Source organism: Bidens hawaiensis, unplaced genomic scaffold (genome assembly GCF_021521415.1).
Source record: "Bidens hawaiensis isolate Kalapana, Puna unplaced genomic scaffold, B.hawaiensis_p1.1 tig00016460_1, whole genome shotgun sequence".
NCBI classification, from domain to species: Eukaryota; Viridiplantae; Streptophyta; class Magnoliopsida; order Asterales; family Asteraceae; genus Bidens; species Bidens hawaiensis.
In genome coordinates, this window is record NW_027492508.1 from 350143 (window position 1) to 494321 (window position 144179).

Consider the following 144179-nt stretch of genomic DNA (forward strand, 5'->3'; position numbering starts at 1 on the left):
TCTCCATCGAATGCTCACCGATCGATGTTAGATGCTCTACGTTGCGATGCTAAATACTTGGACTTTTGTTTGGATCTATTTGTAAACACGTTTGTTTCAATGATGTAATTAAAGTCATGATGTCATGATACTTATGCTCAATGTTAAAGTATTTAACATAATGATGGATAATGGTTGCCCAAAAACAATTGGATAGAGTGATGGGTCAAAATATGTTTATGTTTAACTAGATGTTTTTATCAATTAGGTTTGAGTTATTGCAAACTCACTAAAATGAATTTACGGTTTTAAAAAAACAATTATCAAATAATACTAATACTAATATTAATATTAATTATAGCTATAAGTCATCTAATTTTATTTTTTTTAATATTAATTCTGCAGCTATTTTATATAATTTACTATAAAACGATTACAATAAAGTGGCAGGCAAACGGGCAACAAGCTGCGCCGCAACCCTCTTTTGAATAGCAAAGCCAATCCTGCTAAAAACGAAGCTTTGGGACCTAGAAGCTGAAGAGGTTCCGTGTACTACGCGCTGAACCATACTAAAAAATTTCATAGCCTCTGGAGCCAGAAAACCAAATGTATCAAAGGCAAATGGTAGAAAGACATGTTAATTATCTAAACAAGCTTTACAGGAGGAATTATTTCTTGGGTAACAAAGGCAAATGGAGTCATCTAATTGGGTAACAAATTCACATAAACCTTAACTCCATAAATTTTCAAGTGATGAAGTGAGCAGTACATAATTCAATCATTTATAAGAGGAATTATTTCTTTGACGACACATACTTTAATGAATTTAAGATAAGAAAAAAGAAATCTGCAAGTTATATTACGCCCAAGAAAAAATTCAAGGAGCCCCTCTTCTAAAGTTCGCAGGAATTGTCATGTTGTGCTTAAACTAATCATGCTTGGCACGACAAGTTAAATACGACTATTGAGCATGAACTTCTAACATTTTTAAATGTGTTGCGTGTTATTTTTTAAAACTATGACATGTTTAATAAGTGAGTTACACGGCTCAACATGTTTTACATAGCTTAATGTAATTAATTCAATAACATGCATGACACGACTCATTGCAAACTATTAAATATAAAAACTTTAATAACACGAGTGTACACAACCAATTTTGACACGATTGTTGAACAAATAAACATGGTTAAGAAATAATAAAACATAATTAACACGTTAAACTAAAAGCAATCAAAAATTACAATCCATGTTTATGGTTAATTATTTATAAGACCATACCATATTAATAAACGAACCATAAACGAGTGTGAGTGATGTGTTCTCGTTGTTGGAGAGCCATTCATGCCCAACTAGACTTTGTCTTGTCCAGCACTTCGTAGCTTCCTCGACTTCTTATCTTTGTTAAATAGGGGCATTTTAACGACCTCAATTTGTGAATGAAATTATGAGCATTTTAGATCCTACATAAATTCAATTAACCTATTAAAGATGGTAAACCTAAGGGGGTGTTTGTTTTTTCTTCAAACATCTTCAAGGGAGCTAATGTCTGCAGGCGCGCAGACATTACCCTTGAAGACTGTTTGTTTTTTTTCTTAAAACAGATCTGAAGTTATCTTCTTTCATCTTAAAAGAAAAGCAAGGAAATCTTGCTTAAAACATCTTCACAAAAAAACCCTACTCTTCTCCCTTTGCAGCCACCCTCTCATCCACTGCTCCTACCACCGTCCGCCAACACCACCACCCACCGTACGCCGCCACCACCACCCCCGTACCCCGCCGCCACCGTCCACCACCATCCACCGCCACCACCACCACCACCGTCCACCACCCACCATCCATCACCACCACCGTCCACCACCCACCATCCATCACCACCACCGTCCGCCACCACCACCACCATCCATCACCGCCACCACCACCATCCATCACCCACCACCACCACCATCCATCACCGCCACCACCACCACCATCCATCACCGCCACCACCACCGTCCACCACCCACCATCCATCACCACCACCGTCCACCACCCACCATCCATCACCACCACCGTCCGCCACCACCACCACCATCCATCACCACCACCGTCCACCACCCACCATCCATCACCACCACCATCCATCACCACCACCACCATCCATCACCGCCACCACCACCATCCATCACCCACCACCACCACCATCCATCACCACCACCGTCCACCACCAACCAAAACCATCCATCACCACCACCCATTGTCCACCACCACCATCCACCGCCACTACCCACCGTCCGCCGCCACTACCACCATCCACCACCACCACCTTCCACCACCCACCAAAACCAAATCGGCATGGCAAGCAAAGACTAAAAACTAGATGTAACTTGAATAAATGACTTCTATCTTGTGAGATAAGTTTGACAGTTATGCAGACAGTATCAGCTTATAAAAACAAACAGTCTTATATTTTCAGCTTGCAGATCTTCAGACCACATCTTCAGTTGCAGACATGAAAACAGATGAAATCAGCTTACAGACAGTTTATGTCTGCAAAAACAAACAGCACCTAAGTGATGCCTGCCATAACAAGGTTAAGTGAGTTGAACTCATTGACACATGTCATGTCATATTGTCCCAACATGTTTATACCAAACATTTGTTTAATTAATTTCGTTTTCTTTAATGACGAATTTCTGTTATCTGAGTGACTTAAGCATAAGATTGACCTCTTAACTAAGAATAAGCTCGGTACCGATCCTGAATTTTCTAAAAACTTAGTGACGGTACCAAAAATGTTCGGTACGATACCGATACCATAGACAAAAAATTTTAAGTACCGGTGCCTGTACCGATCATGATTATTTTAACAACTTGGTACCATTTGCTCGTCCATACTAACAACCCTTATATTATCTCAAATCATGTATACATTTTAATGCTTATAACATCCAATTATCTAAAATAAATAATGTTATTTTGTTACATAGCGCTTATAATAAGATTAGTGAATTAAGTATCTATAAAATTTTAAAAATATATAGTGAAAGTATAAGAAACAAAAGGCAAAGTGCACCTGATCCCACATAGTCGGAGATTGTTCTCCGATTGACATCATCGGAGATAAACATATTAGCTGATAATGACGTCATCCAAGGTTCTACTTTCGGCATTTGCTCTCGTTTTCACCATCACATTGCCTACCGCCGTTCATGCTCAGCCTTTCGCTCCGGCTCCCGCTCCTACCAGCGACGGTCAGAATTTGTCCTAATTTTCATCGTGTATTATTCATTGATCTGATGATCTCATTAATATTGATCGTGTTGCGATAATCGAATGTATTGCAATTCACGTTCTTCCTCATAATTAATATCTAAACACAGGATTATAGATAAAAACACCACAAACATGTCTCGTTTTCACAAGTATGTTAACTAACAAACGTGTCGAGTAATATCTCACTCATAACGTAGGATCTGATGGCTAGGCTGCTCTCTAATGAGTTCGCGACTCAGCAAATCATTTTTTTACGGTATAAAATGCCAATAACGTAAGTAAAGTGTATATTTGTAACAAAAAGTATGATATAGGAATCAAGAATTTTTCTTGGTTGATTTCTTATGGTTTTATCGTGTTTTCTTTGTTTCATTTGTACTTCTAGTTAAAATCACGCGACTAATCATTTTAACGGGACATATTACCCAAATGGGCATCGATTTTTTAACTTATCAATTTGGTCATTACAAAGGATCATATCCAACCAAAATGCGTCACTATATCAACGTCATAACTAGGACTTATTTTGCACCCACTAAGGGTACGTGACAATGTGTTACTGGTTGTTAGTCTTATTGTGGGAGAAAGTGACTAAGTAATACGTTTAGGATTCACACATGCTTTTACTGTTGATTCAGGGACATCAATTGACCAGGGGATAGCATATTTGCTGATGTTACTGGCTTTGGTGCTCACATACATCATCCACACCATTGACACTCCTCTTAACCTCACTTGATCATCATCAATGATGGAATTGATGCTTTATTTACAGCTACAAAGTTAGTCTGATAACTATTTAATCACTTTTCTTATGTTAGTGATGATGAATTACAAAGGGAATGTCACATAATTTGTGACGCGGTGAAATATTGTATCGAGTGAAATCGACATGTGTTTCAAGTTGTGAGTGGCTGCTGCTTTTTCTTTGAAACTGGTTGCTTCACTTGTATTCATTTTATATAGTTTTCATACTCTTCTAAGGCTTGATAATTTATGATTCAATGGTCCATTCTTGACTTAAAAGAAGCATATCTGTATAAAGAACAAAAACAAAGATCTACTATTTGCCCCGTATCTCTCTTTTGAGTAGGGTCGAAATAATTTTGTGGCCCATTTGTCTGTATCAGCCCATTAAAAAAGTAGCTATACAATAATTAAAAGTGTACTCACTGATTCACATACTCAGAGATGTTGTTGACTGTTGACTACCACTTGTAGTATGTTCAAACCCTGATATATTCCCCCTTCTCCTTTTGTATGTCACATGTTTTGAAAGTTAAAACAAACAAACATACATAGTCATATGATCCCACTCAAGCAAAACTATGAGTTATGAGTGAAGTATGAGACTCCAATTTATTTTACTAAGCATATAACCTAGAAAAGGATAACAAAATGGAAAATAACACACACAACTACAAATAGCTAAGAGAATCAGACTAGACAAACATACAAAAGTACTGATAACGCATGATGTAAAGTACTGTATCTACAAATACAAGAGCAAATTGATATGAAGAAAAAAACACTAACCCTTTCTATAAATACAAGAGCAAATGGATATGCAAAATAACACTAACCCTCCCCACAAGGTCCAAGATCCTAATGTTTTGAAAGTTAAATAAATTGATATGATTAAATAATACTTTTAATTATCATCAAATCGTCGTAATGTTTTATATCCTTAAGATTTTGCAAGACACTTTGATGATTTACTATAACATCCTAGGCGAATATCACGTCAGTCGTGGACGTGAGAGATTCTTGGTTCATAAGGAATGTTTCGCCTTTAAATCATCAACGCGTTTTGGACTTAATGTTTGTGAATGAGAGAAAACCTTCAGAATTAAACGTGATACTGCTTTGAAAGGGTAAAATGATCATATAACACACACATACAAAAAAATAAAATAAAAAATTAAATGTTTTTCCATACATGTTTTTATTTTGTACTTAATACTTAAAATTACTATGCGTAACTTGACTATATTCAAATGTTACCCTCGAGGCAAGGGGCCTCTTAACCCTTTTAACAGGGTACATAAGTTAATTGTTAATGTGATTCTCGAGACAAGCCTTTATAACCCTTTAACTAGTTATCTAACAACGAGTGACAAGACTATGCGAGTTGATTTTATGCTTCCAAATAGAAAAATTTTACAAGAACAAGTCTATGATATTTTAAGAAACCATTAATCTAACTTCTCGTACATCTAAGGTAGTGGTAATGATTATAACAAAATCAACCAAACACACCCTTAATATTAACCTAATAATATTACATTCGTCACAATCACAATTCACACCATGAAACCCATTATATCGTAACCCGAGAATCCGACCCGAATACATCCCCATATTCATGAAAACAATCGCCACCGGGCCAAGTTAAAGTACCAATATCAAAATCATTTCCTGAACCGACAAACACGTCACAAGGTCGGACTCTTCAAAATTACACGTGTCAAACTTTGAAAAGTCAAATAAATCTGACGTGGATAAATAATCGTCTACCGGCCGGAAATCAGTAAACATGTCCGGCACACCCTCATCGCTTGCATGGTTTATAAAACTTTTCTGAGTCGACTCAGCTGCCAACTCGTTAGATAAAACATTAAAATTAGTGCGCGCGTGTGGGCCACAAAGCTGAACAGCCGCGTGGTCGTACACCATTGCAGCTTCTTCAGCCGTATTAAAAGTACCGAGCCATAGCCTTACTCGGCGCGCCGGATCTCTAATCTCAGCCGCGTATTTCCCCCACGGCCGCCGCCGTACGCCGCGAAACTTCTTGCCGGAACTAACTTTCAACCGTTTCGCCACCGTAACGGCCGTTTTATTCCGTTTCTGAATTCCGTTACCGTCGACTGTACGGTTATTATTATTATTTTGCGATGGAGGTTCGATTGTAACTTCGTTAACATATTTTTTCACTCTTCGCCGGAAAAAGACGTCGGAGTGTTCGTCGCCGGAGGAATCGGTGGCGTAGGCGTCAGTCATTGATATCCTAACAATTCTAGGGCTGACATTAGAATTTGAGCAGTTAAGTATGGTGATGCTAGTTTTGTGGACAGTACGCTTGACCGGATTCATAATTTGTAATGTATACAGTGTGAGTACTTATAACCGGAATATAAGTAATAATAAATTTATCAAGGACGTATACAGTCAGTTGCCAGTTAATTTGAAAAGGAAAGTATGACGGTGGAGGAACAAGTAGAGTGAGCGAAGAAAGTAGAGGGTTTATGGACCAACAAGAGAGGTTTTTCCAAGATATATATTTGTCTTAACTGAGCGTGTAAACGCATCATGTACTATGTTTAAAGTCGACTTCTCAACCACCATGAGATCTTACCTTATACACGAGAACCAAATGAAATCTGTAAATCCTTCACCTAGATGTCCACATAGTTATCTTAATCGAAAATCGAACATGCATCTCCACTAAAGAGAACATATCTCTCACCATTAAACCAAATTCTTTGAATTTTGAAAGATAAATATGATAATAATATATCTTAAAATGAATTTCATGTTTTTAATATAATCTAAATACATGAGTTTAAGTTTTTTCACTTGTCATTAGGCTATCTACCATGGAGGAGGTTTTAAAGCCCTTTCACGTGTCATATTATTGTTATGTAGGTTTGTTGCCGATCTTCATAATGTTTCGTTATGGTTTGTTGCCCCTTTATATATGCATATATATGTATGCGTGTCAGGGCCAACCCTAGGGAGGTAGGTGGTCAACGACCACTGGCCCGACACCCCGCTATCTGAAAAATTATATGTATATTTCATCTTTAAATTCGATTACATAACAACTAGTTTGGTCTAATGGCAAATGCGTATGACTTCCAACCAAAAAGTTATGAGTTCTAGTCTCATTTGAGACATGTACATGTTTAAGTTTATTTTTATACAAAATTTTTACACAACCCAAATCATGTTTAAGCTTATTTTTATACAAATTTTTACACAACCCAAATCATAATTAAGGAAACCAATTTAAAAATTAAATTGTTTAAACCTAACAAAATACTTCTTTTACTTAAGACTCAAAATATTTTTCGCATTTAACCAAATTTTATTTTCTAGTTCTCGGTGCCGGTCTCGATGTGTGTGTGATGAAAAAACTGTTTAATACAAATAAAAATCAATGTATCATGGTTATCTTTCGTGCTTAACATAAAAACACGTTGCATTAAACCCATAACATATTCGTCCATGAAAATTTTATAAATATTATTTTGATGTTAAAGTATTAATAAACAATTTTAAAATATTCTATGAATATGACTGTTTTTTAAGTTTGATAAACAAACTAACAAAGTTAATAGAAACAAAAATGGTGTAACTTGCGCTTGATGCGAAGGATTCGGGGCCCGCCTATGACTGGTTAGTGTTATTTAGTTTGGGTGGAGTATGGTGTGTAGGGTGACATCTAGCTATTATATAAAAATATTATGTGTTTTAAGTTGAATAAATGATTTGTGGTTAGCCAACGTTAGATCAGAGATTAGGGTGGGATAGATAGTGAACAACTTTCTAATTTGATAGCGGATATGGAGCATGTCAGTTTGACTAAAGCACCAGATAAGTGTTTGAGAATGTGATGAAGTTGTCGATAAAAGGCGTCATGAATATTATTGATGGTTATCTTCTCCCGTCAAGGATATTAATAACTATATTCTTTAAATTTCTTCATACATATAGCTATTCTTCTTCTTGTATGCCTTTTGTTTTCATTGTCACTATAATCTTCAGCAACAATTTCTGTAACAGGAAATTAATAACCTACTAACTGATTTCAAGCCAAGATATGCATCTCAGCGACTGACTACCATAATACATCCCGCCTGCATTGGTTGCTCGTAAGCTTTCATATTATTTCAAACCTTGAATTGGCTTCTATTCAGTTTACCCGGCATTGAATTATATTGCTCACGTCTCTATTAATGGTTCTATACCTTTATAGATGTTATAATCAGTTATTTCATGGTTATGTCTGTCCAGTATTGTGATGTGAACTTATTATATGCTAAAATATTCATGTATATAAAGATTTAGCAGTTTCTCTTTTCTATGTTACTACTATTACTAATTACAGCTTTTCCTTGAATGATTTGTCAGTTCACTGCATTGGATGGATTGCAGCATCTTATTTTGAAGATGAAAGTGCCAAGTTGGTGTGTAGCTCCTTATTATTTTCCATTTGAATTTAATATTTTTAACTTCTTAACTACTTATTCTTTTGTAGACACCAAAAGCTCATACAAAAATTGTTAGTTATCTGAGTGTAACGTGCATTGGTTTCTAATTTAAATATTTCTTTTGTGTTCAATTAGTGTTTGGAAAGACACTTTTAAGTCTTAACTTGATAAAATACGCTTATACGTGGGGTTTCATTATATCATGTTGGTTTTTTTTAAGGAGGATGACATTATTTTATATTCTACCTCCTTTTATATTGTGTGTTTAGAATAAATAAAGTGCTAGCCAAATACCATTCACCATTTTAGATGCAGACATTTGCAAGTAATGGAGAATTCAACCGATAAGGTCTCTGTATTTGGTTATATTTTTCTATTTTTAATCACTTGAATAGTGGTTGTGCTCAAACTGGCTTTAAACAGGAGTGAAAGAAGTTGTGATCAAACTGGCTTCACGAGCAGATTTGCATAATCTGGGATTGTTTTTTAGCAGCAGGCAATCAGATGCACCATTTTGCAAACGGGTCAAGATTACCATTTTAGTAAGTAGATCAAATTATCATTTTAATTAACCAGGTCAGATTATCATTTTTAGTAGACGAGAAAATTTTTTATCTTTTTCACCGAATGGGTTATTTACCATTTTTAGTAAATAGGTCGGAGTTATCATTTTATAAAACGAGCCAGGCTTTTCTTTTTTAGTAAATCGGTCGACCTTATCTTTTTTCAATAAACGAGTCAAAACCACCGTTTTTTATTTTAGTGATTAGCATCTTTCATGGGCAGGTAACATGCTGTTTGGTTCGGGTCAACACGAGTCTTCTTTCTCGGGTTAGGTTTCTTACACTACTGTAGACAAGCAAGACTACTGTCTTTCAGGCTTCACATTTAACCTATGCCGCTCTAAGCCTCACCGGATGCGGAACATGGGGTCACCAACTCACCAAGGGAAGGGGCTACAACAATGGCTTCTTTTGGCATAATAATACTGTTATGACCTTATATGCATCACTAGGTGATGATGAAATAAAAAGAATTATAAAATATCTTAACATATTGCACATGGCTATTGGTTTAGGTGTTACACTTTTTGGTGAGCGGTAGGATAAAAGCTAAGCGAGTATCAATCTTGAAGCATCATAGACCTGCACTTGATCAGCCACTTGGCCCGTCCTTGACTTTGACTTTGAATGTGTATAACCAACTTATTCGCGTGTGATATGCTTATTTTTCTTACTACAATACATATGTTTAAAGCATGTATTTGAAAGTCTTGGTCATGATTTGTTTCTTTCATATACTGACTACAACCGATCCATAGATTTCAATCTAGGTATTGGAATTGCTAATAAGGTAAATGACAATTTAGAAAAGCTTGTATCAAATCAATTCTCTTAGATTGACTTTATTATAGTCAAAGATCATTTTGAAGCACGTTTTTCTATTTAAATGAGGTTTTTTCCGAACACCCTTGCACAAACAAATTCATTGTGTTCGAGGTTTTAATAAGCAAAGTATCTATTACTAGTACTTTGGTCCGACTTCGGTGTATGATTTCCTATTTTACATTGTCCTTGATCCATGAACCATGAACATCCCTTTCTTTATGGTCCTAGCCCTGATTAGTTTACATAGTTGTTTATAGTTTTTAATATATATTTAATTCGTTTACTTAAATTTGTGTTGAACATGTATCTTAAACATATATTGTTTTAGTTTAAAATGCAAATAATTATAATTTTGATATTTTGACATTAAACTACCCGTCCACCGGACGGGTATAAAACTAGTTCATTATGTTTGCTATGTAATGAGTTTGAGGAGATGTATGACCATGTTTTTGGTAATTGTTCAGTGGCTAAGCGGGTCTTGTTGTTTCTTGGTTTGGTCTCTCGACGGGAGTGCAATTATGCCGACCGAGTTGATGGCATGATGAGAAACGTTGAAAGTTCAAAATGATAAGAAAAACTTGATTAGGTTGATCATTTGGTGGGCTATATGAAAATTCGGGGGCTGAAGAAACACTAACCGGACCCCGGACAGATTACTGGTAACCTGGGGGTTGGATAGCTGTTTCCCACGAGGGGTTAGACCCTTGGAAGATGGTTCTTCTGATAACCTGCAAAACAGACACCGTGAGCTCGTCACTGAGAAGGGGGGGGGGGGGTTCCTCCTTGTGACCACCCTCCGGCGTGAGAATCAGACTAGATTGCTCTTTAAATATAAAAGTATATTAAGAGATTGCTAGAGCAGATATCAGGTATAATATGATGATAATGTAGTAAGATGATAAGATAAGATGGTCATACCATTTGTGGTATTTATAGCCGAAGGTAGGTTTCCAAAGAGGTATGGCCGGCTGCAACAGTGTTCCTGTTCCACCAACAGTAGCCTACGCACGTGCCCTGCTGGTAGTTGGTGGGTAGGTAGCGGCTGATAGCGACCAGGCCTGCTGTACACTATTCCTGTTCCACCAACTGACGGCTACGCACGTGGTATGGCAGTAGTTGGTGAGTAGGCAGCGGCTAATAGTGATACAGTACAGGAGCATGCTGCTCGCCATACTGTATCAGTGAGCTGTCGTCTCTGATCAGATCTTTCGCCCATACCTCGTCAGGTACAGTAAAAGATCCTTCAGTATACGGACTGGCTTATTTGGGCGGGAGTATTCCCCCTCCCGCCTCTGTGCGGGATTGCTCCCGGCTTGGCTCATTCCTTCAGGTGACACTGAATGATCGAGAGCTAAGTGCCTTGTGCGTGTAGCCATGCTGCGCGGGTGGCCTTCCCTAATGGCTTGTATCCGAGGCTGCGGGGACAGGCGGAGTCCTTCACCATTGGGAGGCATTTCCTGCGGGACCAGCTTGCGTACTGCGCGTAAGGACGTCACGTCTCTGAGCATGGTTGGTCCTGCGGATCCAGTTGGTCTCTGCGCAGACGTCCCTATTTTAGGTGAGTCTTGCGGGTCCAACTGGGCTCTGCTGGGACCTACCTCTTCAAGTCCCCCCAGTCCAATGTTCTTCTCATGAGTGTTTAATAAAGTGAGGTGAACTTTTGGACTTGAGCAAAGGGTTTTGAAAAGGGTTTTGTAAGGTTTTCCATGGGGATTCTTTCCGCGGAAGTCCTTGTCACTTGCAGAAATGCCCGAGTTTCCTGCTTGGTCTTTGGGTATGATGCGGGTAGGTCTGTAACCTCCTCGCAAGTCAGGAGCATTGAGTCCCAGTTGTATGGATTTTCCATGAGGTTTTGGTAGCTTTGAACATAGTGATCAATTATGTTTAGACCACCAATTCCATCCTGGAGCTTTAAACAACGTAGTTCTCGACGTTCCCGCTCTGCGGGGATGTTATTTCCGTTTCCGCAAGCATTGCCCAGAAGATCCTTCTTGGTTTCAATTCCCAGCGGAGCGCTAGGTATGTGAAGGGTTTTGCCTTAACACTGTACCTGCGCTCGTCTTACGGTTACCTTACTTCCAAGGTATTCCTGGCGTCAATTCCCTGCGGGTGCTAGGTATGTGAAGGGTTTTGCCTTTACACTGTACCCGCACCCGTCTTATAGTTACTTGGTTGCCGAGGAATACTTGGCTTCAATTCCCTGCGGGTGCTAGGTATGTGAAGGGTTTTGCCTTAACACTGTACCCGCATCCGTCTTACGGTTACTTGTTTGCCAAGGTTTATTTGGCTTCAATTCCCTGCGGGTGCTAGGTATGTGAAGGGTTTTGCCTTTACACTGTACCCGCATCCGTCTTACGGTTACTTGTTTGCCAAGGGGTAAGGGGTATTTTCCCGCTTACTTTTTAATATTTTCAAATTTTTTTGAATTTTGAAATTCGAAGAGTTGGTGAAAAGATAACAGTCCAAACCTCTGAAACGTCGTGCGACGGTTTCTTCTGACTGTGTCAGGACGTGCAGGAAGTTATGGTGACGTGACAGAACATGGTCATTCCAGACGCTTTTCCTGGCGCGTGGGCACGATTTTTCGGGCGCGTGGCCGCGAAATTACTGGCACACGTCTTGTCAACAGCTGTTGCCAGCCTGCTTTTTGCCACGTGTCATAGTTTCATTGCACCGTCGATTTCTCTCTCCTCCGCATTAAATTCACCGCATTAATTGCGATTAGTATATAAAGGGGGAGAGGCCTCTTTGTAATCCACACTTTCACCTCTTCTTCTTCTTAGTGATTTCCGGCAAATACTCCCCTTTTTCAGGCAAGCATTTTCCCGAAATCACTTCTTTCTGCAACAATGTCTTCTCATGATGCTGAAGCTGTAGCCGTAGCCGACGATAGGAGTACTGCTGGCGAGTGCCAGTGTGCTCTACCTGTCGATCAGTACCAGTACATAGTCAGGAAGTTCATGCTCGAGTCTCTCGAGCCTGAGTTTCCTGAATCCCACCAGACTGTGTACGATGCCCCCAGTGGCAAGATCGGGGTATATGCTGCATTCTTTGTTTATGGGAACCTTAGGTTTCCATTGACAAAGTTTATGTACCGTGTCCTGGAGAGGCACGGTGTGCACCTGACCGAGGTGCATCCGATGGCGATTGCCAAGGTCCGGCACTTCGAGTGGGTGTGTCGGATTCTGGGTATTGAGCCCTACGTGGACCGCCTGATGACCTTTTATACTTGGAGGTGCGTCCAGGGGTGGTACACCCTGACAACCCGTATTAAGGGTTTGAAGATCTGCGTGACCGAGCGCAGTCTCCGATCGTGGAAGCGGGAGTTCTTCTACATCTCTGCCCGCGCCATCCCCATTGCTATGAAGTTCAAGAAGGGTCAAGCGCTTCCGAGCCTTCATGCTTCCAGTTACCAGGAGGCGGAATGGTTCGCGAAGATATCCCAGGTCCAATCTCCGGTTTACCGGTTTGCGGAGTCCGGGATGGTGCTGCTGGGGATGAGCCGGGTATGGAAGGATGCGTCCCGGTTTCCCATCCTTCTTGAATACGGTTTGAACTCTATTCCTTATGGTATGTCTTGTCTTTTTTGCTGATATTAGTTAATTTTCTAACTGTTTCTTTTTCTTTCAGAGGGGAATAATTTGGAGTCGCTCCTGTTCCCGCGGGAAGCTGACAGTCCCGTGCGGGTGGGCACTCGTGCTCTGGACGACAATGAGTTGCCCATCCTGGAGCAAACGGCGGATAGGTTTGTGGAGGTCTATCCGCCGGGCCAAGAGATCCTGAGCCACCGGCGGCCAGGTAAGGAGATATTCTATCCTGAACCCCTCAATGCTGTACCCGTTGCTGGAAATCCTTACATCCTGTCTTCTTCTGAGGAATCCGCAGATGGTCCTCCCCTTGTGCGGAAGAAGAAGGCTGCTGCCGGTGTGAAGGGGAAGGAGAAGGCCTCCACAGCTGATCCAGTGGTTCTCTCTGACTCGGAGTCAGATAGTGAAGAGGTGGCGGGGAAGCCCGGTGGTGAGAAGAGCACTGCTCCGGAGGCTACGACCGTTACCTCCGGAGAACCAACGAAGACGACGGTGACCGGTACCAAGAGGCCGGCTCCATCGGGTTCCTCCCCGCCCGTCCGTACGTTCAGGGTCAAGAAAACCCGTAAGTACAATCATAATGTCTGCAGATTTATCACTATAAATTTAACACTCTTTGTGCAGGCGTGGGTGTTGACGCATTCCGGGGTGAACCGCAGGGGAGTATCTCCCCGCCAATGACGGTAGGCTCGGTCAGCCTTCCTGAGGCGTCGACCCAGGCGCCTGCGCCTGCATCCGCTGGTTCAGTTGCTCATTCCTTTGAGCCAACTGTTCCGGCAGTGATGACGTCACCGCCGGCTGTGAGTGCGATTTTTACAACATCCTTCACAGAGCCGGCGGTTACTGCTGCTGCTTACAAGGCGGCGACCACGGCGGCGACCACAACGGCGACCACGGCGGCTGCCACCATGCCCGCGCCACCGGCACCGATGGCCGGACCATCAGGTACGCGCAGGGCTTCACGCCGATCTTTGCCACCTTCCCGTCTGCCTGACCTGTTGGATGGATTTCCTTTAGGTTCAGGTGATGGGTTTGGCGGCTATCGGCCTGTCATTGACACTACAGGTGCGTAGGGTTCCTTTCTTTTTCCCTTATGTTTCGTATCATCTTTTCCTTACTGCTTTTGTTTCTTTTGCAGTGTCGGATTCCAATGAAGTGTATGTTCCTCGATGGAACATACGCCGAGGAACAACCCTTCGCACACCTGTGGAGTGCGTGGACTGGGCTCGCCACGCTGCTCCTCCGGGTGCGTTGGGGGAAGCCATGGTTAGCTACCAGGAGGGTAGGCTAACTAATGAGCTTCGGGTTCTCCAGGCCCGGATGCAGCCGCGCGTCGAGCTGCTTTGTCGTGAAAACGACAAGTTGAAAGCAGCTCACGCCAAGGACATATCTGAGGCGCGTGCTCTTCGGGAGGAGAACCAACAGCTGGCGGCAGCTGCCGCCGACAAGGAGAAGGCCTTCAAGGCCCTCGAGGGTTGAAGTTCAGGCGCGACTCGAGGCCCGCTCCAAGGCTGCCCAAGCTGTGAATGAACAGCTTCGGCTGGCCAGGGAGACTGCGCGAAACGCAACCGAGAGGGCTGCCAAGGCTGAAGCCGTTGCTGAGCCTTTGCGTGTGGAGAATGAGGAGCTCAAGGCCAAATTAGAGGCTCTCCAACGCACTCATGATGCCTTGGCAATGGAAGATGCCAAGAAACTCCAGGAAATCCTGGACCAGAGGGGGGTGCTTGACCAGACCCAGCGGAAGCTTAAGGGCGTCGAAGAGGCTGCCGCAAAGGAAGTTTTACTTGCCAACCTTAACAAGAGCGAAGCCGAACGCGCCCATAACGAAGCTCAAGCTGCCCTCCAATGGCTTCTTCGAGAAGCGTTGCCTCAGGTATGTTTAGATTTATCCTCACGCTTTTCTTTTGTAAGAAAAGGTTCTAATACTTGTGTTTTCTTTGTAGGTTGTGCGTCGGGTCTTTTCAGAGACCTCTTACGATGATGCTATGACCGCAGCCCTCAACGCTTCTCATGAGGATGGGGAAAAGGCCGGCTTCTTGCTTGGTCTAGGGTTTGTTGAGAAAGGCGTCCCGCCTTCCAACTTCCCCTTGTTCAATGTGGATACCGAAGCCATTTATGACCAAGCATTGAACCAATACGCCGCCTTCCCGCATCCAGTGGTGGAGAAGGTGGACGAAGTAGCTACTGCTGATGATGGGTTAGCTGTCCTCAAAGCGTTCCTCAAACCACCCCGTTCTTCTGACGGAGCGGGTCCAAGTGGAAGCGGCCCTGAAGCTTGATCCTGAAGATCCCTTCCCATTGCTAAGATAGACTTGTATAGTTTTTTTTTTTTTCTTTTAGGCGGGTAGTTACCCGGCCATTCTTGTAATATATTCTTGAAATATTAATCTTTTTGCGTATAAGATTGTTATTTCCTTCTTTGGGTTCCTTGCTTTATAAACTTATGACTTGCATACTTAGTTTAAATTAGCAATTTTCCAAGTGTTTAGAATAAGAACCTTTGAACGTGGTTGATAGTGGGTTAAAGTTTCGCTTCCTCCTTCGTGATTGTGCGGGTAGAACCGTCACTTGCACTTGGTAAGATGGCTAAACTTAACTTTTATCTGACCTGCGTGTAGGTTTTTCTTACCTTTTGAGGATAAGTTAACCTTTGAACGTGGTTGATAATAGGTGTGAAGTTTTGCTTCCTCTTTCGTGATTGTGCGGGTAGAACCGTCACTTGCACTTAGTAGGATGGCAAAACTTTACCCATACCTGACCTGCGTGTAGGTTTTTCTTACCTTTTGAGGATAAGTTATTCTTTGAACGTGGTTGATAATAGGTGTGAAGTTTTGCTTCCTCTTTCGTGATTGTGCGGGTAGAACCGTCACTTGCACTTAGTAGGATGGCAAAACTTTACCCATACCTGACCTGCGTGTAGGTTTTTCTTACCTTTTGAGGATAAGTTAACCTTTGAACGTGGTTGATAATAGGTGTGAAGTTTTGCTTCCTCTTTCGTGATTGTGCGGGTAGAACCGTCACTTGCACTTAGTAGGATGACAAAACTTTACCCATACCTGACCTGCGTGTAGGTTTTTCTTACCTTTTGAGGATAAGTTATTCTTTGAACGTGGTTGATAATAGGTGTGAAGTTTTGCTTCCTCTTTCGTGATTGTGCGGGTAGAACCGTCACTTGCACTTAGTAGGATGGCAAAACTTTACCCATACCTGACCTGCGTGTAGGTTTTTCTTACCTTTTGAGGATAAGTTAACCTTTGAACGTGGTTGATAATAGGTGTGAAGTTTTGCTTCCTCTTTCGTGATTGTGCGGGTAGAACCGTCACTTGCACTTAGTAGGATGGCAAAACTTTACCCATACCTGACCTGCGTGAAGGTTTGCCACGTTATTGGGTTCGTGCGGGTAAGACCGCCTTCCCACGCAACGACTTCACGTAATGTGAATGCCGTCACCAGTGTTGGATAGTTTTAACCGTTCGACGCGCGGTTGTTGATAGGTTATTATTCAGTTTCCTTAATGATTCATGCGGATAGACCGGCACTTTCATTTTTGGGTGCTGAACTTTTTCCCCTTCAACCGACCTGCGTGAAGGTTTGTCACGTTATTGGGTTCGTGCGGGTAGGACCGCCTTCCCATGCAATGACTTCACGTAATTATGCGGTGAAAACCGGCATATTAGTGTTCAGAAAAGTATAAATGTAAAATCATCAGCTTCGATATTCTTAAAGAGAATCATTTCCATTAGAAGTGGCTCTTGGCCTTTTCTTTACAAATTGGAATTGATTTACATGCAAACTGTGTAAATGAGCTCCCTTGTTGGGATGGGAGTGTCATCGAGCCGATACGCACCTGGTTCGGGATCTCGTTCTTTACGCAGCATGTAGTCTCGATTTTGAAGCTGGAATTGATTCGTGTTTTCCCCAGCTGGGGTTCTATACGCACCCGCCTGCTCAGCCTTTATTGCGCCACGAGGTGCGCGAGCGTCCCATCTCTGACAAATGTTTCGACCATATCTTTTACATCTATGCATTCTTCAGTGTTGTGGCCCTTTGTCTTGTGAAAGTCACAGTACTTGCTCCGATCAGCATCGTGACGATGTCGGATTATTGGAGGCTTTGGCCATGGGAGCTCTTCAGTGGCGAATATCTCAGTGACGCTTTTGGTGAGTGGCGTCCATCTGGAGTTCCGGTGCGACTGTACATTATCCCTTCCGCCCAACCGATGTTGCAAGCCGGATGAGGTGTCAAAGTTTACCCTCGACTGCCAAATGCCTAGCTTTCGTTTTTTATTTAGTCGGGCGGTGAGGACGTTGTCTTCTCTCGTCCTCTGGGTGTAGAGGTTTGTGCTCTGTGGGAGATCTCTACCCAGTTGCTTCTCTGTTTCCGCGTAGCGTTTTGCTGCTGTCATGATGCCATCCCATGTGGATGGCATGCCATCTTTACCCGTTAGGGTGCGGATGAGCTCTGGGTCATGTGCGCCCTGGATGAAGGCAGCGCGAACAAGATCTTCGCTGATATTGCCCAAACTTAGCTTCTTTGAGTTGAAGCGAGTGATGAAGTTTGGCAGAGATTCGTCTTCCTCTCGTATGCATTTGAGGATTGTCCATTGCTCCTCGGTATACTTCCGTTGCTGGCTGAAGTGTTGGCTAAACTTCTGTTGGAAGTCTGCCCAGTCGTAGATGTGGTTGACCGGTAGACGATCGAACCATGCTCTAGCAGCCCCAACCAGCGTCATTTGGAACATGTAACACCACGTGGGTTCCGTCCAATTGCTGACGGTTGCCCCTGCTATGAACCTGTTCAAATGATCGTCTGGATCAGATATACCGTCATATGTGCCTATGTTGGGCATTTGTTTGGCACTCTTTGGGGCGATTGCTTCAGCAATGTCCCTTGCAAATTTGGACGTTCCTGCATTTGCAACGTTTGGTCTGAACGTTTTAGAGAAGTCTCGTGGACTTCCACCTGTGCTTTTTGGTTTGAAGGCTTGTCCAAAATGCCTTTTCGGTTGGGATTCCGTTTCCTTACGCTTCCCTTTTGCCCTATGGCGAGGGTTCGCGTCGGAGTCGGATTCCTCCGAGTCATCCTCCCAGTATTCGAATTCGTCGGCCTGTTGTACGGAACGCAAGCGTTCGTCCAACTCAGCCTGGAATTCCTTTTGTCGTGCCTCCGCCCATGCCTTAACTTCATCGAGAGTCTGGCGGGGGAGTCTTCGTTTCTCAAACTGGGTATCGGTGGATCCCAGTAGGCGATCATTTACTGCACTTGCCCCAGCTTTGGTAAGTGGGGTAGTGTTCGTAAAATTTACTTCACTTGCCCCGGCTTCGGTAGCCGGGGTAGTGTTCGTAAAAACTGTGTTGCCGGTATTCCCCCTAGTAGCAGGGGTTATGGTTACCGGAATTTCTCTAACCATCTTTGTAGAAGTTTGAAAAAACTGGAGAAAAATAAAGTTCTAGCTTTATACACGGATGGCGCCAATGAAGAAACACTAACCGGACCCCGGACAGATTACTGGTAACCTGGGGGTTGGATAGCTGTTTCCCACGAGGGGTTAGACCCTTGGAAGATGGTTCTTCTGATAACCTGCAAAACAGACACCGTGAGCTCGTCACTGAGAAGGGGGGGGGGTTCCTCCTTGTGACCACCCTCCGGCGTGAGAATCAGACTAGATTGCTCTTTAAATATAAAAGTATATTAAGAGATTGCTAGAGCAGATATCAGGTATAATATGATGATAATGTAGTAAGATGATAAGATAAGATGGTCATACCATTTGTGGTATTTATAGCCGAAGGTAGGTTTCCAAAGAGGTATGGCCGGCTGCAACAGTGTTCCTGTTCCACCAACAGTAGCCTACGCACGTGCCCTGCTGGTAGTTGGTGGGTAGGTAGCGGCTGATAGCGACCAGGCCTGCTGTACACTATTCCTGTTCCACCAACTGACGGCTACGCACGTGGTATGGCAGTAGTTGGTGAGTAGGCAGCGGCTAATAGTGATACAGTACAGGAGCATGCTGCTCGCCATACTGTATCAGTGAGCTGTCGTCTCTGATCAGATCTTTCGCCCATACCTCGTCAGGTACAGTAAAAGATCCTTCAGTATACGGACTGGCTTATTTGGGCGGGAGTATTCCCCCTCCCGCCTCTGTGCGGGATTGCTCCCGGCTTGGCTCATTCCTTCAGGTGACACTGAATGATCGAGAGCTAAGTGCCTTGTGCGTGTAGCCATGCTGCGCGGGTGGCCTTCCCTAATGGCTTGTATCCGAGGCTGCGGGGACAGGCGGAGTCCTTCACCATTGGGAGGCATTTCCTGCGGGACCAGCTTGCGTACTGCGCGTAAGGACGTCACGTCTCTGAGCATGGTTGGTCCTGCGGATCCAGTTGGTCTCTGCGCAGACGTCCCTATTTTAGGTGAGTCTTGCGGGTCCAACTGGGCTCTGCTGGGACCTACCTCTTCAGGGGCGGTTTGGTTTTTGAGAAGAATCGCAAGAATAAAAGCACACTCTTTACAATATATTGTGTATTTCTTTATCTTGAAGTGTAGTAAGAATAAGAAATGCAGATTATCAAATGGATTAAGAATTCTTTATATTACATGTAACTTTTACTTCTTTTTTATGTCCATCGTCTTTTATTGTAAAAAGCACATCTACTAATGAAAGAAAAAAATATTAAAAAAAAAATGGTGTTTTCTTTTCTATTTTTATTTTTTTAATACTACGTTCCATAAATGCTTGGTAGTTTCTCTTTGTAATTCCAGATATCAATTAGCATTTGGAAAGAAAGTCAAAGTTTTGCATCAAACCCAATTTTACGTAGCATTGCAAGACTCCGATCAACTAACGCTATTTCGTTTGCATATTATCATGGGTAGTTTTCTTCAGATGTTGTGTTTTAAAAGCTAATGATTTTATTTATGCTACTAGTGAAAACGAGTCAATCCAGTCAAGTTGAGTCCGAGAGACAATTCAACAAGCTTGGCTTATTCACCATGTTTTATTAATGTTACGAGTTAAGGTTCCCACCAAATAAAATAATAGAGCCATATACGGAGGAGGTTTCATCCAAGAACTAGAGATAACTAAAAAAGATAAACTTACTCGGTTGATCACTTTGATCATGGATTGAATGGGAATGAGAGTTGGTCACGATTCATTGAAGCTTGTCCATGGGACAAATAGTGATTCCCTTTGTTCTCATTTGTTTATGTTCTCTAATTAATCTCCCTCTGACACCATGTGTTCTCACATTTTGATTCGGCCTCACAAAAAGCACATAGACGCGATTATATATTTATTCCTTAACATGTTTGATACTATAATTAGAAAACTTTTCAAGAAAATATTCACATTTAGACAACTAGTCATTATATTCATTCATTGAGTGTGTTTTATCGCCCGTTCCATAGAGCTATTTAATACTTTACATACTCGGCAAAGAGTTCTATTGCATACACAATGTCCAAGTCTCCAATCTCACCTACACACCAAGCTATCAGTCTTATGGTTTTGCATGAATGCTACCGATGATTGACCCACCCTTTTCTTTACTTGTGTATGCAGTTGATCCATGAGACTCCTTTGATATTGTGAAATTCAACCTGAACTGACCTAACTCATCATTTGACACGTCATTTCGACTCTGGAGCTTTCAATCTCATTAAAGATACAACTTCCTATATATTCACCATGGTGAGTTCTAAATTTTTACAAGTTAATTAGGAACATTTGTAAATCACAAGCTACTTACTATTGTTGGTAGGTTAATTTTAAAATTCTTGAATTTGTGAATCGCAACTTGGTTAAATAATTACTACATAATCAGTTTGAATCAACCAATGTACTTATGTACAACCCTACTTATATAATGCTTCAATTTTAAAAAATTCTCTCTAAAAAGAATTAAGCCACCATGTTATCCAGTACAATGTTTTCCACTTTTTTCACGTGTGAGAAGACTTTGGTCCTTCCATTTTATAGTAGAATTTTGAACGTTTTCTTTTAGCTTCACATCTTGAGAATCTTGAAAGTGAATCTTTACCATGCGATGTTGGGGTGCAAAGTGTAACAAACTCAAAATATAGGGGTATTTTTGCAATTTTATCTATAACAACTAACAAGACATCCGGTGAGGGATTAAATGTACATGAGACTATATGTAGTGTTGATGTTAAAATGACATGTTAAAGGGTCATGTAAGCAATAAGGCTAAAAATAACCCATCGTTTAACAATGGGGTGAGGTGGACGTTGGTTGGCACGCCTCACCTCATCCACTACACAAAGCCGGAGTTTAATAGTTTGTGCACTGAAGATAAGTGTACAAACTTATTGACACTTAGTTTGATTATCTGTTTTACTCATTTCACCACGTAAGATAAGTTTTAACTAATATAAAATAACTTATGTCACAAGTTCTTAAATTCACCAATTGTTCATTGTTACAATGTTACATTAGAGAAATGAATTGAAGGGTCGTTTCTATTATGAAGACGTGTTATTTACTTTTTGGTTTACTTGTTTCTTAAGTTTTTCGTTTCATGTAATTAGATCAACAAATGTCATTTTTTAAATAAAATAGAATATCCTACAAAAATAGTAAATTCGACTTATATAAGGCTACAATGTGTAGCTAAGGTTATCCACATCTTACTCGTCTCAGACCTTATCATAGTTTTGCTATTTGGTGAAATTTAATAAGTACGATGATGATGATAATCAACTTATATAAGGCTGGTTGTTGTGGAATGATGTTAACCCTCCACCCCCCGCGGGTCGGCCACCATTCATAACACTGTCCCCATCCAAACCTTCCACCGTTAAGTCGTTAACCCCCTCTACGTCGGCCACCATCCATAACACCGCCCCCATCCAAACCTTCGACAGTTAAGTCGTTAACCCGTTGTTGCACCCCGTAATGTTGCCCAATAACGGCAGAAAACGTCTCTCCGCGCGCGGAGTTTTACGCTGGAAAAGGCCACCTTCTTTGCAAAAGTGATGCCACGTCCACGATTAACATTGGCGGCGGCGTACCGCCCCACAAAGACTGGCCTAAGAGTGGGGAAGTGCTTCTAGTGTGGGAGTGGATGTTCCATGTGGCATTGTCATGCCCCTATCTAGGACAATGAGTGATAGTAACTGATTCGAGATGATTAATCTCTCAAGATAGTTAATCCATTGAGTGGATCAAACTCCAAAAAAATAAGGAAAAGAATAAGACATAATTTTACTTCATAATTTTCTTCTTCTCATTAATAAAGTTTAATGGCCTTTTATAGGCTACATACAATGCATGGAAATAAAATAACTACAATAATCCACTACTCTAAAGAAAAGGAAACGTGCAATGAAAATGCAATTAAATCAAGAGATGCAAATCAGTTAAGGGAAACGTGGGAACATGTTGCTATAAACTTGTGCTCCAGTTTGGCACCGGGTCATGGGTCGGGTTACGGTGGATGGTACCGTATCAATGAGAGATGCTTACAGTAGTTGACAAAACTTTTTTTTATAGGAAGTGATTGAGGGGCTTAACCAAAATTTTATAAAAGGTGATCGTGAATTTTTAATATAAGTGACAGTAGAGGGGTATGCTTATTGATGGTAGCTGCCTCCTTACTTTGTACGCGGGTAAACCACTAATGGTTGACATCGGGTGATCAAGAGGAATGTGATGCTTTTATATTCTTTATTTTAAGCTTCTTGTAAGACCATCCGTAGTCAAGCTTTATGGGAGGAATTTTGCCCTATAACGCCGGGGGCAACCCCCCCCCCCCCCCCCCCCCCCCCGCGGTGTTTTGGAGGGTTTTTTTTAGCGTTTTGTATATAACATGGAACATGTGGACGAAAATTAAAAAAAAAAACATTTTAGGCGTTTTGAGACTTTATGACTACACCTTGTTTTTGTAAAAAACCATAACTCCGACTGGGCGTCGCGTGACGCATAACGCTTGGGGGTGGGGCTTTATGACTACACTTGGTCTAAGAGTTCTATCTAAAATAAATAGAAATGGGCGACGTTCGAAAAAGTGTCTCTAGCGTGGGCATGAATAGATATTTCGAAGAATGAGAATATCAATAATGTTTTATGTTTTTTTTCAATATTTATTAAGTTTTTTTATCATTTTATTTTTTATTTATTTATTATGTGATGTTTTTTTATTATTGTTATTAGGTAACACACAAACAACAAACTCTCAGTGTTTTGGGGGGGCGCGTTTCGGATCGTTTTCACATTATAATGAATCACGAAGAATATTGCACCCGCAATCAACTTAACTCGAAGTGAAGAGATTTGAGACAGAAGTTGACGAGTTTAATTGTCGTCTAAAACAATCTCTACTGTCAAAAGAGAATTGGTACGAGGGAAGTCGATCCTTTCAACACGGCTAGTGACCAATACTGTTTGGTGAAAGGTACATTGGTTGTCCATAAGGTGGCATTGAGAATAGCCAAATTAAATTTCATATCTTTTTTTTAAGTAAAATGGAATTTCATTTATGAAATGTATTTTTTTGGTACGGTCATATTTTATTAACGAAATCTAGGTTCTTATTTATTTTAATGGATTTATTATTTATTCTACTTTTAAAAGTTCGATAATCAGGACAAAAATTTTGTAATATGATCAAGACACCTCACCTCTTATATCGGTAGTGAGAAAGGCAATAGAAACAATAGTGTTTTTTTTGTTTTGACACTACATTCTATAAATGCTTGGCAGCTTCTCCTTGCGATTTCCAATTTCAATTTGCAATTGGAAGTATACAAGTCAAAGTTTTGCATCAAACCCAATTTCTAGCATTTCAAGATTTCCAACATCTTTCGCTTAAATTGCCATTAGTTTTTTTCTAATTTATACGGTGTTTTGTTTTAAATGCTAAAAATATTAATCATGTTACGAGTCTAAACTAGTTAGCTAAGACGAATCCAAGGTGCATTTCGTCAAGCTCGGCTTGTTACCTACATTTTACTGATGTTAAAAGTCACAATTCAAAATGAAACAAATCCCACAAGCAAAACATATGTGCTTTGCCGTACATAGGGGCATTTTGACGGCACTAAAGAAACTTTTTTAGAGAATCACAAATAATATAACAAATAACAAACCTTTACAATCCGCCTAAATCAGTTTGAAATCAATAGTGTACAACCCTTACATTATTGAAACTAAAAAGTTTTGATCATATATATAGGGACTATTTTCCAACATAACGCTAGGTCATGCACTTTGATGTCGACAATATAAAATTTACTTTTACCCACGAAACCAATTACTTTCACCCAACCAACCCGATCCAACTCCAAGGAAGAGTGTCTGGCGTGGTACCAATACCAATTAGGCATTCATACTAGTTTGGCAGATTTTGGTAATTAGTTGGGCTAAAATTTAAAAAGAAAGTCACAACTTAAAAGTGACAGTCAACTTTATTTCACAAAAATTCTCACGTTAGAAAAAGAAAAAACCTCATCACGTGACTGACACCCTTGCCCAATCATGTCACGTGACACTGCCTACCCCCTAAGATGTTTGGTACAGAGAATGGAATTATAGAGAAATGGAATAGAGAAATGGAATTGCAGAGAAAGGGAATTGGTCTGGAGAATGAGAATTGACTGTTCTGTTTGGTAGTACAGAGATTTCAGTAGAGAAATATAGCTGAGAATCATTTCTCTTGTTTGGTACATAGAAAATAAACAGAGAATTATATCAACTTTATCATTAGCACAAGTATTTTTTTCATAACAAATATTTATTAAAAAATAAAAAACATATAAAAAGATGCATAAATTCCAACCAAAATATGCATTGATCAAACCAATTCACATACAAAACATAGTTTTTAAGCAAAAAACATCAACCATAGTTAAAACCAATTCACATACAAAACATACTTCAACCATACACAACTATCCCATTGAACCATCGGTATACAACTCGACCATCTCAATTTTCTCTTCTATTGTCAACGCAAGAAAAGAACGTCCTAGATCCACATCTTTACCAATCAAATGAGCTGCTTTGAACCGTTTTTTCGTAGTGATACCTGGTAAAGCTTTCAACTCATCACTAACCTTTTCATAGATTTCACGAGCCTCCATACCTTCTTTGCTAAGTTGTTCACCCACCATCTCCCCAAATCGAAGCAAAACTTCCTTGATATCTTTGCAAGACTCTCGATATATCTCATCTGCATCCGTGCTTCTACCTCTTTTGCGCTTGCTTGTTACACTTCCTGTTTATCCTTCAGATCTATCAACATTTGGAACGGCTTCATCAACAAAATCAAAGTCTTCAATATCAACAGGTGAGCTTTTTTGCGTCTCTTGAACAACATCTTCTTCTCCAAGGTCAACTGCTTTACTACCAGTAGCTCTATCCTTACCGAATATGGTACACAATTTGTCATAGAAAGGAAATGACTTGTCACGAAAATTCACAGCACCTCTGTGAGACTACAAGACAATTACAAATAAATTAGACTAAAATTTTAAAATCTAAAAAATATATTTTTTAGAATATACCTTCACGTATTCATTCCAAACACTATCATCGGCAATAATACAACATTTTTGTTCATCCCAACCAAACCCACTTGTATGCACCATATCATATACAATGCTAAAGTGTGTCTTCCATGTCTTCATCCTAGACTTTATATGTGGTTCTGCTTTGAGGCCAGAGTTAGGAAGACTTACATCTAGCAATTGTTGAACACCATTTAAATAACCTGGTTTGAATCCATTGTCAGCACCAGCATACTTTCCGGATGCATGTATCTCCATTAATGCATCAATTAGCTTTGCATCTTCATCATTTGTCCAGGTATGCTTGCTCCGAGTAACTCCTCTCACTATATTTGAATCTGCCATGTCTACGTACAAATGCATAATTATACAATTAAAAATCATAATTCATGTAACTACAAATACAAATATAACAAGAAACATTAATAAGAAACAAATAAAGTGCATAAATAAACATTAATAAGAAACATCCTTGGTTCTACAAATAAAAAATACATAATTGTCAAACATAATTAAGAAACATTGTTGGCACGCTGCGCACGCATCGCAGTCCAACTATTAAACATTTCATTAGCAAGAAGGTCTCTACGATCGGTCCATTCTTGTGAGGGCTCGATCATAGAAATAACATTGTCATGGTTATTTGCAGGTTGTGTGTGATTTACTGGGATTTCGTTATCAAGAGGGTCTTCACTCATTGTTGTTCGTATGAAATTGTGCAATAAACAACAAGCAATGATGATACGTGGCATGGACTCTATGGGATGATATGAGTTATCACGCAAAATAGCCCATCTATCTTTAATCATTCCGAAACATCTTTCTATAACATTCCTGGCCGATGAATGTCTCATATTAAAGAACTCCTTAGCATTCTTAGGAGGACGAGACCAATCGTTAAGATGATAACGTTGACCTCGATATGGAGTTAAAAATCCTTCACCATTTGTATAACCGGCATCACAAAGGTAGTATGTTCCTACAATTAACCATAAACTCTATGTTAATTATCATACTTAAATCTATGTATATTCTTTGAAAATTGTCTATCACATACCCGGAGTTATTTTAAGACCATTGGGTCTACTGATTGCATCACGCAAAACTCTACTATCAGCTGCAGAACCCTCCCATCCCGCTAAGACATACGTAAATAAAAGGTCTCTCGTACATACTCCGAGTACGTTAGTACAAATCTGCCCTTTTCTTGTCCTATAAGGTTTTCTATCAATAGCAGGGACTTTAACTTTAATGTATGTTCCATCTAATGCTCCTAAGTAACCCTGAGTTAAAAGAAATCATTACTTACTAATGTATGTTAGCAAAAAATATCTTTAATAAAAATGTGTTTGACTAACCTTAAACCATTTCCATCTTTCATCAGTTTCATTATCTGGCACTGGCACGGGTGACTTGTAGAGTTCTTTGTGTAATCGACATATAGCATTTAAGACTAACTTGAAATACCGACTTACAGTTTCCCCGGACCGATGAAATCTGTTGACTAGTACCTATTCTTTGCATTATGAGCAAGGGTATGTAAAAACATAGAAACTTGCTCATCGACTAGCATGTTTTTACTATTCTTTAGTCCCTCTCTAGTTTCTAGCATATCACAAAGTGTTGTAAATGCATGTATATTCATTCTTATGTTAACAACACTCGTAACATCACTTTCATAAACCATCCTCACCATGTTTTCACGCCTATTATGGTAACTCATTAAATATTTTGTATGTAAAGTCATTGACTCAATCGACCGACGCAAATGATAAGTACACAACATCTACCAACGAATCGTAACATAAATGACATAAAATGCACCTATGGCAACTATTCTTTGTCTGGAAGGTGATCTTGCCATCTACACATAAAAATATAAGAAAATTCAAGAAAAACAAATAACTCCAAAATATAATCCAAATATTAGTTTGCTTTGTGTCTGTTAAATCTAAACTTCATTTAGCTAAGAATATTGAAGCAGTTGCTAATTTAATCAACAACATAAACCTAATTCATGTTCTACCACTTAATAATTATTGATTTGTACAAAGCTAATAGAATAAGATGTATAATGAAAACAAAGTGTTGGATTAAAGGAGAACTCACAGGTTAGGTTTGCTGATGATTAAATGATTGATAGAAGCTGATTCCAGGTACGGCGGCCGATGCTGATGGATGTCAAGTGACTGCCGATGCTGATGAAAAAAAAGTATATCAGTTTGCTTTGTGTCTGTTAAATCTAAACTTCATATATATAACAAATCAAAAGAGTTCATAGTTCCTATTATACACTAAACTAGACCTCACGATAGTTTATAATAAGCGCACCATGTTCAGAGGAACCAAACTTATATATTGTCCAAAAAGAAAAAATCCAAAATCTTCATCCTAAATAAACATTTCTAAACTGATATCTAACTAATCCAAACAATACCCATGTATCAGTTGTATATATCAAAAGTTGAGGGCATTATCGAATGCTGACGCAAATTCGCCCAATTATAGGCAGGGCGATATTCAAGTAGAAATCGAAAAAATAGCGGGATTTAGACCTAATTATCAAGGGATATATTGATTAGTATCTGATCGTATTTCGAAGAGGCATCAATGAAAATAGTCGAAACCCAATAGACTACATCACCAGCTAATCGATTAGCAATTATAAAGGTTATTGAAGGAATAGGTGAATGTTGCAACCGATTGGTGAGTGACCGTCGAGATAACGATTAACAGGAGGCAATTGGGTTGCGGTGCTATCCTTGCTGAAGGAGGAAAATGGGAGAAATGAAAAGGAGGAAAATGGGAGAAATGAAACCCTAGAAATCCAATTCTCCGCTTTTTTTAGAGAAACAAAATCAGAGAAATGGAAATGGTTTATTTCCATTTCTCACCTCTTTCTTTCATAAACAAACAAGAGAATTCTTTCCAATTCCATTTCTCACCCCTCAATTCCCTCTACCAAAAACCCCCTTATATTTGCCTTAAGGTTTTAACCCCCACAATATTTAAACTCGTTCAATATTGCCTAAAAAGAAGCTTTTATTATAATATTAGCTCTAACTGATAACAATATTATTAGTGTAATATGAGAAGTTGAAGATAACAAAACAAGAGGATAAGCAAATATAGGATTCAGTAAATTTTTGATGGTGTATCTTCTTAGGTTACATATGTAGATATATATACACAAAAGTATTACTATTGAGGGGACATGTTCCTATAATTGATTTGAAAAATTTGCCATCCATCACATGGATGTCTTGCCGACACTTTCATAATACTCCCCCTTGGATGACATGTAACATCCTAAAATTTTAAGGTTGAATAAAGAAAGTTATGTTTAGTGATTTCGCGTTATTGATTATTTAATATCGAGTAAGGAGCGGATCATGGACTTAGATTAATTGAGATGGGTTAAATGAGAATGGGCCTTAGGTCCATGGGCTTAAGGGATATAAATATCCCCTAAACCCTAAAACATCACTCATTCCATCTTATTCTCTAACACTCCAAAACACACCCACACCACACGCACCGCCGGCGGCCGATGGAGAGGAACGAGCGTGATCCGAGAGAGAGTGAGCGATTAGTTGTGATTAAACAAGTTAAACGAGATCCAAACAAGCACAAAAAGGTATGATTCTTGATCTTTGAAGTTTAAAGATCCAAGCTTTATAGTGTTTATACGACCGGAAACGGTTGGGGAGCGTAGTGGGTGATGTCGAACCATAACAAGGGTGTTAAAATCGCCAAAAATGCTTGATAGAAACCAAACAGCGGCTGAACTGGGCAACTTCGCCTTCAAAGCGATAACTTCGCCTTCAAAGCGATAACTTCGCCTGAGGCCAAGTTCGCCTAATTGATAACTTCGCTTACGGCCAAGTTCGCCTAACTGGTAACTTCGCCTGAGGCCAAGTTCGCCTAATTGATAACTTCGCTTACGGCCAAGTTCGCCTAACTGGTAACTTCGCCTGAGGCCAAGTTCGCCTAATTGATAACTTCGCTTGAGCCCAAGTTCGCCTAATTGATAACTTTGCCTGAGGCCAAGTTCGCCTAATTGATAACTTCGCTTACGGCCAAGTTCGCCTAACTGGTAACTTTGGCTGAGGCCAAGTTCGCCTCATTGATAACTTCGCTTACGGTCAAGTTCGCCTAACTGATAACTTCGCCTAAAGCTAAGTTCGCTTAAGGTTTAACTTCGCTTAAAGCTAAGTTCGCCTAAGGTTTAACTTCGCTTAAAGTCAAGTTCGATTAGGAAATAAATTAAAAACCTAATGAAAAATGTGTTAAGACAGTTAATGGAAATAAAATTTTTCCAAGCTGACCTGGCAGCTCGACCCCAGCCAGGGGCTCTGCCCCTTGGACCCTGCTAGGGGCTGCCGCCCCTAGACCCCGCTGCCAGGGGCGCTGCCCCTGGACCCCCGTTCGTTGTGGGTCATATAAAGATAGAAATGCAATATGAGAAGTGATAGTTAATTGATACGTATACTCGTTATACAGTCAGCCGTGCACAACTGAAGAAAAGGATTACGATTAACGGTGAACGTAACCGTGTTCAGGTGAGTTTCTAGCCCCATTCCTTGTTATGTTTTCAGGGCTGTGTGCATACTCGATGTGTTGTTAATACATTTATTCTAAGTGATAAGTGTATGCCATATGTGATATGTATGAATGATTGCTTGATGGTACGTGAACGATCTTCGGATATTGCACGTACCGTCAGGTTGTAACGCTATGTATAAGGTAAGTATGATATGTATGCTTATGTGTATGAATGTAATAAAGTTAATAAAAGAAGGAAAAGACGGTTGTATGGTTACGAAAAGGGTACCGAGCCCTAATAATACTCGAGGTATGATGTATGGTTGTATGGTAACGAAGAGGGAATCGAACCCTACTAATATTCGAGAACTAGGGACCAGACCCTTATAATATCTGTGATGTTAGGGACCAGACCCTTATAATATCTGTGATGTTAGGGACCAGACCCTTATAATATCTGTGATGTTAGGGACCAGACCCTTATAATATCTGTGAGGTTATAGGGCGAAAGGCTCTTTAAAACGTATGATTATGTATGTAAAGAAAGTACGAAGGTAAGAATGAAAGTATATGCACTTAGGTGTGTATGAAAGAAAGTTAAGAGGTTAAGTATGAAATGTAAGAATGTATTGTATGATTATGTGATTAACTAGAACTCTCTCAGCGTAGCTGACTTTTAGTATGCACGCAGGTGAGTAGGATGAGGCAGCTCGCTTGAGGAGACACGTGGCACGGAATAAGAGGCTGGCATCGAAAGACTCAAGACGTTTAAGTTTAATGTTTCGTTTATTTTGAAAGACAAAATGATGTTTTAAGACAAGACGTGTTTTGTTATGAAATGTTTTATGAAAGTTTTTAAATTCCGCGAATGTTTTAATTAACTCTGACATTTAGAACTGCGTTTATGAGTAAATCCAACACGAAAGTAGGGTTACCGGTGACGGGGCCTTACAAGACACATTTTTCAAACTTCGGGGTCTTGAAGTACTGCCTCATTAAAAACCTTGCTAAAGAAAAATCCAATGGGAAAAAGCTTTAGCTAAGGGAAAAAGAGTGCAGTATATAGCTCCCCCTCAAATTGCAGGTCGTTACATTGTCCGTACATGGTGCATGCCAATATCATGAACATGTTTCCTGAATGTTGCTGTGGGAAGTGCTTTTGTGAAAAGATCAGCTGAGTTATTGCTGGATTTGACATATCTCATCTCAACCTGATTGTCTTTAATAAGGTCTCGAGTATACTCAAAGTATCTTGGTGATATATGCTTTGTTCTGTCACTTTTGATATACCCTTCCTTCATTTGCCAGACACAAGCTGCATTATCTTCATAGATAGGAGTTGGAATTCGATATTTCTCTAGTCCACAAGAAATCAATATGTGTCGTGACATAGATCTTAACCATACACATTCTCTTGAAGCTTCATGCAATGCAATGACTTCAGCATGATTTGAAGATGTTGCAATGAGTGTTTGTTTCTGAGAACGTCATGAAATCACAGTTCCTCCATTCTTAAATACGTATCCAGTTTGAGATTTTGCTTTATGGGGATCAGATAAATAACCTGCATCTGCATAACCAACTAACCCTTCTTTTGAATTGTTAGGATAAAATAAACCTAAATAAGTAGTTCCTTTTAAATACCGAAAAATATGTTTAATGCCATTCCAATGTCTTTTAGTAGGGGATGAACTGAATCTTGCCAATAAATTAACTGCAAAAGAAATGTCAGGTCTTGTACAGTTAGTAAGATACATAAGTGCTCCAATTGCGCTGAGGTATGGTACTTCGGGACCAAGAATCTCTTCATTATCTTCGCAAGGAAGAAATGGATCATTGTCAACATTGAGTGATCTAACAACTATTGGTGTGCTTAAAGGATTTGCTTTGTCCATATTGAAACGCTTTAAGAGTTTCTCAGTATAAGTTGACTGATGCACAAGTATCCCATTATGCATATGCTCAATTTGTAAACCAAGACAATATTTGGTTTTTCCAAGGTCTTTCATTTCAAATTCTTTCTTTAAAAGAGCAATTGCTTCATTAATTTCTTTTTGTGTCCCAATTAAATTTAGATCGTCAACATACACAGCTATGATCACATATCCTGATTTTGTCTTCTTGATGAAGACGCATGGACAAATAAGATTATTTGTATATCCTTTGCTTACCAAATAATCACTCAAACGATTGTACCACATCCTTCCAGATTGTTTCAGTCCATACAAGGATCTTTGTAACTTTATGGAATACATTTCCTTAGGCTTTGAGCTTATTGCTTCGGGGAGTATAAATCCTTCGGGAATTTTCATATAGATGTCACTGTCTAGTGATCCATACAAGTAAGCTGTGACAACATCCATAAGACGCATCTCTAAATTTTTTAGAGACTGCTAAGCTGATTAAATATCTAAACGTAATTGCATCCATAACAGGAGAATACGTTTCTTCATAGTCAATTCCTGGCCTCTGAGAAAAACCTTGAGCTACAAGTCTTTCTTTATATCTTGTAACTTCATTTTTCTCATTTCGTTTTCTTACAAAAACCCATTTATATCCTACGGGTTTCATTGACTTTGGTGTAATGACAATAGGTCCAAAAACCTTTCGATTGTTTAGTGAGTTTAATTCAGCTTGCATAGCATCTTTCCATTTGTTCCAATCTTGTCGATTTTTACAATCATCTACAGATTTTGGTTCAAGGTCATCATTTTCTTCCATGATATCACTTGCCAAAGAATAAGAAAATATATCATCAATATTTTCCATTTCATCTCGATCCCACATTATATGTGTTGACCATAGTTGATTGATAATTCCTTATTGGAATCATTTATTTCTTCCTGAGTGAATGTTATATTATTTATTCTTTCTTGATGGAAGGTTTTATCAATCATTCCATCCTTAGGGTCAGTATCCTTTTCAGAGCCCTTTATTTTTCGAGGATTTTTATCCTTTAATCCGATTGGCCTTCCACGTTTTAAACGTTTTTGGGATTCATGAGGTACATTATTATGATTTTGCTTGCTTGGAATCTCAACTCGAGCTGGAGCATTAGCAGCTGGTATATGAGATTTAGTGACCCTGTTTATATTAGTAAATGCATCAGGTAACTGATTTGCAATTTCTTGTAGATGGATTATTTTTTGAACCTCTGTCTCACTTTGTTTTGATCTTGGGTCTAGGTGTAACAATGATGGTACACACCATGATATATCTCTTTCTTGCTTTTTCATTTCTCCCCCTAATGCTGGGAACATTGTCTCGTTAAAATGGCAATCAGCAAAACGTGCTGTAAATACATCACCTGTTAAAGGTTCAAGGTATCTTATGATGGGAGACGTTTCATATCCAACATATATTCCCAACCTTCTTTGGGGACCCATTTTTGTGCGCTGTGGTGGTGCAATAGGAACATACACAGCACAACCAAAAATTCTAAGGTGAGAGATATTTGGCTCATTTCCGGAAACAAGTTGTGTGGGAGAGTATTTATGATTTGCACTTGGTCTCACACGGATTAATGATCCAGCATGCATAATTGCATGACCCCAAATAGAAACAGGGAGTTTTGTCCTCATTATTAATGGTCTAGCTATTAGCTATAGGCGTTTGATCAACGACTCTGCTAAGCCATTTTGTGTGTGTACATGAGCAACAGGGTGTTCTACAACAATCCCCACAGACATGCAATAATCATCAAAAGCATGTGATGTAAATTCTCCTGCATTATCAAGCCTTACTCTCTTAAGAGTATAATCAGGAAAATGTGCACGTAATTTGATAATTTGAGCAAGAAATTTTGCAAAAGCAACATTACGAGTCGATAATAAAGAGATATTAGACCATCTGCTAGATACGTCTATTAAGACCATGAAGTATCTAAATGGCCCGCATGGTGGATGAATTGGTCCACATATGTCACCTTGAATTCTTTCAAGAAATATTGGTGTTTCTTTATCGACTTTTAATGACGAAGGCCTTGTAATTAATTTGCCAAGAGAACAAGATGTACATTGAGACATTTTATCTATTTTGTGGATCTTTTGATTTTTCAGTGGATGCCCATGTGTATTTTCAATGATCCTTTTCATCATTGTGGATCCTGGATGGCCTAATCTGTCATGCCATAAGTTTATGATACCAGAATCACAACAATTTTCTTTGACTGCCATATGTGTTTGAGGCACATTTATATATGTATAATGTAAACCAGAATGGAGCATTGGCAGTTTTTCCAATATCTTATCTTTGCTTATGATATGCAAATATTTTTCATTACTAACAGTCCTTGACTGAGTATCATATCCATTATGATATATGTTTTTGAAACTCAACAAATTTCTTGTTGATTTTGGGGAAAATAGAGCATTTTCTATTTTGAGCTCTGTACCATTTGGTAATGCTAAATTAGCTTTTCCCACTCCTTCTATCAAGTTTGTAGGACCTGATATTGTATTGATGATCCCTTTTTTCGGTTTCAGTTTATGAAAATATTTTTTAGATCTAAGTATAGTATGCGTGGCTCCACTATCCGCTATACATATATCTTCTTCATTTGTTTGATCTTGTGCTCCAGTGATTTTCATTTTAAATCTTGAAAGTATTAAGAAAAATAATAAGTGTATAACAAAGACATTATGATATTTTAATAAGAACTTTATTTAATTAAAAAACAAACATTACATGAAGGAAACTACATAACTAAAGGTAATGAGAAGCACACTTAATTATTGCATATAATTATTTTTGTCAAAACAATATTTATTTCAGAGATCCACATCATAATCTGCAATGCTCAGATCAGCATTGAGACCATCAAAGTTATCAACAAGGTTAACTTCTTTCTCTTTTCCTTTAAGAGAGGCTTGGTACAGTTCACACAGATGTGGAGCTATGCGACAAGCCTTTGCCCAGTGGTTTGTACTTCCACATCTAAAACAGGGTGTGCCATTGTTCTCGGACCTTCCAGCGTCATTCCATTTATTGTGGTGGTTGGAATTGGTATTCTGTGGGACATGATAAATATTAGCTCTCTGGTTATAACCACGGCCACGACTACGACCTCGACAGTAAGAATTAGTGTTCCATTTGAATGAATGCTTACGATCATTAAAATGCCTTTTGTCAAAATGACCACGGCCACGTCCATGGCCTCGTCCCCGACCTTGTTCCCATTTATTACCAGAATTTTTATGTGAATTTTTGTAAGCAACATTTGCTTCTGGTATTGCTAATGATCCCGTGGGACGAGATTGGTGATTTTTCATCAATAACTCATTATTCTTTTCTGCTACAAGGAGAAATGCATTTAGTTCAAAGTATCTCCTAAAATTCTGCAATCGATAATGCGTTTGCAAGGTCATATTTGATGCATGAAATGTGGAGAAAGTTTTCTCCAACATATCTCCCTCGGTAACAGTTTGCCCACAAAATCGGAGCGTTGAGCATATTCTAAACAAGGCAGAGGTGTACTCATTTACTTTTTTAAAATCTTGGAACCTGAGATTGTTCCATTCATCTCTAGCAGTGGGAAGTAGAACTTCCCTTTGATGGTCAAATCTGTTTTTTTAAATCCTCCCACAAAATGCATGGATCCTCACAATTTGAATACTCAAATTGTAACATCTCATCAATGTGTTTGTGGAGGAAGACATCGGCTTTCGCCTTGTCTTGATCCCCGCAATTATTTCCCACTGTTATCGTATCCGAAACACCCATTGATTTGAGATGTCGTTTGACATGTGCCGTCCATGACATATAATAATCTCCGGTGATATTGAGAGCCGGAAATTCGAGTTTTGCGATATTTGACATTTTATTACTAAACACAAATAAGATAAATATTAGGATTCCATACTTATTAAAATTGAAAGAAAATACAAAGGTAAAGCTATAAATAGATAAAGAAAAAAGAAAAGATTAAACTCTCTAGGTGGGAGATTACAAATTAAGAACAATAAGATTATCAACATTATGGTAGTTAACATTAAAACTGGATGAATCATCTTGAAAGTTTTATCTTGGATAAACTTATGAAGAAGAATGTTTGTTGTAAATAAAATGGAGTTGATAATTGGTTATTTATAATGAAAATTTATAACCGTTTTACAACGGTTATATTACCGTTTTATAACGATAACATTACCGTTTGTATGTGTGTATATATATAATATTAATTATTTTAAAGTAAGATAATAAATAAGATATTAAATACAGTTTATTTTGTAAAATATATAATTATTATGCATAATAATAAGAATAGAATTGTTAATGTAAATAAATATAACTTTTAAATGAGATATTAGTGCGCATATATAAATAAAAGTTAGAATAGTTAAATTTTAATAACAATGTTTATACATAATACTGCTGTTACTTAGTATATGTATATGCATATAGATATTTCCAATATACATAATTAAAGAAGCGTTTATGATGCTCATATATATACCTTTGTGTCTATTACCTTTCTTGATTAGGATATAATCGGCTCGTGCTGATAACGTGTTATAATATTAGCTCTAACTATAACAATATTATTAGTGTAGTATGATAAGTTGAAGATAACAAAACAAGAGGATAAGCAAATATAGGAAATAGTAACTTTTTGATGGTGTATCTTCTTAGGTTACACATGTAGATATATATACACAAAAGTATTACTATTTAAAGGACATGTTCCTATAATTGGTTTGAAAAATTTGCCATCCATCACATGGATGTCTTGCCGACACTTTCATAACAGCTTTTATATTATTTGATATAATTTAATAATCATATTATTTCAAGTGTTCAATTTAACCAGATTTATAAATTTACAAAGAAAAGTAGTTTTTATACTTATGCATTGACTCATTGAGCAAGTATGAGATGTTGGTTTCAGTTAGATTATACATCACTTATAATAATATGTTTACTAATCTATATTTACGGAATAGCCCAGTATATAGCCCACTAAGCTTAACATCTAGGTTGGGAACCAAATTCACTTTTGAACCCCAACCGAACCAGATTTGAAAACCAGTTTGGTTTAACCCAAACCAAACCATAGGGATGAAACAGGTTTGAACCGGTCAAACTGGTGAAACCATATACTTTGAAACCGGTGAAACCATATACTTTGAAACCTGTTTGAACCGGTCAAACCCGAACATCCAGTTAAAACATTATCCATTGCCCCACAAAAACTGGCTTCAACCCAAACCAAAACGATTTGGATCCAGAACCGATTTGGACCCACAATACAATGTCAAAACACAAGAAATACAAACTGTAACAGAAAATGACCAGATTCATATTTTAAAGAAGTCACAATATATCCCCAAAGAAAATGAAACCATAAAGAGTATTAAAGGAGAGGGCATATTTCCTTTAACTCTATCTTACAATTAGACAACACTTTTCATTCAATACAATTCCACATTTTAAGACAATAGAAAACCCCAAAGAAAAGAAAAGGAGCCCTTTCTCATATCTCCTCTATCATACCTTTGGGGGTCAAACAGCATGACTAGCCCATGGCATACTTCTGAGTCCAGCTTCGCGCAGTTGTCTCGTACTTGTTCCGGTCTGTTTTGTACATGTGCGCGATCTCTGGCACCAATGGGTCATCTGGGTTCGGGTCAGTCAACAGGGAGCATATTGACAGCAACACCTAATGACCATAATTTTATGTCAAGTTTAATAATGATATATATTATTACAACAATGATCTAATTTTAACTTAAAGTAGTAAAAATGAACCTTTGAGATAGTAAGAGCTGGGCTCCATTGTTCTTTTAGAATATCAAGACAAATGCTGCCATTGCTGTTGATGTTCGGGTGGAAAACTTTTGTCCTGAAAGCTACCTAAAGAAGTTGATCATAAATCCATGTTAGGCAGCAGATGGGAGCAAAATATGAATTATAACTGAAGAATTTGACAAAGTTTAAAGTTTAAATTATTGAGTATGCAGAAAAGTCAATGTTCACCTTAGGTGGCTTGAAAGGGTAATCTGGAGGGAAATGGATGGTAACTAGAAAGACACCACCGGAATAAGGACTATCAGGAGGACCCATGATTGTTGCTTGCCAGTGAAACATGTCTTCTGCCACTGGGCCTATAATTAAAGTAACAAAACTTGGGTAAACCATAGATGAAATGAAATGAAATAAATGACTTATGACCTATTCTCCCAAATTTAATTAGCTGAATAGCAACATAGCCTAATGTCCTACATACAGTAGAATAAATAAACTGGTACATCTCTTAGATTGATAAAAAAAATCCCTATAATAGGCCTGGTGCTAATAGTGATGTTTGGATCTTGAAAAAACCAGAACACACAACGCAAAACAAGATATGAGATAAATGCAGTAATATTAACACACAAATGCAGGTAGATGCTTCAACAACATAAGTTTGCTAATTGTATCAAACAAGGTGGATAAAACACTGTAACAGAATCTATAGAATAACGAAAGTAGGTGATGTTATTTTGCTAAATTTCATTTTCTTTCTTACATACACACAAAGACGCTACACCTTTGAAGTTTGGACAAACACCTAGAGACTCAGATTACTTGGGTAACCAAGGAATTGAATGACAGATGAGAATAATAGCAGAAAAAAGACAAGCAGGAATTCTTTGGTTGTAAAATTGCTATTAGATCCCCGTCAATTTTGATACAATACCTCCCTGTCCCAAGAATCTAAAAGAAAGATAGAAACCTCTAAACCATAAAGTTATACTTCCTCCATTTACGAACAAGGGGATCAGCTAAAGGCAACAAAAAAGTGATCTTTTTTAACAATTACAGGGTTGGGTAATGTTATTTTAACAATTAACAAGCTACTACTTTTGTAATTGTCAACTTTGCTTTAAGCATATTTATAGTTCCAATTCTGTTGCTTATAGCATACATTCTCTTTTTACAACGTATTTTTGATAACCGGATGGTATTGTTTTAACATGCTAATGCACTTGTGAATTGTGATTTGGTGACTGTGCTTTCGAACATATCTGTAATTTCGAGTTGTGCTGTCTTTTGTTGTTTCAGACCATCACCTTTGACATAAATCACTTGTGAACAATTTCAATTCACACTTACCGTGGTATAAACTACCAAAAAATGGACCCACTATTACTTAGCAAAACTCACTTATGAGTTATGATTTATGAACCCCCATATCACGAAATATGCCACAAGAAAAATCAGATTTTTAACTCAATATCATTCAAAGAGCCCATGGTCAGTGTTGTCGAACTCGTTAGGCGCTAATCGGGCAGTGGGGTAGGAACTAGCAATTAATCAGATTGCAATTTACATGTAATTTTTTCATGTATACATATATATACCAAATTTTCAATTTTGACTAAATAAATATTAATCAGCGCCTAGTCGGTTAGGTAGTGACTAGCTATTAATCGAGGATCAATCGGCGCCTAATAGAATTTTTACAACCACGGCACATACAGACAGATCCATGAAGCATGTGCCGTGGTTATTACATAAAGCTACAACGCCATAAAGACATTCACGATCATGATGTTAACCACAAAGTTTACGAATGATCTAACAATACGACATATTGTGTGAGCAAAAGTTTGATAAGACACAAATTGTATATGATCTACAGCATACATCAACATATAAGCAAACTAAACTACAAATGACTTCACCTACACCAATCCTCACAATTTCCACATAATCATCAACAAATTAACATAATTCAGCACAAATTAATATAAATACGAGAGATCGAATCAAACGAATCGATAAAAAGCATGAAAAACGGGATCTAGGAGATGGAAAGAGATAGAATACCAGCGCTGCAGGAGGTAGGAGGATCCTTCTGAAGATCCTTGAGCTCCTTCAAGATCCGCTTCGAAGCCATCGCTCAATTCAAATCCTGCAAATACAATCACAAACCCTAGCTCAGATTAAATTAGGCGTAATTAGATTAGAGATTGAAAAAATAAGAGGATGAAAATCAAAGAGAGAGAGAGAGAGAGAGAGAGAGAGAGAGAAAAGTGCGCAATGAATCAGAATCACCTCAAAGATCCTCTCTCTCTCTCTCTCGGATTAATTGTTAGGATTCTGATGAAAATGATAGCATGGGTTTTATATATACTCTTCCAAGTCTGGGCTCAGGACAACACTTAGCCCACTAGCCCACTGCAATTTTTATTTCATCGGTTTAATTAAGAAGACGACTCAAGATGTCTAGAGAAACATATTTAGTGGACAGGCAAGTGTTTATTTTTGTTTTTGTTTTTGTTTTCATAGTTTGTTGTTCACCAAGTATTCATTTATACCTTTGTTAGTGCGTACTGCAATTTATTAAGTAACCTTATGTACAGATTGTGTGTGAAAGAGGGATTTTGCTGCCTATCCGGAATCTAATAACTGGTCAACTTAGATTAGAATCAATCTTATATTTATGTATTTATATTTTTTTTATGAAGGGTCAATTCGGTTTTATGTATCAACTATAGTTAATTGAGTTCTTCGTTTGCAGAGACAGAAAGAAAATGGCTGAATCGGGGTGACAATGGGCAGGTTAACTTGAGTTCAACTTGATCATAAAAGTCGGGTTTGACCAACCGCCTAAATTTGGATTGTTCTGTATACACATTGTATATACCATACTTATTATTAATTATGGATTTACTGATTTCAGGCATGGTTGAGTATATGAAGAGCGTTGCAAAACTAACTGTCAAGCTTGCTGTCGAAGAGCGAAACATGCTTTCAATTGGATGCAGTATGACTTTAGTATGTGTCATTTTGCCTAACTGTTTCATATTGAAATCAACTTTCGACTTTTGGCCCGTTAAGATCGGTTCTGCTATAGAATAGATCTCCATTTTCTCAACACACTTTGTTACATTCCTACTGCAGAATTAGTATGTTGTTATGAGGCATGTTGCCTTTCCAGTCTCCATTAGATATACAAACACACCATGAATTCATTTTCTGGTCATATATAAGTAACAATCTCTTTGTATACAGGAGCGAGAAACAAGCTACGTAGCCATGATTTAACATTTCAACATCGGTTGTTTTCTCACGAGTTTACGTCTCCGTGGCAACGCGCGGGTCAAAAGACTAGTATATATATATATATATATATATATATATATATATATATATATATATATATATATATATATTAATGTTAAAACCACTCGTAGTTAGAGGTGAAAAAAAACCAAACCCGGAACCGGGTTTTTTATACCCGGGTTTTTAATACCCAAACCCGTACTCGACTCTACCCATAGGGTACGATAGGGTATGCATTTTAGTACCAAAACTCGTACCCGAACTGGACCCGATTTGTACCCGTTAATACCCGAAAACCCGAACCGGTTCCAAACCCGGAGCCGGATTTTTCCAATACCCGAAACCGGGTTTTTCAAATACCCGATCTATACCCGAAATTACCTGCAAAATAACTGGAAAATACCCGAAAAATACCCCCAAAAAGTGCAACACCTAAAAAATTCCAATCTATACCCGGAAAAAAACCTGAAAGTATGGTTTTTTCAATACCCGGAAATAGGGTATTCAAATATCCGGTTCTATATCCTACCTGAACCCGCTACATAGGGCATGGTTTTTAGAGGCAATACCCGGACCTGAACCTGACCCGGGTATTGCTAATACCCGATTTTCCAATACCCGATCATACTCGAACCCGGTTCCATAGCCGAACCCGGGTTTTTCTAATACCCGATTTGTGCACCTCTACTCGTAGTTGGCTTAGGCATTGTTTGCTTTTCAGATTTAAACTCTTTGCAGTCTGCGAATCATATCGCAGACAACTATAGAAGAATATGTGGACCAAACTTCTGTAATCTTTAAAAAGAAGATTATTTGTTTTTTAACGTTTGTAGAATACTAAAATAATTGGTGGTGTTGTACGAACTATGGTAATGGGTGGTGGTGGTGGTGGTCGGCGTGATAGTGGTAGAGGACAGTTGTGGTGGACGATAGTGGACGATTGGTGGTTGAAGATAGTGGTAGGTGGTGGAGAATGGTGGGTGGTGGTGATGGACGTTGGTGGTCAGCGGTGGTGGTGGTGGTGGTGGTGGATAGTGGGTGGTGGTAGGGTGTGAAGACGTTTGAATATGTTGGATATTGACTTATTTTATAAGACCATAAAAACATTTTTCAGGTCTTTAAAAAAAATATACTATCTTCAGAGGCTTATATTTGTGTGCCCGCAGACATAAGCTCATTGCAAACCTTTTTAAGCAAAAACAAACATAACCTTAGTGGTGACAAAACCGCTAGTTGAAAACCGATTATTTTCAAAACTAGTTATTGTTCAACGGTCAAATAACAGGCTAGATCGGTTAATCGGGTTGGGTATTTTTAAGCCAAGAAACCCCTACCCGGTTTCAGGTATAACCGAACCGGTTAACCGGTAAATAACATAAAAAAATTGGTTCTTAAAAAAAACAAATAACCGGTTCGGTTAACCGGTTTGTAACTAGTTTCAAAGATCAATAATATAAACCAGTTAGAGGTGGACCGGTTAGGAATCGGTTAAACGGTTAGCTTGTGCATCTTGGCTGACAACATATTATTATGTTACACCCAAAGACATTAACACGCTGGACATTGAGTTAGGGATGAGATCAGTACACTGTCGTACTCACACTCGTACATGTATCCGAAAATACCCAAACCGAAAATCAGTAAATCTTGGTACCCATACTGATTTTATGGTACGTGTACTTTAGGTACGGTACTCTCTTTGGTACCTCTTTATTCTTTTTTTTAATATCCACTAAACTTAGAATCGATAATTTAACATCGATACGGTACCAACAATCAATTATTTATGATAACAAAACCGTAATACCACAACTAACACTGTAATACCACAACCAAAACATAATACCAAATCTAATAAAAATGAAACAAATCAGTTATAATATAGAATCCATTCATAATGAAGTAATAAATATTAAAACATACAAAGTCTAAATATTAAAACATACAAAGTCTCACAATTTCTTTTTATCAAAATGTCTAAAACAAAATTAAATTATGCAATAAAAACATGGTTAGAGTTATGAGTTTTGGAAATTTCAATAAAACCCCTACATATTCCAAACATGTAATGGGTACCCGTAATACATGTACTTGTACCTGAAAAAACTCGTAACTAAAATAACTAAATCTGAGTATCCAGGACCGTACCAAATAACAGGTATGGGTACATGTACGAGAACCATACGGATACGGGTATTAAAAAAAAACCGCATCCCTACATTGAGTAATTGATATTTTATAAACATGTTACACTAAAAGTGCTTGTAGGTTGATGGTAACGAGGGGTGTGTCAAATATTTCCTTTGTGAGCATTCACATCATGTTCCTTATTTTTTGCGAGAGGGGTTTTTATAATGTATGAAATGGTTTAGGGTGTAATGAATAGAGGAGAGAAAACGCACTGATTTTGGTATATTTTAAAAGTTATTATACACCCCTATTACCCTATAATGTATATTTGTTTCTCTTAAAAAAAAGTGGTTCTGAGTGAAAAAAGAGAGAAAAGTTAATAATAAATATATAAAAAAATTGGAAAGGAGAAAAAATGTGTGGTGGATTTTAGTGTAATTTTGGATTTAGTGAGAATGTCTGCTAGCTGAAAGTTTGTCTTCGAATGAACTGGTTGAATTGATGGAGGATTTTTTTTGTGTGCCTACTACTCGATCTCTGATAAGGTGGCAGTCAACCTCAATATGTTTTGTCCTCTCATGAAATACTTGATTCTTGGCTCTGTGAATAGCTTATTAATTCTCACAGTATAACCGCATCAAGTCGTTAGAAACAACCCCGAGTTCTATGAGAAGACGACGTACCATGTCATCTCTGATGTTACATTTGCCATGGCTCTATACTCCGATTCGGCACTCGACCGGGATACCGTGTGTTGCTTTTTACTTTTCCATGATACAAGATTTCCTCCAACGAACACACAATATCCGGTGGTAGATCGTCGAGAGATCGGACAACCTGCCCAATCTGCGTTTAATAACCCTGATATCCGACCATCTCCTTCTTCTGTTAAGGCACCCACACGGCAATGACCCTGATCAGAATAGAATATACCCAAACCTGGTGTGGCCTTAAGATATCTTAAGACACGAAGGGCAGCATCCTAGTGACTGGTGTATGATGCCGCCATAAATTGGCTCAGAACACTAACAGTAAAGGAAATATCCGGTCGTGTGACAGTCAAGTAATTAAGCTTACCAACCAATCGTTTGTATCGCTCTGGATCCTTCATCGGGTCCCCTTCCTCCGGGAGGAGCTTCTTTGTAGGAAGCATCGGAGTATCAACCAATCGTGTGTTCTAAAACAACCCCTAATAGTTGTGTCGGTTTTGTTTAAAAAGTCGATTTTTCAACCGTTTAAGTCACCGACGAGTCAAATAAATTGCACAAATCTATATTAATCATTCTATGAACTAAACACACATATAATAACATATAATCTACCACAAATTGCAGTTTTGACTATATATATTCGTAAGACATGTTTAATCGAGTTTTTCGGTTCCTAGTTCGTCTTTTAGTTTACCTTAACAATGTTACTAGTTTAACTTGTTATTTATTTATATATCATTATGTTTAAATATCCTAAAAATCCAGATTTTAACTTATTTCATAAGTTCCTAATAATTCCAAATTATTACTTTTTAAACAAGATTCTCAATTTCTTTTTTTAAAGAATCCATGTGTTCATGATCCAAGTATTATTCTTTTTAATATCATTATGTGTTAGCTTTTTAGAAGTTTCTTTACCTTTGTAACTAGTCACTTTTATATCATTCCCATCTTTATCAACCTTTTAATCAATCTTTCAAATCATGGATTTTTATAAATTTTCTAAGTGTTGTTTTAACAAAGTTTCTTATTTCAGTATCTTTTAATATTTGTAATTCTAATTAATCTAATTCTTTCACTTTGATTAGTTGTAATTCTATATTTAATTCATTCATTAGGGTTTCATGCATCCTAGTAGTCTATTTCCATTTATTCTTTAAATTTATCATTCAACAAAGTTTCCTTATTTAGTAAGTTGTTGTTTTAACCAAGGTGTTAACTAATCCATGATTCTAATCATGCACCCTATCTTAGTTCAAAGTTGTTATTAATCACATATTGATCACATTCATCACAAGTATTCACATCAAAATTCAAATTTCAACTTTTCTTAAATTAAAGTTTTCTTAATTAGTAATTTTAACAATCTTTGTTAATCTTCAAGTTCCAACTATTAATTCTAACATATAACCTATCTTATTTTCAATTAGATTATTCCATATCATTTCTTGATTCAACAATCAATCCAAAATCCCTAATTAACCCAAAACCTAAAAATCCCCAAATTTCAATTATAAACAAACTCTTGTTTTGTTTATCTCTAACAACAATTTCTCAGTAATTCAAGTTCATATTAATCAAGCTAATGATCAACAACCAATCCAAATCCATTCTAATATCAACTCCTAACATAAAGTTCATTCAAACAATCAAAAGGTCAACAACGCTTAATATTAAACTTAGCAATCAATGTATGATCCTTATGATGAACATATGCATGTGTAAGTGGGTTTTAATCCTTCCACCGACACATACATACCTAAGGTTCATACATACACACATCACCATTCATAATTTCAAACTTTCAAGCTCAATCTCAACTCAAGAACACCTAATTTAATACTTTTAATCCTAAAAATCAACTTTAAATCAAAACTTACTTGGAGATTTGAAAGATTAGAATGGTGATGTTATAGGTGTAAGAGTGGTGTTTTTCTTCCTTAATCTCTTCCTAGTTTTCTTGATCTTATTCTTCATTTAAACCTCCATGATTTCTTGATTATGATTATGTGTGTGCGTTTAATATTTGAATTTTGGATGATGAAAAAAATAAAGGTGTTTGGCTTTGGCTTTTATAGAGAGAAAGAAGAAGTGGGTTTGAAAAATGAATGGTGTATGTAATGACAACACATAAGGGTAATTATTAGGGTAATCATTGGGGTGAAAGGTGTATGGATGGGAATGTTACAACACACATGTTTCTAGAAGATATAATGATTAGGTAATAGTTGCAAGTGACATGTGTGTTGGTTTTGAGAAAACAATGGGTGATGGCACATGAGTTTGGTTTAGTAAGTAGGTGTTTAAACAATAATCTTAAGTTTCCGTTTTAACGTCTAACGCATTTTAGCTAATCAAACGAATCCAGTTTCTAATAATTTTTTTCAGTCTTTGAACGAAATTGGATTCTTGATATACAAGCCTAAGAAATTTATTTTTAGAAATTGTTGAATTTGGGTCCTTACCGGGTCGTCCACCGACACTCGGGTTACTTATTTTGCAATTTTTGCGATTCGAGCATTCTAAAATTAAATTTATACATTGTCTCGACTACTTTAATATGTATTTTAATTTTTCGAGATCATTTAGCCTCTTTAAGGATTTATTTACTTTTTGACTCGTTACCCGAGGTTATTCCACGTTAGGCTCGTTACTTGGCGATTTTTGCACTTTTTGTTGACTTTGAAACTTCTAGATTACTAATAAAGAAGATTTTTCTCATAATGACGAAATTTTATTGCTAATCGAGATTATATTAGTCGCGGTTTAGGCTAATTTTTAGCCGGGTGTCACAGCCATAGGCTTGGACCACAGAATATGCATGAGAAAGAGACTCCTTAGCCGAAGAAGATGAAGAAAGGTGATCCCACATTTCCTTCACGGTGGAAAAGTTTTGAGTAATAGTAAGGATTTGTGGGTCCACGACATTCCATAGTGCCATTTGGATTCCGCTATCATCAATACGCCATTCTCTAGAAATCGGATCAGGAGGTAGTTTGGTGAGATGGTAGTCTTTGTCCACACTAGTAAGACCCTTTTGGACAAAGAGACTCCACGAATGCGACATTCGTCAATTTCGTATTCGTTTGTGTATTTGTTTATCACGTAAACTGACCCGATTTATATCCTGAACATTTCAAATATATAAAATATTGGATTTTATGTTACTAAATCATTCCCGCTTGTTCAATTTGAAAAACCCCTTTTACGGATTCGAAACGCCTTTAAAACGCTCAAATTACATCGAAAACGAACTTTCGGGACGTAAAACGAACCACGCAAAACGAGATGAACCAACCCACCCCACCCCGGACCACGCCGCGCTGCGCGGCCAGGGCAGGGGGCTGGTTGCGCGGCGCGAAGCCCATCAGGTCAGATTCATGTTTTGTTTGTTGTTTGTTGTTCACACCCTATTATCCAAATCCGATTTTTACACATTAAACCTCTCGCGTAACCCCTTCAATCTTATCCTATATATACAAGACCCTCTTCTCCATTAATCCCTGCTCACACTTCATTTTCTCTCTCAAATTCTTAAGATTTAAAGGTTGTTCTTCATGTTCTTGGCAGAAAGTCAAACTAACCATAGTCTTTCAAGTTAATCAACTTATTAGCTTTAATTAATACTTGAAGCTTGTTATACAACATATATATATATATAATATACACCCCTTGTTACCTTTGGTGGTCACTTCTCCGGTCTCGGTCGGTGGAGTGTCGGGCCTAGTAAGGCAAGGCTTCATGGAGGACTCACGTGGTCCTTGATATATATATATAATTATATTAACTTGTTTATGCTTTCTAACCATGTTTAAATTCTGCTCATTTTAGTTTGTATATCATATTTATGAAGTTCTTTGGTTAAGGGTTTGTAGAGACTAGCCTCGGTTTAACCGTAGATAGCTCTAAATCGTAAACCGAACTTTGTTTACTAGTTTTGTAAAATACTTGTATAAACATGTTTTATGTTAGATTAAATTTCTAAACCCATTTTTATGAGTTTCATGGTTATGGGTTTGTAGATTCTAACCTCAGTCTTAACCCGAAACAAGATCCGAACAGAAAACCGAACTTTTATTTAAAGACTTTATTGTTAACTTTTTGATTGTAAAACTTAAGTATCATTAATTATAAATTAGTATACAAGTTCATTGATGTTGGGCATGTGGTAACCATTTCTGATCTTATTCCGAGATGGAAACCGAACCAAACCGAACTAAACCGATTTCACTCGCTTAAGATACACACGTGTGTTTCTAGCTATCAAGACTTGTATATTTCTTTGTAAATACTTTATAAACTGATTTTAATTATTTTCTTAAAGTACTTGGAATGTTGAATCCAACTTGATCTTATAAGAAAGTTTCGACCGACAAAACCAAACACTCGCTTAACGGACGTTGTTAGTTCTAAAACAATAGAACTACATTTTTGGTTAAGTCTTCCTAAATTTTATTGAGTTATCTCATAACATTCATTATTTTGGAAAGTTGACTTTGGGTTTGACCAATTACCAAGACCCGAACCAACAACACGAACACTCGTTAAACCCATTTTAGTATCCATTATAAAGGGACTTGCATTTTACCCACCTTATTACTTAACATAGGTTGAGTAAATATTGAGGACTAGATACTTTAACCCGGTTTCGAGCAAACTTATATTTTTAAAAGACTATTATTATAATTTCTTAAATATTTACATTATTAAACCTTAAACTTTAAATTGTTTGCATTTATTTTAATTTATTTTATTTAAAGACTTCCTAGACAACCCTTCTAATACAAGACTTCCTTTCGTCTAGACTTTGCTTGTTAAACCTCATCCTTCCGGTTACTTGTCATTTTACTAATCAAGTTCATTACTTGAATGTGAGTACTTTCATCCCCCGTTTTTCATCTTTTGTTTTGGGGGTGATATTGCATACTTATTCAAACCAAATGTTTTATACTTGAGTCTTACACCACAAACTTTATTGTATACTTTACTTAAATAAATGCTCGATTTGGAGCTCTATGCTTACATGCTTATATGCTAATGTATTTATCACTTTTGGTTGGTTGATTCATAAATCCGAAGCTATTTGGTATTCTCTTATAGTAAGGTGTCGTTAATGTATTCTTATTAACGATTTCATATAAATCCGAGGCAATTTGGTATTCTCTTATAGCAAGGTGTCGTTAATGTATTCTTTTTAGCGATTTCATATAAATCCGAGGCTATTTGGTATTCTCTTATAGCAAGGTGTCGTTAATGTATTCTTATTAACGATTTCATATAAATCCGAGGCTATTTCGTATTTTCTTATAGCAAGGTGTCGTTAATGTATTCTTATTAACGATTTCATTATCTAAATTGTTGCTATTATATATTGTTTTGTATACAAACTGTTGAATTTCCTATTATATACTTATTATTCAAAACTATGAAATTGCTCACCACCTTTTGTGTTGACAAATTCTATTTTATGCAATGTTACAGGTTTGAATTTAGGTTGACTCGAGAACTTGAAGAAAAACGTTGTTAAGACTATTAGGATATTAGCAAACCGAACAATATATTATTTGTTGTCTTTGATTTGGTTATTGTATGAACAAGTTATGTGACTTTTATGATTTTATGAATTTAAATGAGTTGATTAAATATTGTCACTTTAATAGTGTCTTGTGTTTTGAGCAATCCGTTGCACCCCGGTATGTTCTGCCGCCTTTGGTCGGGGTGTGACAACGAACCAATTTTTGGAGTCAAGCTTAACGGGAATACGTAAGACAGAAGAATAGTTGATAATACCCGGGGCAATCTGATTTTCAGTAGCCTTTTTGTCTCCCATTGAATCTGAAATTTAGTGTAACGAACGAAAACGAGCACACAAACTGAAACAAAAATCTAAAAATCCTAGAATTGAAAAACTAACAACACAAGGAGGTGCGGAAGTAAAAAATAGTGAACCTGGAAAAAATCCGGTGACCGAAAACGGAGTCACGCGGCGGCGCGTGGGTGGCAGCGGTGAGAGACGGGTGGCGCGTGGGAGCGCGTGCAGCGGTGGTTAGGCGGCGGCTTTTTAGAGACGGCTAATCAGAGGGTTGCGGTGATGATGGAGGAGGCTGTGACAGTAAATGGTGTCTGAGCAGAAGGTAAACGAAAAGGAGGAGGTTTGTTTCAGATCTAGGGCCGACTGGTCAGATTTTGGTTCGGATCAAGTGGCTGCTAGGGTTTGGATCGAGAGTCGTAGCTCTGATCCATGTAAAGAAAGGGATGATGTAATGAAATGGTTGTTTATTGAATGAATATTACAAAGGGGTGACCATCGATTTATACACAAACTAAACCCTAATTACAACCAATAATAGACCCATGGGCTTTAACCAACTACATGGGTTGTAACCTTAACTAATACAACTAACAATTTTCATGTTTGTGATCGTGTTGTTAATCTAAGACTTAACATAACAAAAATTTATTTTGGTAAAAGAAAATGAAATATGCAAATAAAGAGTTTGGTCAAATGAAATTTTATAAACTAACACAAAATATTTTGACAAGTATGAAAGACTGGTAAGAAACTATATATGCCTATTCTAAAGTTTTGTAAATAAATTTTTAAATAAAGGACTTTATTTTATAATAACTCAATGACTAATAATACAAGAATATACTTACTGAAGAAAACTAATAAACTCAGTCAAAAGTATCTTCTCATTTAATCGTAGACATCAATATATACACACACAAGAGATAACCATCTAACTGAATGTACAAGAATACAGGATATAAAATGAATATATATATATATATATATATATATATATCTGTATTTTATAACACTCCCCCTCAGATATATATTTCTACTGATTATGCACTATTAACAACACACTTCAGGGTGATGTTAATTAGGCACTTCGGGACCTATAAATTGATACTACATACTAGATCAGTTAATTGCCTCATTAAAAACCTTACTAATAAAACCCAGTGGGACAAAACTTAGCTAAGGAAAAAAGAGTACATTGTGCATAATTCTCCCCCTCAAAACTAGTTGATGTCTTTCAATCTGCGGAGTCCAATCTTCTGTGAAAGTTTTTCGAAACTACTTCTGGGTAGTGCTTTTGTAAAAAGGTCAGCTAGATTTTCACTTGACTTGATCTGATGAACCTCAATTTCTCCTTCTTTCTGTAGGTCATACGTTGAGAAGAACTTTGGTGAGATATGCTTCGTTTTGTCACCCTTGATGTATCCTTCTTGAATTTGAGTTATGTAAGCCGCATTGTCTTCATATATAATTGTCGACCCCTTCTTGATCTCTTCTAAACCACATGAACCTTGTATATGATTAATCATCGATCTCAAACACACGCACTCTCGACTTGCTTCATATAGTGCTATTAGTTCAGCATGATTTAATGACGTTGCTGTAAGGGTCTGCTTTGTTGACTTCCAAGAAATTGTTGTGTCACCGTATGTGAAAACATAACCTATTTGAGATCGTGCTTTATGCGGATCTATTAGATATCCAGCATTAGCATACCCGATGAGACATGACTTGTTATCTTTTGAGTAGTATAGTCCCATGTCTCGTGTTCCGCTAATATATCGAAAGATGTGCTTTATTCCATTCCAGTGCCTGCATGTTGGGTTCGAACTATATCTTGCTAACACATTTACAGAGAATGCAATATCAGGTCTCGTGTTATTTGCAAGATACATCAATGCACCAATCGCACTTAAGTACGGTACTTCTGGACCGAGTACTTCTTCACCCTCTTCTTGGGGGCGGTAAGGATCCTTGTGTATATCTAGCGATCGGACAACCATAGGTGTGCTAAACGGATGAGCTTTGTCCATATTAAAGCGTACTAACATCTTCTGGATGTAATTTGACTGATGGACAAATGTACCGTTGCGTAGATGTATGAATTGCAGACCGCGACATAATTTCGTTGTGCCCAGGTCTTTCATTTCAAATTCCTTATTTAACAGTTCAGTCGTTTTCTCTATCTCTTCAGGAGCTCCGATGATATTTATATCATCAACATAGACTGCTACTATGGTGAATTTCAAAAATGATCTTTTTACAAAGACACATGGACTGATTTTATCAAACTTAAATCCTACTTTTTCGAGATATTCACTGAGCCGGTTGTACCATATACGTCCAGATTGTATGAGACCATATAAGGATCTCTTTAGTTTGATAGAGCACATATCTCGAGGTATTAAGTTTAATGCTGGAGGCATCTTTAGTCCTTTAGGGATTTTCATGTAGATGTCGTTTTCAAGTGTCCCATACAAGTATGCGGTAACAACATCCATAAGTCTCATTTGAAGTCCTTCTGAGATTGTGAGACTGATCAGAAATCTAAGGGTTATGGCATCCACTACAGGGGAATACGTTTCCTCATAATCAACCCCTGGAATTTGAGAAAACCCTTGTGCTACAAGTCGTGCTTTGTATCGTACAATCTCATTCTTTTCATTTCTCTTTATTGTAAACACCCATTTTTAACCTACTGGTTTGACGTCTATGGGCGTCCGGACTACAGGTCCGAAAACATGTCGTTTTTCGAGCGAATTTAATTCGGCCTTTATGGCTTCTTCCCATTTTGGCCAATCCTTTCTGTGCATGCACTCTTCTAGTGTTTTAGGTATGTAATCATTTTCGTTGATTACATCTGTTGCTATAGCATATGCAAACACATCATCAACATGTGTTTCATTTCGGTTCCACATTGTACTATCTTGTACATAATTGATAGAGATCTCATCTTCGTTTGGTATCGGTGTTTCTTCTGAAATTTCATTTTCCTTTGGAATCATATTAGTCTCTCCTAGGACATTTACCTCTTCTGGAGTTTTATTTATAGCCTTTTCTAAGCTTTCACCAGCTACATTATTTTGCTCTTTTCGTTTACGTGGGTTCTTATCTTTGGAACCGATTGGTCTCACAGGCTTTCTTTGTATCGTAATCGCTTCGGGGATTACTTCAATTCGAGCAGGTGCGTTTGATGCTGGTATATGTGACTTTGTCACTCTGTTTGTATCTGTGAATGCATCTGGTAATTCATTTGCTATTCTTTGCAGATGTATAATCTTTTGGACTTCATATTCACATTGACCACTTCGGGGGTCGAGATTTGATAATGATGATGCATTCCATGTTATATCTTGTATTACTAGTCTTTCTTTATTCTTATCTCCCCCTAAGACTGGGAATACTGTTTCATTAAACCGACAGTCAGCAAAGCGTGCTGCAAATAAGTCTCCTGTCAGTGGTTCTAAATATTTAATAATAGTGGAGTTGAAACCAACATAAATACCTAGTCTTCTTTGTGGTCCCATTTTGGTACGTTGTGGCGGCGGTATTGGTACATAAACCGCACAACCAAATATTTTTAGACGGGACAAGCTTGGTTCTCTTCCGGAGACCAGTTGTAACGGAGAGTATTCATGATCAGCACTTGGTCTTAATCTGATCAGTGAAGCAGCGTGTAGAATAGCATGCCCCCATGCAGAAGATGGCAATTTGCATCTCATCAGAAGAGGTTTAGCGATTAATTGTAATCGTTTAATTAATGATTCAGCTAAGCCATTTTGTGTGTGAACATGAGCTACCGGATGTTCAACGTTTATCCCGATAGACATACAATAGTCGTTAAAAGCTTGGGATGTGAACTCCCCGGGTTTCGGCCCGAGCTGTATAAGGCAGAAACTCGTCCCACGTACGGTTCGGGGGCCGAGCCCCCTCCCAGGAGGTGGGCTTGGAAGCAGCCATCCTTTGAAGAAAGCGTAATAGCTCACTGGTCTAGCTCCATGGCACCGAAAATGTATCAGGGCTCAAGTGATTCACCGAAGCGACGCATCAGTGGCCTTTGAGTGAAAGCAGTAAGTCAGTGGCCAAGAATCATCGATTTTGGAGTTACCAGCTCAAAGGCAGCTCATGGGAATTTCTTTAAGTAAGAACGATCCCCAGTGTCATCCTCTTCGTCTTCTCTTTAGGAAAGCAAGTCCCATCGATCCTGCATTATCCATACGGATATTTTTAATTTGATTATGGGAAATTAGCTCTCAATTGTATGATTTGAGCTAATAATCGGGCAAATGCTACATTTCGGGTAGATAAAAGACTCACATGTGACCATCGTGAGGATGCATCAACCAAGACTAAGAAATAACGGAATGGGCCACTCGAAGGGTGTATGGGTCCACAAATGTCCCCTTGGATTCTTTCTAAAAATGAAGGGTTTTCGTGTATCAATTTCGTCTGTGAAGGGCGAGTAATGAGCTTACCCAAAGAACATGCTTCACATAATAAATCTTCTGGTAGCCAAACTTTTAAATTTTTAAGTGGGTGCCCATTTGTACTTTTGATTATTCGTCTCATCATTATTCTACCAGGGTGACTTAATCGATCATGCCATATGGTGAATGCGTCTTTATCTAGTAACTTCTGGTTACTAACCATATATGATTCGATAGGGTTAATACTAGTACAATATAATCCAGATGATAAAGCTTTTAGTTTTTCTAAAATGACATCTTTGCCATTTTTATTTGAAGTAATTTGCAAATATTCGATATTATTTTCAGATGTTGTTTTGATATGGTAACCATTGCGTCGAAAGTCTTTGAAGCCAAGTAAATTTCGTCTTGATTTAATGGAGTATAATGCATCATTGATAATTAGCTTGGCACCCGATGATAAGATAATGCATGCTCTTCTAGAGCCTTCGATAAGATTACAAACACCAGAAATAGTACCAACAAGTGTCTCTCCATGAGACAATTCATAGAAATATTTCTTTTGTTTAAGAATAGTGTTGGTAGTACCACTGTCTACCAGGCATTCATCACCCGTAATAGCTATGTTGGACCTTGAAAACATATTCCTTCAGGAAATAGTAAGAAAAAAATTAACACAACAAATTAATAGTTTTGTATGATAAGAACATCAAATATGAATCAAACTTTTATGAGAATTTAAATGAAACCATAATATGAATTTAAAAGAAAAACACCACAAGAGTTCAACCACAATCCAAACAAGCAAGGAAATAAAAGTCTGAAAAAAAAAACATAACATAATAATAAAGCATGAGATCTTGCTACTTCTCAACAAAAGCAGCCATATCAAGATAAGTGTCTGCTTCTGGTGTTGGGGATGACAAATTAGGTGCATTCTCAATTAGGTTTGTCTCAACATTTCTCTCATTTTCTTTCATCATTTGTTGATAAGCTTCAACGAGATGCTTAGGGGTGCGACATGTGCGGGACCAATGATTTGACATTCCACATTTATGACATACACTTCTCTGGCTCCCGCTAGATCAACCTCTAAGGGATCGTCCCGAATTCTGTTGACTTGATTCACCATTTTTCGGTTTAGAATTATAAGATTCCCATCTCCATGTGTTGATTCGTCCACGTCCACGCCCACGACCTATGCTGGGGCCGCGACTTCTCCCTCTCCCACGCCCGGTCTGATGATTTGCCGCATTCGCTTCAGGGAACGGGCTTGAACCGACCGATCGCGATTGATGATTTTTTAACAGGAGCGTGTTGTTTTGCTCAGCGACCAACAAAAGTGTTATTAATTCTGAATACTTTGTAAAGTTACGTTCCCTATACGTTTGCGATAGGAGTATGTTCGAGGCATGGAAGGTTGAAAAGGTTTTCTCAAGCATGTCTGCTTCTGTTATTTTTTCACCACATAACTTAAGCTCATAGGTGATGCGGAAAAGTTCATAATTATACTCGCTAACAGTTTTGTAATCTTGCAGCCTCAGATGAAGCCATTCATAGCGAGCTTTTGGGAGTATGACCAACTTCTGGTGGTCAAAACGTTCTTGGATATTTTTCCATAACTCGAGAGGGTCCTCAACAGTAAGGTATTCCCTTTTCAAATCCTCGTGGAGATGGTGGCGAAGGAATATCATAGCTTTTGCCTTTTCTGCTCGGGATGTGTTATTATCATCATCAATCGTCCCCCCCCTAGACTTTTTGTCATCAAATGAATTTTAGCATCAAGTGTCCATGGGAGGAAATTGCTACCCGAGATGTCAAGTGCAGCAAATTCAAGTTTGGAGATGTTCGACATGTTTCTGAATGAAAAATTTATATGTTAAAAAGGTTAACATAAAATGTAAAAAAAAACTTTGGGTTCTCATTAGTTAGAACTGAAGGTTCTATAATTACAATCCTATCATTGAATTTTAGTTTATTCGTATAACTTAGTTTAGGCATATAACACTTTATACAATTTTAAAAAAAATATATATATTAAAAAAAATGATGTTTACGTGAAAGAAGAAGAAAAATAATAGGAGATTAAGGATTAAAATCAGGGAGAGAAAAAAAAATAATCCTTGGTCTCAAATAAATGGGCTGGAGTATTGGTGAGGTAAAAAAAATGGATTAAAACCCATGAGATAGATCTGGAAAAACTGAAAAGATTCAAAAACGTGAAAGACTAGGGTTTTATGGATGTCTTCAAACATGTTCACACAGCCGCTAATTGTACGCCGGAACAAGAAGAGCACTATCTCCTGTGAACTATATTCAATTACTCATTCGATTCTGTTCCCGTTTATCTCCGCTCCACTCGTTGGATCTAGTCCGTCGGTTTTTGTGGGTTCACAAGGCTTCGATGTGACGTTGACGATGTGCAGGTGCACAGATTTGCCGACAGAGATCGATAAAAAAATTTTGGTTATATTTGATCGGATTTTAATGTAAAAAACGTTCAGAGGTCGTGAAAAATAAATGATATTGATGTATGGATTATCAGGTAACCGGCAGGGACCGATTATTTATTTATTTTTTATTTTTTAAATATGATGTTTTTATTATCAGTTTCAGAAATTTTTTTCTTTAGACTTCAAATTACTAATTTAGCAATTCTATAAAAATAACTCACAATAAATATCGTACTTCGTTTTGAAAAACCCAAAAATAAAGAAAGGAAATCTATATATTCAATCTATATTGTTCTTTTGCACCACTTATAGGAGCCCAATACTGTAAAATTACCCCTTTTTTTCGATTTTGGGTTTATAGATGGTGTAAAAGAGCATATTTTGTGATAAAACCATCGAGGCTTTAGAAAAAAAACTGATAAAAAGGTTTTATATAAAGCTTACCTATTATACTAGAGAAAATAAAGCCTCTAATGTTATGATCTAAAGCAGATCGTAATACATAGTTTTGGGTGTTTAACTCTTTTTTTTCAAAGTTACTCTTTTACATAACAGAGTTAATCCATAAAAAGAAATTTGTTTTTTAAAAATTTGTTTTTGTTTTTTTAATGCTTGTAAAAGAGTATAAAACACACAAAGTAAAAAAAAATTGAAAGAATATGTACCTTGATGATAATGGAAAAGCTTTGAAGTACAGCAACAGTGAAAGCCTTCAATCAGTGGAAAGGTAATCGTGCTGATAATGTGAAGAAAACTAATAAACTCGGTCAAAAGTATCTTCTCATTTAATCGTAGACATCAATATATACACACAAGAGTTAACCATCTAACTGAATATACAAGAATACAGGAGATAAAATAGGAGATAAAATGCATATATATATATATATATATATATATATATATATCTCTGTATTTTATAACACTTATAGTTAAATTTGGTTCAACATGTCTAAATCCGAAATACTAGTATCTAGGATATTAAAAGGTATGGTCCCGATATATTAAAATGCAAAACCAATAAATAAATCTAAATGACTAATAATATAAGTTCTATTAATATCTAAAAATTGGTTCGACACACTTAAATAATATATATTGAAATATTAAATATCTTTGATATTTAAAGGGAATCATCAAGAATTCTGAAAAGGAAGACCAATAAAATAAAGGATAAAGTTAAAATACAGAAGAAAACAAAAATGAGAAGGGTGAGAAGAAATCAATTCCATCAATTTTAGATTTAAATGACTGAGATTAATTTAATAAATAAAAATTGATGGAAAAGGCATGAATGTAATAACCCACCTTTGTTGACTTTCTCTCTCCACATGCAAAGCACATGTCAATTTCCCTATCATTTTAAAATGTCTATAACTTTTTCATACGACATTATTTAAAAAAAAAATCACCATAATAATAAGCGTTTTTTTATCTTTAATATGAGTATTATATTGTTATATAAAAATAAAAATAAATTAATGGTTTTTTTTAATTGTGTTTTTTTGTTGTTCATTGTGTCATTTAGTTGAGTTTTCATATGAATTGTATTATAGATTTTGACCATTATATTTTTCAATTGAACTCATATTAAAGACAAAAATTAAAACAACGATTACGTCATTGTGTCGTTTTGTTCGTCATTAACTTTTAGTCATTGTGTAATACGTTCATTGTCTTTTATTCGGATTGACATATGACAAATTCATTTAATTTGAGAAAAATAGTATTGCGTTCATTGTATATTACGTTTAAGTCATTGTGTAATATGTTGTTTCCATTGTGTTTTACGTTTCAAGTCATTGTGTTATATATATTCATCATTGTGTTTTACGTTTTAAGTCATTGTGTTATATGTATTCACCATTGTGTCTTACGTTTTAGGTCATTGTGTTATACGTATTCACCATTGTGTTTTACGTTTCAAGTTATTGTGTAACATGTACTAATCATTGTGTTTTATGTATTAGATAATTTGTTGTTATTTTATCATTATTTTTACATATTATTATTACACAACGGTGTTATTAGTATTTTAAAAAAACATAATGATGAGTTGAAAGACACAATGACGAAAAAACACAATGACGAAAAAATACACAATGATAAGCGAAAAGACACAATGGTGTGCGAAAATACACAATGATAAGAGAAAAGACACAATGGCGTGCGAAAAGACACAATGATAAGCAAAAAGACACAATGGTGTGCGAAAAGACACAATGACTAAAAAGATACAAGGATAAGCGAAAAGACACAATGACGAAGAAAGACACAACGATAAGCGAAAAGAGAAAATGGTGTGCGAAAAGACACAGTGACGAAAAAAGACACGACGATAAGCGAAAAGACACAATGGTGTGCGAAAAGACACAGTAACGAAAAAAGACATAATGTTGTGCGAAAAGACACAATGGTGTGCGAAAAGACACAACGACGAAAAAAGACACAATGGTGTGCGAAAAGACACAATAACGTGATTTTTGTTTTAAATTGTATATAACAAAAATCATACTCATATTAAAGATAAAAAAACGCTTGTTATTATGATGATTTTTTTTTAAATATCATACGAAAAAGTTATAAGTGTTCTAATATGATGGGGGTATTAACATGTGTGTTGCATATGAAGAGAGAAAATATATACAATTACCTATATACCCTTTTTCTTTTGGTCCCCACTTGACACATGTCAATTATTTATGGCTTCTCACACTTTTCATTTTTATTACCCTTTGTAGAATAACTTGACCCTAAAATGAAACTCGGATTTATTGAATGTCACGACTTTCATGCATGCAATTTCATCAGATAAATTGTTACGTAAATTCATGTCTACGTGAACCAAAATATACCCATTTTTTAAAACCATAAGACTATACTACTTTTTTTTTTGTGAACAACTTACAAGTTGCTCCGGGCATTCACTTGGTTAGACTTGTAAGTTGTAACACGAGGAGGTGATGTATCGCGATTTGAGACTCTTGAGCCGGACACATTCTAAAGAAGGATGACTTGTAACTCGAATTTATGAAAACCACACCCAGCTAATCACAACAGACGGGTCGGCATAAATTGTATTGCCAGAGATGGGTCTGTTCATAGAACTTTGCCTTCTGGAAAAAAAAATTAGGTTATCTACAGTCCTCAAAACAGGTCCATGCTCCAAAAAGTGTATGCCATATTTGTGTGACCATGGGACAAAACAAATGGGGATACATGACATGAAACGCACAAAATATAGCCCCTTATCACATGGCTTTAAAGTAAGGCCAACTCATTTAAGAACAATAAGTGAAACTCTCATTGTTTGCTCTTTTCTGCTGAACTTTTCTAACATGAGAGATAATCCCTTACACATTTATTTAAAAATGTAATTTTTTAATGCTTTCTTGATGTCTGATTGTGGTTGGTTTCAAACAACTCAGTCTCTTACCAACTGTATCATTGCCGTCATTGACTTTTAAAAGGTTGAAGTACATCTTAAAGAATCTACAGCACACAAAGTCAAGCACATGTGATGGTGTACAAAGTCCTAGTATCAAGTTGCTTGTAATGAAATTAAAGTTGCATGTGATGGTGTAGAAAAGGTTGTTATACAAACTAACAAATGGGTCGAACCGACCCAGACCCACAAGCATATCATAAAGATGACATGATATATTCCCAAAGGTAATGAAATCACAAGAGTATTGAAGAAAGGCATGTTTCCTTTTCTAACCCTATCTTACAATTCAATTCAATTCCACACATTTTATAACAATAACAGAACCATAAACCACAAAGAAAAGGAACCCTTCCACATATCTCAATCTCACCTTTGGGGTTACGCAGCACAACTAGCCCATGGCGTACTTCTGAGTCCAGCTTCGCGCAGTTGTCTCGTACTTGTTCCGGTCTGTTTTGTACATGTGTGCGATCTCTGGCACCAATGGGTCATCTGGGTTCGGGTCAGTCAACAGAGAGCATATCGACAGCAACACCTAGTTACCATAACTTTATGTTAAGTCTGATTATAAAATCTATCATTACAATAGTGATCCAGTTTAACTCAAGTAGTAAAGACAAACCTTTGAGATGGTAAGAGCAGGACTCCATTGCTCCTTCAGAATATCAAGACATATGCTGCCATTGCTGTTGATATTCGGGTGGAAAACTTTCGTCCTGAAAGCTACCTACACAAGTCGACCACAAATGCATATAACTTTTGTGCAGTTATAGTACATTTTACATTTTTTAACATATATACTTGCTGACAGAAAACTTGACATTAAGTCAGAAGTTAATATCATTGAGCATTGAATAGGATGAGTACACAGAAAAAGTTTATGTTTACCTTAGGTGGCTTAAAAGGATAATCTGGAGGGAAATGGATAGTAACTAGAAAGACACCACCGGAATAAGGACTATCGGGAGGACCCATGATTGTTGCTTGCCAGTGAAACATGTCTTCTGCCACTGGGCCTGAAATTAAAGTAACAAAACTTGGGTAAACCTGCTAGCATGAAACCTGGCTGCATCAGATACATGAATAATCCAGAGGCGTCATATATGTTTAGCTTAGAGGTGGCGATTCCAGCTCATTTACTTATAAAAAGTCAATTTAATAGTTTTTCAATCTCTAAATGTGCCACATACATCAGATAGGTTTGCCTGGACGGCTGGATCTTAAAATATCAGAGAACGCACAACGCAGAACAATATGAGATAAATCCAGTCATGTTACTATGCAAATGTAAAGAGATTATTCATCTATACAAGTCTGTTAGTTGTATCAAACGAAGCGGATTGGTTATTAACTAAAGTAGGTCGTGTTGTTATGTTATTATATTGTTATAACTATGAAGTTATCTTTGATCAACTCCACATATCAACAAATTATGTTTAAACAAACGTATATCACAGATTAATTAACCTAAAACACACAAAATCAAACAATTTTGCGAAAATATGAAAGATCTAACCCTAATCCTCACAATTTCCAGATAATTACCAACAAAATCAGCTTTTATCCAGATCAAACAACAAATCAAAGCACGATGGATCGAATCGATAAAAAGCATGAAAAACGGGATCTAGGAGATGGAAAGAGATAGAATACCAGCGCTGCAGGAGGTAGGAGGATCCTTCTGAAGATCCTTGAGCTCCTTCAAGATCCGCTTCGAAGCCATCGCTCAATTCAAATCCTGCAAATACAATCACAAACCCTAGCTCAGATTAAATTACGTAACAGATGAGAATTAGATTAGAGATTGAAAAAATAAGAGAAGAGAATTACCTCAAAAGATCCCGACCTCTCTCTCTCTCTCTCTCTCTCTCTCTCTCTCTCTGATTGATTGATTATTAGGATTATTATGCGAAGAAAATGATGGCGTTATGTTGAAATGAGCTATTGCCTATATATATACATACATATACTCTCTTTTCAATTGGTCTTCTTTCTTTAATGGTCGCTACAATTATTGGCTAAAAGGTTCATTTATTTTATACAACCACTAAACAGCCATTGTGTCGTTGATACATGTTAACTTGTGTGAAATACCGAGTAGTTGAAAAGACATAAAGTTACTAAGGGTGTTTGGTAGAGAGAATGGAATAGAGAAATGGAATTACAGAGAAAGGAAATTGGTCTGGAGAATGAGAATTGACTGTTCTGTTTGGTAGTACAGAGATTTCAGAAGAGAAATATAGCTGAGAATCATTTCTCTTGTTTGGTACATAGAAAATAAACAGAGAATTATATCAACTTTATCATTAGCACAAGTATTTTTTTCATAACAAATATTTATTAAAAAATAAAAAACATATAAAAAGATGCATAAATTCCAACTAAAATATGCATTGATCAAACCAATTCACATACAAAACATAGTTTTTAAGCAAAAAACATCAACTATAGTTAAAACCAATTCACATACAAAACATACTTCAACCATACACAACTATCACATTGAACCATCGGTATACAACTCGACCATCTCAATTTTCTCTTCTATTGTCAACGCAAGAAAAGAACGTCCTAGATCCGCATCTTTACCAATCAAATGAGCTGATTTGAACCGTTTTTTCGTAGTGATACCTGGTAAAGCTTTCAACTCATCACTAACCTTTTCATAGATTTCACGAGCCTCCATACCTTCTTTGCTAAGTTGTTCACCCACCATCTGTGACAACCGGTAATTTCCCAAACCCATAAGCTAAGTAATCAACCTAATAATTAGGTGATTGTAAATATTATGCGCGTGCATTTGTTATGTGCGCCCTGCGCGAGCGCGCCATGTTAGTCAGCACGTGCCGTTGTTATGTGCAACCTGCGCGAGCGCACCATGTTAAGAACCAGCGTGAGCATATGTTATATGCGCCATGCGTGAATGATTTGGCCATCCCGCATGATGCTAAGGCGGGTGCATCCTACATCGTTTATGCGCGTGCGGAAGGGAACTAACCTACCCGCATGGCGGGAACGTTGAGAGCTAGTTTGTCTGAAGCTCCAAGATGGAATTGACTTCAACATGACTGATCACTATGTTGAAATACCAAGACCACCTGGAGAATCTACAAATGAAACTCAAATGTCCCTAACTGCGAGAAGGTTACGCACCTACCCGCAGCAAAGACATGTCCTATACGCAGAAAGCTATGCGCACCAAGTTATACGCGCAGAACACTTGGTCTATTCTCCAGTTAAGGAGATTACTCCCGCCCGAAAGGAAACAGTAGCGTGTTTCAGAGATTTTCCACTTTTTACTGTACACTGACAAAAGTACCTGAAAAAAAAAAAAAACACACTGTAACATGAAAAGTCAACTACCCTATTCTCACCAACCCCAGACCTGCATGTTCTGTCCAAATCAAATCAAAATCTTTTATCCACCACTCCACTCTTAAGTAAATAATAATAACTTCCATACTTTATCATCATTACATTTAGATATGAAAAGATTTCAATCCCCTAAAAGCAAGGGATTGTGTTCCCTTGAGTTTGCCTATAAATTTGTAGCCTAAATTATCACCCAAAACACACTTCAAAGAACTACAAACTTGCACTAATCCTTTCCCAAGCATCCGTTGTTTCCAGCTCCGATCCTGCTACTAGGTAAGCCGAGAATATAACCTTGAGACCTACTATCCAACCCTTATATTCTCCTATTTCTTGATCTTAATATATATACTTGTTATTTAATCGTATTCTAGACCTTCGATTCCGAGGCCAACACCAAGAAAACCCGAATCTCGATTAATCCCTTAACAAGAACCACAGGTGAGTCTCACAGCCCCTATTTTCACTGTTTTCACTGTTTTTAAACTGCTTTCGGGGCGAGGGACACGTACTTAAATAATGTTTTATCATGGTATACTTACAAGCTATGCAAGCGATTATGTGTTTAAGTTATGTTTCATGATGAGCAATGCAAACGGTTATCTAAGGTTTTCAATGTATGTGCGCTAGAACTCGAGTAAGTGATCACTTTACCATTGGAACTCTAAGGGTAGGGACTGCTGGTTTGATCCGCCCACTCGTAGGGGTCGCACCTCTTTGCATGGACGAGTGCCTGGCATGGGGCAGTACTATGGGGTTGAGCCCGCTCGTAGGGGTCGCGCCTCTTTGCATGGACGAGCGCCTTGTTTTCCGGCACAACGTCTGCGCGTAACTCGCGGGACGGTATCCTTAGCTCGTAGGGGCAATGCCTCTTTGCATGGACGAGCACAGTTTCTCAGAATTGTTCGCGCGTAACCCGCGGGACAGTATCCTTAGCTCGTAGGGGCAATGCCTCTTTGCATAGACGAGCATAGTTTTCCAGAAACGTCTGCGCGTAACTCGCGGGACGGTTTTACGTTATTTTAGCTCGTAGTGGCTGCGCCACTTACATAGACGAGCACCGTATCCAGAATTTGTTCACGCGTAACCCGCGGAACGATTTTTATCAGAATATTGTCAGAATTATGTGTTAATACGATTTTACCAAGCAGATGTTAATGATGTTGCCAGAAATGTTTCAGAATGATTTTATCAAGTTACTAAAACTTGTGAACTCACTCAGTTTATACTGATTCAAATGTTTTTACGTGTCTTTCAGGAGATAACTAGGTAGCGCATGGAGTCACACTTAGAGCACCACACGCTGAACATCTAAAACAAGCTTTTTGGAAGATTTTGGTTTTATCCCCTCGATGCGCACGGTTACCCGCCGCGCAAGGGGATATGGCGAGGAAATCTTCAGTTTTATACTTGGATGTTTCTTTTTGTAATCTTTGAACAATGTAATGTGTTTGTACTAAACTTCTCATGCGCAATAAAAATCTTTGAATGTTTTGCAATGGCCCGTGCTTAATTATCAATCCCCACTCGTGCGCGCCCGGCTGTTTCCGCCGCTCAGGGCCGGGTGTGACAGATTGGTATCAGAGCCAGGTTATAGCGAACTAGGAAAAGAAGTTTTTAACCTAGACTATAACCTTTGGGGAATCGCATGAAATATTTTTCAAAGAATATTTTCAAAAGAATATTTTCAAAAGAAAAATCACACACGCACTTAGGAACACGGGTCACAGTGTCTAGAGATAAGAACATTATGTGCTCTGAGTACATGCGCTAAGTTTGTTATATTTTCTTTTTATGAAAAGAATGCCTCCAACCAGAGCCAAGGGAATTACCATGACACCCGAGGAGCTCGCAGAAATAATCGCGCAGGCGATTGCAACGCATGAGGCCAGCAAGGCCGAATCTAGTCAGGGTCGCCAAGAGAACGAGACCCCAGAACCCGAATCAGGAGCCTTGAACAAAGGATGCTCCTATAAAACATTCATGGCCTGTAGGCCTTGGCCGTTCAAAGGCACCGAAGGAGCCATTGGGCTCTACAATTGGATTGACAAGATGGAGACCGTTCTCTCCATCAGCGGATGTAGTGAAAACCAGAAGGTCCTTTACGCGACCTGCATGTTCCAAGAAGCAGCTTCGTCTTGGTGGAAGCTCCAAGTAAAGACTTTGGGGCGAGAAGTTGCTCTTCACAAGACCTGGGAAGAATTGAAAGAAATGATGATGAGAAAGTTCTGCTCTCGCGCAGAAATTCAGAGCTTGCAACAAGAATTCTGGAACCACACCATGGTAGGAATGGATATCGATGCCTACACCAATCGTTTCAACGAGCTTTGCCAAGCTGGTGCCAGACATGGCAAACACAGAAGAAAAGAAAATCGAGAGGTACATCTTTGGGTTACCTCCTGTCGTTAGAGTCCCGCTCAACGCCGCCGCACCTCCGACCTTTGACGAGGCGGTTGCGCGAGCCATCACCCTTACAAGGGATACGGTTCGTGCGGGTATGTTGACCGCTCGCTTGAACGAGCAGCGAACCTCTGACTCCAAGAGGAAATGGAACTCCCACCGAGGGTCAGACTTCAAGCAGCCACCGCCCAAGAAGCAGGAAAGCACAAGGGTTTACGCGATTCAAGCCGCGGAACCATCAAGGAAAGGATACAGCGGGCCTCGCCCATGGTGCAGCAAATGCAAGTATCACCACGAGGGTGAATGCGCAAAAATCGAATGCGCCAAATGTGGCAGACCAGGACACAAGGCGATGAATTGTCGCATCAGAGAAGCTGGATCGAGCGACAGCTGCTACGCATGCGGGAAGCCTGGACACTTCAGTCGGGATTGCCCACAGAAAGGAAACCAAGCTCGCGGGAGAGCTTTTGTGATCGGCGCGGGTGAAGCAAAGGAAGAGCCGAATGTGGTAACCGGTACGTTTTTGCTTAACGGTCATTATGCATCTGTCTTATTTGATACTGGCGCTGACCTAAGTTTTATATCCCATGAGTTTAAAAACTCCCTGGGCTTAGCGACCAGTAGGCTAGACAAACCTTATACTATAGAACTAGCCAATGGTAGGCAGTTATGCGCGAATGAAAGGACTGAGCAATGTGTATTAGTCATGGGAGGTCATGAGTTCAATATAAACTTGTTGCCAATAGATTTGGGAAGTTTCGATATTGTGGTAGGTATGGATTGGTTGGTCGAGAATCTCGCGGAGATTGTTTGTCATGAGAAGCAGGTTCGGATTCCACTGTTGAACGGAGAAACTTTGATGATTCAAGGGGAAAGAAAGGGAGTTGCGACGAAACTGATTTCGTGCCTAAAGGCGCGCAAGTGCCTAAGGAAAGGGTACTACGCCTTCCTGGCGCATGTAATAGAGAAGGGAGATGAGCGAAGAATTGAAGACTTACCTGTAGTGCGCGAATTTCCAGAAGTTTTTCCTAAAGATCTGCCCGGATTGCCGCCACCGCGACAAATCGAGTTTCGAATTGATTTGGTCCCAGGAGCTGCGCCAGTAGCCCGAGCGCCTTATCGATTAGCTCCATCTGAGATGCAAGAGCTATCCAATCAGTTACAGGAACTTTTGGATAAGGGTTTCATACGCCCAAGCTTTTCACCTTGGGGAGCTCCAGTACTGTTTGTTAAGAAGAAGGATGGTTCGTGTGACATCTGCCCCGATCCGACCCGACCCAGGTACCCGTTTCTCTGACCCGATCTCTCTTTTATTATTTAATATTTATACTTATATTTTACTTTTAATAATACTATATATTCTTTCCCGCCTCTCTCTCTCTTTCTTTCCGCCGTCCCGTCCCTCTTCCTTCTCTCTTTCCGCCTTGTTTCCCTCCTCTTTGCTTGTCCTTTGGTTCTTCCCGCCTAAGGATGTCTGCAGCTCCACGCGCCAGACTCCTTATATGGAAGCCTGCGTGAAGACATCTTGTTCCTGCGATGCGTGAAGAGAACTCTCCTCGCAGCGCGCTAAGAATGCATGTTCTTCCCGCAATGCGCTAAGAATGTATGTCCTTCCCGCGATGCGCTTAGAATTCTTGTTCTTCACGCAGCACGCTAAGGATTTGTGATTCTTCCCGCAGTGCGCTAAGGATTGTTGTGCCAGCCTTCGCGCTCGCGCACTCAGCCTTCCCGCGCTTAACCCTTGTATCTTCTGTTTATTCCAGCCTGTATGCTTTTGTGTTGTCTTATCTTCTGTGCTGTTGACCTAACCTATCTAATGTCTGAATAGTTACTTTCGGCGCAGCATGCGTACCAACCCCCATTGGTTGGTAGAAAAAGTGACTGACATTATCTTTTGAGATCTGCTTTTGCCATGCTTGACCAGTACCTTTATCTGATCCGCCCATGTTTTTTTTACTGTTCCCTGACAGCTTTATCTTGCCCCCTGCAGCTGCCATATCTTTTGATATCTTTTGCTTTTGGAATCTTTTGCTTTTTGAGATCTTTTCCCCTTTTCTAGGGATTATGTCTCCTAGGGTTTTTCTATAAATAATAATAATATTTCATAACACATCACACACAAAACACTTAATCTCTCCTGTTCTCTTGCTCCTTGCTCTCTCTGCCGTCTTCCTCTCTGCCTCCGTCTTCCTCCTTGTTCTTCCTGCTTTTCCGGTAATATATATTATATATAATAGTTTACTTATTAATTATGCTAACTTATAATCAAGACTTAAAACCAATCATTAAAACAATAATCTTATTTATAGGTTAACTTGTGCTTGTTTAAAGTTGGTTCTTGCTTTATCTATCACCGCATCGTTTATCAAGTGAGTTATCTCGTATCTAATCCCTTTTTATTTTAAATGCTTTGGGATGTTCATGTGTTCATACAAAACTTGAGTCTTAAACTTGTTTATGAACTTTAGTCGCGCAGTATCCCATGTGTTGAGGACGTTTACTTGGCTGTTTATTTGTATGTGTGTATCATTAACCGCTTTGTTCGGCCTATTCCGCAGTTCCGTTGGTACCATTAGTTGAACACGGGAGACCTATCGTTTACGGTTTTCTTTGTTTACACTTGCACAGATGTTTTCTCGTTTTTATGCTCAATTGGGAGCATGGCTTGAACTATGATCTATGAACTATCTTAGGCTTGATCACAATCTGATTACACCTGTAACACCCCGACCAAAGGCGGATTATACATCGGGGCGCCACATATTGCTTCATTACTCGCGACACTATTGGTGTCAATATTTATTAATACACATTTTATCGCGCACGCGCAGCGGGGAAAATAAAGAACATAAATCAAACATAAATCAATATATTATAAATTATAACATTCAAACAACATGAACTTGTCTTGATACATTTTAATTCTAGGTCCAAAAGTAAAAACGTCCTACGTGTCCACAAGCTCCAAAACAGCTACTGCAAACCTGAACATGTGTTAAAATAAACGTCAAACACTTGCGTGTTGGTGAGAAATCAAGTTTAATACAATACATAGATAATCATAAATCTGCGCGCAACACGTGTATGTCTAGAGTTTAACAAGGGTGTAATCAGATTGTGATCAAGCCTAAGATAGTTCATAGATCATAGTTCAATCCATGCTCCCAATTGAGCATAAAAACGAGAAAACATCTGTGCAAGTGTAAACAAAGAAAACCGTAAACGATAGGTCTCCCGTGTTCAACTAATGGTACCAACGGAACTGCGGAATAGGCCGAACAAAGCGGTTAATGATACACACATACAAATAAACAGCCAAGTAAACGTCCTCAACACATGGGATACTGCGCGACTAAAGTTCATAAACAAGTTTAAGACTCAAGTTTTGTATGAACACATGAACATCCCAAAGCATTTAAAATAAAAAGGGATTAGATACGAGATAACTCACTTGATAAACGATGCGGTGATAGATAAAGCAAGAACCAACTTTAAACAAGCACAAGTTAACCTATAAATAAGATTATTGTTTTAATGATTGGTTTTAAGTCTTGATTATAAGTTAGCATAATTAATAAGTAAACTATTATATATAATATATATTACCGGAAAAGCAGGAAGAACAAGGAGGAAGACGGAGGCAGAGAGGAAGACGGCAGAGAGAGCAAGGAGCAAGAGAACAGGAGAGATTAAGTGTTTTGTGTGTGATGTGTTATGAAATATTATTATTATTTATAGAAAAACCCTAGGAGACATAATCCCTAGAAAAGGGGAAAAGATCTCAAAAAGCAAAAGATTCCAAAAGCAAAAGATATCAAAAGATATGGCAGCTGCAGGGGGCAAGATAAAGCTGTCAGGGAACAGTAAAAAAAACATGGGCGGATCAGATAAAGGTACTGGTCAAGCATGGCAAAAGCAGATCTCAAAAGATAATGTCAGTCACTTTTTCTACCAACCAATGGGGGTTGGTACGCATGCTGCGCCGAAAGTAACTATTCAGACATTAGATAGGTTAGGTCAACAGCACAGAAGATAAGACAACACAAAAGCATACAGGCTGGAATAAACAGAAGATACAAGGGTTAAGCGCGGGAAGGCTGAGTGCGCGAGCGCGAAGGCTGGCACAACAATCCTTAGCGCACTGCGGGAAGAATCACAAATCCTTAGCGTGCTGCGTGAAGAACAAGAATTCTAAGCGCATCGCGGGAAGGACATACATTCTTAGCGCATTGCGGGAAGAACATGCATTCTTAGCGCGCTGCGAGGAGAGTTCTCTTCACGCATCGCAGGAACAAGATGTCTTCACGCAGGCTTCCATATAAGGAGTCTGGCGCGTGGAGCTGCAGACATCCTTAGGCGGGAAGAACCAAAGGACAAGCAAAGAGGAGGGAAACAAGGCGGAAAGAGAGAAGGAAGAGGGACGGGACGGCGGAAAGAAAGAGAGAGAGAGGCGGGAAAGAATATATAGTATTATTAAAAGTAAAATATAAGTATAAATATTAAATAATAAAAGAGAGATCGGGTCAGAGAAACGGGTACCTGGGTCGGGTCGGATCGGGGCAGATGTCACAGTCTCCCCTACTTTAAGAAATTTCGTCCCGAAATTTATCTCGAAGTAGGTTGCGCAGAGAACAGGTGCGGGTACTTGATCTTCATTTGATCTTCCCTTTCCCATGTAAACTCGGCTCCGCGCTTGGACTCCCAGCGAACTTTCACGATAGGGATACGACTGCGCTTGGTTTGCTTAACCTCGCGATCCATAATCTCAACAGGCTTCTCAACGAAATGCATAGTTTCATCAACTTGAACTTCATCAAGTGGAATGTGAAGGTTCTCGTCAGCTAAACACTTCTTGAGATTGGATACATGGAACGTTGGATGCACATTACTGAGCGCGGGCGGCAGGTCAAGTCTGTAGGCAACTTTTCCCACACGCGCGAGAATCTTGAATGGACCAACATAACGAGGAGCAAGCTTACCCTTCTTCCCAAAGCGGACAACACCTTTCCAAGGCGACACTTTGAGGAGAACAAGATCACCAACTTGAAATTCGAGGGGCTTTCGCCTACGATCTGCGTAACTCTTCTGTCGGCTTCTGGCAGTCAGCAAATGATCACGGATCTTGGCGATTTTATCGGTTGTCTCTTGAACAAGTTCGGGTCCTGTGATTTGAGTTTCACCCACTTCGCTCCAACAAATCGGGGAGCGGCATTTACGACCGTAAAGTGCTTCAAATGGGGCCATACCGATACTGGAATGATAGCTGTTGTTATAAGAAAACTCGATCAAAGGCAGGTGTGAATCCCAATTACCTCCAAAATCAAGAACACAAGATCGGAGCATATCCTCAAGAGTTTGAATAGTTCGCTCAGACTGACCGTCAGTCTGAGGATGATATGCCGTACTCATGTCCAAGCGAGTTCCTAGCGCAGATTGGAGAGATTTCCAAAAGCGAGATATAAAACGGCCATCGCGATCGGATATGATGCTCAAAGGAGTACCATGGCGGCAGACGATTTCCTTGACATAAAGCTGCGCGAGATGCTCAACACGGTAGTTTTCACGAATGGGCAGAAAGTGAGCAGACTTAGTCAATCGATCCACTATTACCCAAATGCTATCATGTTTGCTTGCTGTCAAAGGTAACTTGGTAATAAAGTCCATCGCTATACCTTCCCATTTCCACGTAGGAATTTCTGGTTGTTCGAGCAAACCAGATGGGCGTTGGTGTTCAGCTTTAACTTTAGAACAAGTCAGGCACTTAGCTACGAACACAGCAATATCCTTTTTCATGCCAGGCCACCAATAAGTAATGCGCAAATCCTTGTACATCTTATCAGCGCCAGGATGAATAGAATATCGAGATTTATGCGCTTCACTCAGGATATCAGCGCGAAGATTCCCATCAAAGGGAATCCAGATGCGATTGAGATAGCAGAGAATTCCACTCAGATTAGGGACAAAGAGTGCTTCCGCGCCACACGCTAACTCGGCGCGAAGGTTACCATTACTGATGGATGCGCGCTGCGCGTCACGAATACGCGATTCAAGGTTGCTTTGAATCGGCGCGAAGTGAAGCTGGGTGCGCGGCAATATACAGTTAAGCTGGCAGGGTTTTCGGCTGAGCGCATCGGCTACCACATTAGCCTTACCAGGATGATACCGGATCTCACAATCGTAATCGCTGATGAGTTCGTTCCATCGGCGTTGCCTCATGTTAAGTTCCTTTTGATCAAAGATATGCTGAAGGCTTTTATGGTCAGTGTAGAGGATACACTTAGTACCATAAAGGTAGTGTCTCCAGATCTTCAAGGCAAAAACAACTGCACCAAGTTCGAGATCGTGAGTTGTATAATTCTTTTCATGAACCTTAAGTTGCCTTGATGCGTAAGCGATAACCTTGCCTCGTTGCATAAGAACACAACCGAGACCTTGGTTGGATGCATCGCAATACACGACAAAATCATCATTACCCTCAGGTAGCGCAAGAACAGGAGCTTCACACAACAATCGCTTGAGCGTTAGAAAGGCTTCTTCTTGCTTCGAGCCCCAAATATACGGTTTACCTTTGTGCGTCAGAGCTGTTAAAGGCAAAGCGATCTTCGAGAAGTTCGAAATGAAGCGCCGGTAATAACCAGCTAAGCCCAGAAAGGAACGGATCTCGGAAGGAGAGGATGGCGTAATCCAGTTCTTGATTGCTTCAATCTTGGATGGGTCGACATGAATACCCATCTTGTTTACAACATGACCAAGAAACTGTACTTCATCAGACCAAAATTCACACTTGGAAAGCTTAGCATAGAGTTGCTCGGCTCTAAGCTTTTGCAATACCAATCGGAGATGTTGCTCATGCTCGGCCTTGGTCTTAGAATACACCAGAACATCATCGATAAACACGATCACGAATTTATCCAAGAAAGGCCTACACACCCGATTCATAAGATCCATGAAAACGGCGGGTGCGTTGGTTAAACCGAAGGACATGACCAACAATTCAAAATGGCCATAACGAGTTCGAAAAGCAGTCTTCGGAACATCTTCATCGCGGATGCGCAACTGGTGATAGCCAGAGCGGAGATCAATCTTCGAGAAACAAGAGGCACCTTGGAGTTGATCAAAGAGGTAGTCAATACGCGGTAAGGGATACCGGTTTTTAATGGTGAGTTTGTTCAACTCGCGGTAATCAATACACATGCGAAACGATCCATCTTTCTTTTTAACGAACAACACCGGAGCACCCCAGGGCGAAGAGCTAGGGCGAATGAATCCTTTAGCAGTCAACTCTTGAAGTTGGCTGGCCAATTCTTGCATCTCAGCGGGCGCAAGACGATAAGGAGATTTAGCTACAGGGGAAGCACCAGGGACAAGATCAATACGAAACTCGACTTCACGAGCGGGAGGGATACCAGGAAGATCATCAGGAAAAACTTCAGGGAAATCACGCACAATAGGGATATCGCGAAGCTTCTTTTCTTCAGCAGGTTTAACCACATGAGCTAGGAATGCAATACACCTCTTCCGCATGAGTCTTCGGGCTTCGGCGCAAGACATAAGTTTAAGACCGCGGGAGGGTTTTTCGCCGTAGATATGAAGATCACCATTTTCTCGAGGTATGCGAATCAATTTCTTGGCGCAAATAACTTCGGCGCGATTCTTCGAGAGCCAGTCCATACCAATGATAACATCAAAGCTTCCAAGAGGCATAGGGATGAGGTCGATTAGAAAATCGTTTTCGTTAAGGTTAAGCGTACAATCTTTAATCACCGAGTTTATTAAAACAGTTTCGCCATTAGCCAATTCAACTGAAAAATCTTCTTTTAAGTTATCGCGCGGTCGCGCAAGCTTCCGCTCAAAGGCGCGAGAGATAAAACTTCTATCGGCGCCAGTATCAAAAAGCATAGATGCATAAAATCCGTTAAGCAAAAATGTACCATTAACTACGTCGTTATTCGCTTGCGCTTGGTGCGCGGTTATGTTAAAAGCTCGGCCACGCGTCACTTGGTTCGAAATTTGGTTCACCGGATTCGCTTGAGTAATCTGAACTTGTAGTCTTGGGCACGCGTTCCGGAAATGACTGGGATCACCGCAGTTATAGCACGACCTGGGTCGTGGGTTTTGGTAGATTGATTGTGGGTTCTGCGGGTAAACTGGTGGTATTGGCGCAATTGGGTTGGCGGAAGGGACTCTACAGTACTCAACGGAGTGACCTACGCGGCCACATCGGTTACATTGTCGACACGGGACTTGAGGTGGGTGATGAAGTCTACAGGTTGGGCAAAAGGGTTGGTTTCCTGTGTAAGGTTTCTTAGTTGGCGGGGCAGGAAGTGCTGGATTGGTTAAGGCATAGTTGTGGACTACAGGAGGTGCTGGGTAGGTTGACAGTGGGTTAGGCGCGTAAACTGGTTGATAAATTGGTTGCTGGACAATGGGCGGGTTGGTAAGCGCATAGGCTTGTCTGCGCCTACGTTTCTGGTTATGGTTTGAGGGTTCTGGTTTGGTTTCTGTTGGTTCAGGGACAGTCTTGGGTTTGGTCTTCTCAGTTCCCCGCAGGAACAGGGTTCCTGCTCTGACATGGTTGTCGCTGAGCACAGCGGCCAACTCAATGGCGTCAGAGAGGGTAACTGGGTTTCTGGCCCATACAGAATCTTGAATTTCCATGGGGAGACCCCCAAGGAATTTCTCTATGGCTCGGCGGGAAGGGGTAACAAGGTGAGGGACCAGTAAGCTTAGCTCGTGGAAGCGCGTCGCGTACTCGCGCGCTTCACCGCTGTATTGCTTCAAGTTCCAGAATTCTTCCTCCAGGCGCTTAACTTCGTTGGGAGGGCAGAATTCTCGCGTAAGAATTTCCTTGAATTCCTCCCATGTCATGCTAGAAGCAGCCTCTGCGCCACGCGCATGAGCTACTCCATTCCACCATGTAAGCGCTCTGGATTCCAGGACACTGGAAGCATATAGGGTTCGTCTTTCTGAGGGGCATTGGGTATGGAGGAAAGCGTTTTCAATCTTCTCAAGCCATTGGAGCATCACGGTGGCTCCTTCAAGACCTGTGAACTTCGGAGGGTTACCCGCATTAAAGGACTTAATGTTATAACTGGAGGTATTAGCATTGTTTTGGCTCAAAGCTTGGGCTATTGCGGCGGCCATTTCCTGGGAACGTTGCTGTCTACGCATGCGCGAGGCTTCTCTTCTCTGAAATCGGCGAGATAGCGGAGGCATTCTATAAAAATTTTAATTTTAGTTAATATCTTGGTTTTTATCGCAAAGTTTTAATCTTATAAAGCTTGGTTTCACGGAGTTAGATGCTATCAAAAGTTAAAGTAGATTAAATGACCCTAAATGCAGACTTAATAAAGGTAACAATTTCGAATCAAGAATCGACAATTCATGTATCACCATGACTTTCCGAATTCCCAATTTAAAATATACGAGTAAACGAGTATTGGAGATTGACGATTCATGTATCACCATGACTTTCCAATCTTCAATATAAAATATACAAGAAAATGAGTATTGGAGGTTGACAATTCATGTATCACCATGACTTTTCAAGTCTCCAACCTCAGAACATAATCGTAAATGGAAATTGAAAATCAACTATTCATGTATCACCATGACTTTTCGGATTTTCAAATCCCACAAACGAATATGTAAGTAAAATCAATAAAAATCGAAATTCAACCAAAATCGAAATATCGTGAAATAAAACATAAAATCATATACTGCGCAAGCGCGAGCATATTCATAAATAACGAGTAATTAACAATAAGCGCGCAAACATGAGATTTCTCTCATGCGCGAGAAGGGACTCTTAGGTATTCTAGGCCGTTACGTCTAACCACCTATCCTAAAGTCAACGAGCTCTGATACCAATCTTTAACACCCCGACCAAAGGCGGATTATACATCGGGGCGCCACATATTGCTTCATTACTCGCGACACTATTGGTGTCAATATTTATTAATACACATTTTATCGCGCACGCGCAGCGGGGAAAATAAAGAACATAAATCAAACATAAATCAATATATTATAAATTATAACATTCAAACAACATGAACTTGTCTTGATACATTTTAATTCTAGGTCCAAAAGTAAAAACGTCCTACGTGTCCACAAGCTCCAAAACAGCTACTGCAAACCTGAACATGTGTTAAAATAAACGTCAAACACTTGCGTGTTGGTGAGAAATCAAGTTTAATACAATACATAGATAATCATAAATCTGCGCGCAACACGTGTATGTCTAGAGTTTAACAAGGGTGTTGTAACATCCGGCCCCTCGCACCACCAATATTGTCCGCTCTGCCCACGAAGAGCTCACGGATTTGTTTTTGGTTGCCCAAAACGCGTTGGTGATTGAAGAGGCAGGACATTACTTATGAACCAGTGATCTCTCTTGTCCACGGCCGATGTGGGATAGCCTAAGAGTGGGACAATGTTGTGTTTGCCAAGGGTGTTACAGTTCGTTCCGGATGTGTATTGACTACAGGGAGCTGAATAAGCTGACAGTCAAAAATCGGTACCCCTTACCGAGGATTGACGACTTATTTGACCAGTTGCAGGGATCCAGTTATTATTCGAAGATAGATCTACGGTCAGGATACCACCAACTTAGGGTCCATGAGGAAGACGCGCCAAAGACAGCCTTCCGAACCAGATATGGCCATTATGAGTTCTTAGTGATGCCTTTCGGGCTAACTAATGCGCCGGCTATATTCATGGATCTGATGAACCGTGTGTGCAAACCATACTTGGACAAGTTTGTGATTGTGTTTATAGATGATATTCTAATTTACTCTCGAACCAAGGCCGAGCATGAGCAACACTTGAGGTTGATTTTGGAATTGTTAAGGAAAGAAAGGTTGTATGCAAAGTTTTCTAAATGTGAGTTTTGGCTTAGAGAGGTTCACTTTCTCGGTCACGTTGTAAACGAGAAAGGAATACACGTCGATCCTTCTAAGGTTAAAGCCATCGAAAACTGGGAAGCGCCAAAAACCCCAACTGAGGTGAGGCAATTCCTTGGACTAGCTGGCTACTATCGACGCTTCATTGAGAACTTCTCCAAGTTAGCTCTACCTCTGACCGCGCTAACTCAGAAAGACAAGGCGTTTATTTGGGGCGAGAATCAGGAAGCGGCATTTCAAATGTTGAAACAGAAGTTATGTTGTGCGCCAATTTTATCTTTACCAGAGGGGACGGATGACATCGTCGTTTACTGCGACGCTTCACACCAGGGACTCGGATGTGTCCTTATGCAGCGAGACAAAGTTATAGCGTATGCCTTGCGCCAACTCAAGACCAATGAAAAGAACTACACAACGCATGATTTAGAACTTGGAGCGGTTGTCTTCGCGCTAAAGATTTGGCGCCATTACCTCTACGGTACGAAATGTGTAATCTTTACGGATCATAAGAGCCTCCAACATATATTCAATCAGAAGGATTTAAACATGAGGCAACGAAGATGGGTTGAATTGTTGAATGATTATGATTGCGAGATCAAGTATCATCCGGGGAAAGCGAATGTGGTAGCAGACGCGCTAAGCAGAAAGGAGCGAATAAAAACACTACGGGTCAAGGCCCTAAAGCTAACAATTCACGCAGAGCTCTCTACGCGCATCCGAGACGCTCAGCAAGAAGCCTTGAAACCAGAGTTTGTTAAAACTGAATCCCTTGGGGGTATGATTAAGAATTTGGAACTTAAAGGGAACACTCGATATTTTGCCAACCGCATATGGGTCCCTCTCAAGGGAGGACTGCGCGAGCAGGTATTAAACGAAGCTCACAAGACGCGGTATTCCGTACATCCTGGCGCAGACAAGATGTACCAAGATGTTAAAATGTTGTATTGGTGGCCCAATCTTAAAGGCGCCATCGCGACACATGTCAGTAAGTGCCTGACGTGTTCAAAGGTAAAGGCTGAATACCAGAAGCCGTCGGGGTTACTTCAACAGCCAGAAATTCCCATGTGGAAGTGGGAACAAATCTCCATGGATTTCATCACCAAACTACCAAGGACACCTGGGGGTTACGACACGATATGGGTTATTGTAGATCGGCTAACTAAGTCAGCGCACTTCCTGCCGATTAAAGAAACTGATAAAATGGAAAAGTTAGCCCGACTATATATTCGAGAAGTAGTTTCAAAACATGGAGTCCCAGTGTCCATCATTTCTGATAGAGATAGTCGGTTCACCTCAAGGTTTTGGAGATCATTACAAGAGGGGTTAGGTACTCGACTGGACATGAGTACGGCTTATCACCCCCAAACGGATGGACAAAGCGAACGAACGATCCAGACATTGGAAGATATGCTGCGCGCGTGCGCGATCGATTTTGGAGGTAGTTGGGATACCCACCTTCCGTTGGTTGAATTTTCTTACAATAACAGTTATCACACAAGCCTCAAGGCAGCGCCGTTTGAAGCGTTATATGGGCGCAAGTGTAGATCCCCACTGTGTTGGGCTGAAGTGGGCGACAAGCAAATGACTGGTCCAGAAGTGATCCAAGAAACAACAGACAAGATTTTTCAGATAAGGGATCGCCTTAAGGCAGCACGCGACAGACAGAAAAGTTATGCTGATATGAGAAGGAAACCGTTGGAGTTTCAAGTAGGGGATAAAGTACTTTTGAAAGTCTCTCCATGGAAGGGAGTCCCCCGTTTCGGTAAGCGAGGAAAGCTAAATCCGCGCTACATTGGACCATTTGAGATCCTGGAAAGGATCGGTCCAGTTGCTTATAAACTCCGTCTACCCGCCGAACTCAGTGGAGTTCATGATACGTTTCATGTATCCAACCTCAAGAAGTGTTTATCTGACGAAACGTTGATTTTACCGTTGGAAGAAATTCATATTGACAAACAGCTGCACTTCGTAGAAGAACCCATAGCAGTAACCGATTGGAAAGAACAAAAGTTACGCAGAAGCAAAATCAAGTTAGTAAAGGTTCAATGGAACTCGAGGCGTGGGCCTGAATTCACTTGGGAAAGAGAAGGCCAGATGCGCACAAAATACCCACACCTCTTTCAGAACATGGCTTCTGCCAGCAACGTCTCCTAAATTTCGGGACGAAATTCGTTTAACGAGGGGAGAATGTGACAACCGGTAATTTCCCAAACCCATAAGCTAAGTAATCAACCTAATAATTAGGTGATTGTAAATATTATGCGCGTGCATTTGTTATGTGCGCCCTGCGCGAGCGCGCCATGTTAGTCAGCACGTGCCGTTGTTATGTGCAACCTGCGCGAGCGCACCATGTTAAGAACCAGCGTGAGCATATGTTATATGCGCCATGCGTGAATGATTTGGCCATCCCGCATGATGCTAAGGCGGGTGCATCCTACATCGTTTATGCGCGTGCGGAAGGGAACTAACCTACCCGCATGGCGGGAACGTTGAGAGCTAGTTTGTCTGAAGCTCCAAGATGGAATTGACTTCAACATGACTGATCACTATGTTGAAATACCAAGACCACCTGGAGAATCTACAAATGAAACTCAAATGTCCCTAACTGCGAGAAGGTTACGCACCTACCCGCAGCAAAGACATGTCCTATACGCAGAAAGCTATGCGCACCAAGTTATACGCGCAGAACACTTGGTCTATTCTCCAGTTAAGGAGATTACTCCCGCCCGAAAGGAAACAGTAGCGTGTTTCAGAGATTTTCCACTTTTTACTGTACACTGACAAAAGTACCTGAAAAAAAAAAAAACACACTGTAACATGAAAAGTCAACTACCCTATTCTCACCAACCCCAGACCTGCATGTTCTGTCCAAATCAAATCAAAATCTTTTATCCACCACTCCACTCTTAAGTAAATAATAATAACTTCCATACTTTATCATCATTACATTTAGATATGAAAAGATTTCAATCCCCTAAAAGCAAGGGATTGTGTTCCCTTGAGTTTGCCTATAAATTTGTAGCCTAAATTATCACCCAAAACACACTTCAAAGAACTACAAACTTGCACTAATCCTTTCCCAAGCATCCGTTGTTTCCAGCTCCGATCCTGCTACTAGGTAAGCCGAGAATATAACCTTGAGACCTACTATCCAACCCTTATATTCTCCTATTTCTTGATCTTAATATATATACTTGTTATTTAATCGTATTCTAGACCTTCGATTCCGAGGCCAACACCAAGAAAACCCGAATCTCGATTAATCCCTTAACAAGAACCACAGGTGAGTCTCACAGCCCCTATTTTCACTGTTTTCACTGTTTTTAAACTGCTTTCGGGGCGAGGGACACGTACTTAAATAATGTTTTATCATGGTATACTTACAAGCTATGCAAGCGATTATGTGTTTAAGTTATGTTTCATGATGAGCAATGCAAACGGTTATCTAAGGTTTTCAATGTATGTGCGCTAGAACTCGAGTAAGTGATCACTTTACCATTGGAACTCTAAGGGTAGGGACTGCTGGTTTGATCCGCCCACTCGTAGGGGTCGCACCTCTTTGCATGGACGAGTGCCTGGCATGGGGCAGTACTATGGGGTTGAGCCCGCTCGTAGGGGTCGCGCCTCTTTGCATGGACGAGCGCCTTGTTTTCCGGCACAACGTCTGCGCGTAACTCGCGGGACGGTATCCTTAGCTCGTAGGGGCAATGCCTCTTTGCATGGACGAGCACAGTTTCTCAGAATTGTTCGCGCGTAACCCGCGGGACAGTATCCTTAGCTCGTAGGGGCAATGCCTCTTTGCATAGACGAGCATAGTTTTCCAGAAACGTCTGCGCGTAACTCGCGGGACGGTTTTACGTTATTTTAGCTCGTAGTGGCTGCGCCACTTACATAGACGAGCACCGTATCCAGAATTTGTTCACGCGTAACCCGCGGAACGATTTTTATCAGAATATTGTCAGAATTATGTGTTAATACGATTTTACCAAGCAGATGTTAATGATGTTGCCAGAAATGTTTCAGAATGATTTTATCAAGTTACTAAAACTTGTGAACTCACTCAGTTTATACTGATTCAAATGTTTTTACGTGTCTTTCAGGAGATAACTAGGTAGCGCATGGAGTCACACTTAGAGCACCACACGCTGAACATCTAAAACAAGCTTTTTGGAAGATTTTGGTTTTATCCCCTCGATGCGCACGGTTACCCGCCGCGCAAGGGGATATGGCGAGGAAATCTTCAGTTTTATACTTGGATGTTTCTTTTTGTAATCTTTGAACAATGTAATGTGTTTGTACTAAACTTCTCATGCGCAATAAAAATCTTTGAATGTTTTGCAATGGCCCGTGCTTAATTATCAATCCCCACTCGTGCGCGCCCGGCTGTTTCCGCCGCTCAGGGCCGGGTGTGACACCATCTCCCCAAATCGAAGCAAAACTTCCTTGATATCTTTGCAAGACTCTCGATATATCTCATCTGCATCCGTGCTTCTACCTCTTTTGCGCTTGCTTGTTACACTTCCTGTTTGTCCTTCAGATCTATCAATATTTGGAACGGCTTCATCAACAAAATCAAAAGTCTTCAATATCAACAGGTGAGCTTTTTTGCGTCTCTTGAACAACATCTTCTTCTCTAAGTTCAACTGCTTTACTACCAGTAGCTCTATCCTTACCGAATATGGTACACAATTTGTCATAGAAAGGAAATGACTTGTCACGAAAATTCACAGCACCTTTGTGAGACTACAAGACAATTACAAATAAATTAGACTAAAATTTTAAAATCTAAAAAACATAGTTTTTAGAATATACCTTCACGTATTCATTCCAAACACTATCATCGGCAATAATACAACATTTTTGTTCATCCCAACCAAACCCACTTGTATGCACCATATCATATACAATGCTAAAGTGTGTCTTCCATGTCTTCATCCTAGACTTTATATGTGGTTCTGCTTTGAGGCCAGAGTTAGGAAGACTTACATCCAGCAATTGTTGAACACCATTTAAATAACCTGGTTTGAATCCATTGTCAGCACCAGCATACTTTCCGGATGCATGTATCTCCATTAATACATCAATTAGCTTTGCATCTTCGTCATTTGTCCAGGTATGCTTGCTCCGAGTAACTCCTCTCACTATATTTGAATCTGCCATGTCTACGTACAAATGCATAATTATACAATTAAAAATCATAATTCATGTAACTACAAATACAAATATAACAAGAAACATTAATAAGAAACAAATAAAGTGCATAAATAAACATTAATAAGAAACATCCTTGGTTCTACAAATAAAAAATACATAATTGTCAAACATAATTAAGAAACATTGTTGGCACGCTGCGCACGCATCACAGTCCAACTATTAAACATTTCATTAGCAAGAAGGTCTCTACGATCGGTCCATTCTTGTGAGGGCTCGATCATAGAAATAACATTGTCATGGTCATTTGCAGGTTGTGTGTGATTTACCGGGATTTCGTTATCAAGAGGGTCTTCACTCATTGTTGTTCGTATGAAATTGTGCAATAAACAACAAGCAATGATGATACGTGGCATGGACTCTATGGGATGATATGAGTTATCACGCAAAATAGCCCATCTATCTTTAATCATTCCGAAACATCTTTCTATAACATTCCTGGCCGATGAATGTCTCATATTAAAGAATTCCTTAGCATTCGTAGGAGGACGAGACCAATCGTTAAGATGATAACGTTGACCTCGATATGGAGTTAAAAATCCTTCACCATTTGTATAACCGGCATCACAAAGGTAGTATGTTCCTACAATTAACCATAAACTCTATGTTAATTATCATACTTAAATCTATGTATATTCTTTGAAAATTGCCTATCACATACCCGGAGTTATTTTAAGACCATTGGGTCTACTGATTGCATCACGCAAAACTCTACTATCAGCTGCAGAACCCTCCCATCCCGCTAAGACATACGTAAATAAAAGGTCTCTCGTACATACTCCGAGTACGTTAGTACAAATCTGCCCTTTTCTTGTCCTATAAGGTTTTCTATCAATAGCAGGGACTTTAACTTTAATGTATGTTCCATCTAATGCTCCTAAGCAACCCTGAGTTAAAAGAAATCATTACTTACTAATGTATGTTAGCAAAAAATATCTTTAATAAAAAATGTGTTTGACTAACCTTAAACCATTTCCATCTTTCATCAGTTTCATTATCTGGCACTGGCACGGGTGACTTGTAGAGTTCTTTGTGTAATCGACATATAGCATTTAAGACTAACTTGAAATACCGACTTACAGTTTCCCCGGACCGATGAAATCTGTTGACTAGTATCCTATTCTTTGCATTATGAGCAAGGGTATGTAAAAACATAGCAACTTGCTCATCGACTAGCATGTTTTTTACTATTCTTTAGTCCCCCTCTAGTTTCTAGCATATCACAAAATGTTGTAAATGCATGTATATTCATTCTTATGTTAACAACACTCGTAACATCACTTTCATAAACCATCCTCACCATATTTTCACGCCTATTATGGTAACTCATTAAATATTTTTTACGTAAAGTCATTGACTCAATCGACCGACGCAAATGATAAGTACACAACATCCACCAACGAATCGTAACATAAATGACATAAAATGCACCTATGGCAACTATTCTTTGTCTGGAAGGTGATCTTGCCATCTACACATAAAAATATAAGAAAATTCAAGAAAAACAAACTAGACCTCATATATATAACAAATCAAAAGAGTTCATAGTTCCTATTATACACAAAACTAGACCTCACGAGAGATTGCAGGTAAATTAATGCAAAAACGCAGCCAAAGTGCACACCAAAATGCAGCAAATTAAAGTGCAAAATTGAGCTAAAGTGAAAGAAAAGAAACTACACAAAACTCAAAATTGAGCTAAAGCTAAAGTGCAAAATTTTGCACAGAGCTAAAGTGCAAAATGCAGCAAATTAAACTAGACCTCACGAGAGATTTTCACACTTTGTAACCCCCAATTTTCACACATTCTCAAAACCCAGTTCGTGCCTCTGATTTCAACCAAAATCAAGATGTTCTACTCGCACAATCTGCTCGCAAGAAAGAACCCGTTGGGTACAGTGTGGGTTGCAGCACACCTTCAAAACCAACTCAAGAAAAGAAATTACACAGATTCACATTCTCAAACGAGCCGAGCTCAAGCATTAGTAAGTCAAAATGAGCCGAATTCGAGCCTAGTCAAGCTTGAGCTCGGCTCGTTTACATCCCTATGACACAAATTCACATAAAAACGAAGCTCAATTGCGTACATAAATAAAACCTAATGAAACTGCCTTAGTTAATCTGTTAACACTCGTCAAATTAACCTAACACACTTCAAACTGCTCATACACACAATTACAAACTTATACACACAAATATACACAAATTAACAGAAACACGAAGCTCGAGTGCATACATAAACTAAACCTAATGAGATTGCTGAGGCTAATCTGTTAATCGGTTATTCGTTCGATTGTGAAATATATGTAGATTGAATGCTTATGGATGTGGTACGATTAATAATAATAAAGTGAAATGAAAGTAATTTGATGAACGCCGGAAATTTGAACCATACCTTGTTTTGGGTTGCGGTGCTCTGAAGGAGGAAGCTGATAGAAGTGAAAAGGAAGAGAATGGAATAGAGAAATGAAACCCTAGAGAAATGAATTCTCCGCTTTTTTTAGAGAAAAGAAATCAGAGAAATGGAAATGGGTTATTTCCATTTCTCACCTCTTTCTTTCGTAAACAAACAAGAGAATTGTTTCCATTTCCATTTCTCACCCCTCAATTCTCTCTACCAAACACCCCCTAAAGTTTGTTCACTCTTATAACATATTTGATTTTAAAAAAAATTCATATAGAAAGTTCAAAGAAAACATAAAATATATATTATATTATTTTATATTTAGCCATATGTTTTGGTCGCATAGTGTCTGAGCCGGGTAATCCGGTATTGAATAAAATTTATATTGAGACGTACGTAGATGCATTGATGTTTGTATTCAAAATTTAGAGCAACAATACGGTGTGAAAAAAAAGTTTAAAATATATTATATTTGACCAGGATTGTTTTCGAACACCACTTATACCGACACATAAATATAAATGGTCACGTCACAATAGTATATTCGAAATTTAAGAAACATACTATTTTCAAAAATATAATGTCTAATGTTAATCATAGAAATAAATATAAAATATGCCAAAATATTGAATAACTCTTGCAAAGAATAGAACATGACAACATAAAATAATATTAAAATCAAACTTCAAAATTAATTAAATTTACCTCAAAATGCTTTGTACACTTGTGAAAAAATATTTGGTTTATTTTATAAACATTAAATTTTGTGAGATAACTAAAAATATACATACATATTGTTATAAATGATAAAAAGAAATGACCATGATATGCTTAAAAAATATACACAGGTATTGAGTGACATAAATTTATAATTTACTTAAAAGTTGTTTTTATAATGTTGAAGGTTCGAGTCTCATGATAGACGGTATGATAAATATGAGAGTAAGATTAAATAGACATGAGATCTTTTCTAGAGATTACGGCCCTAGACTCGTAACAGGGAAAAACATTTGGGAATTCTTGGATCAAGGACATCTGATCTCACATACTTTACTATTACTCTATACTCGTAATGTCCTCCTCATCCCCTTCCCTTCTATATCGGCGCATAAAGGCATAAACCTCTTCCATTGTCTCCATGAAAACTTGCACTAGTGAAATAAAAAAAAATAATAATAATAAAAGTGTGTTATTTTTAAACATTGCTAACAGCCTAACAGTCGATAAATAAAAATAATATAAAAAGAAACTTCGCTTTGTTTATAATGCAAAACCTTCAACCAAAAATAATTTCTTTTAATTTGTAATCAACTTGCACGAGTGAAAACTTCGTTCGAATCTAAAACTTGTGTTAGGACCTAAGCAGCACTTATGTTAAAACTTACGCGCTTACAAATGTGTTATCCGCATGTCGCATGAGAGTTTCAACCTAAAATGTTAACACAAACATAAATACATAATGAACATTATCCCAATACAGTCATACAAGAACAAGGCAGCACATGATACAATATTTGACTATTTATCAATTGAAAAGGAGCAAATAATAACAAAGAATAAAAAAAGTGCAAGTGAACATAAAATGTTCTTTGAAAGCAAATATTCCCCATAACAAATCAACCATAGGAGGGAAACTTGTTACCTTTCCCTTTAAAGTCTATCATACATCATCCACACAGTTTGAAAATTTTCCATTCATACATTTATATAAAACAAGAACCAGAAACCATAAGACAAGGAGCCTTTTCCTTTCGTAGTTCAGACTACAACTAACCCATGGCATACTTCTGGGTCCAGCTTCTAGCCGTTGTCTCGTACTTGCTCCTATCAATCTTGTACATGTGAGCAATCTCGGGCACCAGAGGGTCATCAGGGTTCGGGTCTGTTAACAAGGAGCATATTGACAGCAAAACCTACAAAACATATTCCAATAAATGGTCATTGCAGATTAAAAGATGGCTCTAAAACCTTTAGTGCAGAGTTAAAAAATGCTAACCTTAGAGATAGTAAGAGCCGGGCTCCACTGTTCCTTCAAAATATCAAGACAAATGCTGCCATTGCTGTTAATATTCGGGTGGAAAACCTTTGTCCTGAAAGCCACCTAAGGGCGGACCAAAATGTACATTTAACAACAAATAATTTGAGCATATGGAAACAAAATAAAAAACAAACTGCAGTTAATGATCACCTTAGGTGGCTTAAATGGATAGTCAGGAGGGAAATGGATGGTAACCAGAAACACTCCACCCGAGTAAGGACTGTCAGGTGGACCCATAATGGTTGCTTGCCAATGAAACATGTCTTCTGCCACTGGGCCTGAAACACGTATTACAAAATTTAAGGTAAATGAAGAGACCCTGATAGAAACAGGAAAATCAAAAGCTTAAAAATAAATAGCACCCTGATTCGAGATAGGCTAATCTCCAATTACAAGGTTAAAACCCAAATTTGATATATAAACATTCGACCCCGATTACAAAGAAAAGTGAAACTATAAATACTAATCCTCTACGGTTACTAGCTACAAAAACTGGCCCACTATTTTACCTCCTACAAATTAGCCACAACTACAAGGATCGGGTTCGTATCAATACTTCCGCCCCAGTGAAATGACTTGTCCTCAAGTCTAAAATAAAAGAACTGACTTGCCAACAAGCTGTAATTTTTCGAGTTGCTTCTTTAAACAGATGGTTGCACCAAGCAATAAACCATTCAACTAAAACAGATTGTGGTAGTAGGTCGATGTCCTCGTAATTAATAACCCAAAGAGCCATAGGTGTGGTGGGTACATATCAAACCAATAGAAAACGAATTCGTGAACTCCCAGGCAGGAAGCACCATAAAAACTCCATAACCACTAGCCTATTCCTTCCCTTCTGATGAAGGACTTGCAAGGGGGTCAATAAACCTGCCACTTCCGGTGGTGAAATCAATGGTTTGACAATCAACCCTCCTTTTCTCGAGACCGAATTCTGGTGCAGCCCCGAAACCATCTGGTCCAATAGAATTTGAAATTCATCTGTTCGTTTTTCCTGCTTATCTTCCTTTGAGCCGTTAGACCGTTACTTGATCCAATTCCTAAACACCTAACACATGTTCAGACAGGTCTTTGTCATCACCAGGGATGTTGCTGGGGTCTTCCTCTTTGACCAGATCTGTCACTGGACCAAGAGGATCACCCCCAGGTTCTTTGTCGACCCCTATCATCAAAGCTTGGGTGAGACTCATAATTACCACTTAGATCATTGCACCAGAAGGTTGTTTCATACATCAATGTCTTGAGGCTGCAACCTCATCCTTCAATGATAGCAAAGAGTCCAATCAAGCAGCAATGGCTGCCAGTTAACAGAATCGGGGTTAGAACTGCTGCCTTAAATTGGATTACTCCGGGTAGCGATCCCGTCCTTGATTATGGAAAATTGATTAGCCACCATCAGATGGGTCGGCGTGATTATTTCGGGTGGACTGAATCACCGTTCTCTAGAATTTCCAGGCAAAAGAAGCAATGATAGAAACCGGAAAATCAAAAGCTTGATATTAAGATAACAGCTTGATTCGAAATAGGCTAATCTCCAATTGCAAGGTTAAAAACCCTCATTCGATAAATACACATTCGACCTTGATTACAAAGAAAAGTGAAACCATTAATACTAATACTCTACTGTTACTAGAACTGACCTACTATTCTACCTCCTACAAATTAGCCTCAACTAAAAGGACCAGGTACGTATCAGAACCACCCGCGCTTTTCAGTTTGCAATAAAGATCCACAAATGTAAAAGAAAATATTTCATGTGCAGGTTAATATGTATCTTACAGTAGCTTGTCAAAACGAGAATCATGCTTTCCATTAGTTGATGGCAAAGAGACGGAATTGATAATCCCGATGCCTCATACCAAGTCTAATACCCGTAGGGTATCCGGCATACTCGCATGTATCCGGTATACCCCGTAGCTTGTTAAAAAATAACCATTGGGATATACAAACACATTTGTTCTAACCATTCTAATTTTTATATAAATCAACTTTTTATATAAAGCATCCTCTCTATCCACAGGGATAGCGGTAAGGTTTTGCCTGCATCTCACCCTTCCCATACCCTACTGATAGATTTTGCTATTTGTGAGATATACTAGGTATGGTAGTGTTAACAACTACAATAGATTAAAATGAATATGATAAATTACATAATACATGCCTATCATCACTATAAAAGGTTGGAAATATCTAAAATATGCAAAATTGCTATGATACAAATCCAAAAATAGAAGTCATTGCTTCATATCATAAAATAATTATATATAGATAATATTATAATATACAAATTCCAAAAGAAAACTTCATTTTTTACATAATAAAATTATTAAAATGAACCATCACTAGGCTAAGGTTAAAAGAAAATATAAATAAAAGTAATAACTTCACGGTATATGATTTGTGTTTAGGGTTTATCCAACCATATACCCCAAAATAATTAATTTTATTTTATGTTAACCCTAAGTAACGGTTCACTCTAATAGTCTTACTATGTGTGAAATAAACTTATCTTTATGGAGATGTATTCGATAATATTATTTATAATTTTACAATATAAAGCATTAACTTGTCTTTTTTGAATTATCTCACAATGAACTTTACACATTTGTATATTACAAACTTTTTATAGTGAAGTTGATATGCATGTAATTTATCATATTTAAAAACATTAAATTGAATAAAATTTAGAATGGTAAAACAATTATGTTCGCACTCCCAAATGAGTATTCTTGAACAAACAAACGGGTGTGCCTGATACCCGCAAGTATGCCCGATACCCACAAGTAATCTCCCAATGGGTACTGGGCTGGGTATGGGAGTAGGATTACCTATACCCGGGCCATTCTCATCCCTAGGTGAGGGATGTCCCAAATAAGAAACAATCCAAACTTGGGTCAAATTTTTCTAACAATCATGAACCATGGCAGAAAACTCATGACATTTTAGTCCCTAATTACTAATAATATCTAGGGTCTAGATGATTCTTATAGTTAAAAAATCCTAACCATGATGAGTCTGGTCAATGATATCAACAAACTCACTAGTCAAAATCCTTCCTTCATAAACAAGCTACTTATGTTCTAGGCAGTTAATGCGGAAAAATATCGGATATCGGTCAAGGACCGATATATGAGATATCGGTTATCGCAGTGAGATATCGGTGGGATATCGTTAATTTTAATATCATGTAAAATTCTTATATATAGCAATTTAACACCAATAATTCAGTACACTAACAATCGTAGCAAAGTAAGAATTGATTAAGACTTATAACACTAACATTGAACACTAAAAGTTAATAATTAAGACTTAAAAAACTAATATGTGGAGTATCGGTGATATATCGGTCAAATATTAGTCGAATATCGGTCAATATCATTGATATTATCGGTACCGATATTCTGAACCGACATTCTGATTTATATATAGCCAAGGACCGATAACCGATATATCCCTATATCGGCGATATCGACTGCGTAGCTTATGTTATGATTCATAACATAAAATTGATGATATTTTAGCTCTAAGATACTAATAATAATTAGCTAGCTATAAACCCCAACAAATGACGCACAAAACAGTTATAACCCTAGAATAAACATAAGAGATGAGACCCAAATGAGGACGTGATAGATAGATAGATAGATACCAGCACTGCAGGAGGTAGGAGGATCCTTCTGAAGATCCTTGAGTTCTTTCAAGATCCGCTTCGAAGCCATCAATTCCTAAACCCTAACTTATAAAAGTCAGTAATAATGAAATTGAGCAGGTAATAATAAAGATGGAATGGATAGATTGATGACCTTGAAGATGATCCTCAAGACCTCCTGTAGCAAAGCAATTGGAGGAGGAGTTGTTGTAATCTTTGTGGAGGAAATGAATCTACGGGGTTAAAGAATCCACCTTATAAACAGATATTTTCTCTCTCTCTCTCTCAGTATTTTATAAATAAATAAACCTAATATGTATGACACCTCATCTTTCTTTCTTTCTTGTTCAATTTTCGTATAATATTATTGCAAGATAAACCTATATTATTTGGTTTGCTCAGTTAATAAAAATAACATGACATGCGACGTCCAATTCAATACTTGGTAAAACCGGACTGAAAATTTAATTCAAAATTGACAAAACCAAATTTTGTTTCGGTTTGTTTCGGTTTCGGTATCTGAATTTAACAAAAAGAAAAAAAAAGGGATGAGTTGTACAAATAGAAAAATCCATAGCTCGAATGCTCAATACATGTGACTTAGCTTCTCGATTATATACGAAATGAGTTCTTTAGAACCATACCAGACCGAAAGCTAATTACCAGGCACGTCATACCAAATTGTCGGATATGTAATTTGGTTTGTTTTCAACAAATGTCAGTTAGATTCAGTTTAGTATGTTTTAAATTGTAACTAACCAGTTGGGTAATCAGACATTTGGAACTTATGTTTTCTTATGAAATTATCACATTTTAACACACGACAATGTGATGATGTGAAATTACCTTTTTGTTTGCCTTTATTTGCATGTAAAAACTTGTAAGGGCATATGTAATGGACGAGAAATAGGGAGAAGGGGTGAATTTGGAGGGAACGTCGCCTCCAGGCGATAATTGGGCGACAGGAGGGGACGATGAATATTGCTCGCTCTTGTTTATTATTATTTTAATCAAATGATCGTTGAATGGTCATCAATTTTAAAAATACAATATATATACATATACCTCTGCTTCTCCAACCTCATATCCATTTCATACAAACCATTAACAAAATTCTTCAAAAAAACATACAAAAACTAATCCTATAAACAACCCGAACCAACCATTCCCTCCTTCTGGTCAATACCATGGTTCGCAAAACCAACCGAACCAACTGAGCGTAAACATGCAATGGTTCCTGAACACCGAAACCAACCGAACCTAAATTATTCGTTTCCTTTTCCCGACCTGAACTTAAACATGTATGCCAACTTCCTTAGGCCCCAAAACCTCATGCCGGCGTTCGGGTCTAGCCAACCGAAGTCGGAGCCGGTGATGGTGCCGGATACTCAAACGAAACGGGCCTCCGGTTCAAGCCAAAAACCAACCCGTAAACACAAAAAAAACAACCCGGGGAGCCGATGGCGCAACGTGATCCATACAAGCAATAGACCGATGACGAGGAAGTAGCCGATGGCGTTGATAAGTTATTTTAATATTAAGTATTTATATAACTTTATTTAGTGTTTATTAAAAATGTATATTAATTGTGAAGAATAATTTTAATTTGTAGCTAACTTTCAAGTCGTCGGAATTTTTTGGAGGAAAGTATTTAAAGCTTGTCTCGTGTTAACAGGTAAACCGGAAGACTACCGGGGTAAAGAAGCGGTTCAAGCCCATTGGAGAGTCATTAATTCCGATGCCAAAAATTTGGCGAGATATACAATCGCTTGCGTGAGAGCGGTTGACGTAGCGGGTAAAACGATGCCGACATCCAATCTAAAGTGTTAAGCAACTTTCGAACTCAATGGCAAACCGAATGGTGGATCGGGAAAGCGTTTAAGCAATTTAGTTGTTGGGAAAAACTCAGGATATGCCCGAAATGGAATGGGGCACCCATCGTTCTGGTCGCTCGACGAGCCGGCGCATAATCCCGAGCTTCAAAAGGGTCGAGGACATCGTCATCGACAAATACAAGCACACCAAACACACCCTCTGATGCTCGTAACTTCAACCTCGTTGACGAACACGACGCGACTAATTTAGACGACGACGACGGGGACGAAGTACATGAGTTGGCTCAACCACGCGGGAGAGCAAGAAAAAATAATATAAAACAAGGGGAGGGTTCGTCGTCGTCACGATTCAATACGGCGGCCAGTGAAGAAGTCGAACATCTATACTAGGTGTTTGATCGTTTCGAAACTCATACCGTGGAAATCCGCACTAGCATGAAAGAAACCAACAAATACCACGAAAAGCTTGCCCAAATGTTGGAATTGCGACAAATGAAAAAAGACTACAAATCCATTAAATCGGAGAAGTTTCACGAAGAAGCCGCATTACTGCAACAACGACGTGCTGAAAAAATGCACGAATATTAGTTTTTTTATTTCGTTTTTAATTTAATGGGTTTTTATTTAATTATTTAATTTAATGGGTTTTTATTTGTTTTGTTTAATTGTTAATAGAAAATAATAAAAAATGGTGACGTGACAGTGAGGGGCTACAACATCATTACACCCCAAAAAACAAAAACTTACTCTTTGCTAACTGGGCGCCACGTGTCGTAATTCACCCCAATTTGAAACCCCTCTACTACACATAGTCTAATATGTTAGAACTCACCTAATATCAATACCATTGCTATTAAAATCTATTTGGGTGAATCAAGATAGCTATAAGGATATTTAATATTATAGAAACCATAGAAATCTGCAATTTGCCTCCCTGGGTTATATCGTCGCTGGATGGAATAACCACTGAAAAAGATATTTTTGAAGGTTTTGCCACTGTGATATTTTGGCGAGTCAGTCTGTGCCCTTTCCGTCAGTTGACCGTTAGTTGACTAACAAAAAAAGGTTGAAAGGACCATTTTACCCCTGAGCCTATAATTAAATCTAAAATTTCATTCAAATGGTGTAGCGGCCGGGGTTCGAACCACCGACCTTTGGTTTAACAACAAACAAAACTTACCATTTGAAGTAAACAAGTGTTTGTTTATACTTATATTATATGAAATATATATTCCTTCTTTTCAATAAAGAGTTTCTCATCCTCATCGTCATCTTCTCTCTATATCCATTTTTCCAATCTTTATCCTCGTAACAATCATATATATCATCATAATCATCATATCTATATCATCATAATCATCATATTTTTAAACTTTTCACCCGAAACGAACCGTTTTTTAGTAAACTTTTCGCCCGAAAACAACCAAACGAGCCGTTTTTAGTAAACTTTTCACTCGAAAACAACCAAACGACCCGTTTTTTAGTAAACTTTTCACCCGAAAACAACCAAACGACCGTTTTTTAGTAAACTTTTCACCCGAAAACAACCAAGCGTGCCGTTTTTTAGTAAACTTTTCGCCCGAAAACAACCAAACGCGCTGTTTTTTAGTAAACTTTTACCCCAAAAACAACCAAACGCGCCGTTTTTTAGTAAACTTTTAACCCGAAAACAACCAAACGCGTCGTTTTTTAGTAAACTTTTAACCCGAAAACAACCAAACGCGCCGTTTTTAGTAAACTTTTCGCCCGAAAACAACGAAACGAACCATTTTTTAGTAAACTTTTTGCCCGAAAACAACCAAACGGACCGTTTTTTTAGTAAACTTTTCGCCCAAAAACAACTAAACGCGCCATTTTTTAGTAGACTTTTCGCCCAAAAACAACTAAACGCACCGTTTTTTGTAAACTTTTAACCCGAAAACAACCAAACGCACCGTTTTTTAGTAAACTTTTAACCCGAAAACAACCAAACGCGCCGTTTTTAAGTAAATTTTTAACCCGAAAACAAACAAATGCGTCGTTTTTTAGTAAACTTTTAACACAAAAACAACCAAACGTGCCGTTTTTTACTATTCAAACAAACAAACCCATCTCAGATTCAGTCTTCCAATCAAAACCCATTAAAATCTCACTCTCAATCCATCCAAAAACAAGTTTTTACAACCCCACTTTGATGGGTTCTGACTCTGTGAAAGCATCCCAGATCAAAAATCAGTTCTCTATCATCATCATCATCATCATCATCATCATCATCTCTCTATCTTCACCATCATCATGGAGGTGCGACGAGAGGGTGGAGGTGCGGCGGTGGTGGAGGTGCGACGGGAGGGTGGAGGTGCGGCGGTGGAGTGCGACGGGGGAGGGTGGACGGGAGGGTGATGAGGTTGATGATGATGAAGCTTCATCAGATCTACTTATTATTATTATTACTATTATTATCTATTATTAATTTATTATTATTATTATTATGTACAATGACAATTTTACCCTTCACTATTAACAGTCAACACTTGGTCAACTGACGGTAGGAGTCAAAAAAACCCGTCCGAGAAACACAGATGTGCAAAATGCGCAATTTCTTTTTCAGTGTTATTCCATCCAGCGACGATATAACCTAGGAAGGCAAATTGCAGATTTCTCAAGAAACAAACTTAAAACAAAATGAACATTTATCAATCTCATTATAGTTAGGTTTGACAAGATAATTCCATAAGGATAAGTATATGGACGAATCTACCATACAGTAGTGTGGATCATCGATCCTGTAGTTTTTTCAGTTTTATATGTAATGTATATTATAGTTCGTCAACTAACTTATGATATTTTGAAAGCCGACCCCTCGAAAAAGTAAAACTTACCAAAAAACGTTAATTTAAACATGTTGATTTGAAAAACAAAGCGGAAAAAAACACCACGTTTTGGATCTAAGTAATATCATAATTTTTTTCTAAATGGTTATTGAAGGTTACACTACCGATTGAAATGTTAAGTAATAATAATTTATGCCCGACCTGAGCCGAACAGAAAACCATGCATCAAGTTAAGAGTCCTCCAAGCATTGGTAAATAGCAACCCGGTAAAATAAGACCCACGTGTATGTGTATATGTTAAAAGGTAAGTTCGTGTCACAAAGTAATTATTAAAAAAAAAAAAAAGCTTGTATTGTTAATTAAACCGAATTTTAATCAAAGTCTTCAAAATTCTTCCATGGAAATCTCAATTATCATCGAGCCGTCAAGTCATATAAATAATATTTTTTCTAGTAATGTTCGTAAATTTGTAGCTAGACATACTTGTCGGTTAGGATCGTCAAAGCATATACTTTTTTCACCGTACATGGACAATTCGACATTATACCCGTGACTATTTAAAAGTTTCATAAAAGCTTGTCGTCACTTACTAAAGGTGATTAAAAGTATTAACTTAATTTCCAAAATTTACTTGTGTCTTCATTTCCAAAATCCAAATTGTTTTTAAAGTATTAACTTAATCACATTCCAGTTATCTCACCCTGTGATTAAAAGTACCTTCAAATTATACATTTTGCTTTTAAATTCCAGTCACCAGATTTTATTATGCTTTATTCAAACAAATGAGCAATAAAACGAGCAAATTAAAACAAGAACTTAAATAACATTATAATAAATCTTGCGTACAAGACTAGGATAAATAAAAACTTTGTAAGGACACAACACAGCACAACACAACACAACAATACAGTTACAGTATAATAAGTTAGTTCATCGAGGTAATGAAGCAACCCGAAGACTCGTTACAGACCAGATGACTCGGTCTCAGTAGCCTTCGGGTTCACAGACTCCGTATTACGTCTAACATCTTCCAACATTGTAACAACCTCGGTCATCTTCGGTCTTTGATCAGGTACCCTCGCGACACACGACATTGCAATCTGCAACATCTCCACCATCTTCTCTTCAACGTGGGGGTATCTTAGTAATTCCACATCAAAAACCTCACCCGTCCATTCTTCCCGGACCACTGAGTGGACCCACCGAACCAAATGAATGATCTCATCACCACTAGTGTGGACCGGTGACTTACCGGTTAAAAGCTCGAGTAAGAGAACACCGAAGCTATAGACGTCGGAGGGTTGAGTGACTTTTCGGGTGTCAGTTATTTCTGGGGCCCGGTAGCCTGCGGCTCGGGCAATCGGAGTGGCGATTTGAGACATGATTGTTGACAAACCGATATCAGAGATGCACCCGTAGTTTTGTGAGTTTAGGAAAATGTTGGATGATTTGATGTTCCCGTGCACGAGCTTCGTGCCTGTCTCAGTGTGGACCCGAGCTATGCCTCGGGCTGCACCGACAGCTATTTGAAGACGGGTTTCCCAAATCAGCGGGACCCGCTCTTCTCCTCTTGTACCTATAAAGTTCAAGAATTATTACCATGTTTTGTCCAACCAGTATACTGATAAGGTGGCCGGTTCAATAACCGGTCAAGTTATGAAAAGTTTAAAACATTGTAGGACACAAATCTAAACAACAAATAGACCAAATGCTTGCTATATTAATAGTAAGATTCTCTTGTCCCACATGGATTGATTCTTATCAATCACAAACTTATTTATCTTTCATGTAGTATAAAATATTCTACCTAATAAAATATAAAAATTGACAACAAAACAAAAAAGGGTTATTTTGTCACAGTATCTTCTTTCATATGATTATTTGGCTTAAAAATGCTAGATCTTGAACCTTTTTATTTCAAGACATTCTTTTTATGGTCCAAGTGACTTAACCACATGCACATGGATGAACCCAAATGGTTGGACCACTCTCATCCACCTTCGGATCGACCGTCAACATCTATGACAAGATAAAGATCGGACCCGCTACAAGCCTACAAAATGAACTTTCAAGAAAATCCAATCTGGGTTCAGTTACCTGTATTTCTTCTAAACCTAAACACTGATCTAGTAAAAACAAAATGGCTTACGTCCAACTTGGGTTCATCCGTGTCGCGCGGTTGCATCAAGCCAAAATGCCCTTAAAAGCACATGATAAAGACAAATGGTCCTGGTCCAGTTCTAGTATATTTCAATTTGTGGGTCTGGTCCCTATTTATGATTAGATAAAGATCGCGCACCTAACGTGGTAATTAATTTTTTGTCCTTGAACCCTAACACTAGTTTACTTACCATTTAATAATATCATAACTACAACAAGAACATAATCAAATAAAGTAAAGAAATCAAGATCATAGCACATACCATGTAACATTGTAGCAACACTCCCTTGACTATAATACTCACAAACCGTAAGCTTCTCATCTTTCGAATAATAATATGCCTGCAACTTGATCACATTCTCATGCTTAATACTCCCAACAACCGCCATCTGCTGCTCAAAATCCCGCCTCCCAACACTCAAATCTTTCAACCTCTTCACCACAACCGAAGTCCCGTCTTCAAGAGTCGCCTTATACGACATTCCAAAAGTACCCTTCCCCAAAACCTCAGCAGAAGCCCTCAACAAATCCTCCAAATCAAAAGCATAATCACACCCCTCAAAGAAAACCAACCTATTATTCGCATCTTGCGTTCTCGAAATCGCCTTCTCGGGCGACATCCCACCTTTCTCAAGTTTCGAAGAAATCCCATCTCCATTACCCCTCTTGAAACAACACAGTGTCCAAAAGATTGCAAAACTAATAAAACCAATAACAGAAACACCTATAATTATACCTAAAGCCACCTTTTCACTTAACCTCCCACCATTTTTCGCTTTAGGAGTGGGCATAAAAAATGGAACTTGATCAGATGGATACACTAAAGACACATTATTACCCTCAAACATTGATTTTGGGAACTTATGGAGTGATTTTGGGACCACCCCAGTAAGATTATTATTAGAAAGATCAAGAATCTTTAAACCATGCATACCCAAATCAGGAATTTGACCAGCAAGTGAGTTGTTAGCAAGATTCAAAGCAGAAAGATGGGTTAATCTTGTAACTGAATCTGGAATTGACCCATTAAACTGATTATTAGAAAGATTAACAATTGTTAAATTCTTCCAAACAGAGAAATCAACAGGCAATGACCCAGACAACTGATTAAACTGAAGGTATAATAAAGACAAGTTCTTTAGGTTATAAAAATCAACAGGGATAGTACCAGTAATACCATTGGATCTAAGACTCAAGATCTGTAAACCCGAGAGTCTGCTAATGGTGTTTGACGGAATATGGCCGTGAAACCCAACTCCGGGAAGCCGGAGACCGATGACACGTGACCCATCTTCACTGCACGTGACTCCTGTCCAGTGATTACACACTGTACTTGAGTTTGCATCCCAGTTTAAAGTGCGTGAGTGTGCAAGATTGTGCATAAAATCCAACAATGCCTGTTTATCATCTTCAAGAATATTGGCATTTGCTCCAAGCCAGAGCAAACCCACCAAGAAAAACTTGAAAATTTGCATTTTTTGTAATAAAGATTCAATCTTTTTTGAGCAGAAGTTGCAGAATACAGCTATAGAGTGATGGTAGAGGTGACTTGAAACATACCCATTAAAGAAAAAGGGTAAAAATGGCAACTTTTTTTTAAATTGTGTGTGAAAAGTTTGGGGATGTTGTGAGCAAATGTGGTGATGGTTTGAATTGGGAGTGGTGAGGTAAGGTGAGGTTTTTAATTTAAAGGCAAAGGGTTTAGAAGCAATAGCAGAAAAAACAGAGCTTTTACTTTTTTGCTGGTGTGTTTTTTGTCGTTTTGTTCTTTAAATTTTGGGTAAAAAGTTGGTGACACAAGAATGTCATCTGGAGAAACAAAACAGTACTATACTAGTACTAGACTACTATGTCAATTTATTTTTCATTGGTGATAAAATTAAGAATACTCACTAAACGAGTTTGTTAAGAAAATGAGCTTGTTTCGTGTTCATTTGTTAATGGTATAAACGAACATAAATGAATACAAACAAATATACATGACTGATTATATGTAAATGATCATAACTAGGCAAAACCTATTAATAGTAAAAGCGAGCATCGATCTAGTTGAGCCTAAAAGTAATAATAAAGCTAGACTAAATTTTAAAGGGCATTGTGATGGTGGTGGCGGTTAGTCGGTGACCGATAGATGGAGGCGATGGTTGATAAATAGTAACCGACGATGATATATTATAATTCTTTTATAATTTTTCGTCCATTAGACTACATTACTAATTTAAATTCCTTTAAATAGATTAGAATTCACCTAAACTCCAAATCATTTGGAATTTTTTATTTCAAATTAGTACTTTGAAATTCCAGTTCATTTTATACTTCAAATTCCTCTAAAAATTAATAACTTTACAAACCAAATATAGCATCAGTCATAGACTTGTTTAAGTGTCTTTGAGATGCGACTATGCAAGCATTCACATTAGTTTATCTGTTTTTAAACTTAAGATCAATAGTTCTTTATACAATTTTTTATTAACATCATACTTCTTTTTTGAACTCAACCTGTATTTTGATCAGAATATCATATTTTTACCATTTGTAAAACAAAATGCAATTGAGAAGTATTGATTAAAGTGACGACTTGGTTAAAAAGAAATCATTACCGTAGCTGTGGAGGACTGGTTGGACCTTTTAATCATTAAAATCATTAAATGAAAAGAAAGAAATAAAAGTAGTGCCTAGTTGCAATGATATGGCACTAACAAGTGATTGGTATGAATTAAATTCCAAGTCTTTTTAAGTATTTGTTTCTTTTAACGGCCTACAAATAGAGAATTGTCTTGGTACTTTGTATGGAGCGACCTAATGATAAAAGGCTACTGTCAGCTGCCTCAACTAAGTCGTACGGAGCCCTAGAGCGCCTCCATGTTATCTCTAATTTGAGGGAAACTCACCCGCTCAAAGTCCACTTGTGATAAAACCTGAACGCCCTCAAGATCAAACAAAAGATTAACTTGAGTATTATCTTTGGGATTAAACCTGAGTCTTTACTGAAAAATCCAGACTACCTACCATTACATCATATTAAAAAGTTCTTTAATTTTTATGCAATTCATTTTAGAAAGGACTTTAGTATATGTTAAAAAGATGAATAATTATTATGCAATTCATTTATTTCTAAGATGATTACACCTTGAATTTTTATATTGCTGACAATTGTAATATTTACCTAGTTTGTATGGATACAACAAAAATGGCGTGCAATAATTGTGAACACTTGATACATAATCAACTGTAACTATAGAACTACAAGAATCATATAATCTGCACTTAACGAATATGTGTCCAATATACATATACACAATATGTCATACACATGTCATCTTTATTTCACACGGATAGCGAGTTGGTGACCATGTTTTAGAAGAGGGACCTTGTTGGGAGACGACACAAGCCTCAAACCACTAATTTGGTTCCCAACTACTCTTCTTTAACTAATGGAGTTCTCCTTTCTCAATTATTGAGGTACACGTATTGATAATCATGTTTAAACGAGCCAAGTCGATTTTGATCTATTTAAGGGCATCCGAACCGTTCTTCGGTTTTAAGGTCCACCTGTATTAGTTTGCTCGGCAACACTACCGCCACCACTTCAGTAATAAACTCCGGCCTGTACTATAGTTATGATGAAATTGAATGGAATTGGAAATGCTGAAAGTGAATCTAGTTTCGGTATTCATTTGGCTTCCACCCCGTGTGATTCAGTTTGGCTAGATTGGTTTGCGGATTAATTCAATATCGGGGCATATGTCCCGAGTACCCTAAGATCAATCTGTTAAATGTTTTCTCAATAAAAAAAAGCTATTGTACAAATAAGTTAAATTAATTTATAATTAATGAGTCGTGCTCGAGCTTGGAAAACTACTCCCGAGCCAAACTCGCGCTTTATTAATAGAGCAAAACCATTCAAACTTGATCTTAACAAGCTTAGAAACCTGTTCAAAACCACTCATGTTCCAACCCAAACCCATTTTGATCCGGAACATGTGAACTACCTCAATGAGCTTGGAATTGTTTTTGACATCGGACTCCACGTGATTACTAACAAACTTCCCTGTTTTTGTCTTTGCTGATTTTGGGTAATAAAGTTCTTTTACATGTTTTTCATTCCAATTACATTAACAAATATACTAAGCAAACACATTGTTAAAGCAAATCCTGACCTTTATGGAATACTGGTCATAATCGACTTTAATGATTGATAATATGAGTGATATTTGAAAGGAATACAAGGGAAGTGATAAAACACATAATTAAAGGTGTGGGTTGATGAATATGATAATAGGAGAATTTTTACAAAATATGGTCAGTATAGCATCTATATATCGTACTATTATTGTCAGTGGTCCCCTAAGAAGGTACAAGAGTTGTCATTTTCCAGCTGTAATCCGGCTATTCGTCGTACAATCTTCTTTCTTGTTTTTACCTGGTAGATGCTTCTCTTACTTCTTCAACAAAGCTTCATCCGCTATTCCCCTACACACATCAAGGATTTTCTAGGAAATCCTTTTTAATTCCAATTCAAATTTCATTTTCTTGCAAAACATTTCGTGAACCAAACCATAGATAACTTATGATTTCATTGGTGTAAAAAAAGGTTATGCGCCGATTAAACTGGTCGTGAAAAATAATTGGCCCAAAACTTCAAAACTTTGGGTGATAAACACAAAATTTCTTCATATTAAGACATTTCACCGAATAGTCAAATATGATTACATGTAATCGTTATAATCATGTAATGGTAAAAAAACATAAAATCAATAGGCAATTAGATTAACATGCTGGTGACGACTCACAAACATTGGAAGAACTTACATCCTGTGTTTTTTAAGATGTCATCAACTGATATGGCAGTCAAGAATGAATTCATAACGGAAACACAAACGAGCACACGATATTTAGGGTAAACCTATCGTATAATTATAATCAAGAAACAAACTCAAAACTTGAATACAATAATCACTTTCATAATATAATAACCCTAACCATGGCTATGTATTTATAGGGTGACCCAAACTTGACCAATAAGTAATTACCAAATATAAAGCTCAATTGCAACCGCATAAACTCATTACAACATTAATGAATTCTATAGGCCCAATAGGTCCAACACGATCACCTACACATGATGAGCCTAATAATATGAAAATTACCAACATGGCAGAGCCTCAACAGCATGTAGATCACAGACTATTTAATGATTTCTTTTAATAATACAACGATGCGTTAAACTTAACTCAAAAATGAATATTACATAAATTAACCTTTCTTTCATTTATATGGTGCACCACACGTATGTTGCCATCCACCAACTGTATCATATGGTGTGACTATAAATTATAATCTTGTTAGTAAGAAAATCTCATCTTTTGCTAAGGTAGTAACGATATCAAGTCTAACCATTATAAGTAGTTATATGTATCTCAGTATATGTAGTTAATATAAAGATAACTATTTCGTTTGTGTTATATTTTGTGAGAGCTTTACAACCAATCAAACCAATTCTAAAACGGATCTTATATAAATGAGATATCAATGCTTAAAGTTGAATGTCTGAAATATTGAATTTGTCAATAACAATAAGAATAACTATAATAAATAAATAATTAAATAAAATAAAATGGAAGATATGGGAATTGAGCGTGCTCAAGCGTTGTGGAGCAGCGATTTGGCCCAAAACGCCGGGGAACACCGCCCCCTCGGCGTTTTGGCTTTAAAAACTCTCCCAACGTTATGGAGAAAACGCTAATTGAAGGAATTAGTGGGGCCAAGGGAAGAAACCATCCAATAGGACGGGAGGTGGTGGCGTTTCCCACATTATGACTACTATCGGTCTTAGTCTCATATTGTAGTAGGAGCATAGGAGGGACAAAACATTGAATTTTTTATAGGAAGCATTTATTGCTTATTGTTCTATTAAAAAGAGTCGCACTTGAAATGAAACCTTAATTTGTACTTCGTCTTTGGGCTTTTAACCTGGAGCACCAGGTCTAAGACAACGGCTGGCTTGGCTGGTGTTCGCTTTGCTATGTTTTTAATCACACTTTTTTTAGTGTTAGAAAAAATCCGATTGGAGTGAATATTTAATGGCTTTATCATCACTATTTATTATGAAAGCAAGTTGATTCTTGGTTAGAAAGATACCACAACCTTGGACTGATAAAGCGCGCCTGAGGCGACCCGAGGCAAGAAGCGACCTTAGGCGATACCCTTATCTCTTTTTCCTACTCAAAGCGACAAATGTTCAAAAGGCGACAATAAAGCACTATTTTTAGGGAAAAAATGGCTTGAGGCGAAGCTGACGAACCCGAAACAAGCACCTAGATCGTTTTTATGTATCGAAATATTGTATAATATGTTTTATAGGTTCTGCATGTAGTAAACTTATATATTAAATCATATATAACACTTATTTAATATTTATTACTACATTTATAGTTGGGATGCTAAACATCTATGATATAAATAAAAACCTTGCGACTTGTGGGCGTTCGCTTTTTGCGTCTTGCGCTTTAGTTTTAGACTTCATCGCTTTTGTCCACCTCTCGCTTTTTAAAACCAAGACCACGACACACCCAAAGAGAAAATTTGTTCACTCAAGAAACTAGTAGACTCAACATAGCAAGATTCAATTTAATCAAAGATATATCATTGTTGCAATCAATGTTATGTTACCAAACCAAAAGCTAGAGACTGTTTATGCAAGTTGAAGATAAACAAGTCCTAATTCGAAAACATACAAACATGTTTCATGTGAGACAATTAAAAACCTCAATTATATGAAACCACATCACACCACTCGTTGCTCGATCCGCCATCTGCCCCAATCTCATTATCTCAATTTCAGATCCAACGATGAACGACGCCGATGTATCGAAGCAGATTCAACAGATGGCCAGATTCATCCGCCAAGAAGCGGATGAAAAGGCCAACGAGATCTCTGTTTCTGCTGAAGAAGTAAGTCTTTCTTCAAATCCAAGTCAAAATTAGTCAACCCACTTCCATTATTATTTATCATCTCTAGGATTACCCACTTGTTCCAAGCTCGATTTACGGACCAGAATTAACGTTTAGGGTTTCAATTAGCGAAATTGTGGTCAAAATTAGTTGACCCAGGTGGATCGATTTTGGTTTTTTGATTAATTGTTGCAGGAAGTTAATAATCGATTCGATTTTGTGATCCAGTTATCTGATCACGTCAGTTTATGCTAGAAGTCATGTATGCTGATTATGTGATCACAGTCAGGGGTGTGCGTGTTGCGGTTAGGTGCGGTTTTGAGCTTAAACCGAACAGAAAACCAAAGTTTCGGTTTTTGTGTTTCCAAAACTTCTGGATCTCGGTTTTTTCGGTTTTGCTAATCTGGCTAGTAATTTTCTGGCCAAAGAATTTCAATCCATGATTTTTTCAAATTGAGCATAATATATTTTTATAAAAATTAATAATTAAGAGTATTGTACATTTTGGCCTAGAATATTAAGAAGTGATAAAAGATTAAAAGATAGTACATATAAGTAATTTAATCTTGTCCAAATAAACAAAACGTAACCGATTAATGTTAAAAACAAAGCAAATATCAAAGTTTATAAAACATAAACGATTCAACGTAAAAGTAATTCACCAAACCAAAACCGATATTTCGGTTCCAACCGTCGTTTCTGATTCGGTTTCGAGTCGGTTTTTTTGGTTCATGCACACCCCTAACCACAATACAGATCTCATAATTTTAGGTCACTTTTTGTAGGGATCAAACATTTGCAGCTAGTAATTTGTATGAAATTAAACATGAAGTCTCAGTTAATCAAATTCTATCAATTTGAACCATATGCTTACTTATTTAACTATTGCAGGAATTCAACATTGAGAAATTGCAAATAGTGGAGGCAGAGAAGAAGAAGATCCGACAAGAATACGATCGCAAACAGAAGCAAGTCGAAGTTAGGAAGAAAATGTGAGTGATTTGAATGCAGTTTAGATAATGTTGGCAAACTTATATTTTATTAGTTTGTAGCTAATCACTCCTCTTCATGATTTTGATTGCAGTGAATATTCTATGCAACTTAACGCTTCTAGGATTAAGGTTCTTCAAGCACAAGATGACTTGGTTAGTGCCATGAGAGAAGCCGCATCGAAGGATCTTTTGAATGTGAGCCATCACGGTTTTCAACACCATCATAACTATGAAGGACTTTTGAAATCTCTCATCGTTCAGGTACTAATTAAACGTATATAAGCTGTATTGTTAAGTTTCTTAATACCACATAATATCACACGTGACATTTTTTTGCTTGGTTTAAGCCCAAAACTGACCCATTAAATCTTGAGAGACCAAAAGTTATTTTACGTTTTTTTGATGTGGGATAATAATATTTGAATTAGTTGAAAACGTTTGCCAACTATATATATTTTTCCAGGGTTTACTAAGACTGAAAGAACCGTCTGTGTTACTACGTTGCCGAAAAGAAGACGTGCATAAGGTTCATGCTGTTCTTCATGCAGCAAAGGCAGAGTATGCTGAGAGAACACATGTTCACGAACCCGAGATCATTGTTGACAGTATCCACCTTCCACCCGCCCCTTCCCATCATGATCCTCATGCTCTTTCCTGGTACATTTCGAGTCCAATTATTATTATATTTTTCTCGATTCATGTTGACTTTTGGTTTGACCTATGATGTTCGTGTTTTCAGCTCTGGAGGTGTCGTTTTGGCTTCTCGCGATGGTAAAATTGTGTTTGAGAACACGCTTGATGCTCGTTTGGATGTTGTGTTCCGTGGCAAACTACCCGAGGCACGTCTTTATTTTATAAAACATATATAGAATGATTTTGTTATTTTGATGAATAATAAATGATTTATGATACTTGTGGTGTTAATTTTGCAGATTCGAAAGCTGTTGTTTAGTCAGGTGGCAGCTGCTTAAACAAGGATGATGATGGTGATGGTAATATTTGTTTTGAGTTTGTTGGCATTGATGAGAAGAACCGGAGTCAGATGAATTTTAGTGTAATTTTGTGTTTTCTCGGGTTATCATCGTTATGTTATCACGGGTCTTTGCTGAGTTGTGGTTGAGGCTATGGCGAAAGGCGCGTACCATTTGTTTGAATAAATTAAACGTTTTGTGTTATATCGTTATGTATTCTTTTAATAATTTTGATATTGTCCGCTCGACTTGTGGTGATTAAATGTAATATTTTAAGACCTTGTTTGAACCTTATGTAGTTATGCGTCTGTTTTAAAGCTCTTGTTTGCAACCTAATTACATGCCTAATTATGGTATTACAAGTCGTTAAGCTAGCGGTGGTAAATAAGATTGATTTTGTATCTGGAATATTTTGTAAACCGATAGTGAAACTGGTTTTGGTTAAACTGTTTTGAAAACGATCTGCTTGTTTATAACTGATTTGGGTTTATAGTCGTCGAAACCAGTTTGAAAACCGATTTGAAATTTACCCTAATCAATTGACTTTAACCACTTTTGATTTTGTTGACACAATCAGACCGGTTTTAAAACCTATCCGGTTTGGCCCAAAATCCGTTCTGTACTTTCACTTTAGGCTAAAGAATATATAACATGTAATACAGGTGCACAAATCGGGTTTTTCAAATACCCGATTTCGGGTATGGAATCGGGTTCGGGCATGACCGGGTATTGGCAAAACCCGGGTTGGGTTCGGGTCCGGTATTGCCTTTAAAAATCATACCATATGTATCGGGTTCAGGTCAGGTTTAACCGGGCATTCTAAAACGGGGTATTTTAATAGCCTATTTTCGGGTAATGAAAAAACCTTATTTTCAAATTTTATGGGGTATTGTGCACCTCTATGTAATACAGTCATACAAGATGGGTCGGGTCAGGTCGGGCTTGGACTTACTGGTATTTTGCATAGGACGAGCCCGTTTAAAGAGATGAAAAATGATGTTTGGGCTTTAAATCTACTATGAGCTTTCAGGTTGAGTGTTAGTTATTTTGCTATTGGGTTGGGCTGAACGCCTTTTTAGGTTATATATGGGCTTTGGCTCAAATTGGACTTCTTATCTTGTTTTTGTATGCTTTCGATATTTTCATTTGTTATCGTTGTTACTGTATTCTAAAGTTCTCTCATAAAACAATGATTATCCTAATGTATAACTAGTCACACGTACAATAATCAAATATGTACATTATACTGTTATTGTTTTCACTTATCTATAATATTGTCATCATGTCATTACGTAAAGTTTATATATCAATTGGAGAAATTATCAATGCATACAATATGTGTTATATTGCATTTTAGGTTTCATTTCTTTACGATATTAACTATTCAACAATCAACTTACACATGATGTTTCACCTGACTATAAATTATGACCGCATTAGTTCTTTTTATTTGAAACAGGAACTTTCCAAATGTGCTTTTTGTCTACCGACTACCGTCGATGTTGTTTACAAACTAACTTTTGCAAAGAACACTTGATCAAATTCGGATGGTTAAGTAAACGAACCCGTTGACCCCTAGTTATGCTAATGATCTTGGATGATGTTTACCACTCAGATATCGAATATAGCTTCGCTAAGATGGTGTTTGAGAATCTAAAACTTATAATATTCATGACTTACCTTATTTTTTTTATCCTTCTCAACTAGTTTAATAAAATCACTTCGATAGTTGTTTGTTAAATATCTGCTTGGTATATATAAATTATATGCTGTAAGTAGAAACAATTCTCTTCTAAATAAGAGTTAAATATTCACACCACCCATTTATACTACACTTTATCAAGATAAAAAAATAGATTTGTATATTAAGTCACATCACTAAACATACTAATCAAGAATCAACTTTCTAATTAGTGTTAACTTAAACTCAAATTATCCTAAAAGGAGAGAGAAAAAGCATAACCATGAGATATTAAAAAATCGATACACAATTTTCTGGTGAGAGGAATTTGTGCTTTCAGAATATGAACCTCATTTCATAATTTATAACCAATTTGAAAAAAAAATTAAAAAATAAGAAAAGTGGACATGAGCATAAATGCATACAAGAAATATAAAGACATTACATCAAATTGTGATTTTGGTCTTTGTAGTTTAGTACCTATAATTCATTTAGCCTAAATATAATTTGTGTACGAATAAACACATGATGCTTAGTTTTGTTAGCATTTTATTTCTTTTAACCCAAACGGATCACGCCACCGATTTAAATCCCTTAGGTGCTGTTTGTTTTTGCAGACATAAACTGTCTGCAAGCTGATTTCATCTGTTTTCATGTCTGCAACTGAAGATGTGGTCTGAAGATCTGCAAGCTGAAAATATAAGACTGTTTGTTTTTATAAGCTGATACTGTCTGCATAACTGTCAAACTTATCTCACAAGATAGAAGTCATTTATTCAAGTTACATCTAGTTTTTAGTCTTTGCTTGCCATGCCGATTTGGTTTTGGTGGGTGGTGGAAGGTGGTGGTGGTGGATGGTGGTAGTGGCGGCGGACGGTGGGTAGTGGCGGTGGATGGTGGTGGTGGACAATGGGTGGTGGTGATGGATGGTTTTGGTTGGTGGTGGACGGTGGTGGTGATGGATGGTGGTGGTGGTGGGTGATGGATGGTGGTGGTGGTGATGGATGGTGGTGGTGATGGATGGTGGGTGGTGGACGGTGGTGGTGATGGATGGTGGTGGTGGTGGCGGACGGTGGTGGTGATGGATGGTGGGTGGTGGACGGTGGTGGTGATGGATGGTGGGTGGTGGACGGTGGTGGTGGCGGTGATGGATGGTGGTGGTGGTGGCGGTGATGGATGGTGGTGGTGGTGGGTGATGGATGGTGGTGGTGGCGGTGATGGATGGTGGTGGTGGTGGCGGACGGTGGTGGTGATGGATGGTGGGTGGTGGACGGTGGTGGTGGCGGTGGATGGTGGTGGACGGTGGCGGCGGGGTACGGGGGTGGTGGTGGCGGCGTACGGTGGGTGGTGGTGTTGGCGGACGGTGGTAGGAGCAGTGGATGAGAGGGTGGCTGCAAAGGGAGAAGAGTAGGGTTTTTTTGTGAAGATGTTTTAAGCAAGATTTCCTTGCTTTTCTTTTAAGATGAAAGAAGATAACTTCAGATCTGTTTTAAGAAAAAAAACAAACAGTCTTCAAGGGTAATGTCTGCGCGCCTGCAGACATTAGCTCCCTTGAAGATGTTTGAAGAAAAAACAAACACCCCCTTAGTAGTTACATAGTTACACATGCCCCTCACGTGAGGGGCAATTTGACTTTTTCCTTGCCTCTCAGTAGTCCATTCACTTATTTTCTCTTTCATTTGTGACTTTTATTAACACATAAAATAAAGTGATAAAATAAAACATTAAAATTAAATTTAGTAAAAACAAGAATACACACTAAAAAAATGAAAGAATAAAAAGACAACAAATTATTACAACAGCAGGAAATTGTTAGCCCAAATAGTTGCTGATAATATCAAACTGATATTATTGGCACATATATTCTGTTATTATATGTAATCTATATTAGTAGTTCGACATGGTTGGTTTTGTTTTTGTTAGCTCCCTAATTGTAGACTTCTAAATATTAGCTTTGTATTTTGTATTATATATAGACTAATTGTAATATTGCTGCAATGATCAAGGAATTGCTCACTTTCAGAAATAAGACAACATAAATAAGATAAAATATAAAAACAAATAGGATGTTTGGGTTGTTTTGTGGGATGAAGAAAGAGTTGCTCGGGTTGTTAAGAACCATGGTAACAATTTCTAGAACAAAGCATGATAAACAATTGTGATAAAAAAGACAGTAGGATGAAATAAAGTTTGGTAAGAAAAATGTATAAAAAACTTGTTGATTTATAACGTAAAAAGTTAAAGCAGTTTTCTAAATGCGATTTCTCCCCGACGACGCTCCTCCTAAAACACAAGAGAGCGTTTTTTTGTCAAAAATGCCCCATCCTGTAGCGGTGGGGAGTGTTTTTGTCAAGAAAATTAAGGGGCGACATTCAGTTATGGTTGCTCATGTATGTATTGCTCTGTACATACATGTCCATTAAGTTTACATTACTAATTACGCTTCTCAATCCATTCTCCAAGTTATGAGATGGGTTTTCTATCTTTTAATATTTTAGAGATGCTTAAAAGTAGTTGTGAGAGGAGGAAAAAAATGTTACTATTCATGGTTAAATTTGGATAAACACACTGTTTACATATATAATTTTTTAATGTTTTTTTAAAATTGGTTGTAAGTGAATGAGAGAAAAAATATAATAATAAAAGTATAAAAGAGTAGTATTTAATTGAAAACAAGAGAAAAAAGATAATGTTTTTGGTATATTTATATAGATGGAGAATGAATTGAGAATGCTCTAAACTAGGGATGAGATCGGGACCGTACCCGTACCTATACTCGTACCTGTACCCGAAAGTACTCGTACCTAAAATCAGTAAATCTTGGTACCCATAACCATACCCGAATTATATGGTACGGGTACTTTGAGTACTATACTCGCTTTAGTACCTCTTTGATCTTTTTTTAAAAAAAAATCTCTACTAAATTAGGTATCGGTAACAGTACGATACCGACAATCAATTATCTATAAAACCAAAATCGTAATACCACAACCAAAACATAATATGAAACAAATCAGCCATAATATAAAATCCGTTCCCTTTTCCTTTCCTTAGTTTATTGTTTCCTTAATTTCTATAGAAAAATAAGAGATAAAGTTAATACATATTATATAATTATATACACAATTACACATACATGAAATAAAAATATACGAATACACAATACATGAATATACACATATAAGTTGAGAATGAACTTATTCAACTAATATAAATTATGTTTTGAAAATCTCGTTTGAAAGCCAAGTCATAAATGTTGAAAACTTAATAAAAGCCTCTACATATTCTAAACGGGTACCAATACCCGTAATACTCGTACATGTATCCGAAAGTACCCGTACCTATAATCAGTAAATTTGCGTACCCATACCCGTACCCAATAGACACGTACAAGTACAGATACTGAACAAGTACGTATACTGAACAAGTAGTGTACGAGTATTTAGGGAAAAAAGCTCATCCCTACTCTAAACTAGGGAAATATTACTTTAATACCCTTAAAGCCCCCAAGGTTTACCTCTCACCCCTCAACCCTTCACGCTCTTTAACTCGTTTATGCATTCTTCTTTTAGCGCTCTTAACACCCCCATGGGAGTGTTGTTTGATGGCCGTTAACTTGCCAACTTAGCATTAACGTACCAGAGGTTATGGTATACCTTATGATCCGACTGAAATAGCGTTAAAACATTCTGTAACCAATAAAATATAATTAACTTCTCTATTTCATAATATTCATGAAAAACAGAAGCATTCATGATCACTAAATGACAAATGAAAATGGATAGTTTTTAACTTTTTATACTTCAAAAAATCGTTCTTTTATGATTTATGAAAATAGTTTTTTTTACGTAATTTCTATGCTAAAGTGATGCAAACTTATTTTTTTGTGAATACCATCGTATAAATATATTATTAATAAAAACATATTAAGATTTTAAATATAGTGAAATACTATCTTCTTCTGTTTGCTTTTTGTTTAGTATTTTCCAATTCCAAAATTAAAAGTAGAATCTAATTTACTAAAAATACACTTTCTTAAATACTGTCATTTGTGGTGTGGGGGTTTTCGGTGATCACACTTTTATTCTCTACCGAAAATGCTACTTAATAAAATAAAATATGATCTGATTCTCTAAAATTTAACAAAGCTCAAATTCGTCTTGTCTACTTTTTTTTTTAATATTCGGTTTTCATTTTCCAGTGACAACGAAAATAATACGATTAGACTAAACAGCCCGTTCTCTTCTTGTCATCTCTCTTATACTAAAATCACATGAAAAAATCGTTTTGGTAAAAAAAAGGTTTAATAAGCATTTAAAACAATAAATGTTTTATAATAAAATAAAATCAAATAGGCATGAGCATATTAAAATCAATGAGAAAGCTAAAAACCCTCATACTACAAATATATAGTGTAATACATATTTACAGTGGTAGATCATTCCACATATATGCAGTATCATACGTATCACGTATATATATGATGAAATTCGTATATATATATATATACTCACACACACACGAGTGCGTGCTTGTGTGTAGTTTAAACTGTAAAGTTCATTAATTTTATCATAAATAATAAGTTTTTTTTCTAATGAAGAGCACGCTTTCTCATGATTATCCACACACACATACATCCCCCTCCCCCTTTGGTCTAGTGATAGAAAGTTTGAGTTTTTAAGTGGAGAAGACTCAGGTTCAAATCCCACTTGTGTCACATTTTGGTGGACAATGAAAGATTTGCGTTATGTATTGTGCAAATGTTGTCAATTCGATCCCTTGAGCCCACCCGGGTTTTCGTCTCACCGTGTGTTACGGCATAGAGTTATACAGCTGTCAAGTGGCAGCCAACGGTATGGTTTCTGCGGGAACGTTCAAGCCAAACTCTGAATTCAACATGAGCTCGGTTAAGACAACATAGTCTGGGCAGAGTGGGACATCGGGGCTCTCCAAATTTGAAGAGTGTAGTAGCCTAAATACATGAAAGTCGTCGTTCTAAAAAAATATCCACACACACACGTGCATGTATCTAATTATGAGAGAACTGTTTTCATGAGAGAAAATAGGTTAATCACGTAAAATTGTTATGATTCAAGCCGAAACTAAAAATCTATGAAAGCTGAAAATGTTTGGACCTTTTACTGACACGTCTGAAACATGCCACATGATAGTCTAAAGGGAAATCATTGGACGGGGATATAGCCAACTCTTCTTAGGCCAAGATTGAGTTGAGTCACCGATACTTAGGCAAGTGTTGTAAAATTGGTCTAGGCAGTCGAGTACTCGACGAGTAATCCCTAGTACTCTTCGTCTATGCTGAGTACTCAACGATTTATCATCGAGTCTTCCCGCATATGCTGAATACTCGTAACTCCCTAATCAACTGATCTGGTAGCAACTATCGACTTCGGTAACAATGACTTAGGAACCTCTGTTACTTAAGCACACTACCCTATTCAATCGAAAAAGACGTACTCAGCACCCTTAAAGCGTAGACACCGATACTTAAGGCACCTATGAAGCCTAATTGCCTAAGGACTGTATTCAATTATTTGTTGTTAGGGTTTCTGCATACCAGTTTATGAGATACAACCTATCAGGCTTTGTTCTAATTATATGAAATCATTTCTTACTAGAATAACCAATTATGTGTCAATTTTTACATAACTTGTTTGTAAAGAGGTTCCTCCGTATATAAGCCAAATGCTTTGCAACAGCTAATTGACATTGGGTGTAAAGGCAAAATTATTAAAGCAATTATTTGAATATTTGAGAATGAGAAGGGATACAACCAAAACCACCCAGGCCCTTTAATGGGTACAGTTTGAAATCTTGATCTGATGGATGTGAAAGAAAGGAAGGGAGAGGTGACAAAAGTGTAAGCAGATGGCCTTAGACCATACGTTGAGCAACAGGTCAGGACAGTCTATTGGGTTTTTGACATGACCACCATTTCTCTAATTATTTATATATTGGGTTTTTGACATGACCACCATTTCTCTAATTATTTATATATTCTTTAATTATAATTTAAAAAAGTTTAGTTTGATGCATTTTTTAATAGAGAATGAATGCTTTTAATGATTTGAACAAAAGAACTATGGAGGTTAGTCTGTCTAGAAGTGGGAACCATAGCAAAAAGACTTTCACTTCTATGAGTTCTATCATTTACATTACCTCTTCATCTTGTCTTGTTCATCTTATAGTCAAAACCGACTCCTAAAATACATATCACAAAACACAAGCGCTCTTCTCTCATGTCGCAAATTTGTTTTTGGCCGTTATTGTACAAAATGTCTAGCCTCTCTCTTTACTCCCGGTATTCTATTTAAAGACAATAAAAATAGGCAAATATGTAGCTATGTTTATTTGGAGAAAACATCATATGAATTGTGTTAACATCTTTGGAATGTATGAGCCTTAGAGCATCCATAACGTTGGACGTTTACAAAGCGTATATTAGCGTCACATTATATATTTCAAACTTCTCATAAAACTCGTACTTTTTTTCACAACACAAACCTCCACAAAACTTATTAAAATCATTAAAACCATATATATGTGAGAGTTAAAGAGAGACTGGGGCCACCATTCCCGTTTAAGGACAAGTTTGTAGACACAAACTTCTCCAAACAAAACTCCCTTGAATTGCAACCGTCCTTCCCCTCCTTGTCCATCTCCGAACCACCTCACCTGAGCGTACACATAAACCACAACGTTTTGGGTGGTCTTAGAAAACATTACCAAAAAAAATACCCATAGGGAAATTGAACAGTATACTGGTATAGTACAAAAAAATACATATTAGGCTGAGGGGTGTGGGGGGCTCTAATGGGGGCTCCAGTGGGGGCTCCAACCAATAATATTATGACGTGTGGCAGATAGAGAAACTGGATAAGGGGGGTGTTGGAGCCCCTGGCCCTGGTATGGGGGGCTTTAATGGGGTATAATTATATAGGAAAATTTTTTTTTTTTTGGGTTTGGTCGGCTCCCAACGGTCAAAAAACCATCAAATCTCGTGCTTTTCTCTCTCTTCTCCCGCTAACCAGCTTGCGCCTGCATGTTTTTCCGCGCTAGCGCCCCGTTAACGCCCCGGTGATGTGGTGTTAGCGCCTGGGGGCGCGAGCGGAGGGGCTCTAGCGCCCCCGTTGAAGCCCCACACCCCTCAGCCTTATAAGATTTGAAATATGTTCGCCGGATATACACTCCACTTATGTGTTTACTCTTTCAAAAACCTTGCTTCTACTTTCTTCTTTTTATTTTTCATATTAATTTTATAGCTATGTTTGATATTTTATTGACCATGGTTATGAAACAATACTGATTTGATCTACATTCTTTCTTACTAACTACAATACCCAGTTACACACACTATATTATATGAAGTTATTTGTTTGTTCCCCTATGTTCTTCAAAAACTCATGGTTATTGTTATTAGTGTTTGTGCTCTCCTACCTGTATGCATAATTATATACTACATTTGTGATATATCCATGAGTTGTTTTTACTGTTTTTGTTATGTTAGACTTAATTAATGAACATAATATAAATATCATGAAAAAGCTTATGATATTTGTTTGATGTACATAGTTTTATTGATTTAGATAAAAGTATATATACTTTATATGATATGAAAATAAATTATAGATAAAGGTATAGTTATCTTTATATAAATATAGAATCAAGGAAACTTGCTAAGAATGAGAAAGTTTATGCAGGGTATCAACATGTCTTCATTCATTTTGTTTTTGATATTTTTGGTCCCTTGCCACCGAATCTATTATGAATCTGAAAATATGTCAGCGGTCATGCATAGTAAGTCATCGACACTGAAGAAACGTAACTTTCTTTCCAATAAGATCGATTTTTCCATTTAAAAGTAGGTTGCGACACATATTGTTGTCCGCTTACCTGCTTCTATATTGTAACTTGATCCTTTTGGTTAATTAATTGCACAAAGATTCGTACTTAAAAATACCAATAAAATGAAAGGTTATACCATATAGTTTGTAGTCCAATAATTTCAAAGTGTTAAAAAAGACGTTTGTGTTAAAAAAGACGTTTCTTAAAATGATAAGAATGTAAGTCCCGTTTTAGGCAAATGGTCCACAATTATAGGTGTATGAATTTGTCCGTTCAAAAAATTTATTGATAAATAAAATTTTTATTTTATTTGGCAAAATCTAATTACCACAAATAATCTTCTTGTAAAAGATAGTTTTATAAACGCTAATGATAGATGATTATATTCCTATCTCATCAAATCTTTTTTATTTTTTTATTTGAGTATTACAGTTTTTGTCTTTTATGTTCTGATTTAAATTTCACGTTTAGTTCTATAACTAAAATATTTATATTGACTGTTCTTTATTGTTAAGTATCTATATGAGAGCGTTCTTTTACTCTAACCACACCAAGAAATGAAATAATTTTGCTCTAACCAACTCCAACCCTCCATAAATCGAGAAATTACGAACTAACCTAACAAAAAGCCCTACACATGATCTTTCCCTTTGTGTAACACAAATTTCATCACCCCACTTTTTTCAATGTTGTCAATGCTTCAAATGTAGTCGTTTCGTTCACTTCGTTGACAGTTGTTGTGAACCCACGCAAACTCAACTCATGCTCAACCGCTTGCCCAACCTCTTGGTTTGCTGTATGCCAATTGATTGCTCAAGTTTACCCGACTATTCGTGCTTCCTATAATTGTGCTGATATAAGTCATCTCTGCAATTGCGTGTCCTGGACTCGTGTATGCAATTCAAGTTCAAGTCTTCCAAACTCAAGCCTACCAACTCAATCCCATCAGACCCAAGTAAATAAAGTTCAAGCTCCATTTGTGCATACCCAACCAATCCAAGTTCAACCCATCCGAGCCCAACCAATTCAAACTATTCAAACCCAACCAAATTCATCCAACCAACCGATTGGAGATCAAACTACTTAAGGTGCTCTTGGATATATGTTTTATTTCATTGAATTTCAAGTAACCAACAACTAGGAAGTGGAATTACTCACAAGAAGACTGTAATCACAAACCATATTCTATCTCATTTGTTCTTGAATTGGGAAGTTCTTATGGATAACTTATGTTCGGATTATATTATTCAATGTTAGTTAATGTACTCTCCTTAGTGTGTGTTTCTCTCGTGCATGGTTTATTTTTGATTTTCATTACCAATCTAGCGATCTATGACTTGTAATCGTTTGTAGAAATCGGGACCATGAACATGTTTATGTACACTGTTATCTAATAGATACCGTGTCTGTACTATTGGCTACTGATGCATAAGAAATTATACATCTTTTTAGTACCAAAATATCTCCAAACAAGTGTAATTTCGACAACTATATTAGAATGAATAACCAATAATGTCTATAATTTCTATCTATAGGTAAATATAGTTCTAAGGAAAAAAAACAAGCTGAATTACGAAGAAAAACGAAGATAAACAGTGAAAACTAACAAGACACGCCCCTTGGTAAATCAAGACATGGCCACGCCTAGAGCATACGAAGTAAAGACAAAAATCAAGAAGTCAAGACATGACTATGTTAACCAAGACACACCTCATGTTATCAAAAGCAATAAGAAAAGACAAAATAGAAGGTTTTAAAGCAAAACACGGCCATGCCTTCTATTCAAGAGAAAAGAACAAAACATGAAGAGATTGGACTGTTTTGGAACTAAACATTGTCGTGGCTTGCTTAGCACGACCAGTACCCTTGAGCTGTACGATCTGATATGGACAATTACTGCAGCAGGAAAAAATGGCGACACGACCGTGCCTTGCTTAGCACGGCCGTGCCTTGAGCGTCTGATCAGCCTATAAATTGAATGCTCTTCTCATTCATTTTATGAACTTGAACATCCATTGGAGGAGCATTCAATACTCCAACCTTTCCTTCAACCACCATTAATAAAGGAATCAATCTCATCCATCCAACCCTTGAAGATTAAGGATATTAAGTTTTTGGGAGAAGTTATTAGCATCAAAGATTAGTTATACAAATTGGTCATATTGTATCAGTTTGATCGTGTTTGTAATATATATTACTTTGATAACTTTCATTATGTCTATTAGTGGCTAAACTTATATAGTATCATATTGGTTTATAATAAATCTTAATTAAAGTTTAATAGTGCTAGTAAAACATGTGATCGGTTTTTCTATAACTAATGGTTGTGTTGCAATTAATACTTGATGAGGATTGTTAAAATACTCTTAAAAGATACCACAAGTGCTAAGCTTGACGATGAGCCGAGAAATTGTTAGTCTTGAGAAGCCTTGGCGGACCTTAAAATAAACACCAAGACCCAGAACTTGATGATAAGTCGAGAAATCATCATTCTTGTGAGGACTTGGTTGTAAAATTAAGAATCCTTAAAGTCAACCCCCCAAACCCCGAGCTTGACGATAAGCCATAGGACTGCTACTCTTGTGAGGGTTTTGGAAATAACTTAAGAAACTTTTAAAGAGCCGCCAAGATTATGAGTGTCACAGCCCCCGACCCCTATTCCCCGGGATGGGAGCCGTGAACATTGATTGGTGGTATCGGTGTTTATTAAATTATTTTGCAGCGAAAAATTTCATCAGAACTGTAGTTAGGAAAAATGATCAGAGTTATAAAAACACCATGATTATTATTATGATAAATCGGGAATTTAATCCATTTTTGATACAAACATAAGTTTCATAGGGTTAAACCCTAATTTACAAAACACGTTTCTTTATTCTGGTGACAAGCCACTTATTTAAGATGGAAGCCCACAGGCATCATTTCTTTGTCTCTAACAAGTCACCTGAAACATGTTTAAAATATTTGATCAGCAAGAAATACTGGTGAGTACATTCCTTTGTAAATGACACATTTTACAGTTACAACATTAAGATGTTTTTACATCTGCCTGCTTACAAATTACCGAAAGGTACTTGTCACTCGACCATATCTATGATTGTGGTCATATTACTTATTGGCTGACACTTGTCCAATAAGTAACGTGTAATAGCCTAGTAGGCAAGCCTTGTATACAAAACCCCACAATACCTGTAGTAACCATCCCGTAAGTCTACAAAGACTTAATCACTGTAATGTATTTAAAATACTTTAAAAATATATTTGAAAACATTTATACTATCTGCCATGAGTTTTATAGGTTTTAAAATTATCATGACAGTGTCAGGAAAACAGTTGTCTCACGTAAATGTGAGTGGTACAAAAACTTGAATGTCTCACCTTGCAAGTTTACAATTAAAGAAAACGCCTCTTGGTATTAAGCACCTAAGATAAACACAATGTAGTATAACTAGATTAGTATAAAACCAATAATCATAACGATAATCACGAGAGTAGAAACTTTACACGATGGCACAATGTCATACCTTAACAGGTAGAGCTTTTGGATTCGTGTATATTAGTTTCTTTCGATCAGATAGGATATCGCTACGACAACTCGGTATTATACCCTTTATATATATATATATATTAATATGTGTGTGTGAATTCAGAGAGGGAAAGAAAATTTTTTAGCGAGGAAGAATGTCTGATGATCAACCTATTTATAGCTGATTCTGAAGCTCGTCGCGGTACGCGACGGCCATAGACAAAGGCGTCGCGTATCGCGAAGCATCTTATAGCTTTGCTGAGTTAGCCCTAGGCTTGCTACGTGGCACGCCACGTGGCGAAGTGCAAAGTGCGCCATCAAAGCCCCACATTGCGCCCATCGCACTTCGCACGTCGCCCGAGCCCGTGCGCGTGCGCGTTCGGGTGCTTCGCACCCTCCTCTAGGACCACTGGGTGTGATATGTCTTATAAGAACATTAACATATAAATTTTCTTTCTTATAAAGAGGTCACTGGTTTTATAATATAGCGATGTGGGACAAGATACTTACAATCCTATTTAACTCTGGTAGAAGTCTCCGCTTTTCTTTCCTCTACCAATGTGGGATGGAATTTCCTTCACTTAGTTCTTTATTTTTATCTTTGATTTATTTTGTGGTTTGTTACAGTCTCCCCTCCTTATTTTGAATCTCGTCCTCGAGATTTGATTGGAATAAGTGTGGGTACTTTCATTTCATTTAAGATTCCAATTCCCAAGTATATTCTAGTCCACATTTTGAATCCCACTTTACTTTGACCAGAACTATTCTTTTATGCTTGAGATTCTTGATCTTTCTATCTTCAATTTGCAAAGGTTTCTCAACGAATTTCAACTTTTCATTTACCTTTATATCTTGAAGGGGTACTTCTAGTGTTTTATCAGCTAAACATTTCCTTAAGTTACTTACATGAAATACATCATGTATACCTGACATTTCCTCTAGTAATTCTAGCTGATAGGCTACTGGCCCAATTCGTTTGAGAATTTGAAATGGTCCAACAAATCTTGGACTTAACTTTCCTCTCTTACCGAATCAGATTACTCCTTTCCATGGAGATACTTTTGTTGGTACATGATGTCAGTAGTTCAGTGTCTAGTGTCTATAATCGAGTTAGTAATGAGTTGTATTTGTATTAAGCGAAGTTAGCTAACAAGTTCGCTGATATTGGGCGAACTTGTTAGATAAGCGAAGTTAGTGACAACTTCGCCTGAACATGCCAGGCGAAGTTGTCGTGATATATATTCATTAGGTTACGGCTTATTTTGTAACAAGTTTAGTTTACGTGTTTACGAGTTCTGTAATCAGTGATTGATATCACGTGTTTCCGGTTTCAATACAAAGTGTCTTTGCTTATTGTAACATGTGTTCGATAGTGTTAACTCGTATCGTCTTCTACGCTCGTAACGTCTTACGTAGGGATTCCGCACCTACGTAGAACGGGATATTCCGTGTAGATCCGGCTGGGAACCTACAAGTGGTATCAGAGCCTTAGGCTCTTATGCTATGGTTCGAGATCTGCGTTTTGGTGTTTCTGGCACGTTTCTGATGCGTTTCTGGCCGAACAGCCGCCGCAGGCGAAGTTATGGGGTTCAGGCGAAGTTGTCGCTTAAATTTTAGGGTTTAGGCGAAGATATAAGGTTAAGCGAAGTTATTCACAACTTCGCCTACCTCACAAGTTCGCTTATCTCAGACGAAGTTATTTGTCAGACGAAGTTTTGGTCAGGCAAAGTTATGGACAGGCGAAGTTATGGACAAGCGAAGTTAAGGAGGGGCGAAGTTAAGGAGGGGCGAAGTTGACTTAAAAAAAAAGTGTTTGAAGTTTTCGTCTATATGGCCAGGTGTACACGATTACTGTGAGACCGAAGACGTTGCGTCAACGAGTGAAACTTGTTATCTCTTGGTCTTACGTGTGAACAAATACGTGTCAACTCTGGATATGGAGTTGAGGTTGTGAATGGGATATTGATTGAAACTGGATATTGACACATATTTGGGTGTTTGTGGGCAATGAAATAGTTGTTGTTCGAGGTTGACCAACTGAAGAAAGTCAAATTGAACTGAAGGTTTTCGTCATTACTGGATTGCGGTCAGATAATATTATTTATGTTATTTTCAAGGCGTTCGAGAATTGGATCCTGAAACGTGATGCGTATTTATTAAAGTGAAAATTCTGGAACAAGTTGGATTTAATCGGGAATTAAAGTGTTTATGTTCTTGATCGTTATCCCTGGTGATTGAAGATGCTTCGGATTTATTAATGGTCATGTGTTTTAGATTCAGTCAAGGTGGTTTTGTGATGAAATTGATCACTTGATGTTGAGTAGTTGAAGATTAAACCTTATCGTATGCCGACGTGTTGGTGAAGTTAGAAGAACTTCACGTGTTGTGAAGTCAGAAGGACTCACGTGATTGGTTGAGATGATTAATTAGGCACGGGGATGCATGCATTTCAAAGACCTCAATCTATTTAGTCGGAGAAGCTTACACTGAAGGGGAGATCTGATATGGAAGACGCTGGGTGATTGGTAGATTTGTGAAACTACACGACAGTTTCAGACACGACTGGTTGAAGAGCAAACAGAAGATCATCAGTTAAGAGGGAGTCTGTTGGTGCATGTTTTGTAACAGATGATCTTTTGTGTTTGTTAGAATTGAGAGCAAAGGTCAAAGGGGAGTCTGTTGGTGCATTTTGTGACCGTCGCTATACAATTCTGATCAGCGGAAACGATGTACGAAGTTAGGACAACTTCGCCATAGGCGAAGTTAGAACAACTTCGCCATAGGCGAAGTTGTAACAACTTCGCCTACAGGCCCAAGCCCGTGAAGTTGTTTATATATATATATGTGTGTCTTGGTTAGGTCAGAGTATCCAGAAAGTTAGAGTTTTGAGTGATCAGTTTAATTGTCTTGAGAGAAACCGAGAGGCAGAGTCGTGTGAGACGGTCCGAGGTAGAGCTCACCTCGGGTCGGCCGTGTTTCTGTTTATGTTGGTATGTAACGAGTGATGATTATTATATGAAAAGATCTGCAGATGTGTTTATCCCTTTCGTGTGTTTGTCCATGTATGTGTTTGTGTGTAATCGTGTTCTTCGTCTTCTACACCATTAACGAGTCTAGGAGGATTATGCACTCCTAGACCTCGTGCGGATCTCGTATCGATCGGCGACGCCCCGTGGGAACCTACAACTTTTAGTAGCACTTTGTCTCCAACTTGAAATTCCAATGGTTTGCGTCGATGATCCGCATAACTTTTCTGATGATCTCGTGCGGTCTTTAATCTTTCCTTAACTTGATTTATCTTATCAGTACTTTCTTGTATGATTTCAGGACCTGATAATTGTTTTTCTCCTATTTCTGCTCAACACACTGGAGTTCTGCACCTTCGTCCATAAAAGGGCTTCAAATGGGGCAACATTAATACTTGTATGATAACTGTTATTATAGGAGAATTCTATTAGTGGTAAATGGTCATCCCAATTTCCACCAAAATCTATTACACATGCTCTTAGCATGTCTTCCAATGTTTGTATGGTCCTTTCACTTTGACCATCAGTCTGTGGATGGTATGCTGTATTCAAGTTTAATTTTATTCCCATAGCTACTCGGTAAGCGAGCATGTAACATAACCAATCTAAAGCAACTCTTGAGTGGTTTTTACATGAGTTCTATAATTGTTGAAGAGTTGTGCATGTTAATACTTGGTAATTCAAGGTTAATGTTTTAAGTATCAACTAATCTTAATTGGTATTTTAGGCATAATACATGAGTTATTTTATATCAAGGACAATTCACTTAGTAATTTAAGGGATTGTCTTATCTTTAAAGTGAGTTAACTTATCTTTATCAATAACCACCTGCTTGCATAAAATGATGTTTTAGTGAATGAGGTTAAGAGTTCTCTCTTTCTTTAATTATCATGGAATAACGTGACTTACGATGTTATTCTCACATTTAATCACCATAGCAAGCTCAAAATCATATGTTTACTAATAAACTATTTAACCAAGTTAAAAGAAGTTTTAACTAAGAAGATACACTTTTATCTTTGATATTCTTTCTACCTTAAAATATAAAAACCCAAAAATATGGTCTTTTAATTTATTTTTCTTAGAACTCATTTGCTAAAACCAAAACCAATACCAAAACCAAAATTATCTTCACTTCAGGTTAAATAAATACAACGATTTAGTAGTAAAACTCTATAAGTGTGTCCGTTGATTGATGCTTGGTTCTTACCTATATTTTACTACATATACGATAGGTACACTTGCCAAATTGTGTGTGGCTTAGTTAAGATAATCATTTTTATAAATTTAAAACTCAACATTGTGTGAACAAACATTTGAAAAAATTAACACATTTTTCATAGTATATCTATCGCACACTAAGTTTTTGGCGCCGTTGCTGGGGATACACGGAGAATTTTTACAAACAATCTGAGTATTTATTAAACGTTGTTTATAGTATGTATATATTAAACCAATTAAAAGGACCAAAAATATTTATCTATCTTCTTTATTTTGCATTTTTAGTTTTAGTTTTTAGTTTTTATCTTTCTAGTTGATAAGTTGCTTACCTTAGTTTAATTTTAGTTGTGCTTTTCGATCTTAACTTTCTTAGTTATTGTATGTCCTCTACATCTACTCCCGGTCTCGTTTCACCACTTTCCGAACCTGAACGCCTCTTTTACCAAAGAAAACACACTCAGGCATGTAAAGCAACCAAAGGAGTTAATGACGAACCGGATGAAGGTACATCAATTGAGGAGAACCAAGAAGAAGCTTTGATGGTGGAACTAAATAACAAGCTGAACATGAGCTAATATGGCAAGCCGACACCTGACGGCTATGACAATAGCATTGCACCACCCGCAGTACTTTAAAACTTCGAAATCAAATCCAATATCATTCATATGATCGGATTTTTTTTCCAATTTCATGGACTTCTCGACGAAGATCCTTTGTCTCATATTTTCTGATTCCTTCGAATATGTGGAACATTAAAAATTCAACATTGCTTAGAAGATCAACTTATGCTTAAACTCTTTCCATTTTCGCTCCGAGGCAATGCCGTGGAATGGCTTGAATCCTTTCCATTTGGAACTATCACCTATTGGGAACAAATAGTGGAACAATTCCTTCTAAAATACTTTCCACCCGAAAAAACTGCCAAGTACCGCCCCAGCATCACCAGATTCCGGACAGATGAAGACGAGTCACCACACGCAGCATGGGAGAGATACAAGAACCTTCTTCGACAATGTGCGCACCATGGATTGAACAAATGGCTTCAAGTACAAACTTTCTTCGACGCTCAAACTAGCCAAAACAAACAAGCAATCGATCAAGTAGCTGGTGGAGATCTCGAAACCAAATCACCGAATGAGGTATTCGAGATCTTAGAAAAAGCTGCCAAGAAAAGCTTTGCCTATAATCCACTGCGATCAGCCCCATCACACAAAGGCATACACCATGTCGTAATAGCACCTTCATCTATGCACAATTCGAGTCCCTCTCGAAGAAATTTAAACAATGTCAGTCTGAGCTGGTCAAAGCAAACGTGAAATGTGATAAGTGTGGGGGAGATCAGAAGGTTAAATATTGCCAAATTATGACCATAGAATAATGTGATTTTGGAAGCCGACAAAATAACACTTATGGCAACAATTACAACCCTAGTTGGAGAAACCATCTGACTTCAGCTGAGGGGACATAGCCAATAATCAAGCCTCGCCTGTCTTTGATAGAAGACCCTTCAATCAAAACCAACCCTCTCAACCTAAACCTCCATACCAAAGCCAAGGTACAAATATCTGCCAACAATCAAGTAGTGGATCTACAGTGGAGACTCTGCTAACGCAACTCATAGGAAGTACTGACGCTTCAAAAAAATTGACCGAAGACCGATTCCTGAAGAATGAAATGGAGCTAAGGAACTAGAAGACTTCTTTTCAAAACATTAAAAACCAAGTAGCTTAGTTAGCCCAACTGCTGTCCGAGCTACCACCCAGAGGACTCCCTAGTAACACCATTTCCAATCACAACGCTCAAGCCATTGCCATAACTCTAAGAAGTGGAAAAATTGCGATAAACAGTTCACTAGTCACACATATCCAATATGAAAGTGATACTGAGGTTCTTGACATACCCGACACTCAACCTATTCCAACAACCATCCCTAAACCTGTCAAAGAACCTGGAAAACCATATGTTCCGCCAATTCCTTATCCAGCTCGCCTGAAATAGGAAAATATCGAGGCACAATAGATTGATTCCTAGAACTCTTTAAGCAAATTGTATATTAACCTTCCATTCATAGAAGCCATTTCACAAATGTCAAAATATGCAAAGTTTTTGAAAGAAGTTCTATCCAACGAAAGGAAGCTAGAAGAGTTATCCCATATGATACTCAATGAAGAATGCTCTGCCATTCTATAGAACAAGCTTCCAAAGAAGATGACTGACCCAGGAAGTTTCACTATCCCCTATCTGATAAGAAACTTGTTTATAAGCAAATCCTTAGTCGAGTTAGGAGCCAACATCAACCTCATGCCATATAAAATTTTCTCAAAGTTGAGCATTCAGCTAGCCGATAGATCAGTAAAATACCTAAGAGGCATAGTTAAGAACATGTTAGTCAAAATCAACAAGTTTGTCTTTCCAGTTGACTTCGTTGTTCTAGACATGGATGAAGACACTTCTGTGCCCCTTATCTTCGGAAGGCCATTATTAGCTAAAGCTAGAGCACTCATAAACTTTTGCGTCGGCAAAACTCACACTTATGGTAGAACATAATGAAGTAACTTTTGACTTAGGAAAGTCAATGAAACACCCACAGTACAAAGATGATTCTGCATACTTCCTGGATACGTGTGAATCAATAGTGAGCTGTCAATTAAGGAAAACAATTGAGAAGGCAACATGCGACACATAATTGATTGAAGAAAAAACACATGCTATTAATCAGCAAATCAAGCCGTGGAGGAAATATAAAGCAGCTCCGAGGAAACATTTGAAAAAGGAGATAGAGATCTAAAACCTAAAGCCAAACCTTCTGTTGAAGATCCGCGTACTTTAGAGGTTAAGGAATTACCCAAACACATGGAGTATGCTTTCCTAGAAGGCAAATCTCAATTGCCTATTATGATTTCCTCCAATCTCCCAAGCGATGAAATATAAAGACTTCTAGAAGTTCATAAATCGCACAAGAAATCCATCGCTTGGAAAATTATGGACATCAAAGGTATCAGCCCGCCATTTTTCACTTACAAGATTCCTATGAAAGAAGACTTCAAACCTGTAGCGCGGCACCAGAGATGACTAAATCCGAATATGCATGGTGTGGTGAAAAAGAAAGTACTCAAACAGCTTGATGCAGGATTTATTTACCCCATATTCAATTCTCCTGGGTAAGTCCTGTCCAAGTAGTCCGAATGAAGGGATGAATGATGGTCATCACCAATGACAAGAACGAGCTGATTCCTATGAGAACCGTTATGGGATGGCGAGTTTGCATCGATTATCTCCCATTCATTGACCAAATGCTTGAGCGTCTATCAGGAAAGATGTACTATTATTTCCTTGACGGATTCTCTGGTTATTTTTAAATTCTGATATTTCCCGAAGATCAGGAGGAGACTAAAATTGCAAAAAGTATGGAAATATATGACATTTTTTAATTTTCAAACCTGAAACTCGACCCCTTTTAAATTTCTGTATTTCTTAAAAGATCAATTTATTTCATTTACATAACTATATGGTGCTTTCTATAATTTAACACTGTTAATTTTCTATTTATATAGCTGTATCATTAATATATATATATATATAAATAAATATAAAAAGAAAAAGAATATATATATATGTGTGTGTGTGTGTGTATGTATGTATTTATGTATGTATGTATGCATGTATGTATGGGAATAATCAAAAGAAAATTCATTCTTAAAACGAAAACTTAAAAACTCTTAAAGAATTATATTTATTTATAAATAAAAAATATTTTCAAATTTGTGTTTTCCATCATTCTTGTAGTTTGTTACTATTCACCAGGAAAAAAGTCTATGTAGTGCACATATGCAATACAGTGTAATTACACATGCACAATAATGTGTATTTTGTATATTAAATAGTTTGTAATTGCATATATTCAATAACATAACAAACCATAATATAATCAAAATGGAAAAATGGAGAGAATAAAATGAGTGAGTTTCCATCCCACATTGGTGGAGGAACAAATATAGAATGCCTCTACCTTGGTATAAATGAGAAAGTGAATTATTGTCTCAAATTGTTAAATTACAAAACTTGTAAGCTCTTTATAAGAAATATAACTCATATGATAATATTCTTGTATGATAAGGTATACCCAGTGGTCCTAACAGAGGGCGCATAGCACCCGACGCGCAGGCGCACGGCCTCGAGCATAGTGCGATGGGCGCAATGTTGTGTGATGTGTTGCAAAACACATAGCGTTTTATCCCGTTTTTGTGTTGTTTTGTGCGTAAACCGTTAACGAATATAACCTTTTCTTGAATGAAATTAAATGTTTTGTATATGATAGGTCCCATGTTGACGAGCGAAAAAAAGAGTTTATTGAAGAAAGAATAGGCTCAAACGGGATTCAGTTGAAGCCGGTATGCGCGTTTGAAGATAAACGAGTCAGAAAACGAAGAAACGAGCACCCAGGACCTGGCCGCGCTACACAACCAGGTCAGGCATCCATGAACATGCTACGTGGCGTCCCACATGTCCCCAAGGCTGCCAAGAATGTTCAGGAATCAGCTACCACGTCTATTTTATCTTCTAGTGGGCCTAGTGGGCTTGTTTTAACTTATTTTATATTAGGAATGAGGTGTTTAAACACACACACACACACATATATATATATATAAACCCTAAATCCTATGAAAGATTATTATTGTGGTTTCCAACCATCTTACACCTGCTCTAAGGGAGAAACCAAGGAGGACAAGCTTACGGTTCTATCTTTATCCTTCGGTTGTCGTTTTTGACTGTTTTAACGATTTTAAGTTCGTTTTTGAGTTTTAATCATTCAAACCTTTTGTAATCAGATTTATATGAACATGTTCATCACTTTTATATATATTTACTACTGTTCATTGATTATGATTGGCTAGATTGGTTAGAATCACCTAGGTTTGATGTTTAACGGTTGATTTATCACTTTTCGGGTGCTGATTTCGTGTTTTATTGTTTAGTTATTGTAAAGTTCATAATTTGTGATATTATTCCATGAACCTTGCTTCCATTAGATATATTTTAGGTTGCATGAGCCCCGAGTAGTTGATTATTGCATGAATTTATTTCGTGTAGTCATTAATTGCTAGTTCGGTTAATACTGAGTGTGTTGATTGATTGTGGTAGACGCGTGCCATTAGGGTTTATGTTTCTTGAATCATTTAGGTCAGTAGGATCATCCTCTTTGAGTTGGACCAGAACCTTAGGGGTTAGCTTATTTTTCTGCTTTAGTTGATTTAGTTACCCGTTGCGAGACCACGTGCGGTTTTTTAGTTATCGACTAGGTTAGTTTGTAAGTTGAGTTATTTTATCCTTAATATTGATTACCCCTCTCTTCCTAGGTTTGTAATTAGCTCTAGCCTTAGTGATGATTGTGATTTTGATACGGACCATGTAATAAATCATTAGGGTACGTAAATAAACAACCGTAAATTAAAAGCTAAAAAGACGTTGTTAGGGTTTTCTAGTAAAACTGACTGTAGGGACCCAGTTGCCTTGATTCCATCTATCTTAGTTCATCTTTAGAAGCCGGTTTCAAACACTTGTTAGCACCTGATCCATCCTATACCCATTAAGTCATATTACCTAGGTGATTCGTTTTCTTATTATCGTTAAATCTCGTTAAGTTTCCAGTTAGTTTCGTTAAGTTTCACCGTTAGTTAAGTTCAGTTAGTTTAGATATATAAGTTAAACAAATATATTATTTAGGCAGGACTTGAGTAGGGTTAGTAATCTGAGCCACCTCACGTGTCTTTGTGTTCGATACTCGGACTTCCTTAGTTTTTACTACATACGATCGGTACACTTGCCGGTTGTGTGAACTTAAGTTAGGATATTCCGTTTTAATTTAAAGCTTAATTGTGAGTCGAAATTTTCATAGATACATTTTCGCACATCATTGTGCTTTGATGGCGCCCTTCGCATGCTCGGATGGCCGAGAGCCGCTTGAGAGCCGCCTTAGTATTTTTGTGGAAAATTAAATTGTTTAAATATCTTCCACGCTACACGACACATTTAAATAAGCCTTGTCACGATACGTGATGACGTGTAATTATCTAAAAACTTTTGCGACCGTCACGCTACGCAACGGACCCTTAAGTAACCCATCGCGATACGCGACGTGAAGGTTACGCTGACTTGACACGTTGCCTGCCGCATGACCTATCTAGGGCTGACTTGGTGAAGCTATAGGATCGTCGCGCTACGCGACGAATTTTGTTTGTGTCCATCACGATACGCGACCGATTCCAAAATCAGTTATAAATAGGCTGGAATCAGGACATCATTCTTCGTCGAAAATCATTCAGTTTCTTATATATAGGAGTGTTGGTATAATACATGAGTATTCGTAACGATACCCTTTCCGATCGAAAGAAGCTTTCATACACGAATCCAAAAGCTCTGACTGAACAAGGTAAGGCATTGTGCCATCATGTAAAGTTTCTAATCTCGTGATTATCGGATTATACTAATCTAGAGAAACTACATTGTATTTAACCTAGGTGCTTAATACCAGGTGAGACGTTCGAGTTTTTGTACAACTCGCATTTGTGTGAGATAACTGGTTTTCCATCTGTCATGCTAAGTTTTAAACTTATCAAACTCATGACAGATATTCCAATGCTTTCAAAATTTTTTGAAAGACTTTTAATTACATTACAGTTCAGTCTGTGTAGACTTACGAGATGGCTAATACTGGTATTGTGGGGTTTTCTATACAAGGTTTGTGTAATGGGTTATTACATGTTACTTATTGGACAAGTGTTAGACAATAATTAGTATGACCATAGTCACAGATACGGTCGAGTTACAAGTACCTTTTGCTAATTTGTAAGCAGGAATATGTAAAAACATCTTAATGTTGTAGCTGTAAAATATGTCATTTACAAATGAATGCTCTCACCAATATTTCTTGCTAATCATATATTTTTTAAACATGTTTCAGATGACTTGTTAGAGACACATGAATGAAGCCTGCAAGCCTTCAACTTAAATAAGTGGCTTGTCACCATAATATAGAAATGTGTCGTGTAAATTAGGGTTTATCCATATAAAACTTATGTTTGTATGAAAATAGGTTTTATTCCTAGTTTATGAAATAGGAATCAATATGTTTTTATAACTCTGATAATATTCCTAACTACGGTCCCAGTGAATTTTCCACTGCTAAATTTTTAATAATAAACATTGATACCACCGCTCGATGTTCACGGCTCCCCACCCGGGGTATAGGGTTTGGGCTGTGATGTGTATTGTATATGTGTAGTAGTGTTGTATTATATGCAAAAACTATAAAAATAATGATAATAAGAGACGATGTGATGCATATGTGCATTAGTGTTGTATTACGCATATGCACTAGTGTGTATTCGATGTGTGCATTAGTCTTATATTGCATATACAACAATGTGTATCAAATATGTTGTATTCTATGATTCAAATACATATAATAATTGCCTCTAAGGGTTATGAATTGACGGAGAACCGTGGTTGGCCGGAGTCGGATTAAAAAGACTAATTGGGGGTTTTAGAGAGTGTTAGAGAGAAGATTGAAGGTTGGTGCGAGTTTAGCAGTCGATTAGGGTCCTATTTATACTAGTATTGGGAGCGTAATGGTGTTTAATCATGTTAAATGAAATTGGAGCAAAATCCGGAGATGGTTATGGTGATAATCGTGAAATCCGGTCATTAAAACGTGTTTTAATTGTAAATTCGTCATGTGTCAAGGTGTTAGTTATGAGATTTAAACGAGTCAAAACTATCTAAAAATAGGGGTCTGGGGGTTATCGGCGCCGTGTTTTGGTGACCGGTTTCCTTGGCCAGAAAAACGGTGAGGGGGTGGGGGAGATGAGTTGGTTTATGATTAAATTATTATAATTTAAATATATTTACAGTTTAACCCCTCAAGTTTCAATATATATTAAATTAGAATTTAAACTAAATTTACATATTAAACCTTTAAACTTTCAAATAGTATAATAACTTGTTAAAATTTATCATCTCTAGATTATTTTTATATTATACCTGCATATTTTGCAACTTGATTATTTAAATAAACTTTAAATCCCGAAATGAGTAGAAAATGAGCGCGTAACAACTTTAAGTCATCAGAAATGATATATAAATGATAAACGACAAACTAGTATGCATTGAAACGACAAAACTGGTCGGTCTAACAAATACAAACACATATACAAATAACGAAAATGACGAATGTCACAACATTCTCTACTTTTGAGAATTTCGTCCCGAAATTAAGTAGAGGAATCCGTATAAAAAAGATGAGGATACTTATTTTGCATTTGGTCTTCATGCTCTCAAGTGAATTCAGCGCCACGATTGGATTCCCAACGAACCTTTACCAAGGGTATTGACAGGTGCATCGGAGTATGATCCGTAATTGAGCTTAAATGATATAAAAACCTATGCAACAAGTATTAAATTCATGGGACTAGATAACTACTGTTGCGTGGTTAATTGTAGATTAAAAGGAGGTTCCGGAGCTACTATGGCTTATAAGGAGGCAACCGAAGGAACTAGAGAGGCGAGAGGGACTAAAAGAGACAAAAAGGAAGAAATTTAGCTGAAGACCCCCGTGGGCCACGGTCAAACTGATCACAAACCACCAGAGCTCACCGTACTATGAGCTCTGGGGTACCGTGGACCACGGTACGCAATCGTAACTGCCGATTTGGAGGATTTTTACTATCTCGTAGGATTGTACGGGATGTAATTGTGAAAGTGGAGGATTTTTACTATCATGTGGACTTTTTGGTGTTAGATTATTCATCGGGTGACCCAAGTCAAAAACAAAATGTTATCTTGGGTCGTTCGTTTTTGAAAACATCATTGATTGTAGATTTGGTACCGTTGACATGGCGTTTGGTAATAGAAAAATGCGCCTTAATGTTTTTACTAACGTTGCTATTTATTTGAGTGGCGAAGAATGTTTTGTGGCAGATATGGTGGATCATTGTATTGCTTATGAATATGATGAAGATTGTGTGGAAACTTGTATTTGTGATGATTCTGAACAAGTACACGTGTGTGCTTTGCGGATGAAAGAACAAAAGCAAGATGCCTTAGCTATGCAAGAGGGAAGACCACCATGGACATATCAATTTAATAGCTTGCCAACGGAGATCAACTCGGACATAAAGCCATCCTTGGATTTCCCACCAAAGGTTGAATTGAAGGAACTTCCAAGCCATTTGAAGTATGCATTTTTACGGGATAATGAAACCCTTCCGGTTATCATTGCTTCTAACTTGGAGGAAGATCCAGAACAGGCGTTGGTGAAGGTTTTGGAAGTATATAAGGCGGCTATTGGATGGACACTTGCAGATTTAAAGGGTATTAGTCATTCTATTGTTATGCATAAAATAATTACAGATGAGGAGGCTAAACCAGCAAGGGAGACTCAAAGAATATTGAACCTGAATTTGCGGGAAGCGGTGAAAAAGGAGGGTATTAAGTGGTTGGATGCAGGGATCATTTATCCCATTTCAGACAGTGCATGGGTGAGCCCGACATAGGTAGTGCCCAAGAAAGCCGGAATCTAAGTAATAAAAGATGATAATGGTGAACAAATTGCCACCTGACCGGTAACCAGGTGGCGAGTGTGCATCAGTTATAGAAAATTAAATAATGCTAATGCAAAAGACCATTTTACGTTACCATTCATTGATCAAATAATTGAAAATTTTTCTGTTCAAAAATATTATTGTTAGGGTACAATCAAATTGCAACCCATCCCGATGACCAACACAAGACCACCTTCACTTGTCCATATGGTACTTTTGTCTTTAGACAAATGCCATTATGGATTGTGTAATGCCCCGGCCACTTTTCAAGGATGTATTATGAGCATCTTTTCAGACATGGTCGGGGATTCACATGAAGAATTCATGGATTATTTTTCCATTTTTGGCTCAACTTTCATGTCTTGTCTCAATGATTTAGAAAAAGATTTAAAACGATGTGTTGAGACAAACTTGGTTTTAAGTTGGGAGAAAAGTCACTTCATGGTGCAAGAGGGAATTGTGTTGGGTCATCTGGTTTCAAGTAGGGGGGTGGAATTTGATCAATCTAAAATCAAAGTAATTTCATCTTTGCCACCCCCGAAAAATGTCAAAGGGGTGAGATCATTTTTGGGACATGTCGGATTCTATAGGAGTATCATTAAAGGTTTTAGTGCAATTTCAAAACCTTTATGTAATCTCTTATTGAAGGATGTCCCCTTTGAGTTTACTAATGAATGTTTGCAAGCTTTTGATTGTTTGAAGGAAAAGTTAGTGCAAGCACCCATTTTTCAATCACCGGATTGGTCAAATCCGTTTGAAATCATGTGTGATGCTAGTGATAGCACGGTTGGAGCGGTATTGGATCAAAGAGTGGAGAAAAAACTGGTGGTGATTTATTATGCGAGCAAAACTTTATCCGAGGCACAATTGAATTACACCACTACCGAAAAAGAGTTGCTTGCGGTGGTGTATGCCTTAATAAATTTTGTTTATATATTTTGGGAAGTAAATTTATGGTGTATTCGAATCATAGCGTAGTCCGACATTTGATGGAAAAGAAAGACGCAAAACCGCGCTTGATTCGATGGGTGTTATTATTACAAGAGTTTGATCTTGAAATCCGTGACAAGAAAGGTTGTGAGAATGTAGTGGCAGACCACTTGTCTCGGATTCCTCTTGAAGGTTGGAGCGGATCAAGTTCTTAGAAGATGTGTACCCGAGAATGAAGTGCAAGATATTTTGACACATGCTCATTCTTCGGCATGTGGGGCCAATATTAGTGGCTCTAAAACGGGGTATAAAGTACTTACATGCATGTTTTATTGGCCAACACTTTTCAAAGATGCTAATGAATATGCCCGACATTGCTTAAATTGTCAAAGAATGGGGGGAGGGGTATATCAAAAAGGAATGATATGTCTTTACAACCCATATCTTGGTGGTTGACAATTTTGATGTTTGGGGCGTAGACTTGATGGGCCCGTTTCCAAACTCATATGGGTACTTATACATTCTTGTTACGGTTGATTATGTATCAAAGTGGGTTGAAGCGGTTGCAACAAGAACTAATGATAACTCCGTGGTGTGTAAGTTTGTTCAATCCAATATTTTCGCAAGATTTGGAGTTCCAAGAGTGATCATAAGTGATGGTGGATCACATTTCAAGAACTTCATGTTTGGCAAATTGTTAAAACGGTACGGTGTCAATCATCGAATTGCAACGCCTTACCACCCTCAAACGAGTGGCCAAGTTGAAGTTTTTATTCGCCAAAGATTGGTCGGTTAAGTTGGATGATGCGTTATGGGCATATCAAACCACTTACAAGACACAGATTGGTACCACTCCTTATCGATTGGGGTATGGAAAGGGTTGTCATTTGCCAATGGAGTTGGCTCATCGGGCATTATGGGTAATTAATAATGTTAATATGGATTATAATGAAGTCGACGAGTTGAGGAAGTTGAAGTTGAGTGAATTAAAGGAAATTCAGGATGAAGCGTATGAATGTGACCCGGCTTATAAAGAAAAATTAAAAAGGGTGCATGATTCTAAGATAAGGAAGAGAACATTTGAAGTTGGGCAAAAGGCGTGGGTGTACAACTCGAGCTCAAATTGTTTTCCGGGAAATTAAAAAGCAAGTGGATGGGTCCCTATGTCATCACAAGAGGACGGAGGTTTGGTGATGTTGAGATTGAAGACATGCAAAATCAAGTTAAACAAGTTGTGAACGGACATCGCCTCAAACCATACTTAGAAGGTAAAGACGTTAATATGCTTGAAGATGAAGGTGAGTTTCCTTCTAAGCTCACCGGATGGTTCCACTTCGTAAAGGCTCAGGTTTGTTCAATAGTCTAGTTTAGCTTTTTTTTTTTTCAAATTTGGTTTAAAAATTACCTTTCTCGTTTCAGAGTGTGTCCAAACCAAGTATGGGAAATTTTTATGAATTTATTTACCGTGTTAGGAATAAATCGGGTTTTTCACGAGGGAATAGGGTATGACTTGGGACCTTGATTAAACCGGAATTGTTGGTATGTTTGGCGGTTATAAGTTAAAAACAAAAAAATTGTTGTTGAGGTGTTGCTTGGGAGACAGCAACGGTAAAGTGTCCGAATGTGACGGGTGCATCGGAGTATAACCCATAATTGAGCTTAAATGATATAAAAACCTATGTAGTAAGTGTTAACTTCATGGGACTAGATAACTACTGTTGCGTGGTTAATTGCAGGTTAAAAGAGGTTACGAAGCTACTATGGCGTAAAAGGAGGCAATCGAAGGAACCAAATAGGCGAGAGGGACTAAAAGAGACAAAAAGGAAGAAATTTAGCCGAAGACCACCGTGGCCCACGGTCCAAACCGTGGGCCATGACAAACTGTTCACAAACCACCAGAGCTCATCATACCCGTGAGCTCTGGGGGTACCGTGGACCTCACCGTGGGCCACGGTGGTCACCGTGGGCTACTGTCCGCAATCGTAACTACCAATTTGGTGTTGTTTTTATGGCGTTTTTCGATGTCTTTTGAGATACTTTTTCAAGTGGGACGACCTTAGGGCGATTTGTGAAGAAGAAAACAATATTTTGGTGATTTCATTAATTGGTTTGATGCCTTTGATTCATACAAACACTACAATTGATGTGATGATGGTCTACAAAACAATGAGTGGCTAATTCCACTGGTGATCATCTTAGATGTAAGGTTTAATTGATACACTTTGTTATGCTTGAATTTCTAAATTAATGACTTTGCAATATTTGTTTGGTTGTTATGGTGTTTGATTAATTGTTTGCAAAGTATTGCTTGTGTTTGATCATAATCCAAACCATACGTTCTTGGTGCTATTTGTAATCGGGATATCATGGAAGGATTTAGGGTTGAATATTAGTTAATTGATTATTAGGTAACACCCTTGCATTATATTAATCCAAGTACTTAGTTCCCTCTTATCACAAACAAGTAATCAACATGAACATTGTGTTGATTTAAACCTGATATCTAAGATGGTCGCTTGTTCTTAATAAGTTTATCAATCTAAATCGTTGTTGCAAAGTATTTTATTTCTTTTTAGTAATCAATTCTAATCAATCAAAATCTGAAATTACTTTCTATGCAATTAGTTTAATTTAATTTGTTGTCTGTTAAAGCTACTAGTAAACATACATTCAACAAACTCTCTGTGTTCGACACCCACTTATTGCTATGTAATTAGTTGTATTTGGTTTATCTTTGAGTGAGTCTTCGACCTCATGTCAGGTATATCGCTACGTTAGGTTTCCTTGTCTTTGCAATCCATGATTTCCACCGGTTTCTCAACAAAGTGCATTGCTTCGGATGCACACCTCGTCGAGAGGTACGTGGACATTTCCCTCAGCTAGACATTTCTTTAGGTTAGAGACATGAAACGTTGGTTTAATGTTCGAAAGTGCTTGCGGAAGCTCGAGAGTATAAGCTACACTTCAACATGTTCGAGAATCTTGAAAGGTCCAACAAATCAAGGAGATAGTTTGCCTTTCTTGCCAAAACAAACAACACATTTCCAAGGGGATACCTTGAGAAGAACACGGTCACCAACCTTAAACTCGAGAGGTCGTCGTTGATTATCAGCGTAACTCTTTTGACGGCTACGAGTGGTTAAGAGGTTTTGTCGAATTTGAGAGATTCGATCTGTAGTCTCTTGCACAAGTTCCTGTCCGGTGATTTGAGTTTCACCAATTTCATTCCAACAGATAGTGCAACGACATTTGTGGCCATAAAGTGCCTCGAAAGGAGCCATACGGGCACTCGAATGAATACTGTTATTGTATGAAAAATCAATCAAGTGAATATGAGAATCCCAATTTCCACCGAAATTCATGACACATGACCTAAGCATTTCGGTGGAAATTGGCAAAAATGTTTTGGCTATGCTAAGATCCAATCGTTTGAATCATTCGCTCGGATTACCCATCGGTTTGAAGATGATAGGCTATGCTAAGATCCAATCGAGTTCCCAACGCGGTTTGAAGGGATTGCCAAAAATGTGAAGTAAAACGGCTATCACGATCAGAAATGATACGCAAAGTATACCATGACAACAAACGATACTCTGAACATAAATCTGAGTGAGTTGATCAATCGAGAACTTCTCGTTAATCGCGATGAACTGAGCGGACTTAGTCAAATGGTCGACTATAACCCAAATACCGTCATGGCAACTTCGAGTAGTCGCGAACTTGAACACGAAATCCATAGATATATCTTCCTATTTCCAAATATAGATGTGTGGCTGTACAAGCAAACCCGGTGGTTGTTGATGTTCGACCTTAAATTTAGTGAAAGTAAGGCATTTTGCAACATATAACATGATTTCTTTCTTCATATCGTGCCATCAAAATGTGGACCGTAGATCGAAATACATCTTATCCGCACCAGGATGAATAGAATATCGAGACTTATGAGCTTTGTCCATGATAAATGTGCGAAGATCATCACGATTAGGGACCCACAAACGATGGAGCTAATACAATAAACCATCACGCTTAGTTTCAAGTTTATTCTCAACACCCCACGACATTTCATCGTACTTATTACCCTCGGTAACAATGACATATTGGGCTTCGAAGATATGAAGCTGGAGACTGGCTTGAACGGTCACACTATGAAGTAGAATTGATTTCACATGGGTCTTTCGACTAAAAGCGTCGGCTACAACGTTCGATTTACCAGGGTGGTAACGAATTTCACAGTCGTAGTCGCTAAGTAGTTCGGTCATTTCCGCATGTTTAGATATTTTTGGTCAAAAATATGTTAAAGACTCTTGTGGTCGGTGAATACCACACATTTAGTGACGTAAAGGAAATGTCTCCAAATTTTCAACGCGAATACAACGGCACCGAGTTCAAGATCGTGCGTCGTATAATCCTTTCATTAACCTTAAGTTGTCGTGAAGCGTAAGCGATAACTTTACCTCATTGCATAGAGAAATAACCAAGGCCTTGATTAGAAGCATCAAAATAGACATCAAAATCCACATTACCCTCGGGGAGTGCAAGGATCGGTGCATCGCGAAGCAAACGCTTATATGACTTTGAAAAGCTTCATCTTGCTTTGACCCCTATTCATAATCTTTAACCTTATGAGTTAAAACGGTTAGGGGCAAAGCGATCTTGTAAAAATTAAGAATGAAGCGACGATAGTAACCCGCAAGACCAAGAAATGAACGTACTTCAGTAGAAGAGGTTGGAGTTTTCCAACTCTTAATGGCTTCGATTTTGGCTGGGTCAACGTGGATACCATTTTCGTTTACTATGCGCCCTAAGAACGGAATTTCTTTCAACCAGAAAAATTGCACTTTGAGAACTTAGCGTAAAGTAGTTCATTTTTTAAGAGATCAAGGATGGAATGAAGATGATTCTTGTGCTCGGCTTTGGACTTAGAATAAATAAGAATGTCGCCAATAAAAACAATTACGAACTTATCTAAGTAAGGTTTGCATGCGCGGTTCATGAGGTCCATAAACACCGCGGGTGCATTGATTAGCCCGAAAGGCATAACCCTAAATTCGTAATGTCCATATCGAGTCCGAAAAGTGGTTTTGGGTATGTCGTCTTCATTCACGCGTAGTTGATGATAACCCGAACGAATATCAATCTTTGAGAAGCATAAAGCTCCTTGGAGTTGATTGAAAATATCGTTAATACGAGGTAAAGGATAACGATTCTTGATTGTGAGCTTGTTGAGCTTGCGGTAATCGATGAACATACGAAAGGATCCATCTTTCTTCTTAACAAAAAGAACGGGTGTACCCCATGGAGACGAACTAGGGCGAATGAACCCTTTATCCAAAATTTCTAGGAGCTTATTAGACGATTCTTGCATCTCGGATGGTGCAAGACGATAAATTGCCCTAGCAATCAGGGTTGAACAAGGTACGAGATTGATTCGAAATTAAACTTCACGAATAGGACGAAGGCCAGAAACATCATCGGGAAACACTTCGGGATATACGTGAACAACAGAAATGTCTTTAGTTTTTCGTTCCTTCTTTTCCACCACATGAGCTACGAATGCTACATACTTCTTGCGTAAGTACGTTTGGGCTTGAAAACTAGTGATAAGATTTAAACACGAGGGAGAAGGTTTTTCACCAGAGACACGAAGGAGTTGACCATCGGCAAGCGGGATACGAATTAACTTCTCGAAGCAAACAATTTCAGTGCGATGAATGGATAACCAGTATGTGCCTACTATGATGTCAAAATTCCCAATTGCGTGGCAATGAGAGCGATTGAAAACTTGTGGCCATTTAGGCACTCGTAGTTTTGAATGACAGAGTCGATTGATATATATTAACCATTAGCTACCTCAACATAATAGGAGTTTCAAAGCTTAGATCGGGGTTTAGCAAGCAAGGGTTCCAATTCAAAGACACAAAGCCTATATCGACACCGATATCAAATAAAATTGATGTGAAGTGGTCGTTTATGAGGAACGTACTGTTCTCCATGTCGCCACTTTGTTGAGCTTGGTTGGCGTTAATCATGAAAGCACTCCCACGAGTATCTTGATGAGCTAAAGCAGCTTGAACGGTTTAACCACCTTGTCGTGCATGAGCTAGAATGGCTGGATGCGGCTGAACTTTAGCTTGGTTAGCCAACAATTGTGGAACTTCTGGCTGGTAAGCTTGCTGAGTTTGGTATGTCTGGACCTGATACAGCGGGACTGGATCAAGCTGAAGCGAGTTCACATTCGCGAGTAGTGGATACGCGTTGCGGAATTGGCCAGGGTCACCACAGTTATAGCAAGCTCACATCTGGTTAATGGGTTGAACATACGGCACATGACGTGGGTTGGGTTAAGCAAACCACTGAGGAGCAGTTGACACAATAGCGGTCTCAAGATAATTGGTGGTAAAGTTCCCAAAACGATTTCAACGAGTGCATTGGCGGCAAGCGGCATTGGCGGGGTGATGACGTCGACAAAATTTGCATTACAAATGGGGTCCACTGTAGGGTTTCTTGAGTGGTGGTGCAAGGTTAGGTTAAGGTTGATATGCGGTTTGTTGGGTTAGCGCATAGTTCTTGCACTTCTTTCTATGGTGGTTTGAAGAAGAGGTAGACTTGGATGACTCAGGTTTGGATTCTTTGGGTTTGGAATATGGTTTATCAACAGGCTTCTTTGATCCCTTCAATGTCAAAGTCTCGGTTTTAACATGAGTGTCGGTTAAAGTTGCAGCAAGGTTAATCGCGTCACCAAGTTCTTTGGGAGCACCTGTAACAACTCGGATTTTTCATATTTATATTTTTAATAAATACCCATTTCGATGTTCTGAAATTTTATCGCGTTTATCGAGTTAAATTATGGTTATAACATTAACCTAATAATTTATATATCCTGTAACATCCCGGCCTCTCGTGCCACTAATATTGTTCGTTTTGCCCCCCTATGGGTTGCCCATCCGGGAACTCACGACTTTGTTTTTGGTTGCCCAGGTAGAGACTTCCAAGTGTTCATCCATCCTAGTACTACTTCCACCTAAGCGCGCTTAACCGTGGAGTATTCATGTGCTCCACAACCAAATAAACCTAAAACACGTTGGTAATGTTAAGAGGCAGGACATTACTTTTGAACCAAGGATCTCTCTTGTCCACGGTCGATGTGGGATTTGCCTAAGAGTGGGACGAGGTTGTGTTTGCCAAGGATGTTACAAACAACCCCGCTTTGGACTCATCGTCCTCGATGAGGCGTGTCCCATCATCCCGGCCTCTTGTGCCACCAATATTGTCCGCTTTGCCCCCGATGGGTTACCCATCCGAGAACTCACGACTTTGTTTTTGGTTGCCCAGGTAGAGACTTCCTAGGTGGTCACCCATCCTAGTACTACTTCCACCTAAGCGTGCTTAACCATGGAGTTTTCATGTGCTCCACAGCTAACTAAGCCCAAAACGCGTTGGTGGTGTTAAAAGGCAGGACATTACTTATGATCCAAATATCTCTCTTGTCCACGGCCGATGTGGGATTTGCCTAAGAGTGGGACGATGTTGTGTTTGCCAAGGGTGTTACAGCACCACTCAAGACACTGTCTTGGATTTGTCTCGGTAGTCCCAGAATGTACTTCTCGATGGCATGCGAGGATGGGGTAACAAGGCGGGGTACCACTACCAGCATGTTGCGTTAATTGAAACGAAAAGTGTAAGCTGAGTGCTCACCACTTTCATGTTTAAGGTTCTAGAACTCGGTCTCCAAATTCATGAGCTCATTTGGAGGGCAGAATTATTTGGTCATCAAATCCTTTAATTCATTCCACGGCAAGGCCATGGCAGTATCGGCACCACAGGTTAAAGTTTCATTAACCCACCAAGTAAGTGCCCCTTTTGCAAAGACACTTGACGCAAAACGGGTTCGTTTGTCATCAGGACATTCAATGTGGAGGAATATGCTTTCCACTATTTCGTACCACTGAAGTAGGACAGTTCCACCTTGAGTCCCATCAAACTCAGGAGGTTTGGCATTGGTGAAGTTCTTGAACGAGTATACAGGAGCCTTAGAATTGGACTAAGCGGAGTTGATGCTAGCAGTGAGGTTTTGGTAAATTTGGGTCATCATATCGGGAAGAACCGCGGTTAGTTTCTTGGTGATCTGAGCAGTCATCTTGTGGCTCGAGGTTCCAGAAGAACGACGCTTATAGTTACGGGGAGCCATTCTCCGAACAATAATAACGAAAATTGTGAAACTCTGAATAGAGTATGGTATAAAAATCCTTGTTAAAGTTTGTTAAAAATATAATAAATAAGTAAATAAATAAGATCATAAGAATGATAATAAACGTTGTGTGGAACTTAGAGTTTTCATGAACCACCAGGGACTCTTATTTTTCAAAAACCGAAGAAATTCGTAATCAAATCGAACCAAAAGCTGGGTATTCGTCTACCACCACAAATTGACAGGCTTCTAGTTAAAACACATTGTAAAACATTGAGGGTCGGAGTCACTTGTCGCATGAACCACCATGAATTGCATGACATCCTTAGGAGTGTAACCATATTATTTCTCAAAGAGAACATGGTCACGTTTGAAAGCTTTACAGTTACGATTTATATGGCGTTTAATGTGGTATGCTTTGGCTTAATAGGTTTCACGCCATTCCCAAACTCTCCAGGTAAGCAACCGGGTCTCGCATCTGATTGGGATTTATGTGCATTGGTTATCCTTAAGTTTCAATAACCTTGGTGTCAAGAGTTCGGAAAACAAGCACGACCCCTTACAGTTTACTACATACTCTCCACGTGGAACCATCTTTAGGAAGAAGAAATATCGGAAAACCGAAAAAAATGATTATTGAAAATGTTTGAAAATCTTGGTTTTTAGGCATAATCCTTGGACTTGTGTGTGTTTTGTGTACATGAGGCGTAAATGAATTTATAATAAAATATTAAACAAGTGCACTGAACAATCATATAAGACCCACATAATTTCTAATCATGCAACATAAACAATTAAGCAAACAAACTATAACTAACTAGAACACTACGTCAAATGTCCTATCTTATAGTCACGGCTCTGATACGAATCTGTAACACACTAGATTAAGCGGAAACGCCCGAGTGTGAAATACGGATTGCTTAAAACACATGTGACACTATTACATGACAATATTATCTTGAATTTATTCAAATCACGAGTACACAAGTTGTTCAAGTAACAATTACAAAGGAAGGAATAAAAGGAACATCAACTTTGTTTATTATTTAAATAATCTAAACTCTAATGCCTTCATCGTTTCATCATCTAATAAGTGTACATGTAGCATACATATAAATTAAAGTCAACTAATTGAATAGGTGGTGAGTTCACACACGTTTGATACAAGTACATAACAATCATACAATTCCATGAAATTTAGTGTTGTAATAGCGCAAGCAATGTCTTTACCAATTTGTAACAACCAATGTACTCGGATCATGGGTCTCTTTTCCACTTATAACAACGAGGTTCTGAGTGCAAAGGAGGCGTATGATCATACTTATTGAGGAAACCATGAGCACGTAATCTTTGAGCAAGTAAGCAAGTAAACACACAAGTCCATGATCATGAATTGTAGTTTTTATACATATCCTAAGCGCACAAGTATTTGATTAGGATATGTATGCTACCCCAAAAAGTAAAAGCGTAAAGAGGGTTGTGAGAATCTAACCTTTGAATTGGATGATAACTTGAAATAAAAATCCGAAAGCGCGTTAAAAGAATCGAAGCGATCGAACCTCACAAACTATATATAAAAAGAAGATACAAATGTTAAGGCTAACTAGCAGGATTATAGAAGTTAAATGATTTAGTTTTATTTTAGAGATTAAGATTTATTATTTTAGTATATTTTGTAATATTTAGTATATATTTTATTATTTTAAGGCATTTTAATATTTAAGCTTTAACGAAATCTTAACGGTTTATTATTATATTAAATTATTTTAATTACGAGACTATTACTAAGTTTGAATATTATAACGTTTACGGAATTTTGGTGTTAACTGTATATTTTATTTTGAAAGAAATGAATATGTTAACGATTTATAAAGTTCAACGGATGAAACAAAATATATATAAGTTAAACGAGTTTAAAACAAATTT

The 144179-nt window shown here is 38.0% G+C and overlaps 6 protein-coding genes and 1 pseudogene across 6 annotated transcripts; 1 reads left to right on the top strand and 6 right to left on the bottom strand.

Annotated features, from left to right (window-relative positions):
* Window positions 1-5554: 5554 nt before the first annotated feature.
* Window positions 5555-6371, bottom strand: LOC143551519 (ethylene-responsive transcription factor ERF070 pseudogene; annotated as a pseudogene).
* Window positions 6372-37768: 31397 nt separating this feature from the next.
* LOC143551527 (SUMO-conjugating enzyme UBC9-like) lies at window positions 37769-40570 on the bottom strand. Its single transcript, XM_077041934.1, has 5 exons — window positions 40531-40570; window positions 40303-40387; window positions 38467-38594; window positions 38239-38343; window positions 37769-38149 (listed from the first exon to the last, which is right to left on the bottom strand). The coding sequence occupies exons 2-5, from the start codon at window positions 40370-40372 to the stop codon at window positions 38006-38008; spliced, it is 447 nt and encodes a 148-aa protein (XP_076898049.1). The 5' UTR covers window positions 40373-40387; window positions 40531-40570; the 3' UTR covers window positions 37769-38005.
* A 10700-nt stretch (window positions 40571-51270) lies between these two features.
* On the bottom strand, window positions 51271-54037 carry LOC143551517 (uncharacterized). The gene is made up of 2 exons (XM_077041927.1): window positions 52886-54037; window positions 51271-52372 (listed from the first exon to the last, which is right to left on the bottom strand). Exons 1-2 carry the CDS (start codon window positions 54018-54020, stop codon window positions 51414-51416), a joined length of 2094 nt encoding a protein of 697 aa, XP_076898042.1. The 5' UTR covers window positions 54021-54037; the 3' UTR covers window positions 51271-51413.
* A 6673-nt stretch (window positions 54038-60710) lies between these two features.
* On the bottom strand, window positions 60711-62335 carry LOC143551528 (SUMO-conjugating enzyme UBC9-like). Its single transcript, XM_077041935.1, has 4 exons — window positions 62172-62335; window positions 61407-61534; window positions 61141-61245; window positions 60711-61053 (listed from the first exon to the last, which is right to left on the bottom strand). Exons 1-4 carry the CDS (start codon window positions 62239-62241, stop codon window positions 60910-60912), a joined length of 447 nt encoding a protein of 148 aa, XP_076898050.1. The 5' UTR covers window positions 62242-62335; the 3' UTR covers window positions 60711-60909.
* A 24034-nt stretch (window positions 62336-86369) lies between these two features.
* Window positions 86370-90697, bottom strand: LOC143551526 (ubiquitin-conjugating enzyme E2 28-like). Its single transcript, XM_077041933.1, has 5 exons — window positions 90651-90697; window positions 90497-90579; window positions 86998-87125; window positions 86806-86910; window positions 86370-86722 (listed from the first exon to the last, which is right to left on the bottom strand). The coding sequence occupies exons 2-5, from the start codon at window positions 90564-90566 to the stop codon at window positions 86579-86581; spliced, it is 447 nt and encodes a 148-aa protein (XP_076898048.1). The 5' UTR covers window positions 90567-90579; window positions 90651-90697; the 3' UTR covers window positions 86370-86578.
* A 5263-nt stretch (window positions 90698-95960) lies between these two features.
* Window positions 95961-99323, bottom strand: LOC143551525 (putative inactive receptor kinase At4g23740). The gene is made up of 2 exons (XM_077041932.1): window positions 97565-99323; window positions 95961-96717 (listed from the first exon to the last, which is right to left on the bottom strand). Exons 1-2 carry the CDS (start codon window positions 98775-98777, stop codon window positions 96104-96106), a joined length of 1827 nt encoding a protein of 608 aa, XP_076898047.1. The 5' UTR covers window positions 98778-99323; the 3' UTR covers window positions 95961-96103.
* A 4729-nt stretch (window positions 99324-104052) lies between these two features.
* On the top strand, window positions 104053-106555 carry LOC143551529 (V-type proton ATPase subunit E-like). Its single transcript, XM_077041936.1, has 5 exons — window positions 104053-104256; window positions 105148-105248; window positions 105341-105509; window positions 105712-105905; window positions 105988-106555. Exons 1-5 carry the CDS (start codon window positions 104155-104157, stop codon window positions 106115-106117), a joined length of 696 nt encoding a protein of 231 aa, XP_076898051.1. The 5' UTR covers window positions 104053-104154; the 3' UTR covers window positions 106118-106555.
* The last annotated feature ends 37624 nt before the right edge of the window (window positions 106556-144179 follow it).

What these genes read in the sequence shown, in the direction of transcription:
- LOC143551527 (XM_077041934.1), bottom strand. Translation starts at nt 40,372, where the DNA reads ATGGCTTCGAAGCGGATCTTGAAGGAGCTCAAGGATCTTCAGAAGGAT. An exon ending in TCCTACCTCCTGCAGCGCTG is followed by an intron (nt 38,595 to 40,302) that starts GTATTCTATCTC and finishes CTTTAATTATAG; the next exon opens with GCCCAGTGGCAGAAGACATG. An exon ending in ACCCTTTCAAGCCACCTAAG is followed by an intron (nt 38,344 to 38,466) that starts GTGAACATTGAC and finishes CAACTTCTTTAG; the next exon opens with GTAGCTTTCAGGACAAAAGT.
- LOC143551517 (XM_077041927.1), bottom strand. Translation starts at nt 54,020, where the DNA reads ATGTCTATCGGGATAAACGTTGAACATCCGGTAGCTCATGTTCACACA. An exon ending in CATAGACGTCAAACCAGTAG is followed by an intron (nt 52,373 to 52,885) that starts GTTAAAAATGGG and finishes CTGAAGAGATAG; the next exon opens with AGAAAACGACTGAACTGTTA.
- LOC143551528 (XM_077041935.1), bottom strand. Translation starts at nt 62,241, where the DNA reads ATGGCTTCGAAGCGGATCTTGAAGGAGCTCAAGGATCTTCAGAAGGAT. An exon ending in ATCCTTTTAAGCCACCTAAG is followed by an intron (nt 61,246 to 61,406) that starts GTAAACATAAAC and finishes CGACTTGTGTAG; the next exon opens with GTAGCTTTCAGGACGAAAGT. An exon ending in CTGCTCTTACCATCTCAAAG is followed by an intron (nt 61,054 to 61,140) that starts GTTTGTCTTTAC and finishes TATGGTAACTAG; the next exon opens with GTGTTGCTGTCGATATGCTC.
- LOC143551526 (XM_077041933.1), bottom strand. Translation starts at nt 90,566, where the DNA reads ATGGCTTCGAAGCGGATCTTGAAAGAACTCAAGGATCTTCAGAAGGAT. An exon ending in ATCCATTTAAGCCACCTAAG is followed by an intron (nt 86,911 to 86,997) that starts GTGATCATTAAC and finishes GTCCGCCCTTAG; the next exon opens with GTGGCTTTCAGGACAAAGGT. An exon ending in CGGCTCTTACTATCTCTAAG is followed by an intron (nt 86,723 to 86,805) that starts GTTAGCATTTTT and finishes TATGTTTTGTAG; the next exon opens with GTTTTGCTGTCAATATGCTC.
- LOC143551525 (XM_077041932.1), bottom strand. Translation starts at nt 98,777, where the DNA reads ATGCAAATTTTCAAGTTTTTCTTGGTGGGTTTGCTCTGGCTTGGAGCA. An exon ending in TGTTGCTACAATGTTACATG is followed by an intron (nt 96,718 to 97,564) that starts GTATGTGCTATG and finishes TGAACTTTATAG; the next exon opens with GTACAAGAGGAGAAGAGCGG.
- LOC143551529 (XM_077041936.1), top strand. Translation starts at nt 104,155, where the DNA reads ATGAACGACGCCGATGTATCGAAGCAGATTCAACAGATGGCCAGATTC. An exon ending in GTCGAAGTTAGGAAGAAAAT is followed by an intron (nt 105,249 to 105,340) that starts GTGAGTGATTTG and finishes TTTTGATTGCAG; the next exon opens with TGAATATTCTATGCAACTTA. An exon ending in TGAAATCTCTCATCGTTCAG is followed by an intron (nt 105,510 to 105,711) that starts GTACTAATTAAA and finishes ATATTTTTCCAG; the next exon opens with GGTTTACTAAGACTGAAAGA.